Source organism: Drosophila innubila, chromosome X (assembly GCF_004354385.1).
Source record: "Drosophila innubila isolate TH190305 chromosome X, UK_Dinn_1.0, whole genome shotgun sequence".
Lineage (NCBI taxonomy): Eukaryota > Metazoa > Arthropoda > Insecta > Diptera > Drosophilidae > Drosophila > Drosophila innubila.
The window spans coordinates 15,396,067-15,535,516 of NC_047626.1; the positions used below are offsets into that span (position 1 = coordinate 15,396,067).

A 139,450-nucleotide genomic window follows, 5' to 3' on the forward strand; every position below is an offset into this window, starting at 1 on the left:
TACAAAATTAGTTCTTACTTTAAGAATAAATGTTTTTAAAATTTAAATAAAAAAATTAAAAATGATTTTTACATTTATAACTTTTTTTTTTAATTTTGACTATTATACAGTTTATTCTGTCTTGGTAATTTTATAAGTGTTATTTTAGTTTGCTACGAGTGGGATTCGAACCGTCGTCTGCTGCTTCTCAACTGAAGCGGTTTCTCTAACCAGAGCGTCACGGGGACATCATTTGTTTTATATGAAATATAACATATTTATACTTTTCTAAAATTTTAAGATTTGTATTCTCTCATTAAAAACTTTGAATTTTTAGGTTAATATTCTTAGTATTAGTATTTATTATTATTATTATTAGTTTAAGAACAAAATACTTAAGATGAATGTACTTGATTTTAGAAGTTGATCTTTTTTTTCCAGTGTATAAGCCTTGGCTAACTGACATGTTGCCTGCTTTGCCGCCTTATGTGGCCTGCCATGAAATGCATCTACATTTTTCATGCAATCATTGAGCGGGTCGCCGCATAAAAGAGGGTTGGGGGTCAATTTGCCAATACCCCTTCCTCTTCCTCTTTGCTCTTCTTCATCACCTTCTGCTGTCTCTGCTCTGCCCACAACAATATCCTTTGCTGCTATTCCAGAGTTTGCTGCTCATCTGCATGCACAAATGCAATTTCACATGTATACATAGTTACATAGTTGCACATTTCTAAATGTGTATGTGTGTGTATTGCTGTTGTTGTTTGCTGCTTGTTGTTGCTGTGTTTGTTGTGCTTATACATGTGTGTTATTTCGCAGCGGAATTTCATTTATTCGTTTTCGGTTTTTCGTTGGCCCCTGTGGGCAGTGTTTTCGTTTCGTTTGATTTTCGCTGCCGGTACCTGAGCTACCTGCCATCCACCGTTGTTGCTGTTGCCGTTGGCGCAGCAGCAGCAGCAACAGAGGCAGCAGCAGCAGTGGCAGCAACAGCAACAACAGTGACTCACATGCTTCGCGTATTATCAAGTAAACATCCGAATCGTTTATACAACTGTTGCCAATCGGTAGACGTCGCTGCCAGCGTCTGCGTCAGCGTCAGCGCTTTGCCGCTGTGTTGCCAATGACATTTCCGCCCAGATTCGAGAGCATAGCACAATATTCGACCATGGCACACCCCACCCGCCCATCTTCAATGCTACCCTTTCAACCGCGCACATACTATATATTCGTACAGCCAACAAAATTGCCGGCGGCCGCTTCAATCACAGTGGCAAAGCAATTTTTTATGCTTCGTCGCCGTACATTTGATTTGTTTTCATTTTCGTTTTTCGTTTTCATTTTCATTCTCGTTGATGTTTCACGTTTTTTGGCTTCGAGCGGCGCCAAGTGGCAGCTACCGCACAACAACGGCAAATAACGTAACATTAATTTATGTTATACCTTTCCAATTTTAAACCAAAACGTAGATGTTTAAAATGCCACACGCCCACCATCTACATATGTATCTCTCTCCCATATTGTGCCCAATAATTATAATGTCAGCTTAAAAGTATGCTGCACTAATTTTACAATACTAATTCCAACAATTGTCGCATTGCTGCTGCTTCCGACATATTGACATGATCAATAATTTTGACCAAAACATAAAACTACTTTTATGTATTTCAACAATTAAAATCTATGTAAAAACATTTCGAGGCTGTTTTTATGCCCATTTCCAGCATAGATTCGTCTATTTAATTCAACCAGCTTAAAAGTATGCTACACTTTTTTAATGTCCTTTGTCCAACGACTGTGAATTTCAATATAACAGTGGCACATTTATAAATGGCTCTTGATCAATGACTTTATGATTTAACTTGTAGTATTTTTAAAAAGTAGCAGAGATCATATCGATTCTGATTTAATGCATGCAAAATTTTAATTTTTTCCCTAATAGCTTAAAAGTAAGCTACTTCGGAACCTTTAGTTCGGTTCAAAATTAATAATAAATAATTAGTTAAAGAATTTAAGACTTTATTAAATAATTTCATAGGCCTAAAAATCTATGAAAATAAAAGCAATCAAAGTAAAAAAAAGGGGAGTATCTATCCACACCTTTTTCTATATTTTTGTAGCTTTGAAGAGACGGTTTTGCAGCCATGTTATTAATTTCAAATTAACACTTATGCCAATTCTTTACTTTGTAAATTTAATTTACAAGGTTGCGTTGACTGATCATAGATTTAATAATAAATGTATAAATTAATAAATATATGTATAGAGTTTTCTATTTATACAACTATCCTAAGTCTTATAGCTCTTGTGATAAAGATTCGAAACGTCAGTGTCAGCCTCTTTCAAACATAAATTGAAAACTATTTTGAAGGCATTTGATGAGCTGCAGTGTATAAAGTGTTTGGGAAAAGTCAAGGAAATGCTGCCTGCCACATGACAAGGCGACGTGACCCACAAACTAGACAAAACTCAAGCAGCCAAAATTGTATTGTGTAATATGCCTCGGACAGCATTCAGCACCACAAGTTCAGACTGAGACGAGGCTAAGAGGGTTGTTGAATAGACCGGATGGTGGCAAAGAGGTAAGGATGAGGTGTTGTTGTTGTTGTTGTTGTTGTTGCTGTTGCTGCTGCTGACTGCTGCACTTCCGCTCGACGCTTTACACTTCAATTATCTTCAATTTTCAGCAAATGTCTCAAGAACAATAGCTCTGCTGATTGGAATTCTTTAACTCGCTGCATGTGCTGGTTACTTCATGCCACAAAGTGCCCCCTCCCCAGCCCCATCCCACCTCAAACCACCACTTCACCCCCTCAGCCAGCATCCTGTGCTCTGCCGTGCATCCCTTTGCACACTTGTGGCCTTTGTGTAACTGGGTTTTGTCCCGTCTAGTTGCAGCTGATATTGTTGTTCTCAGCATTGTTTTTGGAACCTGCTCGACTGCAAGACAGTTACAAATGCGACAACATTGTTGCTTGTGGGGCGCCCCCAGAAGCTCAATTGCTGCAACAGCTGTCGAGTGCGACGGTGCGACAAGGGCGGCTGATCTAGGGGTTGGGTCAGGCGGGTGTAAATCGAACCAGCGCAATGCCGTTTGCTGATGGCATTCACTTTATTTGGTTTTTGCTCATTTTGTTGCAATTGTGTGCGAATTTGTTGCAATTTGATTTTCTATTACAAAATAATTTGCACAAATATTTAGTCTCCCAGCAAGGACCAAAAACTCTCTTCCATTTACTCACTCCCTGCATAAATTACTTAAACTTTGGCATGTTCATTGCTTGATTGATGGCCGAAACTCTGAAAAGCAATTTACTAGCTCGATAAATTATTTAAGTATTCCATTTCACTTATTTAACTCACAGATTTGCAATGGAATTTAATATGAATTGAATCGTCGACAATCTGAGGTACACCGAATGCTAAATACGCTTTTAAATTATCGGTTAATTAATTGGAAAATGTTTTGAAGAGTATTTAGTTTTCTGTTTCCAACAATTAGACTTTTCTCTGTCCAACAAGCTTATTATTTTTCACATTGTTATCATTAATTTGCCAGTGTGAGCGAGATAGCAACAATTCATTGCCAATGCAAACATTGTTCATTATTATTATATGCTAGAATTTGTAATTAATTGTTGAGGTTGAGGCACAAAAAACAAATCTAAAATAATAACAACAACTTTTGATGTTCAATCTTTTGCTTAAATTATATTACACTATCTTTATATATTGTCAGTAAGAAGTCCAACGAATTCTGTAATGACTTGTCAGCTTAAATTACTGATTTAGGAGTATATATTCTTAATGTGAATTGTGTTTAATCTATGATTGATTTAAACTGAACGAATGAAGACATAAATTGTTTGGTTTCAATTTCTTGAAAATAGTGTGGCATTTTAGTGTTTGAATACCCTGTAAACAGCTCTGCAAAGTAGTCGCCGTTACTAATGCAATTTATTCTGACAAGTGAACATGACAAGAAGAACTCGATTGTTATTGTTGCTGTAGAAAGCTTAAGTGTCCACTTTCAGCCCCATTACATACATACATGGGCAGCACTTTATCAAATCTTTTCGAAGCGCTTTTATTGAATATAGTATACAGGATATGGGATACGAAAGAGGGAGCAATTTAGCAGCGGAAAACTGTTCATTTCGCTTGTTAGCGAGGCTAAGGCTCGGCTTACGAGCATCGACAATGCAAATCCTGTTTGTCAACGTCATTAAAATGCCAAGTCAAATGTGATTTCGCCGCTGCTGTGGGTAACCAGTGAAGCAGCCAACCAAGCAGCCAGTCAACCAGTCAGTCAGCCAGTCAGTCAGCCAGCCAGGCAACCATCCATTCAACCAAGCAACCAACCAAACGGGCAAGCAAACAAACAAACAAACCAAGCAATGAAATCAAACAACAACAGTAGCATGGGTATTTGCAGGCGCCTAAAGAAGAGATAGATAAGAGAAGGGAAGAGCAGCGGTGGGGTGGGGGAGGAGTGGGGTATTGGCGAAAAGAGCGTCCTGTGGAAATTGACAAAAGCGAAACAAATCAAAAGCTACAGAGACAATAGGCAACAGTACGAGTATTGTCATTGCATATTGATTGCGAACGGACTGCAGACTGCTAACCTCACGCCTCAACAGCTGTCTACTCAAAAACCACCCCCTCCCCCGCCCCCTCTGTCACCCTTGCACCATCACAATCATACAACCATGCAACGATCGGCCAGCAAATCAATTTGATTTGGAAATCCTTTGTAGCAAATTTGAAAAAGACTGCCGAAACGAGAAGAACGTGTGCCACAACGATGCCTCGATGAGTCAGTTCATTGTTGCTGTGACTGTGATTTTGGCCATTGCAATTTTCTAAGCGGCTTAAAGGTGTTCATTCCGAGTCATTGGCTGGACAACTTGCACATCAACAATATACACACACATTGCAGTCAGCCATCAAAGCTGCCCAATGCAATTTGCAACATTTAAGGCAACACAAAATGTCACAAAACTGCCCACACGAATTTCCATTCATGCAACTTACATTTTTATGGTAGTCTTGACTCTATTGCGATTCCATTAAATTTTGCGCACAAAATTCAAAGCTTAAATCTAACTAAAAAAGTAAATCTTTTCAATTTTGTATACAATTAAAGAGTATAACAAAAGCACAATAGCTTTTAAGACTCACGTTTTAAATTATCTACCTTTTTATTTATATACATATTTTATTTAATAAAAAAGATTCTTTTACCAACGATTCTGGTCATTTTTGGAATTAATTCAATATAAGAACTTTATATTTCGAATCTCATTAATTAATTATTAATTTGGTATTGCACTTACTTGTAAAAAATGGGAAATGTATTACAATATTCGTATTATTCGCTGAATATAGTAAATTTTCTCAAACAAAACTAATTTGTATATTCTCAATGTTTTTTCGTTTCAGCGCAGAATTTATATTTGATATTAATTTTAACTGTTAACTCTAAATATAATTTTTAGCATAATCATTTTTTTTTATGTGTTACAATATTCGTATTATTCGCTGAATATAGTAAATTTTCTAAAACAAAACTAATTTGTAAATTCTTAATGTTTTTTCGTTTCAGCTCATAATTTATATTTAATATTAATTTTAACTGTTAGTTCTAAATATAATTTTTAGTATAATCATTTTTTTGCCGACTGCATTTTGTGTTGTATTTATTAATCAATAAAATATTGGAATTAATTTCAACAAAATTCAGGCAACAAATACAAATTTGACAGTCTTATCTTTGTTTATAAACATACATCTGGCAGCCTCTGTTTAAATATTCGTCGTTGGACAGGGTATTGCATATTCAACTAAAGTTTATATTTCATTCAGCTTTTTTAAGGGCCAAATCACAAAACACTATTTAAAATACTGAACACGAGTCTATAAAAAAAAGGAAACACCGAAAAAAAACTGGCAACAGTTGCGCGATTGTTGCATGCAAAGTTTTTGCGGTCAACCATGCCACATGCCTCATATTGAGGTTCGGCAATTTACGGGCCCCGAGCAGCTGGACGGCAATCAGAAAATAAGCAAAGGGACAACCAAACAAAACAATTAGAATATCTAACTCAACATTTGTCTAGGGCTTTATTTATTGTTGGGGCCATTAGGCCATATAGAGCAAATCTAATCAAGTTGCAAGCTCTGACCGAGATACGAGTACACATATCTACGTGCAACATGTTCGAAATCAATGCGAACAATAAAATGCATTTTGTGTGGCAGTGTGAGGGCTTCTCTTGTATTTCAATCAATGAAAATAACTCAAAATTAAAGCATACTATATAAAAATATATTGAGCACGAATTTCAACTCATATTGCTCGGAATAGGCGTTCTTATTTAAATTTCAATCTGAATGTCTCCATAGACACAAGTAAAGCCGCTTAAATGCCGACAATTTGTTTGATGTTTAAGTTGATGGCCACAAAACCGATAACGCAGTAAGTTCTCGACTAAGCAATACACTGTGTTTATTATTATTGAATTTAATTTTTATATAGTTACAGTCTTACTATTCAGAAATTACCAAAAGTCCAGCCAATTTCAAATCAAAGTAAAGTTATCAATATCAACGACAGCGGAATTAATGGAACTAGTATCGAGCAAGCTCTTTCTTAACCGCTAGAAAGCTACAGGGTATACAAACAGTCTGTGAAAAGCATAAGATGCTGTAGCTTTTCTTACAATATGTACTCGTATTATATAACTAAGTAGCAATATAGCAATATATGTACATATGTATGAAATCAAGAAAGTAATAGAACATGAAATGCTGAATACTTAAAACAAATCAAACACACATTTTTTGTTAACAAATCATCAGTCGAAAAAGATATATATTTGGTAAATTGATATAATAACAATTGAGAAAAACATATTCCACAATTTAATAATTTATATCTGAATAGTTGGGCACTTTCAATTCAAACATCTGTTCCAGATCTAACTGCAAAATGTATACAATAATAAATAACAATGTTGATTTAGTGCCTCAATATATATTTGAGCAATCCAGTTAGTCCAACAGACATAAATTTATTCAGCCATAAACTATTAACTACATACATATATGTACATATGTATGTACATGTATGTTTGAACATGGGTCGCATAAAGAGTTATCGCTCGAGGTGTCATCTGAATGGGATTAAGTTGATAAAAAATTAAAACCAACTAAGAAAAAATCGCTAAATATTATAAATTATAAATATAGCGTTGCAGCTTCAACATTTCTTAAATTATCTGAATTGTGCAATTATAAAATTATTTTTCAATGCAAAATCAACTCAATGATATTAGTGACACCCACCTAATTGCGCATTTGTTTCAAACTACCCTCGTTATTGTAATACCATAGTTGAAGATACTATTACATGTTGCATATTGTTTATGCCTCAAATGATTTAAGCAGCTTACAAAACTTTTTGTCAAACATTTAAAACATTGCAACAATTTCAATGAATGCGAAAATATAATTTCCAACAACTCATAAAACAGGGTCAAAGGACACACACACAAAAAAAAAAACGTCAATTAAGTATGCTGGCTAATTAGCGAGCATTTTAAAATGAGGGAGAGTAAAATGATTCAATATTATAATTATTTGTGTGTCTTACAAGGCATGTAAAACAAGCATTGGTTGAGTGGTTGAATGAGTGTGATTGGGTGGGTTGGGTTTGGCTTGCCTGAATGGTTCAGTGGTTGAGTGGTTGAGTGGTTAAAATGGGGGGCACCTGTCGAAATTGAGTGTAAATGTCGCGGCAACTTATGCCACACACGTATACGCACTTGCTTAATATTGCGGCAAGATATGCTGGCGTTGCCGGAGCCGCAAAACCGAAACGACAAAGACAAGGAAAGGGGAGAACGACGAGACGACAGGACGCGTTACAAGCAGATAGATAGGAAAGGGCAAGATAAAGGGAGAGGAGAGCAGAGGAGAGGAAATCTCATCCTTGCCACAAGTCAGCAGCAGGCGCAGCAGGAGTACATACATACACTGGTAAAAAAAACATGTTCTAAAATCAAGACTTTGCTCTCAAAACTACGAATTTTGGTCCAACAAATGCGTCGAGAGCATCAAACTCTTATAGCCTATTTCCACTACAGAACATTTGGCTCATTCGACGCCATTTTTTTCATTTGGCCCAAATGTGAACTTCATTTCAGTACAAAATCCGATTTATCATTTTGTCTCATTCAATTTTTTGACATTCGCCCCGGCGAATTTCAGTTTTTTTTTATCGAGCACGCGATGTTTATCGATAAACTCGTGAAAAAAAAGTAATTATCACCTAAACCAGATAATTTCATCAATAAAAACGGTAGGCATTAAATTTGCGCCAATTATAATATCATAATAAATATTTAAATGTTGTTATTATCTGCTTTTTATAATTTGTGCACAGAAGCCGCACAGCTGATCTGCTTTGGGTGTCTTAACAGTTTCACATTTGGTCGTGGAAAGCCAAATATGAGCCACATTCAAATGTGAGCAAATGTGGCAAATGTGAGTGGTCGTGGAAATAGCCTATTAAAGCATTATAAGAAAATATACTTTGGTATTGAGAACATTTCAAATAAGACCAAATTATTATTTTCATTTAATAAATGTTCTTATTATAAGAATAAATGTTTGAAAATTCAAGTCAAAAACTAAAAAAATTAAAAATTAATTTAAACTGTATAATTTTTCATAGTTGTTTTAATTTTGATTTATATAGAATTTATTCTGTCTTGGTAAATTTATAAATTTTATTTTATACTGTTACGAGTGGGACTCGAACCGGCGCCTACTGCTTCTCAACTGAAGAGGTTTCTCTAACCAGAGCGCTACGGGGACATCATTCGTTCTATATAATATAGTACATATTTATAGTTTTCTAACAATTTATGATTTTTTATTTTGTAGGAGGAACTTGGATTTTTTATATTAGTATTCTTAGTATTATCAATATGGGCTTAAAATGATAAAATCTTTAAGATGAATGTTATTGATTTTAGAAATTGTTCTTTTTTTCAGTGTACGTAGATGCTGTTGCTGCTGCAGGCGCTCCATAGTGGTTGCCACACACACACACTCCCCCTCGCACCGCTTGCCACATCTGGCGCTGTCGTGAAGGTGTCGTGTTGAACATGTTAGGTGTCTTGTCGCTTATCATGTTAAGTGGGTGCACCCACGTATACGTGCCTCGCATGTGTCTCTTGCCGCGTTGCGCGTTCTTCTTGCCTGTCTATGGTAATTTTCATAGAAAATATGTAAAACTTACAGACAGACAGACAGACAGACAGACAGACAGAACTCAGAGACATTTGGAAAGAGAAAAAGCAAAGCAACTGTAGAAATTAGCAAGTGACAAACGTAAAAGGTAAAACGTAAAACGGCAACAACATTTGCCACTCGTCTTCGTCCTGCTTAGAAGTCTTGGGCGACTGCCACTTGGCCTACTCCTGCCAGGCTAATTTCCTTTTAAAGTGTTGCGACTCTTCGCGCTCTTGTTGATGCTTCTGCTGCTTCTGCTGTTTCTGCTGCTGCCAGGACAAGCTCATTTGCACCTCATTAAATGCTGCCACTCGACCTGATGACGACGCTAAATCAGCGCCCCTCACACACACACACACACACACACACACACACTTCTCCACACAGCATATTCTTGGAAATTTTTTTCAACACAATAATCCCCCCATTGCTGAATCACTGACAAGTTGCTGGAAAAGAAACACTGTTAAACAGAAAGCAGCTAATGCTAAGCATAAGGAAATAGACAAGATTTGAAACCATTGCGAACAACTGTACAACCGGACTGACAGACTTATCAAATATGCGTTTCATCGAAAATATTATCCTTATTTCGGTAGACAACTTCGCACGGATTTTATTATGCGATCGTTTGATAAAGTCAGACATTATACTGAAGAACGAAAAAGGATTGGTTGTCTCTATATAGGTGGAAGATAAGAGCAATAAAAGAAGCGAGTACAATCTTAAATTCTATTTATAATGTTGTGAGACTATCGTTAGTTACAATGCTGTTCAGGAGATACCAATGAGGAATCGAGTTTGTAACATTATTAATAAAATTCAATAATATTTTATTTAACACATTTTTTCTAGAAAACTCCAGAGCTTCCTTGGATAAGGCTACTTTACTGTAGAGTTTAGTAACAATCGTTAATAACATCAATAGTAAGGAGGACAACCACTATTAATAGTTTATGTCTTAGTAAAAGGTTTTATTTCAGTTTTATCCTTTAACAATTTTGAAATTTTCTGGAAGAAAAATTGATTTTACAGATATTTTTACATATGTCCATATAATTACATATGTACATATCTGTAAAATATAATCTGTCCATATAATTACATATGTACATATCTGTAAAATGGTCCGTATAAACGTACCGATCTGTTCGGACAGTCGTAGAAAATTTTCCATATTAGCTGTATAAATTGCTAGTCGGCTTTTTGCACCCTTCGTGCTGCTTTCGTCACTAGCGCGAACTACTGTCCGCAGTGATATAAAAAACCTGTACAAAAGTTGCGGTTTTCGGTTCTAAATAAATTGGTTTCGGTTCCGATTACGCTACATCATTTATAATAGAACTCGCTTTCCTTGGATGGAGGCTACTTAGTGCAAATTTCTTGTAGTGCTGTACCATAATTAGAACTATTGATATTACTGCAGTGCAGCTCAGTGTCTTGGGTTTGATGAACTGTTTGCTGCAGCAGAATAAAAAACAGTTGGAGGGAAAAATTAATATTTGCCGGTGAATTAGTATTGGGAGAGCTTGTCGCTGATTAACTGCTGCTGTTGCACTACTCTGGCCAATTGCTCTAAATATGACATTGATGCTGTTGCTGTTGCTGTTGCAGTTGCAAGTTGCTGTTGCTGCTACTTATCCGCATTGGCAATTGCCGTCATTTGCCATCAGGTTGATTGACTGACTGCCGCCTCCGTGCTCTGTGGCACTGTGGCAAGTGTAACCTGCGCTGCTGCTGCTGCTGCTGTTACTGCTGTAACTGACTGCTTCTGAGCCTTACACTGCGCCCCCGTCACACAATTGACAGTTGCAATTAATGCGGCGTGCAGTTTTTGCTGCACTTGGCAAAGATGCAACCTGCAGCCTGTCGATGTCGTTGTCAGTGCTGCCATTTTAGCTATTAGCTAGAAATCTGGCTATCTTATTTTCAGATTTCCAGATCAATTCAATGCAACAAATGTTGTATCACTTAATAATTTTTTGAATTTCCCTAGACTTTAAAACTAACATTCTAATTTTTTTGTTTTAACATTTCCGTTTCAATTTCAATTTTTAATTATATATACTTTTCATAATTTTATTATCTGGCTATTTTATTTTCAGATTTCCAGATCATTTCAATGCAACAAATGTTGTATTACTTAATAATTTTTTGAATTTCCCCAGACTTTTACACTATTAAAATTTGAATTTGTTATTTTTATCATTTCCGTTTTAATTTCGATTTTGAATTTTATATAATTTTCATAATTTTATTATAATTTTAGTCAGCTGTTCTTAATTAACACAAAATAAATAAATTGGGATAACACTTTTTATTCTGTCTAGAATATATGAATTTTTTTTGAAAATCTTACAACAAAATAATATTGAAACAATTAGCAATTGGTGACACGGTAAAAATACTTTTTGTACAATAAAAAAATTTTACATACAAAATTAAAAAGAAAATATCATAAAATTTAGCTCGTTAAGATCAATAAGGAAAAAGAATGTATTAAAAAAACTTAACATTGATCTATGTCAAAAATGTCAACTTGTTTAATATGTAAAATAATTGTTTTTGATAATTCTAACTAGTTTTTGTTTATCAAATTTGTCATATGAAGTTCCGGCAACACTGGTCGTTGCTCTTGTTGTTGCTGTTGTCGTTGTTGCCGTTGCTTTTGCCGCACTGCGCTGCTAATTGGCATGCATCAATGCATCGATGACGTTTATTAGCAGCACTCAGCCATGCACACACTTCAATGGATCCGGCAACTGAGATCCCACTACTGTGAGATCCGGACAAGGGTAACCCCCCTTTTCCAGATTGCATATCCCAGTTCGCAGGGTCACTGATGACATTATTGTGTGCGCCGTGCGGCAAATTAACTTCATTTGATTTAATGACTCTGCACAGCTGCAAAAAGTGCTGCCAACTAGTTTTTATATCAATCGCAATAATTGCAAAAAGTGCTGCCAGCTCGTGTATATGTCAATTTAATAAATCGAATGAAAGTAACCAAATATTTACCAACTCTTAACCGATATGGTTATGAACTGATGTCAAAAGGACTATAATTGGATTTCGTTTAATGTATCGTTAACATACGAATTGCAAAATAGAGTCAGCATGGAAAGCATATGCTGTGTAAAAGTGCTGCCAAGACTTTTTAACCCGAATATTCCCAGCGTTACCATATATGGTAACAAGCAATAGGCATTTAATAAAACTTCACTTTCAGACAACATATTAACATTAGATTAACTTTAATATGATATTCTAAGAGTAATTTGTTGTCTCTAAGCGATATAAAGTTGATTGGAACAATCTCTCGAAGTTAGCTGATCGAAAAATGCGCTAAAATGTTGCTCACTAATAATTAATTTTATTATTGAACTATATGCAATGCACACATCATTAGAAAGGTAAAAGAGTTTTTTTTTTTTAATTATAAAAAAATTAAAAAAAAATAAAAAAACACTTTCTCGGTAAATTTACTTTTTATATTTTCGTGTTACCATATGATAACGCTGGGAAGTACAGGGTACAGGTTTTCCCATACACTTTAATCGCGTTTCGGTACTGTATTGTTCATAAAATGTGATTGTTCCTATGACAGCTATATGACATAGTAAGCCGATTTGAACCAAATTTGGTCAGAATGTATAAAACCAACTTAAATGCATATTCTGTGAGTTTGGTTGGGATATCTCAGAAAACAAAAAAGTTTTCCATACTAAAGGTGAATTTGACCCCGATTGTTCCTATGACTATAGCTGTCATAAACCATATAGTGCACCGATTTGTACCAAATTTGGTCATATATATCAAGGGGAGCCCCCCTAATGGAAAAAAAAATGTGTTTATTAGACTTTTTCCCAAATTTTCGTATTTTGTAGTATTAAAAGAACCTGTACCCTGTTATTCCCAGCGTTACCATATGGTAACAGCTGAAAAAATGGTAAGTACGTACAAAAAGAATGTGTTTTTCGTATTCAGCGACCTCAAATTTATCAGTCCTGAAAGTTTGATGAAGAAACTCGAAAAAACGTTGCTCAGAACGAATCGGGTTAAGTTCCATCTAAAAATTCTGTTAATTTGGTTGACAACACTGAAAAACATGACTATTAACAATTTTTAAAAAAAAATGTACTTCCAAACAATTAAGATTACTTCTTAATAGTCGAGTCTAACGCTGCCAACTTGTTCAAAAAGAAAAGTTGATCGATTTTCTAAATTCTTTTACAATGGAGGTTTTGGTACAAAAACAGTGCAGCGAGGAGAGAAAATCAAATACAATGAAATATGGTAAATCTGAGACAAAGAGCGAGAAACACAAGCCATAGATCAAAGTTGCTCACGCTGAGATGCTTTTCGAATTGTGTATACTCGTACTGAAGGATGGAGCATCCATCAACAAATCATTGACCATCAACGAGTTATTGTCCAGTCGATGCTGATATCCCTTCTTTATTTTTTTTTTTTGCGTTTCGCTTTAAGTGTCGCTTGCCGAGCTGAGTAGGAAAGATAAAAAACCAAAAATGAAAGGAACAGCAGCAAAGCAGTCAAATTTCAAAAGCAAATTTCCCCGAGGATGCGCCACGCTGTAGCTGAATCTTGGATGCTGGCTATGGCTACAGCTTCGGCTTCGTCTGGCGCTTCTGCTCTGACTCTAGTGGCTGGCTATAAGCGTCATCGGAATTCCCCAAAGCCATTAAGCGAAAATGTATGCAACACTCAGCCAAAAACGAGCGAAATAACTGAAAAATGTCAGACACAGAGCAACGGGGAGGGTAGAGACCCCATTCTTTCCTCCCCTCTTCAAAACATCATTTCCCAATACCATCTACGTCTTGGCAACACTTCATTAGCAAAACGTTAAGAGCAAGTCATTGAACAAGGGCTGCCACTGAAGTTGCTGCATGCTGCATGCTGCAGTTGCCTTGGCCAACAATAATTTAATTTTGCAGCGCTATTGACTGCCTTGAACTAAAAAGTAATTTCATTGATTACAGAAGCGGGTAAAAGTAACTGAGGGAGAGTGACAGAGACAGAGAGAGAGAGTGCAGGGGGCAGTAAAGGCTAACAAGCTATGAAGCCAAAATCGAACCACTTGGGAGGCTATGGCAAGGCCATAGTTGCAACTTAGGCAACTTGTGGCTTAAATGGTTTCAGACCCAAAGACAGGCACGACATGTAGTTGGTTTCATTCGGAAATTAACAATTTATTGATGAATTATACAATCAATTGTAGGATCAAACCATCACCATGGGAATCCACAAGCAATTCAACTTCTGTTTTGACTATCTAAAGACTTTGGAAAACCCTAGGAATGCGTTTTATTTCGAAATCAAACATTTTTGAAAAGAACATATTTTAACAAAATTAATTTTTTATTAGTTTGAATCATGATTCAGAAAACTATCGGACTTTTTGAGTATATTTTGGTGGAAAAATAAAGAAAGAAAGATAAAAAAACCTAGGAATGTGTTTCATTTCGAAATCGAACATATTTTAAAAAAATTAATTTTTTATTAGTTTATTAGTTAAAATCATGATGTAGAAAACTTTGGCACTTTTTGAGCATATTTTGGTGGAAAAAAAAGAAAGAAAGATAAAAAAGCCCTTGGACTGTGTTTTATTTCGAGATCGAACATATTTGAAAAGAACATATTTTAACAAAATAAATTTTTTATTAGTTTAAATCATGATCTAGAAAACTATCGGACTTTTTAAGTATATTTTGGTGGAAAAAAAAGAAAGAAAGATAAAGCTTACAAATATGAAAAGGAAGCTATTTCAAAGCCTTTATACGCTTTAAATGAATTTTTTCTATTTATTAATTTACAAAACAAAATAGTGGTGCCTGAAATTAAATTATAAATTAGTTTAAAATGGATAAAAGTGAATTTATTTATATGGAAAATCCAAACCGATTGGGGGAAATTTATTAACCAGTCCGACATATATATTAGATGATATGTGACCATGTGATTGTTCTTTTGAAAGCTTAAGCTTTTACAGTTTGAGTTGACAAATAGATGTTAAGTATTTTCATACCACATTTTATCACTTCCTTAGCTTCGTGCTACGTTGTTTTTTGGACACTGTGCTGGGCAATCAAAATGTGCCGTCCCAATTCACGAATCCAAAATAAATGATTTCATCAATGGCTATGCCAATGATGAACGTTAAGTTCAGATGAGGCAACATTTCCAAGCTCAAGATGCCACACACAAAGCAAGCATTTTAATGGCTTTGTTGCCATGGGAATGGTTTTCGCTTTAGTAAAGAATGGGAGAGAGAGAGTGGGGATGAAATTGGGTGTAGCATTGATGATAAGCCCATTCAGTAGTAGTAGCAATGGTGCCGTGCCCCATAAGTGGTAGGTGCTAAAAGCGAAAATTAACTTATCAAACATACATTACAAGCCCAAAGTTAACATTAACAGCATTAACATTAACACGCGGCAACATTGGCTTTACCAGGCGGCCCCAAAGCGAGGCTGGGGAAGGGAGAATTGGAGGCGCCACACAGCTGCTTGAATACTTCACACGGTTCAAGCTTCCTAATGGCACAAAACGTTCACGCATATTCCCCGAACAATTGAAAGTTGTGGCAAACTACTATATATACGCACACACACACACACACACACACACACACACACACACACACAGGCGTACAACTGCGACCGTCTAGCTTGGAGGTATTGAAACACTTGCCGCTTGGGGCAACATTGCCGTTGATTGAGTTGCGTTGCATTTGCCGCCTACACACAAATTTGTCAGCCTACCCTAAAACTGCTGAAACTGAACGCATCGCTCATGTGTCTGGTGTCGAAATAAATGATTAAATGCCACACCAACAATAACTCTAAGTGCCTCTCTCTTCACTACACTACACCACACATCTCTCTCCACGCTCGAAATTATCGGAAAACTCATTAATAAGCAAACGCGATAAATGCCAAAATGCGAATACGAGAATGTGCAAACGCAGCATAAAAGCGTAACGCACAGACGGACAGACGGACACATAAACGGATGGACAGACAGCCCCGCTTAATTGCACACACTCGTATATAACCCTACAGTTTCAAACCTCAAGCAACAATTTGTAATTTAGGCATCCATGAGGAATTGTCCCTAATCGCTAGGGAAAACTAGAGGACTTTGTATAAAAAAGTTAAAGACTTTATTTCATAGTTTTAGTCTAATTTAATTCAACTGTTCTTAGTTGACACTTAATAAATACATAAGTAAATAAATAAATAAAAATAAATAAATAACATTGTGAGTCACTACAATCGAGGACTGAGGAAACCTCCCTAGTAATTCCCTCACCTTTTTCCCACATAAGACATTAGGGACTCCTCATGAAACTCTTCCGAAAAATCTCCAGGTATTAAAGTAAAAAAAAAAAACCAACGAATTTAATATTATTTTTATTTTGTTGTTTTTTTTTTAATTTTTGATTTTAAAACTACATGATACTTTGACGACGGGTGTATATTAAATTAAATTTTTTTTATTATTCATGACTGTTAAGAGTTGAACATCGAACCCAGGAACCCAAACTAAAAAGTTCTATTTGTGGTAAGTCGGCGATTTTAACCATTAAGCCACGAAAGTTAATCGGGAAAATTTCTTGCTAAACAATAATGCAACGATTGACTCCAATTTTAAAGTTCGAACAAGCAGCGACCAGTTGTTTTTAAAACTAACAAGAAAACGTAACGAAATGACAACAACATTCCGGAAACGTTAGGGATAATCAAGGAAAGGCAATTTGGAACTGCAGGAAAGTAGCATGTGTGTGTGCGTGTGTGTGTGTTGAGCGACTGCCCCAAATCCCACAGCTGCATTTAGCTGCATGAATAATTGCAAAAGTCGCCGTCGTCGTCGTCGCTCTGTGGATTCCACATTTCAGAAAATACGAACATTGATGAAAATCTAATATGACTCTTAAGCCAAATGCTTTGGAATGCATTTGAATATGAATGTGAGTATATTTATGTATATTGGCCTCATTATCGATTCAGAACCAATGACATTAGCTGAAAGTGTGTAAATGAAATTCAAGAATCAAGCTTCAAGATTGATTGGCTAGAAACTTTAAGCAGCTTTAATGACAAAGTGAGAATAAATATAAACTAATGACATTAGCTGAAAGTGACACAATCGAATAATGTGAAAATGTGAATAAACTATAAGCTTTAATCCGAGAACAGTTTTAAGATGTTTAAAACTGAACAGATTAATATTTATTTTCTTACAAAAAAAGTCTTTATATACTTTAATTCAAAAAATGTGTCAACAAAAATTTAAGAAAATATAAAATAGTTATTTCAAATTTAAAGGTCTCTAAAACCAATCAATGTGATAGTAATAGTTATAACCAATTAATTCTCATAACACAATGATATCTAACTACAGAAATACAATCAAGTTACATTGAAAACGCTTTTAGCTCCAATTTAATAAACAGGGAAAAATATTACTAGAGGTTGTTCACATAGATTACATCGTAAATGACTTTCTCAAAGTGTATTAAATTGTAAGCTCCAAACTAAGCCGACTGCCATACTTAAAATCAATGTTTGATGACTTGTCCGCCGTTTTACACTTAATTTAAAGCGCTCAAAGATGCCAAAGCATCGACATCAGTTGGCGTTTCGACTTTAACAAAAGCCTCAGGCGGTTTTCTAACTAGACTTTCACATGGCACAGGCTACAGAGACACTCGATGAGGGGGGATATTGAGAAAGAGGCTGAGGAAGAGACAGGGATAGAGACAGAGGCTGGAACGGAAGGCTATGGCATTGCTGCTTTATTAAACAGTTGCAGAGGGTATTATAATTTTGTTATGAAATGTGTAACTACTTAATAATGGCAAGAGAGATTTCATAAAGCATATGTACACTCGATCAAGACAAAGAATTGTTCATCTATCCATTGGTTTCTTATCAACTAGTCTCTTAGTTCTCTTTTTACTGAATCAGTTTACTTAATCAAATAGCTAACAATAAGCAATTGATTGCAATTAATACTTTAATACGAAAAATTGATCTGTTTCTTGAGAATTTGTTATGTACTCAAGTTATGTACTTACTCGTAGTTATGTCTGATAAATATAATTTATTATAAATAAATATAATTAAGTGCTGTCGTAGCTAAAAATTAAAATCTTTTATTTTTCTCAAGCTATTTTACTAAATTATATAAAATGTTAACTTTTGGAAAATAGTTGCTTAATGTTAAATAATATTTAAACATTTTGAAAATGAAGAGAGTATCAAAGCTTTGACGTTCTAAAGATAACTTTTTTTCCTGTTTTTTTTTTTTTGGTATTCTTTTCTATTCTATTCTCTATTCTTTAGTAAATTTTGTTACCTTCGGCCTTTGGGTGCATTGCATTTTAGTCACGTACAAACACGAAAGTTATCGAAGATTTAAGCGCACGTACATGATGTTGCTTCCTAGCAAGAAAACGCTTTTACAGACAGACCCAAAACTGAAAGAGATAGGCGGCGAAATAGATAAAGAGAGGGAGAGAGAGAGTGAGAGGGAGAGCCAGTCTTGTAGAGATACAAGGAAAAACCAAAAGTCGCCATCAAATGCCGTGAGTTATTGTAAAATTCCAGTTAGGTTTTGGTTGTTCGTGTTTTTGGGTTGCACGTCGCAGCCCACACACACATACACACAGACACACACACGACAACGACAATGACAACGACAACGACAACACTGCCAAGTGCTTGTCAAATTGAAATTAAAAGCCAAATGCTTCAAGTCGAGTTCAAGTGGTTTAGGCCAGGCCCAATAACAACAAAATAAGAAAATAGAAAAATAAAAAAAAATAAAAAAAATTACGAAACCATAGACACATCCTTTTTATAAAATCAATAAAACCAAATAAAATACGAGTATGTTGCCCTTCGACAGCACGTAACACCAGACATAACTTTTGCTCTGATTCGCGTAGAGCAGCAGCAGTGACCACATGACCACATGACCACTGACCAGAGTTGGCCATAACCAGCAGGTTCCTTGTCCCCAGACGGACCGCATTTGGGTCTGCTCCGTCTGGTGATATTTTGCGGCTGTCTGTGCGGTCGCGTGACCTTTTGCAGCAGCCACCAAAACGGCAAATCGAATAGGGATTTGAAGCTTGCAACTTTCACTAAGCGATGGCTACAGCTGCTGCCAGTGTTGAGGTAAACTAACACATACATACACCCCCCACACACACACACACACACGCACACGAACAACACATTGAAAGTCAGTCAAGTGGAGGGTCATTTTCATGTCTCCTTTTCTATTTTCCCCCCTTCTCTGGAACTGTTTGCGTCGTCCTAAGGCACAGTTAGCAGTTTTTCAAGCACCACTAAAAGTGTCCTCTTTTCAAACTTCTCAGCTCATTTCGGTGACACTTTTTATTCCATTTTATTGGTAGCCGATACGTGGATTGAGTTTACAGACACATAAATACCCGTTACAGAAGATACCCAAAAAGCAAACTTGTACTTATCAATAGAAGAGCTTAAACTCAAAGTTTGACTTCGTCTGCTGACTTAATCACGCTGCATTGAATTTCTTGTGATATTCATTTACATATAGTATTTTACTATAGTTCATAAATATCTAACACATAACGTACGAGTAAGTAACAGCACGATTTTTACGTTTAAATGTTAAATGAGGTAAAAGTCTAGTGACGAAAGTCTTTCGATGCCCCAAAATTTCTGATATCCACTGAAACCGTAACCGTAATTAGTTCTCTTTCAAGAACCGAAAACCGAAATGCTTGTACCGGTACGGTTGTGGTAAAGTTGCTAAGTCAAAAAGTTGACAAACTTCCAACCGTCATAACTTGAAGAAAACTGACCCGATTTTCAATCGGAATACCATTTTGATCATGGTTTGGCGTCTTCATTTATTCTGTATTCAAATTTTGTTCATTTAAAAAATTTTGTTATTTGCCGACAATCGAAGCCATGGTTCTATGTTGATGGTAAGGGTCCCCCCTTTGAATTTTTAAAAATTTAAAATTTTAAATCTCAAGTTTTTACTTTTAATCAACTCCTTACATTGTAATTAGTATAAAACGCCACTTTAAACTTGATTCTGAGACCTTTCATTTATTTGTAAAAAATCATGTCAAAATGAAGAAATATTTTGACTTGTAAAGTTGCTAGGTCAAAGGCTATAGCAACTTCGAACAGTCATAACTTTGGCCAAACTGTACCGATTTTCAATCGGAATACCATTTTGATCATGGTTTGGCGTCTTCATTTATTCTGTATTCAAATTTTGTTCATTTAAAAAATTTTGTTATTTGCCGACTATCGAAGCCATGGTTCTATGTTGATGGTAAGGGTCCCCCCTTTGAATTTTTAAAAATTTAAAATTTTAAATCTCAAGTTTTTACTTTTAATCAACTCCTTACATTGTAATTAGTATAAAACGCCACTTTAAACTTGGTTCTGAGACCTTTCATTTATTTGTAAAAAATCATGTCAAAATGAAGAAATATTTTGACTTGTAAAGTTGCTAGGTCAAAGGCTATAGCAACTTCGAACAGTCATAACTTTGGCCAAACTGTACCGATTTTCAAGCGGAATGTCATTTTGATCATGGTTTGGCATCTTAATTTATTCTGCATTGAAGTTTTGTTAAATTCGTTCAAAAAATTTTATTCCACTGAATCTACATATTTCGATGTCATAAATATTAAAAAACGACACCTTATCATTTTAAAATGTTTCAAAATTGATTTGGTGTACCGTTACTTACAGGTACTGATATTTTAAAAATAATATTAAATTATGTGCTTAAATGTGTGCTCGATTTTATCAAAACTATTCTTATTGAAATAAACTTTAAATAAATAAATAAATTGCTGCAATCTTATTGCCCAAGCTGCTTCAGTCTCCAATAGCTTTAGGATTTACACATCAAGTTGTTAAATTATAACTAGTATAAGGTCTTCGCAATTGTTGATCGCCTGGACAAAAGATAAAAAGTAGTTTTACATATGTTGTCCTGGCCGTCAAGCAGCATCCGGCAACAATGCTATAGAAATTTCGAGCTGCGCCCGTAAGTAGGCAACACTTAGCAGTCGAAAGGCAAGTTGAAGTTGGGTTCTTGTGTTGTGTTGTGTTTGGAGCAAAATGCTGGTCATATAACTAGGGAACACTTGATGCCGAAAACGAAGCAGCTGTAGCCTGTTGTTGTTGTGGTTGTTGTTATTCGTATAAAGTTGTATCTGTATCTGTATTTGTATCTTTATCCATGCACATTGAAATCTGGCCATGGCCAAGCCATTAAATGCGTCTTAGCTGCAGCAAAAGCAAAACCGTGGAAGATGCCTGCAAGCTTTCGGCATAGGCTCTCCCTCTCCATCTCTCTCTCTCTCTCTCTATCTGTCTTTGTTGTCCACTCTCCACTGTGTGTTCCTCCATGTGGCCCGGAGCTTCTGCTGTTTTCTGCTGCTGTTGACATGTGTGCGTAGAAGTCGCCTGCGGCCAATGGCAATGCAATGACAAATAGGCGACAAAACGAAATGAGAAATATGCTGGCATTTTCGAGAAGCAGCGTGGGAGAGGGGTGAGAGTGAAAAGCGGGCAACAGCAGCATCAGCAACAACAGAAGCACCAGTTGAGATTAGAAAAGCATTTGTTGAAATCAAAAAGCCAGGGACAGGAGACCCAGACAGCTGCTCTATGCGTCATGACAGCAAAGAGGGATCTGCAAAAAACTATACAGGCAGCTACAAAGTCCCTGTTGCAATGCAGCTAAGGACAATACGCAGCAATATTAAAAACAAGCAAGTATCCCTTCTCAGTGGTCGCCTATGGTATACCCAGTAATTAAAAATAAACATATAAACATATATATTAAGCATTTTCATATATTATTTACATAATAAATATACAAATTTCCACAAATGTACATACTTATTTAAAAATGCATTCTATGACTTTTTGTTAAATTTAATAATTTATTTTATATTAAAATAAAAAATTTCAAATTTTACAAAATCTATTAGCAAATATTTGTATTTGTGTTTGTTCTGATATTGTGTATTTGAAAATTTTTATAACATCTTAAGCTTTTAAAGTTTTATTAAAAAATATTAAATACAATCGATCAAAGATAAGCTAACAATATACATATGTATATATCTTATCAAACATAACTTTTTTAAATACTGATAAATTTAAAGAGTCGAATTAGAGCATATCTTTGTCCAGTCTATCAGTCTCCGTTTCAGCCCTTTAACGAATCTAGAGTATACAAACAGAGGGAAAAAAGGCAAGCAATGCCGAGAGCAGACAAAGGTCATATGTGTGAAGATATAATACCCTGCCACGCCCTCTCTAGCCGGTTGCAGCAACTGAACAAATCGGGTGATGGAGGAAGAGTGGGGAACGGAGACAGAGAGGGCTTTATCAAGGGTCTGAGCCCAGTTTCAATTAGTGCTGCAAACTAAATTAAGCTATAACTGTACTTTTTTGCACCCTCCTTCATTGGGCTCTTCTTTTTCTACATTTCAACAGTTTTGCCTATGCCAAGGCAACGCATAAATAACAACAGGCAAATACCAAGCAGTCGCCATTGGAATTGCAAATTGCAAGAGGCCAAAGTTCAATAAAAAAAAATAAGCCAAGAAATGTTATCTATTTCTGTGATAATCGAAGTTTTTATGCCCTCAATTGGAGTAGAGCGAAATGACATAAATATATTGATTTTATTGTTTAAATTGACGATTACAATTTGTGGATTATTTTGAAGAGTTTTAAGAGAAATGTTTTCCATTTAGCTAATTATTTAATGTCAAGTAAAGCAGCCAAGGATTAAATTCTTTAAAGTCAATTGGGCGTGAGAGAACATTTTAATGATAAAAAACATAAATAGTATTAGTTCTAAGATTGTTTTATAAAGTTTTTTAAAAAGTTGCAAAATTTAAGACTTGTATTTAACATATTACATTCGTTTCTTCAGTTTGTGTATTTTTTATTTAATTTTTAAACGTTTGATTAACTTGTTAATTATTAAATGAAATTGATTTTCACAAAAGTACAGTATCCAAAAGATATAAAGATACATTTCTAAGTACAAATGTCATAATCTTCAGATCACGAGCTGCTGCATGAATACAAATTTCCCTCAGCACGCAACTTACAAGGTGAAGATGAATAGCTGACTGACTGAATGACTGACTGAATGACTGACTGAATGAATGAATGGATGAATGAATGGTTGGCCAGGACAAGGAAATGTCGCCAACGGCGACGCTTCTATTGTTAAATGCATGAAAAATTGCCGACATGGCCGCTCATCAGACGCGCTTAGTGGCAATGCCACTTGCAAGTGGAAAAGACTCTGCCACCAAGAGTCCAATGTGCCACGTGCGTAGCTAATGTGTGTGTGTGTCAGTGCGTCAGGTGCATAACTCATACGACGCGTTGCGCTGGCGATTTATGGCCAGTGGCTGCAAATGAACAAAGCGACCAACTCTTTTGACAAATTGCATTGCCGCCTGTTTATTATTGAATTACGAGCAGGAGCACGAACAGAAGCAAAAGCAGAAGCAGAAGCAGCAAACATGCCGCTGAAGGAGGCGCATGTTGAAGACGTTTGTGGCCAAAATGCAACGCTTTTAATTAGCTAACGTTCGCCGTACACTCCAACTACCCACTCCATGGTCACAAACACTTTGCGCTAATGAATTAATTAGCTGTAATGTGCATCGGAGGCATCTACGAGTGCTGGTTGCATCTACTCGAAGTCCGTAAATGCAAAGCTGTCCAAATCAATTTGCTGGCCAGTAGCGCGCACAAGTGCCTAACATGCTGTGAACTGTTGCGATTTGCGTTTAATTAGCATTTCCATTGCCATTGCCATTCCCATTCCCATTCGCATTGGCATTCGCATTGGCATTCGCATTGGAATTCTCAATGCCCACCGACTCGCCACATCGATGGTTGCCTTCATGCCTCTACGCCTCAGGTGCGACAGCATCAATTTGCATTTAATGCGCAACATTTGTTCAAGTTTGCCACTAAGATGCAGCTAAACAACGATGATGATGACATGTCGCACATTGCAGCGAACATTGTACAGTCTCAAGGCAGCGCTAAGTGATAACGAGTAAAAAATAGCAAGTAACAAGATGCAAGCTAAGAGTAATAAGGTTCAATTAGATTCTAATTATTTGAATCAGTCAATCCAAAATCTTTAACAAGAATTTGTAACGAGACGCAATGACAAATCATTATAACGAGAGAGAGAGAAATTCTAACGAGTTGAAGCAAATAGAATCTGTAACGAGAAACTATAAGAAAGTCTCCTGTTGATCAGGAGAGGCACCAACCAAATTCAACTAATAAGCAGGTATAACGAGAAAAAGTAACGAATAGAATTGTGTATGGAGCAGCTGCACCGAGAAGCAATAACTAGAAGCTATAACGAGAAAATGTAATAAAAAAATGCAACAAAAAATTCGTTATAAAAAGCTGTAACAAGAAATTGTAACGAGAGGCAATAACAGCTATAAAAAAAGATGAACTCACTAAAAGCTGTAACAAACACATATAACGAGTGAAAGTTACTAAAAACAACGCCAAGAAGCTATGAAGATAAGTTAACGAGAAAAAGTAAGGAACAGGAAAACAAATAACTAGAATATGTGTAAAGAAGATGCAACGAGAAGCTAAAAAAGAAATCTATAACGAGAAACTGTAATACAAATTTGTAACTAAACGTGGTAAAACAATAAAAGAAGAGAGTTGCAAAAGTAACGAGAAACTTTACAGCGAAATAGTTGTGAAAATTACTATCGGTAAATTAAATCTAATGAGGAACAACCGGCTAAGAAATACAACCATTATTTGGTAACCTGAGAATATGTGTTCATATGTATTTCCTATATTAATAAGACGTAGTTTAAATCAATGATTTTGACGATTTGCTTTTACTGCCATTTCTTTTCTCTTAATTTCATTATTCGTATACAATTAAGTTCAGTAGTCGGTCTATCGGCATTCTTAATGTCACCGCAATTCGCAATAAGGCTTTAATGTTGGCGCAACTTAAAACCAACCGCATGCATCCTACCACCGGTTCCTGTCCATTCCTTCCTCATTTTCTCCGCCTCTGCAACAGATTGCAGTTGCAACTGCCGCATCAGCAAAATCATCTCGAATTGCATTGAACAATTGCGGCTACCGACCCCGCACACCACTCCTGCCCCTCGCTCCTCGCCCCTTGTCTCTTGATCCGCTCCTGTGCCAGCAACATAATTAGGCTTATCCTGTTGCATTGTTGCGACCTGCCCACACACATTGGGGGCGTTAAGTATCCTCTGTCTTTGTGTTTATCTCTCTCCATCTCTCATTCTCTCTTGCTTTCTGTCCCACTCTCTTTCTCTTTCTCCCTGTGTCCCTCTGTGTGCATTCCATTTGTCAACGCGGCCAATTACTGAAATTATTTGTGCGTCGCTGCCGGCGTCGCTGTCAACGTCGCACTGATTTGTCATGCATACCAAGCAATTAACATGTCCAACTGCTTCTTGTCTTTGCCTTCATTTCTCGCTCTCTCTCTCTCTACTTCTCTGTTTTCCTGTCTCCCCTCTTGACATTTGTCTAATTAATTTCAACCACAAATTGCTGAGCAGTTTGCGGAAATATTTCATAAATTGATAAGGAAAAGAGTGCAACCACAAAACAAGAGTAAAAAGTACTTTGCATTTTTATTAAGCCAACAAATACACTCAACTACACACACACACGCGCTACACCAACACTAACACCCACACAAAAATGCCATTGCCTACTTTTGTGCGGCATTTTATTTGCTGTTGAACGTGGCGGGAAGCGCAGATTGAGTGTAAACCTATTAGAGAAATTACCAACAAAATGAACCGAAGCCCTCGCAACTGGCCGAAAGGCCAATCCGCAGGTCAATTCAATTACTAACACTGGCCATTGAACACACGCGAGGGTGGCTACAGAACTTCGTCGTTGTACACTTACAAATTAGACAAGCTTTTTCATTTTAGGCGTTGCCTTTAATTATATTTTTTACATAACTACAGAAGTATACTCTTTGAAAAGTTTTTCATAGCTTGAATAATAGCTAGTTTGATTATTATTGATAATTATTAATTTTTTTTTTTTTAATTTATTAAGAGATTTTAATTATTAAGAGAAAAATTAACTTTGTTTTTCTATAGCTTTTTAAAATTTTAGTGATAAGTATTTTCCAATTCAATAATTTTTCTGCTCGGACTTTAATATAAACTTTACTTGGGTAAGCGAATCTTTATTTGTTAAACTAATAATTTTGATATCATCAAGTGGATATTTTTATATTTATTTTAAATATACATAGATTTCATAGTTAACTGTGCAATATTTGCCCAAGTGGCAAAAAAAATTAGCGTAGCTTGCAAAATTTTTAATATTTTTTAAGAAACAAGACGAAACAAGAAATTTTTTTAACAATAAATTAGCAAAAAATTGTTTAATATATATTACTTATTATTAAGAATTAATACTTAATGACCGCCCCTCGTTGCCTGTTCCTGGGGCTTGTAATTCAAGGCATATATTTTGGTTGTAAATATTTAATGCATTCGCCTGGTCATTTTCATAAACCTTCGGCCACGCCAGCCCCCAAACTCCACCCCCGTTTAGAAATGCCATACCCCAGAACGAGACAGCCCCGCTCACACCCACACACACACAAACACACGCACACACACATAAACACACACGAGTGGCATAAAAATAAAGCTGTCCTTGTTTCTAGGCAAGCGATGTTATTATTGTTATTAAATTTTACTGCCTATAACTGTTGCTGGCAAGACAAATTAGTGAGCGTCGTGGTGCACTGATAAAAAAAAATGTTCTTAAATCAAGATTTTGGTCTCAAAACTAAGAATTTTGGTCTAAAAATGCGTCTAGAACAGCGGTGGGCAAGCCCTTGCTCCTGCTGCTCCCAGTGCTCCCGATTGCAAATTTCGTGCCCACCGCTGGTCTAGAACATAAAATTCTTAGATTAAGAAAACACATCTTGGTTTTGAGAACATTTCAAATAAGACCAAGCTCTCGTTTTTATAATAAGTGTTCTTAAAACTTAAATAAAAAAATAAAAATATTAAAAATGACTTTTTAAATTTATATATAAAGAATTTTATTAATTTTGACTTTTATACATTTTTTCTGTCTTGGTAATTTTCCACGGGGCCACCATTTGTTTTATATGAAAAAGTACATATTTATACATTTCCTAACAATTTAACTTATTTTTATTTTGGTATTAAGATCTTTGATTTTGTAGATTAATATTCTTAGTATTAGTAATATGGTCTTAAAATGTTTTTAATTAAAGAATACAATTTTTAAGATAAATGTTCTTGATTTTCGAAGTTGGTCTTTTGGTCTTTTTCAGTGTAGGAGTGCATATTCTTGTCCAGACTGTGGGAGTTGCTCTTTGCCGCTTTAGCCGGGTACAGCCTAGATAGAGAGATGACGTAGAGGGTCGAGCGTAAAGTCCTGTTTTACGCACAGCGTTTGAATGTTGTGTTTGTGTGCTCATCAATATTTATTGGGGTTCGAGTACGTGAGCCGCACACAATCAGCGCCAGAAACCTGGCCAGTGCTCAGTGCACAACGTTTTGTGCAAATATTTTGTTTTTATTTTCTATTGCCGCTATTGTATGTTGTATGGCATCCATCGTCCTTCCGCCCAGAAAGGAGCTACAGTCAGCGACTGATATATTACAGGCTTTGGCCAGCCAACAATAAACCGGAACAGGAGCAAGGGGGATGGGAAGGGAGGAGGTCATGGGTGTGGCAGCCACACAATACTTGTGTTTGTTATTTACTATTCAAAAACTTCAATTACCGCTAAGTAGTCGCCGGGGCGTTAATCGCCAAGTGTTGTTCTCTTCCTCAGTTCTCCTCCACCTCACCTCTCCTCTCCTCTCCTGCTGAACTCTCCTCGATATTGTAGTCAGTTATTATACTGATTAACGTTTTATTTACACATAAATAAAACAAAGTGTATTGGTTATTAAGTCATTTCGCAGTTATCGTCCATTGTTGCCAGTTTGAAAACGATTTACAACACGCAGGCCCCAAAAAGTAGGCGATACTTTATGTTGTAGGCGCTACAGGAATAGGAGCAAGGAACAACAGGCATAGTAACAGGAATATGCTCGTAATTTAATCCGATTTTCTCTTGACTTTGTGCTCTTGGCCCCCTTATAAGGGGGTACGAGTAAATGCTTAAAGCAGCTTAAAATGAATAAATAAACGCTATATTATGAAAAGATACTCCCATTGGAAGGCTGGGTGGTCAGTGAAAAGGATAATGTGAATTAGATAGAAAGATATTTAAGTGTACATATGTGTGTGACTTCTAAAAAAAAAGGGCAGACCATTTAAAGGAAACATCTGTTGCTTTATTATTAGAATTATGACGGGTTTCTCTGGGCAGTCTGTAAAGTGAGACAATTAAATAAATATGGAGAAGTTTGTTTGAGATAATAAATACCTTATGACACTTGTAAGTCTATATGAATGCTATAGTTATATTCTAAAATTCTTTAAAGCATTGTTAATCTTCTACATTACTGACTACTCAAGCCCCAAACCTCTGAAAAATTAATATTAATTCGGAATAAAATACATAGTTACAGAAAAATAGTATTTTTTGAGCTTGATTTTAAAACAGTAGAAAACCAATAAAATCAAGTGGGAAAGGCTATAGTCGAAAACCCGACCATAGGATACCCGTTACTTATTTCAATATGAAATAGTACTTTAAAGAAGTTAATACCTAATAAAAACTACTGCATACTTTTAGGAGATCGTACTTAAATAATAACTTTATTAACAACTTTGGTTAGCTATAACTCCCGTTCTACTTGTTTGACCTTGCTGCTGTTAAGTGAGATTATAGATAATATTAATAGATAACGTTATTTACCATACAAACTGTATTATCTTAAAAGCTGTGGATTTGGTGGTTTTTCGCGATTTGCGGGGGCGAAAGGGGACGTGTCAAAATCAAACTTGACCTGCTCCAACGCATTTGGAGTCTATGGGTGAAAGTTTGGTATCTCTATCTCTTATAGTCTCTGAGATCTAGGCGCTCACACGGACGGACGGACAGACGGACAGACAGACGGACAGACACACATGGCTGTATCGACTCGGCTGTTGATGCTGATCAAGAATATATACACTTTATGGGGTCGGAGATGCCTCCTTCTCCCTGTTACATACATTCCAACGAACACAAAGCTAACCTAGGTTCGAACAAAAATCGACACTTGAACACTTATATGAAATTTCCATCATAAATCTACTATTCATTCTCTTCTTGTGAGTGACCATTTAAGCTTCACTGATAGCTATTAAAATTTGCAAATACAATGAAAACACAATAAGCTATTTAAGTTCCAAAAATTACGTCTTTAGTCCTAATATTGAAAATGATGAGAAAGAAGAAACGATGAAATAAATCCACAGAGCACAATTTGGCAACTTCAAACCTGTGATTTCCTTTGCTATTTGCCACTTATTCTACAACTTAAATCGAATTATTGATATACTCGCACATAAATTGCATTTGTAGAAATTGAAAGAAACAGATAGAAAGAACAATTGTCTAAGAAAATAACAGAACAGCTGCCTTTGCTCATAAAAGCGGGCAACACATTTAAGTATAAAACGAGATGATGGCGATTTGCTGAGAGATTTGTGAGTGATTTGATTGCAGCTGCAGTTGAAACACACACATGGCTAGAAAGGAGTGTATGTAACGGTGTGTGTGTGTGTGTGTGTGTGTGTGTGTGTGTGTGTAAGTGTGTGCGAAACTAATGGAAGAAGAGCAAATTGCGAGGGTGGAGTGGAGATGGGTGAATGGATTTCACATGCTGTTTTTGGTTCAGAGCTGACAACACGCAGGACTCAAGGCTCAGAATGTTGGCCAGCCATGTCCTCGACTTACATGCGTGTCCTTGTCTGGGCCATGGCAGCTTGATTACAAACTAAGCCCGTTTACCGAGCGAGGGCAGCAAGCTTAGTTTGCTTTATACAATCAGAGCTCGATGGCATGCCGTGGATGTCAGTGGATGTTAGAGAAAGGACATCATCGCTCACTGATTGCCAGGCGCTTGAGCGAAATAACAAAATAACGAAATAACGAATTATGTGTTTGCATAAATAAATAAGTAGTAGAATGCCTGTTTGCCGTCGTCCGTCTCTGTCTTCCTCTCAATTGAATTGAGTAGAGTGAGGCTGCACGTCCTTGGGATATCGCTCCTTTTGCATCCTGCTCGACACATTCCGTTCAACGCTGTCGTTGCCACTATTGTCGCGATGTGTTGTGCAAAAAATTCGCTCGCTTTATTATAAACAAATAGGAGAGATCCACCAATGCGCCAGTTCGTCGTTCCAACATTCCCATACCCATAACCATTCCCATTTCCATTCCCAGCACTGACAATGACACGCTCGCCATAATAGCAAGCAGCAGCAGGAGGAGCAGAAGGAGCAGAAGGAGCTGGAGGAACAGGAGGAACTGCGGGAGACGCATCTATGCGCCAGGCAACGGATGCGCACAGGACACGCCACCCGCAGGACGCGGCCTGCTCCATTGCTGCATTGCTCCATTGCTCCATTGCTGATGCAGCCAGCGAAATATTGTCGCTTGCAATAAATGCCAAGCATCCGCTGCGCCAGCGACAAGGACGCCAGCGACAACGACAACGACGACGACGACGACGACGACCGCCATTATGGCAGTAGCGCCATTTTGTTTTGCCACTACATCCCTTCCCCCCCTCTCAGCTTCCCCTTTCTTCACGCCCTTCAACAATGCGGTCCAAATAACGCGAATGCGATAAATAATGCGGCTTGGCAATTGGCGTTGCCGCTGCCGCTGCTACCGCCGCTGTCTCTGCCTCTGCCGCTGTCACTGCTTCGGCAGCCTCTGTTTTTTATGCCTTTCGGATGGCTGGCATCGAGCTGTGCGCATCGCTTTAAGCCTGCTTGCCTCACATCCGAGTGAACTTTAAAGGTGCACCATGCGGATGCGGCAAGTTTCCTATCAACGCTTCACCATTGCCCGTTGCAAGTTCGATTTGCCTTCTTTATGCATGGTATATGCGCAAATTTGATTTGCATTCAAGTCGCATCCAATTGCATACAAATTTCTCGAGTCATTTCTTTCATTACTGTTCACCTGTGTTTTTTCATATTATTTTTAAAATTTTATTTTCAGTTTATTTATATTTATTTTATTCTGTTATTAAGCAACTATTATGAAATACAAGGGCGTAGGAATCTTTGCGCGTAGGGGGAGCCAAAGAAAAATTTTTTTTCATTGTATATCCACACCAAAAGTCTCTAGAGATTTTTGAAGGAAATGATTTTAAGAATTTGAAAATTTTGGAGCTTTCAAAATGTCAGTGATTTCATATTTTTGATAAACAATATGTATTTCCAAAGTCACTGAAGTCGACTGCCATAAAATTATTTAAAATTTCAACTATCATAAGTTTTTAGCAGTAATAGAATAAAATATATATAAATTTTTTTGCAAAACTATATAAGTTAAGACTTTTTCGGAGAGTAGTTTATAAAATTGACTAGTACCTTTGTACATACGAATGTATATATTTCAATTTTGTTATCCGTTTTAGTTCTGTAGAAATTAACTTTTGATTTATTTGGCGTTGTGCAATATTTTAACAAGGAATAAATTGTTTGCTTTAAATTTTTAATTTCAGAAATAGTAACAAACTTCAGATCGATTGTAAACTTTATCCATTTTACACTTTTAAGCGCTTACAACTATTTTTCTTAGCGCTTTTAATAGCCGTGCTATCTTTAACTGCATATTACTCATACGCCACATAGGCCATTGACGCTTAAAGAGCAAAGACAGCGAGCGAGAGACTGAGAGAGGGCAAGCGTGTTAAAATTGTCAGCTTCTGTTAATTTGTTATGTATGAATTTGGTCACACAACCACACACACACACACACACATACCTCCTTCCACATCCCGCCCCTTTTACCCATCACATGCGCTGCATCAGCACTATTAAATGCACTGTTGCCACCTGTTTTGTTGCTACTCGTACCTTTGACGACTATACCTTAATTAAAACATCAACTGAAGCATAAACAATGAATAATTCACATCATTATGACGTTGGCCACATATGAGTATATGACATGTCTAAAAAAAGCCAGCAAGCGAGTGAGAGCGACAGAGAGAGAGAGAGATAGAAAGAAGTAGAAGGCGAGTGAGAGTGAGAGGAAGAGACTATGCGAGAATGCAATAGTTTTTGCAATATCTTGCAGTCAACGTCGCAGTCTACGTTGTCGTTAGCGACTTTTATGCAAATTGCTTACGAGGTGCAAACAAAAAAAGTGTTGCATAGTTTTGGGCGCGTATTTAAATTGGCGCGCCAGTTATATCCGGCGCTGCGCAGCCAATCTTGACACACACACACACACACACTCACTCACACACACACACACACACACTCTCACACACACACACTCTCGGATACGAGCAGATGCCTTAAAGGCTTTAAAAGCAATTTGTATACATTTTTCCCATGCCGCGTAGAAAAAAACTAGAAAAATATTTTGAAGCACACCTTTATACATTTTTATCTATCGTACTTTTTGTATATTCCGTCTGTGTGCCATTTATAGTTTTACGCGTGCGAATTTAATCAAAAGTCAAAAGCACACGATACGATGAAAGGATGCGCCAGGACATGTTCGGTGCGTGTGCCTATACATATATGGGCCTATGTGTGTGTGTGTGTGTGTGTGTGTTTGCCTGTTTGCGTGTGTGCGTCTGTTTGCGTGTGTGCTGACCCACATAAAAGCAAACACCAGCAAATAACTGCGAGCGTTGCGAGAGACGAGCACAAAAAGACTCATCAAAAACTCATAAATTTGCAATTTTCGACACATGACAAAATAAATTGTAAACAAAGCTGCGCTAAAGCAAGAGCCAAGCAACAACAAACGAAACAACAAGAGCAACAAGAGCAACAACAGCGTCAACAAAAAAAAAAAAAAACGAAAAAAACAATAACAATAACAATAACAACAGCAGCATGAATAACAAACATAAAAACAAAGGCAGCCCACACGGCGTATGAAAATATTTTTGATACGACGCGTCGCCCGTGTTACACAAAGCCGATGAAGCTGCAGCAAAAGCTAAATTTTGTTGCTGAAACTGATGGAAGAGCAAAGAATGGGGATGAGGCAAAAGAAAGACGACAGCGACAGCTGAAGCCGTCAACAATTCCATCATTCAGTTGCTTGTCCAGTGAGTGAACTTTTCATTACTATAGCTGGCAGCGCCTTAAGCACATCGAACCCAAAACCAAACTGAAAACTGAACTCGATAACACAACAGCAATGTTTTAAAGTTTATGAAAGGCAAGCTGAACTTTTGTATTTGTTTCGATCAGTGTCTTTATTCTCATGTCATAATTCAAATCAATTTCACTTATTTAATTGTATTTACTGAAGATAAGACGACAGATGCTTATCACCTTACAATACAGTTGTAATGTGAAATCAGAATAATGCAAGTAGTTGATACCCTGTAGTCTTATGCTCAAGGGGTATTTATGAATATCGCACTATAAGGTATATGCCTTTTTTTGATTGTAATTAAAATATCTTGTAACGTTTATTTAATTTTTAGATAGCAGCATTACTATCGTAAATTAAATATAAAATATTTCAAACATATTAATTTATAATTTTTTAAAAGTTATTACAGAGTATTCTTTCGCTCACTCTTGACTTATGACTAATTTTATGTGAACTTTTTTTTACTTCCTCTGAGAAATACATATTATAAAGACGATTCTTTCCCTCTCAGTTCTTTCATTCTTTCCTTCTCTCTATCACTCTCCTGTTCTTTGAATTCCAACTTGAAGAGCAACTTTCACTTTGCTGGAATCGCAATGAGCTTTACGATTCGTCGTGAAGTTTATATTTATTATTCACGCTACTTGAGTCATGGTTCCACATAAAGCGAGTGCTTTATTCGAGTATACAAGTATTTGTATTTATTTATTAAAATAACTGCCAGATTTTCATTCAATCAGCTTGCACTCTCATTTCAATGCAGATAAATCAAAGTTCAAACTGCCGCTTGCTTGTGGAACATGTCTTGGGGTATACGCAACTGCGGAATACCCTCGACCACAACAGTTCATAACAATTTAACAAAATTAACAGCTGTTTGAAGTCTTTGAAGAAATTTTATTCTGAATAAAAGCAACTCGAATTCAAGTTTTTTTTTTAATTTGCAATAAAGAACTGAACTGTGAGTTATTTAAAAAAAAACACCTTTACAGATTGATGTACAATAAATAGGGAATTCTCAATTGGTTCACAATAACTGCCATTTACAACTGCATTTGTACATATATTTGTGCATAAATAAATTTACATACAAATACAGTGGCTTACAGCATTTTTGATTCACTACATTTATAACTTTGTTTCGTTTTAAGTGCATATTTCACATATGTATATAACAAATAAATTAAAAAATTTTAATTAAACCAAGGCTGCAACCGGCTCTGAGCCGAACTTCGTAGAACCGGTTCGTTTCTGGTTCTTAAGCAGCCTGAACCGCATATTGAACCGAACCCTTGCAATTATTTACTTTGCGAACCCAAACCTAAGCTGAACTGCTTTCTAAAATAAAAGGTTCGGTTGGAAAAAAAAAATTATTACATAAATTTTATGGTTTTCTAATACTACGCAATTATTTGAGACTTTGGATTAAAATAAGTAATTTTTAAATCTTAAAACAAATTTAAATTATCATAAAAAATTTGATATCTTTAAAAAAAAAATTTATTTAGTTCAAAATGTAGATAAAAATGTACAAAATTGTATGAAATTGAACCAAGGCTCGAGCCCAAACTTTGAGTTTAGGGGGTATACAAACCAATTAATGAACCGAACCGATGTCTTGCTCTATGGTTCGAACCGCCGAACCGAACCTTTAACGAAAGTTTAGAGGTTTTCAGCCTTGGTTTAAATAAATTCATTTAAAAGTTGTAATATGTAAGAGTAATGGGTCGAATAAGCTGGGAGCCACTGTACATACAGATCAGTGTATACACTATAGAATATATGTATGGAAGACATATCGCCCGATATCAATTTGCCCCTCACACTGTTCCATTGTCGTAATTGGAATGCATTGAAATGCGAATTGTGACCCACGTCGTGTGCTTTTTGCTGGCAATTTGAGAACGAGAAATGAGAAATAAGAATTTGCAACGGCGACGATGCCGCTGTCGACGTCGACGTCGGCGTCGGCGTCGTGAGCGTCGCGACGTCAAGCTTATGACTGTTTTGCAACCGCAAGAATAATAACAACAACAGCAACAACAACAGCAAAAAGCAATAGAGAAAAAGTTCAACTAATTAGCGCAAGTGACTTTTGGAACTGTTGCCGTTGCCGTTGCCGTTGCCGTTGCCGTTGCTGTTGCTCTTGACGTCGACGTCGCTGTCGCCGTCTGCGCCAACGTTAACGTAGACGTCGTCTACCTTCAATTGAACGGCGTCGCAGTCGCTGTTTTGGTTGTTGTTGCTGTGCCACAGCTAAAAGTTGTACTTGTAAAAAAAAGAGACAATTAACACATATTTCACAGAGCGTCGCAACCGGTTCAATTTCTAGAACGGCCCCCCGAAAAGTGCAGAAAACAGCAACAAACTCATATTATAATACATACCTTTATCTATCTACATATGTGTGTGTGTACATATATGCGTGTGAGTGTGTGCTAATCTTTAAATTGAAAAAAATCTCAGTGGCAGCTTCTGACGAGGAACTGCTGAGCTCTATGGAATTTATTTTGCGGCCGGCACTTTCAGTTTGCAGGCAGCGTGCGGCGCGGAGAGGTCACAATAATACATATATAGTATAATAAAATAAAAGAGCTTGAAATGAATAAATATTGAATATTGAGCAAACTCGCTTTTTTCCGCTCTTTCGCTCTGTCCTGCTCTCATACAAGGGCAACGTGAATTTAACTTTGATAAGCGCTGCTGCTTATCAGATTTCTTATCGCACTACTTTGCTCTCTCTCTCTCTCGCTCGCTCGCTCGCTCTCTCGCACGTCGTTTTTCTGACTGGCTGCGAATCATACACACAGTTTAAAGCACAGCTGTTGTCGTTGTGCAAAAGTCGCAAGCTCAAGAAGAGGACGCAAAACGCAGCAACAACAGCAACAACAGCAACAACAATAAACGCTGGCCAAAGCTCAAGGCGCAGCTTGCGCTCCAACAACGTCCATTATGCAAAAACAGAACAATAACACAACAAACAGCGAACACTAAACAACAAGAACAACAGGAACAACAACGGCAACTGTCGTTTATATTTATAAAAAAAAGAAAACAATTAAAACAATTAAAGCAATGTGCAATCAAGTGCCTTAAAACAATTTAAATAAATGAAAAAAAATAATCAAAAACAAAATAAATAAATAAAGAGCGTCACTGCTTACAAAATCAACCAAAAATTATTAAAAAAAAAAAAAATAAAACCAGTTACAATAGCAACAACCGCGAGCTCTCGCACACACACACACACACAATGGCCAGAGATAGACTACCGGAGCTTTTACAGGTAAGTTGGAGTGTTAAATATTTTGCAGTCACACTCGTATGTACTATATTTCAAAATGCTCTCAAAACTGCCATATGTTGGGTGGTTGGGGGATTTTATATGTGCTTCGGCTCGTAGTGCTAATTGTCCGATCACAGTGGGGCAAATTCTAAGCAAAAGCATCCATGGATTTCCAATATTCACTCTCTCTCAACAAAGTGAAAAACGACAACAGTGCACTCAATTTATACTTAAAATTCCGAAGAAAAAAAATGCTTGTATATCACACAAAGTGTAACGCCTTAAAGAAGTTGTGACAGACTTTTTAAAGTGTACATATTCCTGATCAGGACGAAGAGCTGCGTCATAGCCATCTTGGAACTGCTCAGATCGTATCACTATATTGTTGTCACAGAAACAAACGGTCGAAAATTAACTTTCAGTAAGAAAAGTGTTTCTTCAAAAAATTTCTTTAAATATTCAGTAGGAAAACCGTTTTTCTTCAAAAAAATTTCTTAAAATATTCAGTAGGAAAACCGTTTTTCTTCAAAAAAATTTCTTAAAATATTGAGGTATTGCTTTATACATCCTGAAGATGTTTTTGATAAATTTACACTTCTATTTTTATACGATCAGAAGTAAAATGAAACTTTTAGTATGCAATATTTTCAGTATTGTTTTTTTTCTGGAAATGTCTTAAGCCTTATGTATACTATACAGTTTTTTCAGTAAAAACCATAAAGCAATAAATTAAAATATATTCTGATATTGAATGTTGAGTTAAAATAAAAGAAGCAATAAAATATGCGCTAAAAAGAAAATCCTTTTACATGTTGAGCAAATATTGTATAAATTGAATCACCATATCATATATAGTATGAATCTGTCATAGAACGAGCGGTCGAAACTTGACAATAGAACCTTTCTCTTGTATTGTATTTCTTTCTCAAACGTAAAGTTCAAATGCAATTTCCTTTATCCGTTCTTAGCTTATCAAGACATTATATCTAAATTTAGCATACAGTAAAGTTATGGCATTTCTCAGTTGTAAAATGCTTACAAGTGTGAGTAACTTTCAAGTAAAAACCACTGCAAATCAGTAGATAATTCGTTTCAGTTTTCGAAAAAGAGATATCATTTTGTTTTTTCACTAAAGTCCCACAGTGGTTGTCGTAAAGCTCTATTTCAATTCATTACTTGAGCTGAAGGCTTTTTTTTTACAAATACTACGCTAACGGCATTAACATTACGTTAACCCATTCCATATGGGAGTGTCAGATGGAAAGTGGAGTGCGGGAGTGTGGGAGTGTGTACGTTTATCAGAAAGCACCTAGATTGCTCATAGATAAGGGCGATAAAGTTTGCCACCCAACCGAGCGGTCGTATCCCCATTCCACATATGTATTTTCGTTGGAACACTGCACAAATTTAAGTTGTTGGTCGCATTTATTGCTCATTACACTGTCCAGATGTGAGAGGGCAAATAGATCGTCTTTTTCTTAGTCTTCGTCTTCGTCTTTGTCGTCGTCTACGAAGTCTGCCGAAGTTTTAGTTTCAATTGCCATAGAACTTTTTGGCTGTAAACTGTAAACCGTTAAAACGTCGTTTCCTTAACTTTTTGCAGCGTTCGTTGAGCGCCAACTCAACGTCGTCATCCTCGAACGGTTCGTTGCTGCTCAGCGTCTACAACGCCACCACAGAAACCCTCAACGGCAACAACAGCAGCAGTTGCAACAACAACAACAACAACAGCAGCAGCAACAGCAACAGTGACAACAACAAGGATCGGGATAAAATGGCACAACACGGCAACAATCTGGATGCCATTTTAAATCCTGTAAGTATATATATATATATATATATATATGTGAGTGTGTGTGTGTGTGTGTAACTCAAAAACAAATTTTGTATTTATCGTGCATTTTGGGCGACCGCATGAATCAGTTAAGTCAAGAGCGACGCTAGCAGCGACGACAACGTCAACGCCGACAGTGACAGCGACAGCGACAGCGACTTCAGCGTATTACTCAATCGAATTGTTTCGCCGCGAACCCGTGATAAGCAATAACGTATAGCTTACAGCGCCTATTTATAAATTAAATACATGAATATATATGTACACATACCAATACTATGTATAAATCGTGTTGACTGAACGACGCTAAAGTTTGTTAACAATTTATCACAGCTTCGAGGCAAATATGCATTCTCAAGTGCCGAGATCTTATCACGAGCTCTTCCCTTGCTATAAATCGAGAAGAGAACACAGCTGGCAACTGATCAATAAATTTACTCAAACAAATTTCTGTTGTAAGCTAGATCTTGCATTAAATAAGTCAAATTGACAAACTGATCTTATCAAAGTGTATGTGCATACAATACAATAATAGTTTTTATAACACTAAATAAACATAATTGGTAACCTTTATTCAATATATTTTTAAGTCATACTATATCGAGTCTATAATAAAAATATTGTTTTGATAAACTAAATCTAAATCTAAAAAATCTCGCTCTAGGGTCATCGCTCCAAAATTTTTACTGCACATTAATAAACTTCTTAAATTATATAAAAAAATATATATATTTATTCCATTTTCTGTGAATATTTTTATTAGCTTTGTCACAAAATATTACACTGATGTATCTGAATAAAAATTGTATTAGTAAGTTTACTTTACTTTTCAAATTATCGAACATAAAAAAAGGTTTAAAGAATATTATTCAAGTATGATGTTTCTTAAATATATTATTCAACAGAATCTATTCATTTTCGTTTGACAACTTAAAGCCGAGGAATTTAATGTGATATTTCGGGGGAATGTTATTTTTAAAATTAATTCCTACAAATTTAAGATCAGTATAACTTGTTTCACCAAATTATTGCCCGAAATAAAAAAGATGTTAAATTGGCTGCACAAAGAAAGAAGATGCGTGTTGTTACATACGATACTTTTATAATATGGGGTTGATGTATTGTATTATATTTGAAACTTATCTAACTCTCTTTATTCCTTTATAGTACTCGGGAATTCGATATCAACTATCACAAATTGCTGCCAATCTGGAGGCCATGTCCCGCATGTCCCAGACAATCAATCTGCGCACCTTTAGCGGTAGGTACAGTGAACACATTTGGACACTAAGATCGAACATTGATAACTCGTGTCGTATACAGAGAATGAAATGGATGAACTGCACAACAAAAATCTGCGTCTGGGCAATCAGCTTATGACTCGTTTCAAGGAGTTAAAAGCGAATATGCCACCAGAGACGGATTACAGTTTGGAGGCGAGAATGAAGCGCACTTTGTTTTATGGCCTGTACCAGACGTACATCAATCTCTGGCAGAAGAATGAACTGTTCTTGCAAAACTATGAGACAAAAATTAAAAAGAATCTGCGCATGCATTCCAAGATCAGTAAGTGATTAGCAGAAAATCTGCATTAATAGAAATTGTATTTTAATCATATTTCTTAAAAACACAGTCAACTCGGAAGCCAGTGAACAAGAAATTGAGCTGCTTATCGAAAACAAAACGACAAAACTCTTTGTAGACAATGTAAGTTGTTCTTATGCTTTATATTGATCGGTTTTAACAAATGCATTAAGATTTTGCAAGAGACGGAAATGGAACGACAAACATTGAGAGATCTTATGGATCGCTTTAACGAGCTGAAGAAGCTGGAGAAGTCAATTGAAGATGTTCATGCCCTGTTTATGCGAATACAAACCCTGGTCATGGAGCAGAGCGAGACGATACAACGGGTGGAGTTCCATGCAAATCAAGCAACGCTTTATACAGACAAGGGAGCTAATGAGCTGGATAAGGCGAACGATTATGCAAAGAAGGCGCGGAAGGTGAGTATTACGTAATAGATAATATTGTTTTGTAATTCAAAATATATTCTTGCCTCAGCTAATTTGGTACTATTTTTAATGTGAAAAATTCTTTTAATTTTGCAGAAAAAGATAATTCTCATTGCTATACTCGTCGCAGTAGTGTTAGTTTTAGTATTTGTTGGTATTTATTTGTGATGTAAATATTCATAACAATTTTTTTTTGTATTTTTAAGGCAAATAAAATTATATATTTCCTAAATGGCCTGAGTTTGAATTGATTTTCAGTATTCAAAAGCAAAACTCACCACACAATGGCGTCGCGACTGCACAGAGTTGTATTTGTCTGTCGAAACAGGGATGTACATTACACCAGTCAGCTGATTTTTGTTTACAATCAATGACCATTGGCATTATTGCTGCCAACTTTTTAGCGGAAAAAATAGCTGTTTCTGACTGGAAAACATTTTTGCGTGCACTTTTGCATAGCTTTAGAAAAAATATTAATAGCAAAACAAAGCTGAATATATACATGGCAATTTAAAGTACCCATATTTCCGGCTAAAAGCAATTTTAAAATTTTTCTAAACGTCGAACTCGGAAAATAGGCAAAACTGGCTTTGAAATAGCTAAGCTGGCAGCACTGAGGACCATTAAGACAACAGCAACTTTAACGTGAGACATGATAAGCCGTCACTTAACACAAACTTCACGCAATATGAGCGACGTTAGCGCAAAAAGAGCAGCGTAAACGCAGAATCAGCAATGTAAGTGAAAATTTTACATGTCTATGTTATTATTATGTTAACAGAGCGAATTAGCATAACCGCGACTTAACATAACATAATACGCTGCTAAAAATGCAAAACAATGAAGATAAATAAAACACAGAACGGCAACAAAACATACGATATATAAATAATTACTATACTTTAGGTAAGTGTACAATTGAGTGCAATGCAACTAGTGTCCAAATATCAACAATGCCACAACGCAAAGCAAACGCAACAAAACGCAATTCACTTTTGACCCATTAGCGAGCGCCATTTTTTCGCTGGCGTCGTGCAAAGTTTTCTATTTAACCGCGTATTTCTAAGAAACTAGACAGCTCGCTCAGTGCTAAAATAGTGTCAATAAATAATTCATTGATCATTGCAGCTTCTTGGTTTGTCGCGGGGGGGGAGCCACAGGCATTGGGCATTGGCATAAAATGGAAGACAACAACAGCATGTGTAAGAATGTCAAATGTGCAAACAACGAAGCTGTCGCTGTTGTTGCCGTTGCTCCCGAGTCATCCACATACAATGGCAAGGGAGTTCACATTAAGATGGCCACCGTCGTCAGTGCTGAGCCGCCGGAGGAGCTGCTTGGTTCGGTGACCACACAGAATTGTCCGGGCACTCGTGCCAGTGCACGCGTCATACAAAAAATGAAACTTGATTTAACGCGACCGATGACACCGCCGCCCACAGAGCGGGAGCACAGCAAGAAGGAGGAGAAGGCCGCCCAGAAGACGCCCTCACAGATGCGGGCGGCCAACAAAACGACCTGGACAAATGTGGAGCGCAATTGTTTCTTTGATGCGCTCAACGAATTTGGCAAGGATTTCGAGGCGATCGGCAATTGCATCAATTCCAAGTTGAAGCGTCGCAATTCGAGCAGCGATCACAGCTTCAAGAGCAAGGATCAAGTGCGACAGCATTACTATCAAACATATCATAAGATCAGCAAATATGTCCGCTTCACCGATGGTAAGTTCATAGTCAAACAATCGTACAATCACGAGGGTCGCCTGATAAGTCATTGGCCCAAGTAGGAATGGAAATTAATGTATTTTTCAGCATCATCCCACCTTTCCTTAATTTCATTATGTCATCCAAATAGTATGATTCGTAGAGGTACTTAAAAAATAATATTTAATTTATTTATTTTTCATTCTTATATCTAAGTGTTTAGGAAACCTTGCCTATTCTACTTTAGTATTACTACTAATTTACATACAGTTAGTTAAGTAACGGTCTTGAAAATAAAACCGTTTCTTCATATTTAATTTTTTACTTTATATTAGATTCTTATGGTTCTTAAAACAAGTAAATATAATTTAACCAGATCCATTGGACTTCACTTTTTTGAATTAAAATAAACATAAGTTTTTTTTATTATTCAAAACTGTTTCCTGACAAACTCTATAGCAAAATTATTTCACCAACGGAAAACGAAGTTTTTCAACTCATATCTGAAGTATGAGTAAGTAACTTAAAAATCTTATTAAATCGAAAATATTTAATTTAAAAAAAAATTATAGAGCATAATTTTTATCTTTATTTATTCTTCACTTTTTAAAAAATATATATTTTCTACAATTGTACGATAGCAAATATATCTAGATATTCAAAAATGTTTTCTTTAAATTAATCATAAGAAAAAAAATATACGCCGATTCTAATAAAAAGTGCCAATGCGCCAACAGGGAAAAAGAGTCAGCTTTGAAACAAAAACACCAAGTGTATTGGATGAACCAAAAACTGAATTGTTTTCACAGATAACCTCCTGATTAGACTAAAATCTTTCCGTCGAGAAATTTTTTTAATATTTGGAATTAGATAATAATCCCTGGGGGCTAAGTCCGGAGAGTATGGTGGGGCGGAACTAGTTCGTAGCAAAACTCGTAGTCTTATTATAATAAGTGCCCTTTTTAGTACCTTTAAACGACTTAGAATAGTTGTAAATGCTCAGAACTGTATATTCCGGTTATTGCTCTAACGTCTCATCATTTGATTTGATATCTGCACATCAATATCTTTCTGTTGGTATGACAAATACCTTAAAGGATCCAATACAATTATAATTGAATTTAAAAAATGATGTATTCCTACCTAAACCAATGACTTTTCAGCAGATCCTTGTATTTAAGAATATAAATCTATCTTTTAACTTTATAGAGCTCAAGAAGCCCGCTCAGGAGCTGTACACGCTGATAAACTATGGTGAAATGCGTCGCAAGCTGCAGTTTCTAACAGAGAAGCATTTCATGAAACTGAAGCAACTGATTTATCAGGGTCACATCATCGTGCGCTGCAAGGGCAAAAACATACGCATCAAGACGCCTTCCTGCAAGGCTTTGCGTCGTCTAAATCAGCTCGATGGTGAGATCGAATTGAAATATATGGAGTCGGACTCTTTTGATGTATGTATATTTATTCATATTTACAGATACACTGGAGGACATAAGGCTGCCCAATAAAATAGAGGTGCTAGTGCAGCCCTCAAATATGGAGGCATTTGGACGTGTTCAATCATTGGCACAGAATCCACGTGGACGTGCTATTGTGCCGCTGCACAAGAAGCTTATTAGCTTTATCAAAACGTTTGAGTACAAATGGCGCAGCGCTGATGCTCGACTGTCCGAGGAACAGTTGCTGCCCAGTGGCGTTGCCGGTGTCATCGAAACGCCCGATCCTCCGGTAGAGCCGTCACTTTGCTTTCTGCCAAAGCCCGGTGTGCCCATACATCGTCCATTGCTGAGCATTACGGCGCATCTAAGCAGCGTCAACATATGCCTAACCGCATACGAGGAACGCTTGGGCGTCAAAGTGCGCAGCGAGACGTTGGAGAGCACAGCAGCTGCAGCTGCCGCCAGTGCAAAGCGTGCACGCACCGAAAGCGGCTCAGAGAAACGTTCGCCGGAGTCCAAAAAGCTGAAGACGACGTCCAGTCCGGCGCAAGAGAAGACTTTGGATGAACTCGCGGAGGGCAGCAATTCTGTGAAGGTGGAAAATACCAGCGGAGATGAGCTAAGCGAGGAGATCAATGAACTGCTTAGTCTGACGACCGGTGACGGAACAGTCTCCACAAGCAGTGTTAGCACGAATCCAACAGCAGGAGTTGCAGGTGCAGTTGCACCACAACCAACAGCAGCAATTGTACCACTTACCGTTGCCGCACCACCGCCGGCGCCGGCGCCAACACGTGCCAAGCGTAACGATGCTTTGGGCGCTGGCGGTAAGGGCGCCAAGGCAGCGGCACGTAACTTCAAGCCGCTGCTTAGCGATGAGGCTATCAAGCGCATACGTAAAGGCTGGACCGCGTCCAGTTCGGCGGACATAACCATTGGCGATTTGTATGTTGTGCTGGGACAGGACTCCAAGCTGGAACTCGAGTATTATTGGTGCGATATTGAGCTAGGAACGGCGAGTAGCTCAACGGCCGTCAGTGCTTCCACCACATCCTCCACAACATCGCTGCCGTACAATACTAACGACTGTGATAGCGCGGAACGCGTTAAGGCCATCACAACGGCCACGGTTAGCAATAAGTTGAAGCATCTTCTGCTCGTTGCCAATCTAAGCGAACGTGTGCGTAAACGTCAATGCAATTGTGGACACAGTTGTGATCGCAAACGCGATCTAATCACCAAGGCCCAATGGCTCAGCAGTCTGGCAAATGGTACTGCTGGCCCTGGAGCAGCTGCTGCAACTTCCACAGATGGCAACGAGTCCATCTTCCGCACTCCCATGCTTCCCATGCGCCGACCCATCACCAATATTGTTGATCCAATGCGTCAATTGGCAAAAGTATGTACAAACAAATATAAATTATTCCATTATAATTATTAAATTAAAAATTCCATCCAAAATTACAGCTCACTCGTCAGAAGTTGTCGCGCCATGTGCTGGTGCAACGATGCATTCTGCCGCCCGCATCAGATGCTTCACGTCCCTATGATGTGCTTAGCTTGAGCAATTTGCAAAATGGTCTCTTCGAGCCCATTGATCGAGTCAGCAGTAGCAGTAGCAATAGCAGTCTTATTAACTCTGCCTTGGCCATGCCCGTTTCTTCCAAGACTACCTCCAATAACAACAACAGCAGCAGCAGCATGAACAGCGAAAGTCTGCAGCAACCTGAATGCAGCAACAGCAGCGACAGCGGCTGCGTCGTGATGGGTGCTTTGGACATGCCAAATTTGGACATTTTAGAAGAGGAAACAACGCTGCCCGCCGCCACAAGCACTACATTGCCCGAGGGCGCTCAAGACGAGACCACGAGTGAGTTGGCCTATAAATACAATCGAGTCTGAATACTGAATATAGTGAACAGCTAAATTGACACAATTGCTTATTATTTAGAACATTCGAAAACCTATTAATCTTGCTTCACTATATCCGGACTTGACTGTTCATATATACATCGTGATGTAAGCAATTTAACTCTCTATTCTTTTCTCAAACAGCGCAAAACTTTTTCAATGGCAATGCCGGCAGCGTCAGTCCGATGCATTTGCTGCGCGATTCCACATCCAATTCACGTTGGCTGGAGGATAACATCAATGACTTCTCGCTGACCAGCCTGCTGGGTCATCTTGACGATTTTGATGCCACACGCGACATACTGGTAAGCGAAAGCAAATAACTACTACTGTATTTTAGCTAATTTTAAAATGATTCATGCAGGATCCTTCGTCGAGTTTGTCGGTGATTAGCGAAAGCAGCGTTGATTTTCGTCACAAATTTCAGGAAATTTCGGCGCTGTTGCAGCAGCAGGAGAAGGATTAACGCCGGCCATCCTGGCGACACTCGAAACCTTTTGTGGACCAGCCAAGCTAGAATTTGATTGTCCTTTTATTAGCGTTGAAAAAAGTATTCGTATTATTATTTAACACAATTTTCAATTCCAAAAACACTATAAGAAAAAAAAGGCAGGAAAATCGGAAACACAGAACAGAAAAAGATAGATATATATATATAGAGAAACAGAGAGAGAGAGAGAGAGAGAAGAGAACTCAAACATTTAAAATGAGATATTATTAAACTTAGTTTTTAATTTATGTTTATACAACGAACCTTTTAACCACAGCACTAGGCCTTGTGATGTTCAAATTGTCCTTTATTTTTTTATTTACCATAATATAATTTATATAATTATTTCTAACTGTAAACATACACACACATGCTCGATATTTATTTCTCATATATGTCTCCTAAGTATTATAAATGAAGCACTCACACCGTTTTATTTGGCTCCCGTAGAGCCTAATCCTATTTTTTTTTGTAGTCTCCCTAAAATATTTTTTTTTTTTGTAACTAAGAAGTTAAACTTGTAGTTTTAATGTAAAAAATAAATGCCTATAAATAAATAACAGTTTAACCTGTATATACATCCAATTTAAATTGTTTTTTATCTCCTCCATGATTACTTTTTAGCCTCCCCGTCTTAACAAAAATTACGCTCGTGTGCCTCTAATGTTTGCAAATCGTAAATTCAAATTGCTAATTACAGTTATTAGGTCAAGATGGAAAACATTTTAGGGCGGGTTTTGTTGTTTAACTACTTAAAATAAAAAAAAGGCGCACATAATTGCTGGTCTTATGATACAAGGTGCCAGTGTTAATGTTAACACTAGTTCTATTTAATCTTTTTATACCCGGTATCAAAAAAATAAGTAAAAAGGTATATTGTGTTCGTTGGTATGTATGTAACAGGGAGAAGGACACATCCCTGACCCTATAAAGTACATATATTCTTGATAAGAACTAAGGAAACCAAATTTGGTAGAAAGACTTTTATAGACCCCACGCAGATCAAGTTTGTTTTAAATTTTCTCCCACCTCCCCTTCCGCCCTCGAATTGCGAGGAACCACCAGTTTTATAATACTTCATATTATACTATAGGTAACAATAGCAGAAGGTGTTTATTATAATAATTGTATTGGTGCCTGTGGACATGTGTACGGGTATACAAAGCTCAGTCATTATTTACTTTTCCATAGAACAATCAATGACAAAATCATATGTTTGACTCACATGAACATGTGTACATACGTACATATTTTCTATACAATTTATTTTGTCATTACATATGTATACTATAATCCACGAATATTCAATATTTTATGTTCTGTTCTTTACTGTTTAAAAATGTTATATTTATAGCTTGTATAGTATACTTTTCATGTGAGAGTAAAAAAATTAATTCTTTTAAGATGGTACCAAGTTACAAACTTTAAATGCGTTTTTTGAGTCACTCTTGCAGTAATTGCTATGATTGTTATGTATGTACATATTTGATTTTATGCAAATCTTTTATTTAATCCTCTCAGGTTTAAAACTGCCTTTCCATAAAGAAATATAAATCATATACACGTATAAATATATATCATATTTGCATACACATGTCGATCTATATTTTAACATCTTAACGGTTATTCAATCTCAACCTCATGTAAACAATTGCTTACTATAATCGTGCCACTTCATAAGATTTACGTTAACTTGTAATGATATATCGCTTGGAATTCTAGCTAAAAACGCTGACTACAACTGCATTAGGGCGTTCCTTCGTTATATGGAAAGCATTTTATTTCTTAGATCTTACGTCCCAAAAAGATTATATTTATATTTACGTGCAGACACAATTCTGAATATTTAAATATATAAACTCATGCACTACCATGCCAAGCTCTGACTGATCATTGTGGAGTCCAAACCGTATGATCTAAGAGGCTGAAATTTTTACACAACACAGCTGAGACGATTTTTATCATGCAACAAGACGGCTTTTTGGAAAGCCCGACATGCAAGTGGGTGAAATTCGGGGTAAATTCACTTTGAGTGAATTGTTTAGTATCAGACTATTTTTTGTTTATTGTTTTTGTTCAACCAAACTCACAGATTGTGTCTTTTTTATCATATGTTACAGCTTGATCAACTTAGGTCCAAATCGCATTATTAAGCTTATCATTTAACTGCCCAAGGAACAATCGGATGCAAATTTACGTTTAGTAAAAAAAACTTTTTTGTTTCTGCAGACATCTAGTAGATTAATCAGATAGTACTATTGGGATGGCCTGTTACATCCTGACCAATATATACAGGAAGAATGGATAATTTGCTACGACTTTCTGATATGATATTTTTTTATCAAATATAAATTTTTTTTTGGAGGATGAGACATTAGACTTTTTAAAATCGAAAAATAGCGAACACCCTAATAGACATACACGTGTACTAGTACATGCATATATTTATGCATTAGTGTATATGCACATTTGTCACACACAGGTTGTTTGTGGGTGCAGAAGAAGACTCTGAAAGGAGAGAGCGCAAGTAAAAACAATGAGAGCAACAAAGAGATATGGTGAATTTGAGAGAGTGCGTGCACATAGAGAGCGAGAGCCAGAGATAAGCTTTAGCAATGGCAACAACAACCACATGGAATGTTGTTGGTATTGGATTCAGTTTCGTATTCATTTGCGTTATTGTTTTTGTATCCGAAACTCGAAGGGTACAAGGGTATATTGTATTCGTTGCAATGAAGAAAGGAGGCGTGAAAGTAAGTATATATATTCATGATCAGTTCTAACATTCTAGTCCTTCTGTATGCACACCAAACACGAAAAAGTATTTTTAATTTATCGCAAAATGCGCAAAATTTTACCAAAATTAATTTTGAACAGGTTCAATAATTCCACTTTGGAAAAATCTTGTCGAAAGTAAAAGTCGGAACAGGCCAGAATAAAAAATTTTTAAATTGAGTACCGGGTATTTCATAGTCGGAGACTCGACAACAGCTTTTATATTTGTTTTTTTTATTGCTATGATAGCAAGCAATGGGGAGCATACACATACATACATACATACACACACACACACACACATACACTATCATACTCATCTGTCAGCGACTTCAAATGCCGCTGGAAAGTGTTAATTTCATTTCTTTGCAGTTTTTTAGTTTTATGATGCGTTAGTCGAGTTCGTCACATTAGTTGACTAGCGTACGTTCCACAGATAACGCCTTCAGTAGCACCAGTAACATGGCCAACAACAGCAGTGCAAGCGTGAGTTACTTATCGTCCAATTCCTGCGAAGAAACAATTTTTGTATTCCCTGTGTTAAGGGTACATTAAGTTTGTGCGAATAACAGGCATTTGGAGGTGTGGCAGACCCAATAAAGTGTATCAAGTGTCTCAAGAGTGCCACAGAAATCGAAACCAACCGAAAATTTTACAAAACTCCATACATTTATGATAGATTGAGAATATGGGCAATTCCCAAATTTTTAATTTGAACAGCATTCAAGTACAAAAAAAATGTGCCAAAACTATTTATTTTTTTAGACTTATATCTGTTGATTAGCACTATGAATTGGTGCTAAGGTTAATTTTGGGCGATTGTGGTTTCAGCCAAAATTAAAGGAATATTTAATGCGACTAATTTTAATATGTGCTGTGTCTTAATAATGATTTTTATTTGAGTTAAAATATTAATTAGTTTATTTCTTATTTAATTTTAATCACTGTCAATAGTGACAGGTTGCGTGTGACATGTTATTTCATCATGCTTTGTAATGGATTTTGTTTACTATGCTTAAAATATTTCATTTTGAACTTCGATTAGTTTTTCGATGCTGGATTTCGATAAGACTCTATTTTGAAAGTACATTTTAAAGAAAACAAGAACTAGTAAGTTACCTGAATATGTATCTGGATGAAAATTTCACGCGATTTGAGTTTTTGAGTGCGAATATGTGCTTGGGTATCTTATTGCCTGCCTGCAGGATATTTTGTAGCCGAGTTCACTTGACCAAACTTTGTTGCTTGTTATTTGTACAGCTTTTAAGGAAACCTCAGCACATTTTGGAGTTGAATGTGGAGGAGAAACGTCGCTTTGTGGAATCCTTTGATCGGGTTTATAGCGACATCGATGGCGTTATCTGGACCATGGAGTACAATGTACCCAATGCTGCCGATGGCTATGCAGCCCTGGAGCATGCCGGCAAAGCAATCACGTATGTGACCAACAACAGTGCACGTACCGTGGAGTCCACTGTAAGTCGTTTCGCAAAGTTGGACATGCAAGTGTCGCCGGAACAGATCTGGCATCCGGCTCAAACGCTTATATATTATCTGCGTAGCATCAATTTCGATGGACTCATCTACATTATAGCCACACCAAAGTTCAAGGCGTTGTTACGTGATGCGGGCTACCAGCTGATTGATGGCGTAAGTAAATCCTTTCCAGCTGAAAATCAACTGCAATCTCACTCCAAGCTCTTCCCTGACAGCCCAATCATTTCATTGAGGAGAGCTTCGAAGATCTGGCCCGTAACATCTTTGATAAGCAGCCGGTGCGTGCCGTTGTCATCGATGTGGACTTTAATTTGACCTCGACAAAGCTGCTTCGTGCCCATATGTATCTGCGTCATCCGGATTGCTTGCTGTTGACCGGCGCCACAGATCGTCTGCTGCCCGTGGCCAAGGGTGTGAATATCATTGGTCCTGGACCCTTCGCCTCCATTCTGATCGAAGCCAGCGGCAAGGAGCCATCAGTGCTGGGTAAGCCTGGACGAGAACTGGGCAATATGCTCATGCAGCAGCATAAGGTCAGCTCGCCCGAACGTGTGCTCATGATCGGCGATATGCTTGCCCAGGATATAAAGTTTGGTCGCCTTTGCGGATTCCAAACGTTGCTCGTCCTCACCGGTGGCTGCACTCTCGACCAGCTCAAGACAGAAACCTCTTCTGACCTGCTGCCCGATTACTATGCCGATAGTATGGCCGATTTTGTTAAACTTTTTGAGGAAGTCACACCCAGAGCACATGTCTAGTCAACCACAACATTTGAGATCGTGAATGAGTCTGAAACCTTTTACAACTACTGGGGGGCTTGACCCCTACTCGCTTCGCTCGTCAGTGACCGGCTCATTTATACAACTATTTCCTCATTCCTGATTGTTTAACGTGACAGTCTATATAAATTATATATTAAATTAAATTTATTTACAATCTAACAAGCTACATGCCACATGAATTGCCTTATTTTACCTGTTATATCATTTTTCCCTACATCCGTAAGAAAATTATTATATTTAACTCCCATAAAATCCTTATTTATGTAACCGTCTATTTATTTGTGCTGTTTTTAAATACATAAATAAAACTTAAACTACTTACATAAACCGATTCTCGATCTTACTTAGTACGTAGTACATTTGATTTCTGCGATTGCTTATGCTCTTTTTTAATCTTATCTACAAACTCGTTTGACCTTTGTCTAAGACAAGTGGTAATAAGCGTGCTGAACTGATAAATAAAATGGTATTAAATGTATATATTTATGTATAGAAATTCAAGAATTTAGAAAAGAAAATTGTCATTATTATATGGTGGAATGGTAGGCTAAATATGGTAGCTTTTTACAGATGTATATAATTAGCGTAAAATATTTAGCAAGAAAAAAAAAACTAAAAACATTTGGAACCATTTAAAATGCTTAAAAGCTTATCATTAAACAATGTCAATCTCTTTCATTACGACTTGTTACACAAATCTCCCAGACAATCGCATACATAGTCGGGCAAGTGGGCGTGGTCAGGCGGTAGATTGGCCACATCTGCTGCGCTGCTGCCGCCGCTTAAGACCAAGAGGGTCTGATAGCCACTAGCACGTGCAAAGCCAATGTCGCTGGCCAGGCTGTCGCCCACGAAGAGCACCCGGTTAGCTGGGCAATCGGAATGGCGTTCCCGCAAAATCTGACGCAGTGCATCACCCGGTTTGCCCAGCACCGTGGGTTGACGCCCACTGGCCTGAGTAACGACATCAATAAAGGCGCCAGGGCCTAAAAATCAGTGTTAACAATATAATGCAAGTAAGAATGCTATAGTCGAGTCGCCGACTATAAAATACCCTGTAGTCAATTTAAATCAGGGCATAAAACCTTAATCGTAACCGTCAACCGGTATTAACCGATTGGAATAGGAAACCTTCACCGAAAGAGAGCTTTTATTTTATATCGAAACCGAAATTATTGAAAGCGAAATAACCGCAAAGTAACCGATTCATATCTAACAGGTTAATATCGGTTTAATTATGATGTTAAGGTATAATCAAAATCTTTCAAACTAAACTTGTTCTATATTATTAATTTGAATAAGAATGTCATTAAATAAATCTTACTTTTTAATATTAAAGATTTTTTTATTTTTTTGGAACCGAAATCATACCGTTGTTTCGGAACCGAGACGTAAAAAAAAATAATACCATCTAGATAATTGTGATTGTGATAGGAAACTATGAGTACCAGATATAAAGAGGCCCTGAATTGAGTCTCACCAATAATGTTGCCATCTCCAAAGGGTATCATTGCATCGGCAGCTCCTGCAAGAAACAAACACTCGGGATTCTGCAGCTGGACGTGAGCTCTCATTAGTTTGGTGGCAGTCAGATTAAAGTCCACATCGATGATGACGGCCTGCACAGTGTCCCCTCCAAAGATGACCTCACGCAGATCCGCAATGCTTTCGATAATGGAGCCCTCGTGCTCCTGGCACAAACGGAATCCTGCATCGCGTAGTAGCTGCTTAAAAGGATTCGGGGCCAGGCAATAGATGAGACCCTCAAAGCCAATGGACTTGAGATGATCACAAATGGTCTGCGCCGGATGAACAATTTGTTGCTGTTTGCGATATAAGACTAGATTAGATGTAATTCTTCATTCGTTTGGTTTACCTTTTCAATCTTGAGCTCTGGCTGGCTATTAAATTTTTGCAGATGCTGCTCCACGGAGCTGATGCTATTGTTGGTCACAAAGGTCAGCTGCTTGCCACGACGTTGAAGCTCCGCAATCGCCTGTGCTGAACCGGGAATGAAGTCTCGCAAAGTGTACCAGACAACGCCTGACGAAGATAGAAGGTATTAGCTGTAGAAAGAAAGGCAGCTCTCCAGAATACCTCTTGCTACAGTAATCATTTTCCAATTAACCATGCATTTATTGTAAGTTATAGCTGAGTGTGGCATTCATATTTAAATTAACATGTCAATGCATTCTTGGATCAAGCTCAGAGTATTGATAATACTGCATAATATTATAAGACAAAAATGCCTTTTTTTTGACTAAATTTACTTCGTATCATCTCGAATTTCTTTGTGCATGCTGTTAGGCTTTGGAATCAATTACCTAACAACTAAAAAAACTATTGGGCACACTAAACTTTTTAAAAATATACGAAAAACTATTGTGTTAGTTTAAGTCACTTTTAGTAATTTAAATATAACATAAAGTAATTTAATGTAATATGTAATAATTTCAAGTTTGTTTTGTATTCCATTTTATTTGTCAATAACTTTTGTTTCTTGTTTAATTATTATGACTAAATTATTGTGACTGAAGCATTAAATTACAAGTCTTATTACTTGTAGCATCAAGAAGTTAAATAAATAATAATAATAAATTATGAAATCGGCTCGTCAGTGATATTGAACCAAATTTATGTCTCTGTTCTAAAGAATAGACTATTTTTTTATGTTAATTTGTTTCGACTACTTTGCAAAAAGTCCAAGATCTGCGGCAGCGAATGCTCTTGGCTTAGAAAAATAAGTCTAGACTTCAAACTATCTAATACAACAAACCGTCGCAATCGCAGAAAACGACATCAAAGGTATCAAAAAACTTTTCACGTTCCGCTGCAGAAAGATGCTTGAAGAATTTAGGCTGCAAAGAAATGTAACAAATTGAAAGAAAAAAAACGTTCAATATACAGTAACAATACATAGTTTCATGCCGACAATGAAATAAATTTTATTTCATTTTTATACCCTAAACCCATTAAAAATTAACAAAAAAGCGTATAATCGAAGGGACTTTAAGAGCTAAAATTTTAGAACGAAAAACGTTTTTTATTCTACTGTCGAGTGTTTAAACGTAAATTCGATTTTAACCAATCGTTTGTAATGGATAAAGTAGTTCGATATTTATCAATTTCGTCAGGATCTAGGATACAGTAACTAAATACAGAATTTGTTTAATATAGTGAACAAAATCGTTGTTTTTTTTATGCATATATAGATACAGATGGATAGTTACAAATGAACTGTTCGCCATGAATTGGCGAAACAAACGGAAATGAAACTGCGGTACAGTTATCTATAATGATGGAAAGGAACGGAAATACATCAATATAAATATAGAGAAACGAAAGGAAGTGAAACAAGCTTAAACGAATACTCAGCTCAAAATGAGTTGTTACTAATTCACACACACAATGAAGAAACGAACGAAATTAAAACAAATTAAAAGTTACAGATTAGCTGTTATTGGTTGACCCACTTGATATTGCTTAGGGTTTGGCTTAGTGGGGATTAAAGACCGAGCTGCTTGCCAAAGACGACGCAACATCTCGACTGAATACTTACGGGAATGCAGCTCATTGTCGCTGACAGAGCGGTAAATGCGATGATATCGATGCAAATACGGTTCAAAGTTTACAGATTTATTATGATTATTTTTTTGTTGTTGCACGTTTTGTTCTTTTTAGTTTTGTTCAGCATTTAGAATATGCCTCTGGCCTGTGCGACTTATGCAAATCCCATTGAAGCGTTACGCCAACTGATTTAAAACTAAGCTTCAGTTTGTCAACCAACTGCTCGACTGGCCAAAGACAATTGACAGGGACGGCGATCTGTGGTCAGTAAGAGGGACACGGACTCAAGGGGTTTCAATTTAGTTACAGATGATTACATTAGCACCATCACACTTGCTGATCATAGAACTGGAGCACATTACGGGTATTATTGTGTGTCAGCTTGATATGCTTCAATTGTTTATATCCACATCGTCAGTTGCCACAGTCTCGCACTCTGTTCCAATTGATTTACCACCATCAACATTCAATATATCGATTTATTTATTATGTGGATTCTATACAGTGTAAAGAGCTGAGCTTCCGGTTTCAACGTACTGACCTGTTTCACTGAAACGTAAGTTAAGAAAGATCTTTTAAGCTAAGCGGGAATATACAAATAAAACTAACAAATTAGAGATCAAATTCATATCAAAATTTTAATGATCATTCTTACTGAAGCCAGATTCTGAAAATATAAGATACTAGAAGTTAAAATTGCTCTAAAAATCTCTATACCTCCAGTATATCAGGTAAGAATCATTAAATATGAGGCTCATTAGAGAATTTTTGTAAACATCTCAATATTTATCACCTTCCAATTAGTTAAACAAATTAAATATCATAAAGAAATTATCCAAATTACATATTTCATTTTATTACCATTGTTTCAACTTGTGATCTTTGAAATTATCTTGTTTAATTTTAATGTACAATTTATTCAAATAATTTTTGTTTTAAATGTTTTGTTAATAATTTTTCTTTTTGCTTCTTGTAAAATGTTAACAATGCTATGTAAACTTACATTAGAACACCCTGCAGATTGCAACACATCTCTTTTGTATATATATATATATATTTATCAAAATAATAAAATAGACTATTTCGTACCGTAATTGTAATTGCATTTGTTATTGTATAAAACATGTATGTTGTGATTGCTTGGCGAAGGGAACAGAAACAGCTATAAAACGAAAACAAAAACAAATACAATGAGTGGAAAAAGTAACGAGTAAGAAGAACGATTCGACTTACATAAAGTACATAAGTATGCATGTTATGTGTTGTTGTTTTTTTTGTTGTGTATATTGTAAGGTACATTGGATTGTTTATTAGTGTTAACATACATATGCATTTGCTAGGCATACGCATTTGATTAGTTTGGTATTTTTCACGTCGACAAGGTACAAATGAATTCGTTTGAAAATAACGAGTATGATAAAGATACATCTAGTGCGCATTGGACAAGTGTGTGTGTGTGTATGTGCCTGTGATTGTTGTGTCTGCATGCGTGTAAAGCAGTTTAACAATTGTATGTATGTATGTATATATAACATTGATAAATTCGACGCAACAACAAAAGCTCTACTAAGGCTCTATGCTAAGTAAATAAACATAAACATAAATGTATGTATGTATGTATGGCTATTCACACACACACACATAGCTTGTCGTATCTAATTTCGAGTGTCGGTTGCATCAGTCGCGGTTTTCTACGAACACTTTTCAATTTGGCAATTCATTTTGGATTTACATATAAAAATTGTGCAACTTGCCGCAACTTCTTAACAGCTTTTATACTTAAGTATATAATATAAATATATATATTTTATGTTCAAGTAGTATTTACATATATACATATGTATACTTCCTTGAGCATTTGCATTTAAAATGTGCATACATTGAGTTTCTATCCTTAAGTACAGCACACAATATAAACAACAATTCAGGGCAATTTCTAATACAAAGTAGAAAACAATAATAGATATACATATGTATGTATGTGCGTGTTTGTGTGTTGTATATACAAAAATATATAAGCTGTATTCTTGCCCTAACAAAATACAACGTTCGAGGCTTACAACTAAAATGCACTTGGTTTTCGCTGGCAAAGAACATGGTTTTTTACAGAAAAGCGAAGATAGAGTCTCAGACATAGGTGGTGGCATTGTCGCCATTGACATTGTTGCCATTTAATCGCTGACGCAAGGACTCCTCTGGCTCTGCCTTTGAGATAGCCGCTCCTTCGCCAGCTGTTTGCTGTGCTTGTAATTGTGTCTGTGACTGCTCCTGCACCTGTCTCTTCTCATACTCAATGATGTGCTCGCGCAGCAGGAAATTCTCGCGCTTGATCCGCTTCAGCAAACGGGCAGAAACATCAGGAACCGCCCAACGCAATATACCCTGCAGCATGGTAATGATATTCTACGAGGATAAGAAATTTCGTAAGATAAGATTGGGATTAACTATTGTCTCTCGATCAACTCACTTGGTAGATGACAATGAAGGCGAGTCGAGCCGTCAATATCTTCCAATAAAAAGTAGGTCGCTTATAAGGGTCCCTATCCCAGGCATTGTTGCGGAACTCAGTGAAAAAGCACTCTGTCACATTAGCATCCATGCTGACATTCAGCAGCGTGGTCGTGGTATTCGAGTAGTCCTTGGTATAAAAGCCAGCCATTGTAAAATTCAAATAGTTATTCAGCTCGGGATCATCATGGGTCGCTCTATAGACTAGCTTTGGTATAAAGTTGGTGCTAAATGCAATTATCATGGCCTAGTGGAAGTCATAAAAAATCCAAATATAAATAATTATCATTAAAAGAACAAGTTATATACAATTTTTAAAAGTAAATTAATTAATATAAGAATTCTGATTTAATTCTTTAAAAACGAACCATATTTAGCAGGGACTGCAATGATTTAATTTTTTAAATTTAAAAAATAAATAATTTTACGCAGAAAATTAAAAAAATATCTATTAAAACTTAAATTAAGAGTTATGATTTTTAAATAAAAAATTGAAATACTTACGCTGGAGGCGACTGCAATATGCGTTACGACTGTCATAATGTTGTGCCATACGCCAATATCTCGGGCACGCATGCCCACAGGACGTCGAACAAATCGGAGCATCTTGATGGCGTCGAGACGCACCTCAATCACGTTGTTAATCAGCGCCAACAGCGGCGCCAATGGAAAGGCCAAGCTAAACAGCGTTATGAAGCCGTATTGAACAACTAAAAAGATCAAATATAAATAAATAAAAATGTTTTTTATCAGGGAATCAAACCGAAACAAATATAGGTTACGGTTACGGTTTCGGTTCAGTACGTAACGGTACAACAAATCAATTTTGAAACATTTTAAAATTTTAAGATTTAAAAATTTTTTTTTTAACGAATTTAAAAATATTTAAATGCAGAATGAATTAAGAGGCCAAATCAAGACCAAAATGACATTCCACCTGAAAATCGGTTTAGTTTTGATCAAGTTGTGACAGTTTGAAGTTGGTCAGACTTCGGATTTAACCACTTTACAAGTCAAAATTTTTATCCAATTTGGCATAATATTTTACAAAAAAATGAAAGGTCGCAGAATCAAGTTTAAAGTGCTGTTTTATACTAATTAAGATATAAGGAGTTGATTAAAAGTGAAAACTTGAGATTTAAAATTTTTAATTTTCAAAATTTCAAAGGGGGGACCCTTAGCATCGAAATCGAATCTTAGTCGAAAATAATTAAATTTTCTAAATGAACAAAAATTGAATATAGAATGAATTAAGAGGCCAAATCATGAGCAAAATGACATTCCATTTCAAAATCTATTCAGTTTTGATCAAGTTATGACAGTTGGAAGTTGGACAGCTCTTTGACCTAGCAACTTAACAACAACCGTACTGGTACAAACGTTCCGGTACCGGTTCCGGTGTTATTCCCTGGTATGTATAATGACTTGACTTATAGCTTACCCATTTCTAGATATTCTGCATACAGTGAATTATTCTCGGCGGGCAGCAGATTAAAGTCCTCAGTGAATTGATTGGTGGATGGCACCAGTTTCTGTTCGCTGTGCCGTTTATACCAGCCATAATTTTGATTTAACTCCTTGGCGGTGCGCATTAGATAGGGTATAAGCATCTCAACAATAGCATTAACCGCCTGCTTGCCAACCATTATGATAACCAATTGCACACAGAGTTCCATGAGACAGCCACCTGGATTGCATTCCTCTTGGCGGAAGCTAAAGATGCGATTATATTTGGACGGATAGCCAACAAATTTGCCCTTAAGGAACGCGATATAGAAAAGCGATGAATAATAGTTGACAAACTGGAACACATAATTTTTGATCGTCAGGCTTTCATCGTACTCGGTCTGAGTGCGACAATATTCGTAATTGGTCAGTCTAACCGCCAGATTGCTATAGACCAGATCTAGTATGGATATAACAATCAGATCAAGGAAACCAGCTGTAATGGGTAAAACCATTATCTTGTATGTCATTGAGTTTTCATTGGCCAAAATGCTATGCGAGGCGCGCTGTGCCATGCGATAGATGATGATCGCCGATATAGCGATCACTGATATGCAGATCTACAAAAACAAATGTAATGTTTACATATATAAATATATAGATTATGAATATATATTTAGTGGATGCCACTTACAAATAACACCATGATGCTGTAGCTGGTAAAGTTTGGCCAAAACTTGATGCTCCAAAACGGCACATCGGGATCGAAGGTGGCCTTTGCCTCCTCCATCTTCGCACTAAGGCGCTTCGATTTCGATACCTTGGCCAGATATTGAGGTCGCGGATGCTCAACATGATGATTGAAACCGGTAAGACCCCAACGATGTACCAGACCCGCTGAATAGCGTTTCCAAAACTCCAAATACACCACAGACCAAATGGCCATCACAAAGGCAAAAACAACCGTCATTTTGTTGTCTATCAAATAGTTGAACCTGGACGACGTACACGTCTCATTGAGATGCCAAAAATTACAGCCTCGATCGCACTGTGGACACATGATTGTCTCGGTGTCATTGCATATATCCTGACTAATTGGATCGCTTGACCACGTCACGAAGCCGTACAAAAAGAAAAGAATGCCCAAAACGCTGACAGGGATCAGCATTTGTGTATAGAAGCCGAGCCAGGCAAAGTACATCGCTACCTTGGGCCCAAAATAATCCTTTACATAGTCCAGCGGCTGCAGGCTATACATTTGAAGAATAAAGGATAATCAATACAACTTTTAAGTTGACACAAAAACACTTACTTTTTCCATTTGCAAATGTTGGCCCATTCTTTGAGCAGGTCACCGCGTCGATCTTTCTAAAAAGTCATTGCATTTAATATGGGAATGGTTTAGAGAAGTTTGAAATTGTGAACTCACATCGTGCAGTGTATAGGCGCATAGATAGACGCCATCCTCGACGAGCTTCTCGATGCCCAGATTGTCAGCCTTTTCTTCACCCTTTTCAAAATGCTGTCGTTGCATAACAAAATTTATAATGGAATATCGTGTGCTGGGATCGAAAAAGTTCGGATGCTCCTTATCATATAATTCCAAATATTTGTACGCGAATTCCATATGAATGCGTTGTTCGCGTTCCGGAAATATTGCCGTATTCAATTGCACGGAACTGAAGAGACTGCGACAAATGCGACTAAGCCATGTGTTAAACTCATGCGAAGTATCCGCTATTATTTGCTCCTGCCCCGGAATGGGCTTTAATGGCATCTTGATCTTTAGGATTTCCGCATACCGATAGAGTACATCGGGTGGTGCATGCAGCTTGATGAAGTGCACCCATTGCTCCTTATAGTATTCCAGCTGTATACCCTCTCGCATTAAATTAGCCTCAAAGATTTTACGCTTATTGGCCGCCGCCTCGTCCAGATCCTCGCCATTATAGGCCAACACAAAGTCCACGCTGCGTTTGCCATCGTTAAAGCGTCGATAAGTCTGTGGCAAATAAAGCAAGATGTTAAATTAGTTGGATATTCCATATGATATGTACATTGTCTATAAAGATTTGGTATATACAAAATATGTGTACGCAATAACGCGATGAGAAGACAAAAACAAATAACATATATATAAATATATATATGTATACGCATATATCAAAGGCAGTGTGTGCCAAGCGCGTGTAGGTGCGAAAGTGTCTGATGTATTGTATACATTATCGCCCCCCCAATCGGCCCTTGATTTAATTGTCTAATAATTGTCTCACAGTGTCGGGTGGAAAATCATCCCTGTCAGCGACTAACACCGAGCAAAATGCTTTCGAAAAAGAACCGCAGAACATGCTGATCCACCGTCTTGTGGAATCATCGAAATCAAACTGTTGGCAAACTGCCCAGCCGATCTGAGAAGCAGTCCTCTATCTACACACACAACATGTAAATGATACAAAATACAATATACATACATAAACAAAAAATGAAAATAAATAAAAATAAGAGAAGCCTTTTTCAACGGTAATAAGCAAAATCTGTCAAAGATATCAGTACTCAAATTTTTGAAACGCGATTCGCGCTTTATTGTTTGCTTAGCTAAAACTGCATGCAAAATAATACGTATACGTATGTATGTCAATTTTTAATTGATGGATCAACTAAAAAATCGAACTGAAGCTGGCAACCTTTCGAAAATAAACAAAATTCAGTTTCAGAAAACAGATACAGCAGAATTATATATGCTGTATATACTGATAAACAATAAATGCAGTTATGGCGAAATGAATTCGATAATGAGAACTTGAATTGACATTTGGCCAGCATTTTAGGCGATCATTGAGATTGTATATACTTAAAGCTAATTATTATTATTATGCTAAAAAATTGCCATTACCCATTCCCGCAAGCAAACTATTGATAAAAGAGAGAAAAAAGAGAAAGAATATGGTGAGAAACGTAGGCAGCAAGAAACAAAATGCGTGGGCGTATTAGGCAAAAGTATGCGTGTGTGTGTGTGTGTGTTACTTCTTCAAAATCAATAACTAAATATGCTAAATACACTAATTCATAAAATATTTTAATTTAGGCACACTATCGAAGTAGATGCAGTTTAAAGCCGAACGGAGTAAAAAGTGCAAACAACAAAAGTCTCAGTGTGTGTATGTGTGTGTGTGTGTGAGAGAGAGCGAGAGAGAGTCAATGCTGTTTTGCCATGGAACGCTCTGAAATGGAACATGATCTTGATCGAGTGCGCATGAAGAGCGAGAGAGAGAGAGTGTGAGAGAAATGCAGCGTAACATAAAAGAGAGTGCTCGAAATATAAGTATAAGAGTCGTTGTTAATGATAGTTTGATATTTTTGTTGCATATTTAAAGCTTTTTTTTTGTTTTTTTTTTCTTTGGCATTGCTTGAGATAATGTTTTGTGCTTCTTGTATAGCGTAGATCGTATGTTGATATTTATTTTCTTGGTTTTGGTTTGATTTTGGTTGTTTACCCTCAATTTCCACTGGGAGTATGTAATTGGCAATTTCTTATCTTTATTCGAAACTGTGCTACTTTGTCTTAATAGACGTCTAGAGACCTCATCATCGCCACCGCCTCCGCCGATGCCACCAGTAACGCTGTGACCATATCCACCGCCGCCGCCTCCGCCTCCATGCCCCATGCCCATTCCCATGCCAACACCAATGCCGGTGGGTAGATGTGTCCGTCCATTTTGTAATGCTAGCACCTGTGCCGCAATTGCGGCATCCGTGTGATCAACACCATTTAAATGCTCCAACGCCGTCGACTGTCGATAGCCCGGCTGCCAGGCTAATCGCATATGCTCCGCTCCAAGCCGTAAACTGTTACGCGTCTCATCACCAGCCAGATCCACAGCCGAGTGGTAAATGGTATTACGCGACTGGGAGAGCGATTTACGATGGGCCGCTGCTGCCGCTGCCTCCGATTCGGCCAGCGAGATCGTATCAAAGTAGAGACTCTCGCGCTCGTCCATTTCCGACTCTGGATAGTCGTAGTCGTGGGTGCGCACTGTAAATAGTATATGGGATTAATCAACCTGCTTTCACGACATTTCAACTACAACATACACGTCAATTTAAATACATACATACATCGAACGTTAGATGAATTCCCCATAAAGAGTATTGTATGGCATGTTATGGTAATGGTATGGCATAATATAGGGGTTTGCAATGCTGATAAAAAGGTATGGCTAATCGTATGATAAAACCTAAATTCAGAGAATACTAATCAAAATAAATATAACGCCACAGTGGTCACAATACCCTGAGAAAACCACAGTAAAACTATAATTTAGATGGAGGTACACATGATCGTCAAATACGTTCGCCAAGTTCTATAATATGGATAATTTCTAATGATCTTTAAATGTTCGTTAATTATCTCCCTTTTGAAATCCGTTGGGAAGCTTTGAAATTGTATATTGACGACGAAAAAAGGGTTTTGAATGGCTGCTATATTATATAGTTGACCGATTTGGTCAAAATGTATAGAACCAACCCATTTGTATGGCCCACGTTATTTTTAATGGGCATAGAGTAAAAAAATTATAGAACAGAAGTCCAAATCGACTGATTTTGGGCTAAGGTGATTGACAACGTTAATAAAAAGTTATTATGGTAGATTGGCAAAATTCTACATGACAGATTCACAATAGCAGCCGGATACCTGACACCCTTTCAGAGTCCACCGTGATCGTGACCAATTTTGTACTGATTTATCATCAATTTGACATTAGAATCTCTACTTCGAAATTAAATTTAAAAAAAAAGGGTGACATACTTTCGTGGAAATGTGGAAGTAACCCCTTTCGAATCTAAGTTATCTACTAAGTATTTAGATTTTTGCAATTGTCCCACTGTATTCTGTCTGATTAGAAAACGAAGCCTGTTAAGTTATCAGAGTCGACGAAAATCACTGATACATACCCTATAAATAGTCAAGTGTTGGGGGTCATTGAAATGCGGTCAATTATGTAATTGGAGCAGAAGGCAAGCTACAAAATGTGCATGATACACTACCATGGGGTTAAGTCCGGTATCCCAAATGGATGATGATCCGTTTCCGGTTTAGAATGGGTGCAAAGTGAGTGTGCTGTCATATACATACATATACTTATGTATTTTACTGATGACTTCATGCAGATGTAAAGCTTAAATGTTTCATATACATACATATGTTCATTTATTTGACTTTTAGGGGCAAGTGTTGAGTGCGTTTAATAAACAAATTAAAGCACAATAAAAAACATACAAAAGAAGTTTATTAACATATGTGCAAACATACATTCACACAGGCAAACAATTATGTACAGTTAGTCCAGAAAGTGTTTTGACAATATGACAATTAGCACAACTTCTCTTCAAAAACAATCTATATTTTTTATGGTTTTTTATTTTATTTCTTATTTTAAAAAGATATAATTTTTAGAGAACAGAACTATTTCAAAAAGTATATATGAATAAGTGATTTTTTTATTTGGTCAAAACACTTTCTTGGCTAACTGTATGTATATATTGTTTGTTCTTGAATATTTAGAATCAAGTGAATAATAAACACTCATACACACACACACAAATACACCCAATACTTAAGTCTAAAAATATAAAATCAGAAATAAAACAAAAATTGCAGGAAATTTTGCATGTGAATGTAAGTGATGATTGGCTAAATGAAAATGGATAATTGGCGAATTGGCAGATTGATCAATGTTCTATTTTGTTATTATTGAAGATGCACACACACATACAGGTATTGCATGTATGCATGAGTTTGTTATTTATTTACCCGCTGAATACATTGTTGACGCACACGGAGAGTGTCTGAGTGAGAGAGAGAGAAATTGAGCGAGACAGAGATAGAGAGCGTCAAGTAGAGGAAGTTGAAGTAGAAGAGAGCCAGGCGACAGACAGCTTGAAATCACGAGTATTTTATACTTGATACTCGTTACACGTACTCGTTTCCAGTTCACGCAAAGCGCGCGATCGTTTGTGCAACAACCACAACAACAACAAGAGCTTTTGAGGCCGTGCCAGGCATAACGGTAGACTGACTGACGGCAAAAAAGAGAGCAAAGAACAGAGAACCGTTTGTTAGAGCAGTGGCCGTGATAAACAAATTGTATGCACACACACACACACACACACACACCAAGTCTGTCCAGTAGCCAAATGATGTCAGCTAATAAAACAAAAGCAACCAAATAAAAGAGAACGAAAAAAAAATTATATAGACGAACGAATCAAGCTAGAAAAATGCGTACGCGCGCGTTGTTTGCCGATTACTGACCAAATTCAGGCAATGCGGCACGCAGAGCAACAACATTGCCAAAAAGGTAACCAGCTGTGACCGATACAGATACGGAATATGTATCTACACATCCACACATACATACATATGAACTACAATGTATGTATGTATGTATGCGTATAAATAAATACGTTGGAAAAGGTCAAGTTGAAGTGTAAATCGTTTGTTGACAAAAGCAAAGTGCAAAATCAAACCTGCTAACCTGTTTAATTATTATGTCTATATGTATGTGCATAAGCTATCAGCTTATTTGACCCACTACTGTTACATTTGATACTCCATTAAGGAACTTAGCTTATAATGAAACGAAGAAATACATAGATATAATTTAACAGCACATTTCTAAATTAATTTTTAAAAATAAACAAAATATTTGTCTGTTATATTTTTTTTTATCTGAAAATTGCAATAAAAGACAAATATTAAAAATGGTAGTGGGTCAAATAAGCTGGGAGTCACTGTATGCTAACACATACATATGTACATATGTTGGCTAGTGTAACGCCGGCAATGTCGCATAAAACACTGATGTTTAACTGCTTAAAATAAAATAATAATGAAAAGTATGTTCAAACTTTTTTGTGTTATAGTATCAAGAAAGCTGCGTGGGAGGTGGACAGCGGTAAATGCTCCTACTCCTACCTCAAATTAAAAGTCTATATGTGTATACATAGTTGGCTCTTATAGTTTTAACTCTTATTTAAAATAAATCAAGACGCAGATGACGACGCGATGTTGTTAGTTTATAGTTTAGTCAGTGGTGTGCGCGGGCTGTAAACTTGGTTAGAGACATTAGATATCAGACATCAGGCATTAGTTGTTGGAATACAATTTGCGCTCGACTCGGACTCGAACTCGAACTCACCTTATCCTCAGGTAACAGCTGACCGTATTTGTGGTCTGTGCCAGCTCCACGATAATCTTGTTGTTGCTTGTCCTTGTCTTAGAGATTATTATTTACAATATGTTTAATCGTTGCAACTGAGCGTGTAGCAACAGACGCCAGCGGAAGCGTCGTTGCCGTTTTGTTATGGCTAAATTGCAACTTGTTTTTTTTTTTACACTTGACTGAAACTGTGAAACCATCGGGCTATCGATTGTCGCTATATCGATGAATCACCATATGACTGCATCCATGATAGTACTTAAAAAAAAAATATCGATGTGCCATACATATGGCATCGGGAAGAAAGTATCGATACTGATCAGTCTTATCGCATGGTATTTCGATAAGTTCAACATTATTCAATCAAATTTTAAAAATTAAATATTCAGCCTAATTAACTTCATCTTCAACAAATAGTGGCATGATGATTTAACAAAATATTGAAGGTGCTTTTTAAGACAGAATCAGTACATGTTAAAGTCGGCTTATGCGCTTACTTTGGCATAACTTAAATATTAAATCAAACTTCTTCACATAAGCAAATTGGCTTAAAAAATAAAAATATATATTTAAAATTTATGCATCGAACATATATCGCAATAATGTTCATATCGTCTTTTATTAAAATATCGTTTTTCTGCATCGATACAATATTGTTATCGGAGTATCGATACCCATCCCTAATTAGTAGACACGTCATGGTTGACAAAACAATTGATTCTTAAATTCATAAATAAACATACACAAAAGCCATAATTACATGTTAATTCGCTAAAAACATGGTTTACATAGACCGCAGTAAGTAGATGTCTTATTAACATTTTGAACAAGAATTGATAATATTTGTGATTTCAGATGGTCGGATCTGGGAGAAGCGTCCTTGGGACTGGCAACGTGTTGTTGAAATATTCGTGGGACTCTGGTACATAATATTGCAATTGTAAGTAGATGGTTAATCCTGGCAGGCTTGTGTATGATTTTAATGTGTTTTTCACAGTTTTCAGACATTATTAGCGCCCTTTAATGGTGGCAATGGCCATAACCGCGATAACCGCAACAGCCGCAGTAGTGGCTGGGGCAGTGGTGGAGGAGGCGGAGGTGGTGGCGGCAGCGGTGGTGGAGGAGGAGGAGGAGGTGGTGGTCTAAGGCCAAACCGACGAATTGGACGCATACAGCAACAAGATCCTGTGAACGGCTCAGCATGTTCCATGGGCGGCGGATGAGGATAGTAGCGGCGTCCTTGAGCAAAGAGCTTGTGCTCTGCTCGGTCGCCGCTGAACGGTAAATCTGCCCAACTTCAAGATTAGATATCGCAAGTTTCTTTGCGCTTATGACGCAGCATCCACAAACTCAAAACCGAGTGGGATGCTTCTGACCAAAATTCTATGCGAAGTTGGGGCGAACATTTGATGGAGTTATGAATAATTTTCCAACTCGATTTTTGGTTTAAGTTTGTTTATTTAACAAAAACTTTTATTACAAATTAATCGTAACTGCTGATAAAAATAGTAACATTCTCTAACATCTATAAATTTCTCATTTATTAAAAAAAAGCTTTATATGTAAATATATATTAAAATAATTAAACTGGTATAAATGCTTGACAAATTTAAATATATTAAAGAAAATAGGTAAATGGGCTAAATAAATTGTATTTATGGTATACAAAATGAAAAAAAAAAAAATAAAACAAGTTCAAAAGTATATGGGTAAATATCGACATTGAATTTTTCACAATTTTCAAAAACATCGATGATTTTTGTGATATCGACATCGATTATTTTTAGCCGTGCATTTTTGTTGTCAACTTTTTAAAGCATAAAATAACAGTTCTGGCTGGACAGCATCCAAAATTATATAGCTAAACTCTCGATTTAAAATAGATTAAAAAAAAAAAAATTAAATTGTGAAATCCGACAAAATTGTCATCGTTTATGTACCTATTTCGAGTACATCGTAATTGTGACAGCACTTATTATAGTAAAATATATAGTTAAAATAGCGAGATTCCTGACTAATAGCAATTTTCAAATATTTTATCGAACTAGCTATAAAATAGCTAATTTGGCAACAGTGCATCACATGTGTATATTTAACATATCGAAAATTTTTGTTTCACTTCCGTTCGTTCCTTTAGCCGTCTGATGTGCCGAGTTAATCGTATTGTACATACATACGTACGAATGTGTGTTTGCTCGTATTTTATTTAGTAATTTATAAACGTTCTTTAAAATAATATTTTTGCACATCACCAAGCGTAGAAAAATCAAAGCTAAGACTACATCTAAGAATTACATGAGCAGAACCATATAGCTGCTCACAATATGGAAGTTGAGGCCGAGAAAGGTATTTAACAAAAGGCGAAAAAAAAACCCAAGCGTTAGCGTGCTTATGTATTTATGTATGTATGTATGTATGTGTGTGTGCTCACATTTTGTTTTTATAGTGGATGCGGATGCGTTGGGCAAGAACGCAGAAGATGGAAAAGCCGAAGATGCAACCACAATTTTGGACACAGTAACCACAAATCTGCAAGATAATGAAGTTGATTCCACATCTACGGCAGAGGCAATTGCTGCCTTGCCCTCCGGCGAATCATCACAGGAAGAGCCGGCATCTCCAGGCGCCAGAAGTCGTTCAGCTAGCGTAACTCGCAAGTCACGTAGTCGTAGCCGTAGCCCTAGTGCAATTGACAGTTCCCGACGCTCTCGCAGCAGATCGGGCTCAAAGCGTTCTCGTAGCGGGTCTGCTCCACGTTCCCGCAGCGGGTCTCGACGCTCGCGTAGTGGATCTGGCTCTAGACGATCCCGCAGTGGATCTAAACGCTCGCGTAGTGGCACACGCTCCCGCAGCGGTTCCAGGCGTTCGCGCAGTGGCTCAAAACGTTCGCGAAGTGGATCTGGCGGACGCTCACGCTCCCGCAGCGGTTCCAGACGCTCCCGCAGCGGCTCAAGGCGTTCTCGCAGCGGATCCAGACGCTCGCGAAGTGGCTCTGGGTCAAGACGTTCACGTAGCGGATCTAGACGCTCCCGTAGTGGATCGGGTGGACGTTCCCGTAGCGGATCTAGGCGCTCTCGCAGTGGCTCCGGATCCAGACGTTCACGTAGTGGCTCAAGACGTTCGCGTAGTGGATCTAGACGTTCACGTAGTGGATCTGGGTCAAGACGTTCACGCAGTGGATCGGGCTCCAGGCGATCCCGTAGTGGATCTAGACGCTCACGTAGCGGATCAAGACGCTCGCGTAGTGGATCCGGATCCAGGCGTTCTCGCAGTAGATCGGGCTCCAGACGCTCACGATCACGCAGTGGCTCTCGCCGTTCCCGCAGTGGCTCCAGGCGCTCCCGTAGTGGCTCAGCACGGTCTCGCAGTCGCAGTCGATCCAACAGCGTTGCCTCCGGCCGCAGTCAAGCTAAATCAAAGAGAAATGGAGGCAGTCGATCGCGCTCAAAGAGTATTGCAGAGTCTGTTGGTTCCCAGGATGCATTGAATCGGAAACGTGCCGCAAACAGTGACTCTGAAGGTGAATTTATAATAATTATAATAACATACACATGTGTATTAATCACATTTCAATTGTACAGATGACGACGCACCAAAGCTGCAGAGGAAGCGGGTTAAAATAACAGACACAGATAATGAAGAGGACGATGACATGGAGAAGCAGCCGGATGAAGCCAAGAATACAGAGAAAACACAAGACAAAATTGTCGAAAGCTCCGACGATGAGAACACACCAATTTCAAATGAACCAGAGTAAGTCAAGATTATAGTTAAATACATATCGAAAATATCTTATAACTTTCTTCTTCTTTTCGTAATGATCTCAGAAACAGCAACTTTATATCTGACTTTGATGCCATGCTGTTGCGGAAAAAGGAAGAAAAGCGGGTGCGCCGACGCAAGAGAGATATCGATCTGATAAATGATAATGACGATCTGATTGATCAGTTGATTATCAATATGAAAAATGCATCGGATGATGATCGACAGCTAAATTTGATCGGGAAGCCGGCAACAAAGAAAATATCAATGCTCAAACAAGTGATGTCACAACTTATTAAAAAGGATCTACAGTTGGCCTTCTTGGAGCACAATATACTGAATGTGCTGACGGACTGGTTGGCTCCATTGCCAAATAAAAGCCTTCCATGTCTGCAAATTCGGGAGAGTATTCTAAAGCTGTTATCTGATGTAAGCATGCATTTTCATGTGACTTGTCTGTCTCCCTCGCTCTTAATTCTATTTCATTTTCAATTTGTTTAGTTTCCAACTATTGATAAAAGTTATTTGAAGCAGTCGGGCATTGGAAAGGCTGTCATGTATTTATACAAGCATCCACAGGAGACAAAGACAAATCGCGATCGTGCTGGTCGCCTTATTTCGGAATGGGCTCGTCCCATATTCAATTTAAGCTGTGATTTCTCAGCGATGAGCAAAGAGGAACGTCAGGAGCGTGATCTTGCACAAATGTCGCGCAGTCGTCATAAGAGTCCAGAACCAGAGCCCGCTAGTTCCAGCAATTCACAATCGCTAAACCAAACATTTTCAAATGATGATAAACTCCTGCGTCCTGGAGATCCTGGCTGGGTGGCCCGCGCTCGTGTACCAATGCCCTCAAATAAAGATTATGTCATTCGCCCAAAGTCAACGGTTGAGGGCGAAGTTTCCACGGTATGTTTTACATATTCGATATTCGTTAATGTACCAAATCTTCAATTGATTTTATCCTTACTGTATTTATAGTCGACAAAGCGCAAACCTAATCGGTATGAGAAACACATGAAAAGATTTTTGGACTCGAAACGCTCGAAGGAAAGTCGTCGTGCCGTCGAAATATCAATAGAGGGTCGAAAAATGGCTCTTTAAGGATATATCACACTACCGCTAGTTACACATTTATTTCTTTTATATAAAATGAATCGGAAACAACTGAACAAAAATGATTATATTTTGTAATACACAAAATTTAACGCCTTTCTGTGGATGTTTTTGTATGAAAATCATCCAAAAGTCAACTTAACAGAAACAAATTAAACAACATTTTCTGATAAAATATTCGACAATTGCCAATGGGCTTTAGTTAATAAATGAGTTCCTCTTTACCATACAAATGCTCTCACATACAGATTACTTAAGACGGCAATATCACATCCCTATATATATAAATCCTTATCATGTATAATCAGGCGATGCGAAAGATGGAGTCCCAAACGGAAAAATATCATTAAACCGAAAAGATGTTTATATAGATGAGAAATGGACAACGGGCTGTAGAATACTTTATCAAATGTGATAGGAAAATGTATTATTGGACAACACTGTTCTGGAATTATAGCAAATGACACTCGTGATTTATATGAATACAATTTTTAGAATACGAGCAAATTAATAATATAAGTGAGAACTGTCAGATTTTTAGAATACGAGTAAATGAATATTATAAGTGAGTACTACCAAATCTTACTCGTTATCAGTTGTCTATTTTAAGCTTATTTACAGTTCAGTTATACTTAAATATATTTAATATTCTATAATCATTTGATTATCAGCGATTGAGCTGTGACAAGAGTATGTACATACATATATATTTCATGTCTATAGGCATTGCAATGCAAACAGATCCAGAAATAATATTTTCTTCAAGCTCACGATATACTAAAATATTACTTCTAGTAACTACTAACACTGTGATAGTAATCATTACCTTTTCCTAAGTTATAATCATGGTTTCATACAAAATTGTTGTTTTTAAGTTTTGTGTGAAGCTTTCCTTTTTTATTGTCTCTAATTTTTAAGCCGTTTTGTTTTTTTTTTTATACCCTGAGCCCATTGAAAATGATTGAACGCGTCGATCTGAGACCATAAGAGCTAGAGACTTCAAACTTGGTATAAAGGTTCCTGGATACCATAGGCAGGTCAAGTTTGATTTTATTTTTGGATCGGACTACTATATCATATAGCTGCCAATGGAACGATACATCGAAAATAAAGTTTTAGCATAAAAAAGTTTTTTGTTTGTTGAGATATCAGAACCAAACTAATATAATATGCATCTGGGCTGGTATTATACATCATGAACAAATTTGGTTAAAATCGGTTCACTATATTATATAGCTGCAATAGAGACGCTCAATCGAAAATTAAGTCTTAGTATGAAAAAGTTTTTTTTTTTTGTGATATCTTAACCAAACTTAAAATATGCCTTTGAGTTTGATTTGTACATTCTAACCAAATTTGGCTTAATTCGGTTCCATATATCATATAACTGCCATAGGAACAATGAGTCGAAAATCAACTTTCAGTACAGAGTACCTGGGCACAGGGTATCCTACTGTCGAGCGTGCTCGACTGTAACCGCCCATTTGTTTTATTTTGAAAACTGTCTAGCAGTCTTTTGGAATATTGCCGGCTTCAAGTTTTGGGACCACACAAAAATGCTGTTTTGGTAGTCAGTTGGGTAAACATGTCGACAAAATCCAATTTTTACTACATTACGAAAAATAAAAAAAGGGAACAAATTTTTTATTTTGACTACATTACGATAAACCAAAAAAAAACTAAAAGCTACAAATATATCTGAAGTTTTTTTCCATGTCAAACAATAACTTGACTTGAAATAATTTAGTCTTCTTGTAATATACGAGTATTATGTTATGATTGTTATTCACGATTCAAACACTCATGTTTATCTCTGGTAAGTAATAAATTTATTGTTGTTGTTGCGTGCATACTTAACAAATCACATAGATACTCTTTTAGTCGGTAAATATTATAAAAGAGAATTATTTTGAAAAGTCAAATTAAGGGCATTTTGTCTTGACTTATTAAAAACAGACCCAGTTGTAAATGAGCTGGAATCTAAACATACACTTACTAATGCATATGAATTTATTTATGGGTATTTGCAGTAATTATGCCAGCTTATTAAATGTAAAGCGGTTGGAAGAATGAAATGTCATAATTGATTAATGTAAGCTTTGTTAAAACGTATTGGCAATTGACATAATAGATTTGCTAGCGGGTACATTGTTTGATTTGCTCTCTGCTGCTGCGGCTACTGTTGGTTTTTACTGCTAACAGACCCAGTGGAAAATAATCCAAAAAGCTACAGACAAATATACATATGTATATATGTATGTCCATTATACATTCTTAATATATGTGCATGTGTTTAAAATGGCTATTTGCAGAAATAATGCCAGCTGATTCAATATACATATGTTTATCGATTTTAAAAAAATAGAATGGAAATATTGTGGCAGTAGATTCGCTAGCGGGTGCGTGTTTCTGCCGCTGTGTGGTAGCAATAAAGCAAGTTGAATTCCCTGGGCTTTATCTCTTTTGAAAATTACTAACACTCGTCACCCAACATACAACACATCAGATCACACTTGTTGTACATATGTAGGTCGCGTTCACCTTTGGTTGTTATCGCCGAATAAGTATTAAACTGGTTGCTCTCCACAAATTGGCGATCAGACGCATTGAGTGCCCCGGCAAATGTAGTTGTCTGTTTTACGATTCCATAAGACGTCAGAATAAACAAGAAGCAAAATGTCCGAGCTGAAGAAAAGTGCAAAGATTGGAATTGTTGGCAGGTAAGTGAGCAGGACGCATAATGCAATTATTGAAGTTGGCGTATTGACTTTACCTCGGGTGTAATTTTGTTCACCACAACAAAGAGAAATAGAGTAAGATGTATAGTTGCATACTCTTCACTCCACGACGTTCGCAGCAATAGAAACTGTGGTAAGTGAATACGCCACCTCAAACAATTTCACCTTGAGTGGACGTCTGCTCATGTTGCTCCTCTTTCCACTTTTCACCTTGGATGCGTTTGCAGTGGACTCATTGGGCGTTCGTGGTCAATGCTCTTCGCCTCGGTTGGCTATCAGGTGGTTCTTTATGATATCCTGCCGGAGCAAGTGCAGGGTGCATTGAAGGCAACGCAAAAGGAATTGACCGAGTTGGAGACAAAGGGTCTGCTCCGTGGCAAACTAAATGCCGCTCAGCAATTTAGTTGCATTTCTGGCACCAATGACATCAAGGAACTGGCCAAGGGTGCCATTTTTATACAGGAGTGCATACCAGAGAATTTGGATTGGAAGAAGGATCTGTTCAAGAAACTCGACGATGTTGTCGATAGCAACACAATCCTCTCCAGCTCCACCAGCACATTCCTTCCTTCATTGTTTACTGCCAACTTAAAGCACAAACATAACGTAAGTACATATATAGATATGTACATACAGTTAGTCAAGAAAGTGTTTTGACAAAGTCTCTCAAAGTTTCTCTTTATCATATTATTCTGTCCTTGGTTTTTAAAACAAGTTAAAAAAGAAGAAAAATAATTTTCATCGAATTTACCTATTTTAAAAAATTAAATTATTTTGTCAAAACACTTTCTTGTCTAACCGTCTATCACATTGTTAAATCGTGGAAACTTTCAGCGTCAGACACTTTTTTTATCTTATATACTCGTACTTATCTCGTCCATTTGTCCTTGTGTTGACTTCTAGATTTCCATCCAACAGCTATTTCCCCAATTTTAATTATAATTAGTTAAATTAGTACTTATTAATTATTTTTATTTGAAAAATGCAAAATATTAATCAAATTTAAACTTGTAATTAAGGGCTATAAAATAATAACAATACTAAAAATACTTAAAATAAAGAATAGAAGTAGTTCCGAAACTTTAAATTTCTAAGTAAAAATTCAATAAGGATTTAAGTGATTTGACTAACATAAATTAAAAACTTTACTATTTCCGAAGTGTCGATAATCACGACTGCAATAGTAACTATGTATATATTGATTTATTCAATTAGTGTTCTTTTTGTTCCTGGTTTTATAAATCTACGTTTTGCCTTTCCAGACTGTCGTCTCACATCCTGTCAACCCGCCCTACTATGTGCCCTTGGTTGAAATTGTGCCAGCGCCTTGGACAAAACCAGAGGTTGTGCAAAAGACTCGTGCCATCATGGACGAGATCGGCCAAAAGCCCGTGACACTGTCGCGTGAGATTGAGGGCTTTGCACTTAACCGCATTCAATATGCAATCCTAAATGAAACCTGGCGTCTGGTGGAGGCCGGTATTCTGAATGTTAAGGACATCGATAGTGTGATGAGCGACGGTCTTGGCATGCGATATGCCTTCTTGGGGCCACTGGAGACGGCTCATCTGAATGCCGAAGGCATGGAGAACTACTTTGAGCGTTATTCGAAAACAATACATGCTGTTAGCGAGACCATGGGCCCAACTCCAAAAATGGAAGGACCAACGGCAAAGGATATTGCCAATCAGTTGAATGATATGGTGCCTCTCGATAAGCTCGTCGAGCGACGTAACTATCGCGACAATTGCCTGACCCACCTCAGCATTCTGAAGAACAAGCTGGATAACAAATAGATACTGAATCAATTACAATATTTTAAATACAATTATGCAATACACACATACATATATATTTCATCTCTGAATTTCAACAATTACGAGACATAAAGTTTTATTAACGCTGCTTATAAATATGTAAGAAATAAATTAATAACTAATGGAACATGTACTCGATTCGATTCAATATGTTTAACTTAAGTAGTCAGCTTGATATGTTTATAGCCTTGTGGCATGATTATAAGTGTATATATAGTTATATATAGTATACATATTATCATTTGACTCAAAAGATAGATAGCCAAAGTCACAACGAGTGACCTGGCGTGACGGATTTCTGATTTCTGATTTCTGACATTCGAACTTAACAAATGTACTTCAAATGCAAGGTTTAAAAAATACATCACATATAGAGTTATGGAGTTATTGTGTCGCCTTCTTGGAGTAGCTCATTGAGCGCACGTTTGGAGTGGATGCACATGAGTTGGAATATCTTCCCACCGGTTTCAGTGTTCTGGTTTGCTGTGTTGTACGCATTTGAGGCATCGGTGTGCTGGTGCAGAACAACTTGCTCGCTGGTTTCGACTTAGCCGGCATGGGCGTCTCCTGTCCAACGCAATGCGGCATTGTTGAATTCAAATGCTTAACATCTGTGGACCCGATCGATGGTTTTACCATCGGCGTAACACGTTTAATAGGTATAACGTTTGTTTTAATATTTGATTCGTTGATAGTCGCTGCTTTGTTGCGGCCGCTCAAAAGTGCTCTGCCCTGGGCAATCGATGAGGCAGTTGCTCCTGCTTTGCCAGCTGTTAATCCAACGGAAAATGAATTTCGGCGTTGTCTGTACGAGGACATTGCATTGAATTTGTCGCCAACAACCGAAAGCTCCTTTAATGGCATACACTGGCTGCTGTTTGGGTTGGCGGCGTTGTTAATGGTGGTGGTGGCGTCTCCAGAAGATTGCTTCACTAGCGATCTTGGTCGCTCTTGCTTGGACTTGTCATGAATTGACAGCGAAGATGAACGTCGTCTCAATGTGCTAGCTCTGCTGGTGTTGCTGCTGGCAGCTGCTGGTTTATTTGTCCTCGTTGTGGATGGATGAACTATGCAGCTGGGTAATTGATTAGCGGCTGTGGAGTTTACAACTAATATTACTGTTGGTCCACCGAGAGATTTCGTCTCATTATGCTCCGATTCGTACTGATATTGATCATTGTCATTCATCTGTAGTTTTGTGAGATTGTGCCGCTCCAGAAGTTCATTGATTTGCAGCGCTAGATTGTCGTTAACTACCTCAGTTACATACGAGTCGGCCTTTTGAGGTGGGGATAATTGCGGAGGTTCAGTGTCAATAATGGGTAGGGAAATGGGAGTCGCTGCCTTATCACTTGCAAGTGATTCACCATCAAAAGTGGCCGATGAGCAGGTCATAGCATCTGGAAATTCTTGTACTTTTCTCGCAATCGCATATTCAGCGGATTGTTGTTTCTATAATTTAAAAAAATGCATACACTTAGAGTGGATCATTGGTTTGCCAGTAAAATGTACTTACATGCCGCTCAAGATCCAGGTCAAATGTGGCTTGGCGTTTGTAGGAGTGTGGTGAGTCGGTGGATAAATTATTTCCATTTTCTGATGGACGCGATGAATCGGAGTAGACAGCGCACCTGATGGATTCCATGAGCATATCGAACTGTTTCCATTTTGATTCTTCAACATGCTCACAAATCAAAGATTTCAAGTCATGTAAAAGTTTTTCGACTTCTTTCACTTTTAATCTCTGCGTATTTGATGTTGTTGACATCTGTCCAGTAGAGTGGTTCTCATGTGGTTTCTGTGTTTTGGGATGAGTCTCCAGCATAGCAATTCGTAGCATCTTTAAGCGTGCCTCAAATTCTGTATTGGAGCATGTATCGTCACTTAGATTGGAAGTAGAACCGGCAGCGGGAGCAGGACTAGGGATAGGATTCGGTTCATCTTCTATTAATTTAATTGGTGACTCTGCAGCTATCATTTGCAGATTTTCAGTTAGAATAACATTTCTAGAGAATTTTGTTGAAACTGGATGCGGTGGCGTACTTATATTTGAATTTCTTATAGCATTCAGATGAACCACCTGCTTTTGCAAAGTTTTAGAATGGGCTTCATTGCATGTGGAGGCGGTTTTGAATCCGTCTGCATTTGTCGGCACAAAGTCCATGGTAACGGGTGGCGTTTCATTATTTAGATCTTGATCGGAATATTCAAACTGAATGTCGGCAACTGTATCCGGTTTCTCCTGATCCTGGAAATGTAAGCCCTGTAAAAATAATACAAATTTAAAAAGGAGCATTAGAATACCTTCAACAAGTATTAAAAAGACAAAGAGTATATGTGCCTGTCTGCGTGTGTGTGTACAAACTAACCTTGATGCAGGCCTCTTTTTCCATTGAATCAAAAGGATCATATGGTCCTTTGAAATTAGTGGATTCAATTACAGCAGCTTCTTCAATTATCGTTTCGTCTTTTATAGGCTCTTCCCATCCTGTTAAGTCAATTAAATTTCCAGTATCACACATTTTATTACCAGAAGACAACTAAATTGGCAGAAAGTATTTGGAAGCAATGCAAAATTTTCCCGCTTCACCCTCGTTTAGTGATGATACTTTAACGATTATCGATGTTCCGTGATTATCGATCGTTAAAAATAGTGAAACATTTGAATGTTCAATTTATAACAAACAAATTATATTATCAGTTTTCAAAAATTCAAAATATGACATGTAACTAGAAAAACAGAAAATTAACGCATGAATTTATTAATGTCAGCACGTATTAATCTTCTTGCAACATTTTGTCAGTCGATGAAAAATAGGATGTAAATAAATAAATAACGATATAAAGCTAAAAGCAATTTAAGTAAATGTTAATATGCACGCTAAATTGAATTGAATCAAGATGTTCATTTAAACTCTACTGGATCTCTTATCAAGTACCATGTTTATAGGTAGTCTTAAACTGCCTTAAGTGAAAGCGAATTTACTTAAAATACCTATGTAAGCATATTTTTAATACTTTTAAGCGACAACAGTCTTTTAGCGAAGCTTGTATTTCGACTTTAAAATATATTTTTTTTAAATCATCTAATTCTCTTATACGTATATACTAAATGCCAATTGTGATATGCCAATTCAATTAAATCATCATAATAATAACACAATTAGCAAAAAAAAACACCTAAAAAAAAAAAAGTAATACTAAACGATTTTGGTTAAATCAGGTCTAGCTGCTTTATAAACTAGGTATATTTCACCATTTCCGATATACGATAGCTTAAGTTAAGTTAATAGTGGTATCCCAAAAACTGATTTTGTTTGATTTCGCTTTGTTTGCTTTAGTTAATAAGATTCTCAACAAATAAATAATTGTTATATAAAAATAAATTTCACATTTTGTGCTTCAGCCACCTTTATTTAATTTTGGGCCAAATTGATAACCAGCTTTCCGACCAGCTTGCCAATTGCTTGGATTTGTTTTCACAAAACTGAATCAGATACAGGAATATCACTACTGGTTCATCTCAGCCCAGTTTGATGTCGTAATTTATCTACTATTTTCGATATACGATAGCTTTTGTTAAGCATACTTGGGCTTGGTTAACATAAACACAATGACGAATTAATTATAAGAATCCATAGACTCGGGTCGGATTTCAAAGTACAAGTACGCCTGGTACATATTTATTTAAATTTAATTTGAAACTAATATCAAACACGGTCCGTTCTCTTTGAAGGGATACCAGCAATGTCGCACGGAGCTTAATACTTAATAAATCAACCGCATAACACTGAATTCTTTTCGGAATATTTAAGTTTGAGTAAGCTTAATTAATATATCATTTAACAAGATGAAACTGCCAGAATGTGTGTGGACCTGGTCAATTATCATAGTTTGCGGACTATATGGAGCAAAGGCTCAGTTAAATTTGGATAACATCGACTTGCAAAATCAACTCCCAGAGGATTTTGCAAAGACCAACTTTAGTTTGAATGAAATGAAGGATCTATTTCGCAACAAATGCATTGAAGTATCCGGCGAAGAGGTTGGCGGTCAGGCATTTTCCGATATTGAGTCCGGTGTCATTGGGCTTACCGAATGCATGAACCGCATTGTCAATTATACGGCAATGCAAAAGGAGATTGACGATGCAAGTCCTCGAGGTGAACTGGATGTGGTATTTAATAAATACTGCAAGAAACGAACGGATGCTATAGACTGTTTTGATGAATTTAACGTCAAACTGTTGCCCTGCCTAGACAAGGATGAGCAGAAAAGTCAGGATGTTATTAGACATATTATTCAAAGCTTGTTAAACTTTGTGTGCTATAAAGATGGAGATCAAATAGCATTATTTATCGCTGAGGAGGGTCCCGAGTGCCTTAGATCACAAAAGGATAACATCCAGGAATGCTTCAACAGCACTTTTTCGACATTTTTAAACAATTCGGATATTCATGAGGATAATAAAATTAAAACATTGCCCAAATTTGTTGTTGGCCAGACACAATGTGGTGATATCCGAATTTTGGAATCATGCATTGTTAGACATTTGGAACACTGTAAAAAAATAACGCCAGCCAATCTTATAGAGTCTATGTTTAATTTTATAAGAAACGAAACTGTGTGTCGTAATTATCACCCATTACCATTAACTGGTAGTGCCAGTATGCTATCCAATAATCCCATATTTTCTATCCTAATCACAAGTAAATTGATATTTATACTCGTTAAAATGTATTATTCAAAGTGATTTTGAAACTAATTTATCTTTAAAACGGTTCAATATCGAATTCAAAACAATGAACTGCCCGTGTTCGTTATTGTATTCTTCCTGAATTCGATTTCTCAGCAGTAACACTTTGCAACATCTCATCCATGAAATTCAAATTTACGCTTTTATTTAGTTTATTATTGTAATCTCTCTTATTATATGAATGTAATCATATCTACATATATTATATCAAACAATTCAATCTCATATACACACGATTTCAAAGATGGTACTGGTTACAAGCTTATATGTAAATATTTTTATTTTAGAAATTGTAAAAGTGGAAATATAAAAAGAACTGTAAACAAAATATATTAAAAAAAAAGTCTTTTTTGGCAGTCAATTAAATGATCTAATATCGAATTAAATTGGTATTTTTTGAAAGGAAGAATTGGCGCATTTTTGTAAGCCCGTCTTAAATATGCCGATAAATGTTGGGCTTGGCACTCACATCTCTAATGCGCAACTGACTCAACTTCAACCAACCAACATAATTTTGTTTTAGTTTGCTTGCTGACAGTTTTGTGAATAAAACCATCCAGTTTATCCGTTGTAAATGAACGAGAGACACTGTTTTATCACTGCGGACGGCAGTTCGCGTTAGTGACGAAAGCAGCACGAAGGGTGCGAAAGGCGACTATATATACAGCTAAGTTGGAAAATTTGCTGCGACTGTCCGATCAGACCGAGTTATATACCGATCGAAAGGTTTAGTCCTAACTTACAAAATGGCATACTAAAACTTTTTCTAACCAACCTGGGTCATGAGATACGGGGGTGTAAGTGGGAGGGGAGAAATTTAGATCAGTGATGGGCAAGTCCTTGCTCTCGCTGCTCCCAGTGCTTCGACTACAACAACAACTTTTGACGCCGCGCGCAGATCATTTATGACCGCCAATAAAATAAAACAACAAACACACAGCAAATGCTCGAGTTTCGGCTGCGACGCGTACGGTCATAAAAGTGTTCATTTTGCTATGATTTATGACTTCAGCAGCGTCTTGTACACTGTGTGAAAAAGTAAAGTTGGTTTTGATGCGTTTTGATTTTTACCACATAATAAGCGTTCGACTTGCAAATAAAATTTATTAGAACTTCTTTAAGTGTATAATTGTTTTGGTTTGTCAAAACCAACAACAACCACACAGATTTTCGTCGCGACGCACAGAGTCATAAATGTGTTCATTTTGCTTTAATTTATGACTTCAGAAGTTATGTTTGTTGTAGATGTTGTTGTAGTGCTCCCGATTGCAAGTTTCGTGCCCACCGCTGATTTAGATGATTGCAGCTAATGGGGCTGTTGGGGTCTTTTGGTAAAATTTTTTATTTAGTAAGTTATAAAATGACAGTCGATCGAATCGTATTTTTTCAATATTCATATTGAGATCATTGACAACAATTATTAAATATTCACTTATTTTTTAAACACCATATATTCCTAAAAATAACAGTTCAAAGTGCGCTTAACTTGAATGGAAATAAACAAATATTTTTCATAGAAAACTGATTTTCTTAGAACAATATAAACATACATAACTGGGTTGAAATATTTAATTGCTGGGGCAGTTAAGCACATTATTCGTTAAATATTTATTATCTTAAGCTAGATAAAGCTTAATATTGAGAAAACATTGTATATCTTTCGTTTCCTTATAATTTATTCATTAATTACTTTCGAGCATTGGTTTTACTTATCGGAAAGAAGTTTGACCCGTATATTTGATCGAGAATAAGTATTTTTATGGGTTGCTCTTATCAAATTGTGGTTCCATTAATTTTTATACTTAATTTTTCGGCGAATATTCAAACATTTCATATTAAACATCTGTACTGATTGAGAATTGAGCATTTTAATAAATGCAGAAAATGCTAAAAACTATTACATATTCCCTATTGAGTGTAGATTCTGCGGCTTGATAACTTTCCAGTCAAAATTCAGAGTCTGAATGGGCAGCCAAGTGTGGGCATATAATTCAAAATCAATTGTAGCCCTTTGGGACCCACAACAGCGTCCAGACATTAGGCAGAAAACCATTAAGAAAACACGCACAACACTCTGCTGTAGCTGGAGTTATAGCTTGGGTTGGAGCTGAAATTGAAATTGGGACCTCAGCTGGGAATGGGTTAAGTGAGGGGTAAAGTGCTGGTGATAAATGCCAAAAAGCCTCCAAGCGCAACGTCGATAAAGCCGGCGCTGCATTGGACCATCGTCATCAAGGCTGACTTAGGACTGAAGTCTTGACTGTGGTCTTAGGAACCGACATCGGTGCAGAGCTCGGAGCTGTAAGCTTATCAAAATACGCGACGAATGAGCAAGGAATTTTATTCATGAAATATTTTCCACAGCACGCAGTCGGACGTAGAAACAGGTTTCAGTTCTAAAGCACTCAGGTAACATTTTACAGGTGAAATAAAGTTTTATAGCTTACATTTTGGCGATTTCTGACAAAACGGCTCAAACGATTTCTGTTAAATTTAAATATGTTGTAATACGTACAATTTCGCGTTTTTTGGTATATGAAACATAAATTTTGGTTGAGGTGTTTGGAAGATATTATCTGTTAAGTGAATAAATACATTTTTCTATCGGTCGAAAATCACGTTTTAGTACGAAGAACTTTTTGGTTTTATGAGATATCTCAACCAAACTGATACAATATGCATATAACTTGGTTTTATATATCCTGACAAAAGTTGGTTTAAATCAGACCACTATATCATATAGCTGTCATAGAACCGATCGGGTCAAAATTAGGTTTTAGTACGAAAAAACTTTATTGTTTTATGAGAAATCTTAACCAAACTAATACAATATGCATTTAACTTGGTTTTATATATCCGGACCAAAGTTGGTTCAAATCGGACCACTATATCATATAGCTGTCATCGGACCGATCGGTCCAATATTAAGTCTTAGTATGAAAAATTTTTTTGTTTTACGAGATATCGTAACCAAACTAATAGAATATGCATTTAAGTTAGACTTGTATATCCTGACCAAAGTTGGTTCTAATCGAACCACTATATCATATAGCTGTCATAGGACCGATCGGGCGAAATCCGAGTATTAGTATGAAAAACTTTTTTTTCATAGTAAGTACGGGGTCTCCGACAGTAGAGTATGCTCGGCTGTAGCAACGCGAGCAAAGCGAGCAGGGGGTGGAGCCCCCTAGTTTTTCTTTATAATTAAAGAAAAAAAATTGTTTAAATATGAAATACGTTCAACAACTAAATTTATATATTTTACTATTTGACTGCATTAATGATAAAGTTACAATGTCAAAAGCAAAAGCAATTGCAAAAATTTCTGATATCCAACAAAAAAAACCTCTACACGAGGTAAAAGTCTAGTGACGAAAGCAACTTCTAGCCCCAAAATTTCTGATATCCAATTTTGTGACGAACAAAATTCAGTTTAATCTAAAAATTTTAAATAAAAATATAAATTAATAAAAAAAAAAAGCGAAAATTGGCATTCGGCACTGCGCAAAAAGTAATTTTTATGTACAAAGAAGCTCACCCTTTTTGCTCACAGTGCACAATGCCAATTTTCGCCTTTTTTATTAATTTATATTTTTTTAAAATTTTTAGATTAAACTGAATTTTGTTCGTCACAAAATGATATCAAAATTTTGCTAACTTTATAGAGGTTTTTTTTGTGGTATCATTATTGTACTACTACTGGCAGACTTGTCTCGAACAACATCTTTAAATGATCATCAAATAATCTGCATATGTACATATACTGCAACATCTTTTGAAGATTGAGTTCTCAAAAATGGACTACAGCTATGGGCAACCCATGGATAACGTCGATGCATCAACTCTGTTGTCATACCAAATCACAACATTCAATATAGTAATGACTTTATTTTCGTCATTAATGCGGTTCACCACAATTATTCTTAACTGGAGCCTGGCATATGATTACTGGATATCTGAATCATATGCTTATTGTTATTGGACAATTTTATCAATAATAATACCCATGACATTGACGTCGCTGATATACTCAAACATGTAAGAAATTGTGTACTTTATATTCATGCATTCAATTATATTCACATGCTCATATAATTGATCGTCTATAGACTAATTGTAAGCAACTTGGGTAAAAAATCTATAATCTTTTCGGACCACTTACGGAAACTTGTTCTCTCATATTTGTTTCGAGATACACGTACTCTGAATTGGACATTGAAATATAAGCAAGCAAAAAATCGCGGGGACAAGGTCACTGAGATTGAGTAAGATATTCCAATAATTTTAAATCATCATTATAATTTGTATTTTAATTAAAATTCTTGTAGATGTTATCACAGCTTTTTAAAGGAAGAGTGTAACGTTGGCTTTATTCGACTCTTTGATTCGTTCTTAGAAACTGCTCCCCAAAAAATATTGCAATTAGCAATTGTATTGGGAAATATCAAAAGTCTAACGTGTAATTAAAGCTTTCATGTAGAGATTTATTTTCATAATATAAAGGCAATTTTTTTTTCAGATTTGCGTGCGCTGACTTTTTCAATATATTTCCTAAGTATTGCATGGTGCTTAGTGGCTTATAACCGATCTAATCGCTTGGCCCAGTTAGATAAATACGATATTGGAACGAAGGGACTAATCGTACAATTTTGGTTTCTTTTATGCTTATCTGGTCAGTTTTGCTTGTAATTGTTTGATTGGCTTTTGGTTATAAACTAAATTATTTTTTAGCTTCACGTACCTTATGCCTTGCATTTATGGCCAGTACACTGCCAAAGGAAACTTGTATAGCCTGTATACTACAAATAATTCTAAGCGCTACTTTAGTTTTTATTGTGGACACACCAAAGTTTGCAAAATCTGTCGCATTAAATTATATATTGTGCTTTGCATTTGGAGTAGTGTATCTATTTATTTATACACCTGTTAAAGATGCCCCCACAAAGTATAAATATTTATGTTATTTAACGTTTTGTTTATTGCAAAATATTGTAGTTTGTATAGTTTATGTACCATTATATCTGGCCATTGCAATTAATGTATTATACATAATCGGAATTGTCCTTATTATCTATTATTATTTAGAATGCCATCCAGGAATTACATCAAGCGTATTTTGATAAGAACTTAAGCAATAGATAAAACGAAAGTGTAAGACAATAATAAATGAATTCATTAACATGACTGAATATAAACAACTTGTTTTACGATCCCTATGAATTCTCTTTCATTCATTTGTTCTAATAGCTTAGAATTTTATTTAATTTTTCTAACAAGTAGTACTTTTTTTAATCTAGATTCTAGAATTAAGTATGTCTTAAATTTTAATAACATAAATGAATATTCACAGCTTGTTTTACGACACACTTAAATTCTCATTCATTCATGTTTTTGTCTCTGTGGCGCAAGCGCAACTTGAGCATGGATTTATCTGAGCAATGGCTTCGATTAGGTGCAGTGCTACCAACTGTGTAGGGGGAAAACTAGCTGTTTCTGGCTGAAAATCATCCGAAAAATAGCTGAAAAATAACAAAAAAAACAACATAATTCTAATGAAAATTCTGCGAAAATTAACAATTAAAGCTACAAAATAAAGAAATGTTGAAAAAGCTATTTATTTTTTAAGCTATTTTTGTCATTGTAGTCATGCTGCCAGATCGGAAAATTTTTGAGGGTGGCAGCCTTTTGGGCCAAAACCGGGCTTCCACACCAGTGCTGCCAACTTTTTAGGGGGTAAATAGTTGCTTCTGGCTGGAAAGCATATAAATTTAATTTTTCTATGCACTTTTGCACAGTTTTAAAAAAAGTATGAAAAGCAAAACAGCTTAATATATATTAAAAATAGTTAGAATTTTGCAATTTTCCTAACGAATCAGCTCTAAAAATAGCCAAAAATAGCTATAAAATAGCCAAGCTGACAACAGTGATTAGGTGCCAGCAGCAGCAACAAATTGAACTTTCACTTGAAAAACTTAAAGCTGCACAGCTCAATAAATTGTTAAAATTTGTTGGTAAATCGAATCGTATTGAATCGAAGTGATGTAAACCACTTATATATGGACAATATATAAAATAAATGTAAAAGATGGCATCCAAATATGAGCGAATTATCAGTGATTGCAGATCGAGAAATATACTGTGGGAAGATGTTGATTTTCCAGCAATACAATCATCCGTATTCTACTATCAAACGCCTCCATTCACATTTCAATGGAAGCGCATTGCCGAATTAAATAATGCACAGGCCTCGTTCCTCAATGAGAATGCTGAATTTGATGTTATACCTGGTAAAATGGGCGATCGATGGCTAGTATCGTGCTTGGGCGTATTATATTCATTGCGAAACTTATTCTATCGCGTTGTGCCCGCCGATCAGGGACTGCAGAAATCATTGGGCATCTATCGCTTTCGCCTGTGGTGGTGCGGGGAATGGGTGGAAGTGCTCGTCGATGATCGTCTGCCCACAATCAATGGACGTCTGGCATTCATGCAACCACAATCTTCCAATTGTTTCTGGGCATCGCTGCTGGAAAAGGCAATTGCCAAATTACATGGCTCCTATGAGGCCCTTAAGTATGGCACACGATCCGACGGATTAACCGATCTTCTCGGTGGCGTTGTCAAGTGTATGCCGATTGTTGCCGACAGCATAAGACCACAAACCCTTAAGGATCATCTGGTCACAACGTGCATTGTCACCTGCATCTCCGTAAAAAATGCGACAGTTCAGAAAAAAAATACAACCGAGAGGCTATCAAATGGGATTCTTCTAAATGTGAACTACAGGTATGTCTTCCTATAAGTGTAACCACAAACCCAAATTCCTTAAAATGTATACCACATTTTTACAAATTTTTCTAGAAAACTGAACAAATAATTTTTTATTTAATTTAATTTGGTTTATTTAACGATGTTAAAGTAGAAATCAATGAATAAGATTCCAAGTTATCAATTTAATTTTAAAACTTACAAGAAAAATCACATAGTTTTTGGGAATATTGAACAAATTAAAATATGTACCAAATACACAATCTGAGGGATTGATTGAAATATTTCAATAAAAAAAAATACAAAGTTTTTCATACTAAAAGTTTATTTTCAACCGATCTTCTTATTAATATAAAGGCGTATAATACAAAAATAAAACAAAAACCATACAGTTTTGGTGGGAAATTTTTTATTAAGAGTTTAAAAATTGTACAACATAACATAAAATTCATGGACCATAGAATGAATTTATTTTTTGTAATACACTTTTTTAATAACTGATTATTCTCAGCTTTGCGGGCCTCGCAAAGCTTTGCAAATCTTAATCTTAATGGTTAAAAAAACACATAAAAGATTTTTTCAATTTAAAAAAATTTATTTATATTGTAGATGTCTGTTTAGTTATTTTTATAGCTTTGTAATTTTATTTTAAGTGAATTTGTAAGGTAGTAATTCCATATTTATGTATAATAATTCTAATATTTCCTTATAGGCTCTCTTGCTTGGATAAAGTGGAAACTGTTATGGGTGATTCCGTGCAATTGATTCGCATCAAGGATACATTTTCATCGAAACCTTTTGGAGAAAAGACCAATTTCGTTGGCGACTGGTCACCAATGTCAAAGACCTGGGAGCGTGTCTCAGCCACGGAACGTGGTCGTCTTCTGGGTCAACTGGAGCTAGGAGAGTTTTGGATCTCGTTTTATGATTTTGTGCAAACATTTAGTACATTGGAGATTGTGTATTTGGATTCGGATACGGCAAGTGGAGAGGAAATGCTCAAGGGTCGGCCGCTTCACTGGAAGATGAAAATGTATCAAGGACAATGGAAAAGGGGAGTAACTGCCGGCGGTTGTCGTAACCATGAATCCTTTCATATAAATCCACAACTAATGATATCGATACAGGAGAAACAAGATATTGTTATAGCACTGAATCAACATACTGCTGTCGAGCCCAAAGTAATTGGCTTCACGATGTATATGTGGAATCGGGACTACAGTTTGAACGAATGTCTACAAAAGGATTTCTTCAAGAATCACGTGAGCTTCCTTAACTCGGACTATGGTAACACCCGGCATGTCAGCTATCATACCCAACTGGATGTCGGGCATTATGTGTTGATGCCAACAACATATGAGCCAGCTGAAGAAGCCCAGTTTACGGTCAGAATATTGGGAACATCGACGTTCAGGCTGTCGTGCTTAGAGACCCAAACAATGATTCTACTCGATCCATTTCCATCACTGAAAAGCGACGATAATGTCCAAAAGATCAAGAGTGTTTGCCAATATGAGCCGGTTTATATGCAATTGGCCGATGAAAATAAAACAATAAATTGCTTTGAGCTGCACGAATTGTTGGAGGCATGTCTGCCAAATGATTATATTAAGGGATGTGCTAATATTGATATCTGTCGTCAGGTGATCGCCCTGCAAGACAAAACCGGCAACGGCCGCATTACATTCCAACAGTTCAAAACGTTTATGGTGAATCTGAAATCATGGCAAGGTGTTTTCAAAATTTATACAAAAGAGAAAGCTGGCATTCTACGTGCGGAGCGTTTACGCGACGCATTATACGACATCGGTTTCCAGCTCAGTACGGACATCATGAACTGCCTTATCCAGCGATATATACGTAAAGATGGCACTTTACGACTCAGCGACTTTGTATCCGCTGTAATGCACCTGACCACGGCATTCAATCAGTTCCATCTGAAGAACTATAATCAGGTCAATGTCATAGAAGTGCATCTGCACGATTGGATCAAAAGTATATTAAGTTGCTAAAATTAAACCATTTGAATCTTGACTTATTGCAATATGACAGACAAAATTATGAATTTTAACCATGTGCAATTTGGCCACGTCCGTCGGCTCGTCAATCCGTTAATCTCTGCGACTTTAAAGTTCTCGCCAGTTTATTTTCCACAAAAACAAAGGATGACAAGAAAGAATGTTGAGGTGGACAGGGAAAGCAGCAGCTCGGTCTGTTTATTTATGTATATAAATATGTATGTCGAACTGGTTACAGGGCATCTCCAGGTCGAGCACACTCGACTGTAACAATCTTGTTTATTTAAATTTTTTTGTATTAATTTTATTGCGAAAAGAAACAAAATTATAATTTATGTGACGTTCGTTATAATTATTTATTTTTAATGGGATATGTTAAACATAAAAAACGAAAACTTAAATTATATAAATAAATATAAATTTATCAATAAGTTGTTAAAATCGCATTGTATAATAATATTGAAAATAATAGCAAAACGACATTTGGAAAAAAAAAAACTATTTTTATTCAATTATTTTTTAAGGTTCCCATAACCATACTTAAATATCATATGATATAATATATGCTATGTATACAATAGTTAATCCTCCCCAGATGCAAATGGCGTGTGGCATGGTATCGTATGAAGTATGTACTTATATACTGTTTAGTATGTATTTAGTGATTCAATATTAGTATTTAGCAGTTATAAGAATTAGCACACAACTCTATACTTATTCAACATGCGAGCTCTATATGTAGTTTCCTTAGATATATAAATTGTTTATAAATACTGCATATTGTAGGAGTAGCTTTTTTTATATTTTTCTTTATATTTTTTTTTCTTTTTCTCTTTTGATTTATGGACGACAGGCCTTTTCGACTTTCTCTCTCAATGCAGCATTTTCCAGTTTATCATTTGGTTTGTCAAGTAATCCATGTTTAATTTACATAACTTGATACTCACTATGAAGAGACTATTTGACTAATAAGCATTACATTGATGTGCCATTATGGGATGAGGCATCGCTGATGCGTCGCGATAGCGTTGTCTTACGGCTAATGGATAGAGAGTTTCCAGCCTGATTGGATGATAGGCTTGGTCCCACATTCGAATTGTAATTGGTTGATGCTATATTCGATATATCATTGCCTGTGGGCGACGATCCCAGTGTGCGTAGTGGAGATCGTTTCAGTGAGCCGGTGACCTCATGTGGCTCCTGATAACCAGAGTCCATATCATCATGATAGGAATCCATTAAGGGTGTCGGATCCTCATAGTCGTAGTCAACAAAGCCATTATTATCAAACGACTAGAAATAAAAATTAATTCTAATTTGGATGTCGAACGTTATTTATATTCACTTACTTTAACAAAGGATTGCGATTGCTTGGCATATCCACGGAAAACTTGATTATGCGCCTTGCTGCGATAGTCAACGGACTCGTAGTGTCCATCCTGGGAGTTCTCAATGATAAAGTGCCGTGTGCCGTGTGGTGTTAAGGTGGCCCAAAGCAGACGACTATCATTGACCAACTGACTCTGCAACAGATCCCGACTGTTGGCCGTGGCACACGGATAAAGTATTCCGCCTGAAGTGAAAGCATTCGATTTTGTTGCCTCTCCCAAGGCATTGATTGCAGTCTGCTTAATATTTGCATCGTGATACGAGAAAAAGGTGCTAAAAATATATATTTAGAAAAATAGGTATTATTTTAACGTCGACAAGTAATTAAAAAATTATATTTAACAATTTAAACAAATTATATATATCTTTTTTAATCTAAAACTGAAAGCATAAAAAAGATATAAAATAATAAAAGTATAAAAATCTTTGGTTATTAAAAAAATTACAATAATACTAAACGAAAATTTCAAATTAATCAAACTGAAATCACCAATACATTTTAGACGCATTAAATTCAATTATTATTTTTAAAAATAACTTGATTTTAAGTTTGAATATTGATCTATCTGTTTTAAAATCAAAGAATTTTTTTTGAACATATTTTAAATATTTTTATAACCTTTTTTTGTAAACCGAAATCAAAACGGTATTTCAAAAATAAAATGTAATTTGAAACTTACTCTCTGCATCTGATGACAATTAAGGCGAGAAAACAACCAAGCACAAAGATGCCAATACAGGATGATACGAAAAACCAGACATTCTCCAGACTCTTGGAATCGGTGCGTACCAATTCCATTAACTCATTGCCACTATCATTACTCTGATGGCTCTGACCGCACATGAAGGCCGCAAAACATGGCTGGGACTCGTTTGAGGGCAACAAGATATCAATATTCCTTGGCTTTGATATCAAAAATGATGGCAACGGTGGCGGCGGCATCGATAGAATAAAGTCCGGAGGTGGACCTGCCAATTGATCGCAACTTCCAACACAATTTCCCAATAATATATTCATTGCAAGACCTGTAAAAATTTTGCAAATTCTAATTTCGATAACTGCAAGAATTTTCTATGCAAAATGCCAATGTACGATTATATGTAGGTGAAGGTGTTTGTGCATGTGTATGCGATTATCTATACACATTCCCCCATGTCCACAACAAACTGTTATTGGGGGTTGTTTCCGTATTTTGTTCCAAAATATAATAACATACAATTCCAAGTAATTTCAACAAAATCAGGTCAATTAACTGCAGTAATATTCAATATACATATGTATTATATGCTTAATTAATTCATTGTTCAGCCCAAAATAATATTTTATTCTACAATATTTAACAAACAAATCAACTTTTAACTTTAAATTGTATTACTTATTTTTTTTGCAAATTTTTTTTTGTTTTTATTAAATTAATATATGTCTGTCGTGTTGAAGTTCTTGTTTAATTGCCAACAACTTTTGTCAAAACATTGTCAAACCTTAATCCAATAACGTCCTGTACCGATGAAATACTACCTTGAACTGAGTACTGGATACAATTGCCATATGCACAATCCCAGAGAACTCTGCGCGCGCATCTTCCTATAAATGTGGGTAACAAGTAACCCCCGTAACTTTAGCCACACCCAGCCAATACACATACTTGCATGAAACTTTCTTTACCAACAATCCATTTTCTTTTATTCTTGGATAAAGAATTAGTTTTTATTTATATATGAGTAATTAATTGATATTTTCATTTGATGCTTTTTCTATTATATTGTTCAGAAAATATTTATCTAAGGGTAGAAATCAGGAACCGTAAAAATTCTAATTTAAAATAAAGATTAAAAATAAAATAAAATATGTGGTGACTTTTTGTAACATTAGAATGATTGGTAACTTATAATTTTCAATCTACAATGAATAAAAATATTATGAAATAATAAAGTGAAATTCAATTTTTATTTAAAAATCATATCACTTGAATTTTATATTTATATTATAAAGTTTGTTGAAGATTTTCTGATTCGTCCAAATCATTATTTTTTTGGTAATATTCAAAACAGCACAAAACCAAAAACCCATTCTGGAATCAGCTAATTTTCACATTACTATGAATACACATAACGCAATGATATAGTAAAATATTTAATCCTTTTTATTTAAATTATCGCCTCGTTTTCAACAAAGAAATAATGTTTTATTAATAAACTCTTATATTTGGGGAAGGCACTTAAGATCTCATCTTAAAGTATAATAACAAATTAGTAGTATTGTCAACTACCTCCAAAAAAAAAAAAAAAACACCGATATATATACTACTTAGAATATGCTCAAATGTACCAAGTTTACACGACTTTTTAGTCGAGTTGAGTTACACCGCTATAACAAACAAATGCTTTAGCAAATCATACAGGGGAGCCACAGAATACGAAACCAACCGAAAATTTCTCAAAAATGTATGGATAATTGGGAGATTTTCTGTTGGTTTCGCTTTCTGTGGTATGTTAGTTATTTAAGTCGGTTTAAGCTGATTCCCATATCTGAATATAGATAAAAACATAATTAAATGGCACCTAAGTGCTTTAAACAACAATGATGCAAGTCAATCCGATGTGGGTCAAATCAGGATTAGCTGCTGTATAAACTTTGCAGTAATAGAAAGTCAACTCGAATCGTTTAATTTACACTACATACACATGTAATTGATAAGTTTTTGGTTTCGTTTTCAATGATTTCATTTTTTATCTCCATATGTCATCACCACGCCCACAATCAGTGCCAGGACCGTGAATCCTTGTGCCGCAATTCGAGTGCGCATCATAAACTGTGACATTTTCCGGTTGCCGGTGCGAAAATTATATAGACCAGCTGTTAGGGCCGCAGTTGTAGCCAGGCAGCCTATGTGTATGCAAATAAAAAAAATTCAGAAAATACACTCAGTGTTTACATAACAAAAAAAAAAAATTGTGGGAAATTATCTATTACTTACCTATTGGCACCAAAGGGTTTTCGTTTATTTTGCGCAATAGTTTCTCCTTGGTTGTTTCCACTTCCACAACGGGTCCCAAATCCTGTCGTAATTGCACCCAATCTAAATCTTCGGATGGAAGAGGTATTTCTGATTTGTTGGCCATTTCCTAAATCTTTAAATATATTTCTTTTATAAAACAATAGACCAGATCTAACGCCGACAGTTTATATTAACACATTGGTACACACAATCATACAAAACATATCACTACAGGCATACAAGCGAGGGCTGCAAAAAATAAATCGATGGTGAAAAATTATCGATTGTTCATTTGTTTAAAATATCAATAAGGCTATTCCTGAAACAAATTCAGATTAGATTTTGTTTTCATTTTGCGTTAAAAATTGGTTTAAGGACTCAACTAGTTAATTTTAAGTTAAATTTTAAAATTTCACTATTATGCCCGAAGATAAAAAGGAGCTGATTACTACTTTTGCATATGAAATCTTTCGTTTCCAACATTTAGTCTTTTATTTTTATTTATTTATTTTTTCTACGTCATTTAAATTGTGTTAAATGGAACCTTCGACGCATAGATTGTTCAACCAACAATTTTTAAATATTCGATGGCTTACAATCCAAAATGTGAACAAATGACATGCACGGTATGAAACACTGAAAACGAAACAGGGATACATAGATTATTTGTAGTAAATGCCATAATCACAGAACACCCACAAAATTTTAATCAGATTGTTGTGATTCATTTAAATAAAACCAAGCTGTATTTAAGCTGTAGTTTGAAGTTCTGAAAAAATTACTATTTATTGTTAGCCAATTTAAAAAAAAAAGTGCAAAGAACTTAAAAGCATTGTTCAATAAGTAACTCATTTTTTTGTGTTCCGATAGATGCCAAATAATCGAGTTAACACATTCGTACAATTTTTTTTAGATACAAAAGCCCTATAAATATTCAAATCTATGAATGAACACTTAGGATATATTATTTAATTTATTGATTTTTGCATACAAATAGTTTTCTGAATATAAAAAATAATTAAAATATTATTGATTTTATGTAAACACAATTTTTTTAAATTTTGCAAGGAAAATAAAAATTTATTTATATAAATACATAAGTATATCTGGATGTCTACATACATATGTATTTAGTTTTAAAAGCACCCTTGTGATGATCAAATAAAATCGAAGAAAATTTGTGTGCTGGGTATTTCTGACCTCACTAACACGTTCACACACAGCTGCATTATTCCAACAATGTTGCTCTCTTTATAAACTGAGAGAGTTGGGAAGTACAGTCAGACGAGGAACGCAAAATGAAACATGTGTATGTAGCGAGCATATCATTGTGTGTGTATATTATACACAATACATGCATTTTTTTGTGTTTGTGTGGAGGCGAAAAACAAACGCATACATTCATATAATTGTGAGTGTATTATTGGAATGGGATGGGGATGCATACATACATACATACATATGTACAATCTTGTGTATGTACATTAAAACGTACATGTACATCTGTACATACATGCAAGTAAATGTAATTGTCTGTCTGTCTGTATCTATGTGTGTATGTATGTACATATATTATTACACTAACTTATTTATACATACATATGTATGTATGTATGTTCGTTTCTTTTGCATTTACATTTGTTAATATGTATGTATGTGCGAACCCTTTTGGCTTGTTTTCATGTTGTACGGAAAGTTTATACATATGTATGAAGGTATGTTTATGATTCCAAACATACATATGAACGTATGTATGTACACACCAATTTATAAAAGATCAACAAGAGCAGATGAACAGATACAGATACGTACATACATACATACGAATGTATATATTTGCATACATATTTATGAGCATATGTAAGTATGTACATACATACATATGTATGTAGTTACACCTAAAAATAATATTAGTATTTACATATAGTTATGCATACAAGCAAAATACATTCTTGTGTACATACATACATGTATGTATGTTTGTATGAGCCTTTGTATAAAAAGTAACAAGCCAAAAATGTTATAAGGCCTGCCCAATAAAACTTGGCTCCTATCGAAAGTAACTTCAAACCACATCTTAAGTAACGTAAGAGCAGTTGCTAAACCTGACGTTTTCCATTCGCTATTATACAGGGGTGAAACGCTGAAAGAAGGGTAGCATTGCAAGGTAGTTTGGCAGGGCTTCTGTTATGGCTCTGTTAACGCCCATTTCCCTTTCCAACGCCCATTTCCAATAACAACGTTGCAGAAGGCCTTCTTGTAGAAGGCAGTAGAGCAGGCCAGCGGCGTTCGCTACGAACATAATGCTTCCAAAAGGCATTGCTTTGGAGTGAATAAGCAACGTACATTAAAAAACAATAAATATTGAAAATGCATATATATTTGCTTAGACAAATGTGATATATAAATAATAACATAATGAAAATATTTATATTTAAATCTATAAATAGTATATATTCCCCCCAGTGCGTTGTCTCTGTCTTGGTTCGGTTTTTCTATTCCAAAGGCGTCGGTTGGTTTTGCGTGCATCCACACTTTAAGAAATGAAAAAATTAATTACTTTAAGAATTAAACTCTGTATTACATAAAATAGTATCTACTCGTACTTACATTTCAATATAAAGTCGAACCACGCATTTTTACGTATTTTTACATACATAAATCATATACTTGACGGCTCCTAAATAAATAAATAAAATATTATAGTATAAATATAAATAAATAAATACAAAAGAAATTACTCTATTTTTATACTTACACGATGTAAAGTAATATTTTTCCAAGTTTTCATATTTCACAATCACTTTGCAAACACGTGCGCACTCGACGGCAGCTTCTTCTTTTTTGCGATAGAAAAATTACAAGTATATGAAGATCATCCACAAAAGAATGAAAGAAACAAAAAGAAAAAACTGTAAAAATTGCGCTAATTATGCTATGCCCGCTGTTTCGTGGTAGTTAACAGAGTTTATGCCTGTCTTTGCGAAGGCGAGGGCGTGGCAAAATACATAGCAGAGCAGCGAACGTTTTGAAAGACCTGGCGTTTAGCCTTCCAAAGTCAGCAAATGCAACGTACTCCTATTGCAAGGCTATTTTGAGCTCTTTTAGCACCCTGTCAAGCCATATACTACTCATTTTGCATGAATCATAAGGTTGCCAGAAGGAATTGCTTGGCGGAACACGTTGCTCCGGGTTTTACTGGGTGTTTCCCTCCACCACGTGTATACACACACACAGACACGCACACACACACACACGCTCAACACTGAACACTCATTGGGCAGCAGGAGAGAAAGTGTGCTCAGTAAACTGTACTCAGAGCATGCCGCCCGCCACTCATTTGCTTATTTCGCTCTCTCGCGCTCTCTCACTCTCTCACACAAACGCACACAGACAACACACAGTTGCGCACTCAACGCATACACAAGTCTGGCGCTAGCCAGGCTGGGCTATGAAGCACAGTAAGGCAGAGACGGCTATTCAATTCAATAGCCTTTGCATTCGTTGTTGGTACTCTCTCTGTGTGTGTTTTCAATCAAGCGAGCGGCGCGCGAACCTCATCTTTTCCGCATTGATACCAAACTACCAACAAAAACACATATAACTGCAATAAAGCAAAGCTGCTGCGTTTGTGGCGTCGTTTGTTTATTTTTTACTAACTAAAAACAAACAACAACACAATAATAACAACAACAGCAACAACAGAAACAGAAGCACAAACTTTAAAACTCGCGTTGCGTTGCGTTACGTTACGTTCGCTGTTACGTTAATACCGCATCGTAAGAATCGGTAACATTTTCAAATTACCGTTTGGCGTCTGACTCCGTTTTGTTCCTTCGTCTTACTTACAAACGTACATACATGCATATGTATAATAATCAATATAACATACAAACATACAAACGTAGAATAAACGAATGCTAGTTGAAACTGGCTTTCAACTTATTTAATCCATTGAATTTGAATTTGTGGTGTGTGCAGTGCAAGCAAAAAAGAGGACATAGTTGCATAAAATATACAAATAATCCATCAAACTATTAACAAAGTTGAAATCAACTGAATTCCCCCTCTCGTCCCCCGATACGATCTTCAATTCGGCTAAAAACATGGAACACTTTCATCAAATTCAGGTAAGCTTAAGTGCACATTCACATGTACATATGTACATACATTCATATGTACCCACAACTAGACATACAGACAGACATACATACATATCTTTGCACAAACTATTCAGCTATTTGTTAGTTTACAGAGTTAAACAATTTTCCCGCCAACAACAAATTGAATTTGCAAACACGCACTACTTAAATTGTTATATACGTTGTGCTTTAATACATGCATACACACATACATATGTATGCGACGCATGAGAGAGTATGGAAATTTTACAATGGCCATACATATGTACATATGTATGTATGTGTGCATACGAAAAGATGTACAGAAAGAAACTTAATGTACATATGCATGAATGTATATACTATATATGCAGACATACATACATACTTATGTGTAACAGCGACGCCATGCATACATACATACATCCGTACATATATAAATACTAAATATGTATGTACATATACTTACAAGCAAAATTTTATTTTGCGTGCGCATCTATGGTCGCCATTTTTTATTTTATTTTGTTTTTTCGATGTTTACATACATACGTATGTATGTAGATATATATGTACGTACATATGGTGTTGTTAATTTAGAACACATGAGAAATTGCTTACAAGTCGAACCATGTGTATTTGCATATCAACAAATGTATATTTAACAATATAAAATTGGAAATGACATGTGCCTCGATATTAAAAATGCTACACAAACACAAACAAACATTGAGCTGTGTATGTGTGCATGATACGTACACATACAGGCACATGTATGCATAAGCTATGTATGTATGTACATACATATGTACATGAAAACTTGAATATGCAGACAACATCAAAGCTTGCGTAATCTGAAATTGGCTGTATATACATACATACATACTTATTAATATATGTACATACGTACATGTGCCCCATGCGAATTCTCTTTGTATTGTGTGTCTCTCTCGCTATAAGAAGACAACTACAACTACTACTTTGTATGTGTGTGTGCATAAACTCGAAATGCTTTGTCAGTTCTCTTCTCTCTCTTTGCACAACCATTTTGTTTTTAGTTTTGTATGTACATTTTATTTCCACAAGTGTACGCACGTAAATATATACATATATGCTGACATATGTATGTTTTTACATCATAATTATATATTTTATATCATTATGTGTACCACTAAAGTTTACAAATTCATACGAATGTAAATATATTACCTCTATGTTTGTGCTTTTGTATGATTTACCAGTGTTGCCTTTATTATTTGCATGAATAGTTGAGACACCCCTGGCATAATAAAGAGAATAAAAGACAAGTCCATAAACTGGTTCATGAACTGAATGAACCTGCTCTTTATTACAAACGTGACTGACTTTAAAAAACCCATTTCCATTTGTTGCGTTTCACAGTCAACGCTTTGAATACAAAAAAAAAAAAGAATCACAAACAGCTGACTATCGCTAACAAAACAATGCATTGTTTTTGTTTATTGTACATACATACATACATGTTAATGCACATGTTTGTTTTCATGCGTACATATACATAACAACTTGTTTACATATTTTACGCAAGAATTGCTAATAAGAAAACGTAGCGTGTTGGACTTTTGATAAATCTGAATGGAACCATTGAGAAATGAAACATGCATCGCAGATGTTACTCCTTCAACAACTCCTTCCATTTTGAGCTTGTGCTCATGCGTGCTATTCACTCAATATTTTCGTACATATGTATGTACATTGCATACGTGCATGTGTGTGAGTGTGTGTGGTATTCATATAAGCTCTAGTGAGCGTGACAGCGATAGCGAGAGTTGATCGTTTTTGGCGCCAAAAGCCAATAGTAATTTTGCATGATCTGTGACTTCTCTCACTTTTTGTTGTACCCATTACGTAGGCCAAGTTTATACGATAGCTTAAGTCGACTAAAATCAAATCAAGTTGATTTTCACTACATTTATAAACATTTTTTTAATGAGCCTTATCATTTATGTATGTTAAAATGTATTATCTTAAAATGTAAAAAAAAGTGCAAGTCAATTAAATAATTGAAAGAAATATCAGGTTGTTGCTTTCCTACAGTTTATAAATTATAAACTTGATAGTACACAACAATAATGAATTAGTCACGTCTGTATATATACATTAATATGTATGTGAACAATAAGCAAGATAGGTCAGTTCTGTTTCTGCATTGATATGTATGTGAATTTGTTGTTGGCATTTCAAATTGGGTTGTTGATATTATCGTATTTAAAAATATTATGATGATTATACATGTATGCAAATTGAATAATAATTATAAATGATCAATTAACCCAATTTTGATGAATGTATTAGAAATATCTGAGTTTGTGATTGGTGAGCGATGCCATTGTGAGAGATGTTTCAGTTTTGTTTTTGTTTTGTTTTTTTTTCAAATTGTTTCTTACTCTAATGATGTAAAAGTCTAAAAGTCTTTCGATTTGGCCTCGTATCCAGTCACTCACTCAAATGCACACTCAAATACCAAAACATAAACATATACATATACATGAACATATACATATACACAACCATAACAACAACAACAACCACAACAACAAACTATTGATCAGCAAACAATTCAACACTATCAGCAGCAACTGGCTGCGCAGCAACAACAACAAGCGGCTGCAGTACAACAGCAACAGTTGCAACAACATCAAGTAGTTGTCCAGCAGAATCAACAGCAGGCGCATCAAAATAGCTCCAATACCACGGCCGGCGTTGGCACCCAACAGCTATTTACATACAAAATGGCGAGTAGTTTCCCCAATCCGGCCACGACAATGGCACAAGTTGTTGCCACATCGAATGCGGCCACCACCGGCTACGATTACCGTCTAAATATGGCACAAGCGGCAGCAGCCGCTGCAGTTCCTGGCTCCCAATGGTGGTACTCGGCTGCCAATCAGGGTCAGGTGGATGCCAACACAGCTGCACAGTTGCAGCAGCAGCAACAACAGCAGCAACAGCAGCAGCAACAGCAACAGCAGCAGCAACAACAGCAGCAGCAACAACAACAGCAGCAACAGCAACAAATGCAACAACAGCAACAGCAACAAAATGTCATCAACTCAGCCAGTGTAAGTTGATTGAATAAACATTTAAATCCTTGAAAAAGGAACTTGATTAATTTGTCCATTTATTTATGCACAGAGCCCAATGGTCAGAGGAAAAGCTGATGCGAAACCCAGAGGCCGAATGACCGCCTATGCATACTTTGTACAAACATGCAGAGAGGAGCACAAAAAGAAGCATCCCGATGAGACGGTGATATTTGCCGAATTCTCCCGAAAATGTGCTGAGAGATGGAAGGTATGTAACGTCGCGACATCTCTATTTATTGGGAATCCCAATTAATGAGCAATGCTAATTGATTCTTTGAATTCTTTGTATTTAGACAATGGTCGATAAGGAGAAGAAACGCTTCCATGAAATGGCTGAAAAAGACAAGCAGAGGTACGAGACGGAAATGCAGAACTATGTACCGCCCAAGGGTGCAGTTGTGGGACGCGGCAAGAAAAGAAAACAGATCAAGGACCCAAATGCGCCAAAACGTTCATTGTGAGTTCGTAGCAAAATCTATACTAACAATAACATTAAATCTATCATTTATCATATATAAAATATATGTATCTTTGCCATTTTTTGTTGCTCGTCATAAAAGGATAACAACAATTTATTAATTGGCTTTGAATTTCATTAATTAGGTCTGCGTTCTTCTGGTTCTGCAATGATGAAAGAAATAAAGTGAAGGCTCTGAATCCCGAATTCGGTGTTGGTGATATTGCCAAAGAGCTTGGCCGCAAATGGTCCGATGTTGATCCCGAAGTGAAGCAAAAATACGAATCGATGGCAGAGCGGGATAAGGCACGATATGAAAGGGTAAGCATTACATATTAATGATAAACATGATGATATTCAAGATTCTAATATTTATTGATTATAATTATTTATGAATTGTAGGAAATGACCGAGTACAAGACAAGCGGGAAAATTGCCATGTCAGCGCCCTCAATGCAAGCGTCGCTGCAGGCGCAGGCACAAGCAGTGCAGAAAGCAGCGTTATTAGCAGCTGCTGCCCAACAACAACACCAGCAGCTGGATGAGCAACATGACGATGATGATGGTGACGGTGATGATGACGAGAATCAATAGGTTTAGCAGTAAAATACTCTTCACTATTTATAACCTATCGTTGGTCATCACGAACAAGGAATCATAAGATCGTTGGTTAATCTATTGTCAGGTTAACTTGCGAGTGTTGAATATACATATATATACACACACACACAAGTATATATTGATAAATATACATATATGTATATGTATAAGTAAAAATATATATATATCTATATATATATAAAAATAATTATAATATTAATTTTTTTTTTTAATAATAAGTAATCAAATTTCCATGAATTACTGAAGGAGAAAATCACAAAGAAACCTTTTATAAGTTTTATTTTAAGAAGATAATAATAATAAGTATATGGTTAGATTAAAATGACATTAATCTGTCGGCAAATCTTATTTTTGTGCTTCAATCATAAGTTTCTCCTAAAACACTAAGAAAACGAATTATTTTATAAAGTGAAAGAAGTTCATCATGTCATTCTCAGCAAAAACGAAAAGAAAGAAAGAAAAAAGAAAAAAAAGAAAAAAACGTTACCACTAACAAACATACATAACATATGTGTATATACATATTACGTATATTGGTACATATTTCCCCATTTATTAAAGTTAGATGATTCACCAATTATGAAACCTAAATAACGATGCGTTTACTCATTTGAGTTGAAACTACTCAATTGAAACGTGATAATTTCAAATACTTAACTCAGTGGCGGGTGATATCTCTCTACATAATTATGTATATATATAAATACATGCATAAACACACAACAAACACACACGTACATAAATACATACATATATACATACATAACAAAATATGTATTAATCATATTATTTCAGAATACAACAAAAAACAACTAAATTATCGCAATGAATATACTGTCAGCATTTAAAAGCATACCTTTTTATCAATATCATACAAGTAAATGAAATATAGAAATCATATATATATACATATTCTCATCGGGCCCATCGGATAATAATGTTTGCATTCCCTACCCTAGTATTGCCTTTGGCTTACCACTGGGAATATCCCATTACACTATCCATATGAAAACCTTTTTTTTGTTTTCCTTTTTTTTTTTGTATTATATTTGACGCGATTTTGGAAGAAATTTCTTAATATAAATTAACTTGTTTTAGCATTTGATTTGAGTTGTTTTCTCTGTGTAAATACATAAACCCAAATTGGATGATAGATTTGTGTATGATGAACCTATTAGAATACAGATGGAGATAAATTATGAGTATAAAATTGTATGTTTAGGCTGTTAAAAAGATATTCGATTATATAAAGAGAAAAAGATTAAGAAAAGGAACAAAAAAAATAATAACAAAGCAACAATAACGGACATTGACACACGCCTGTTGTCTTGGCCATGTACATACATACATATTGAAGTATTATTAAAACCATTAACTTATTATATTAAGCTGATTCTAAATAATTCTGAACAGTAAAATAGCTTCAGCAACGAGATGTACACTAGGAAAGTATTGCTGGTGCTTGAGAGGATACGGGCTGATCCTTTTATGCAGGCCAATTAACTCAGTTACATAGAGACACACACAAACACACACACACACACAGACACAGACACACATATATGTATGTATATATATGTATAAACGATTAGAGTAAATTATGCTTTTTTGATATTGTACAATGGCACAAATAGACGAATTGTGCGAAAGCAACCTCTTGATGCAGGCTTAATTGGATATGTGGCATGCGTTTATTATATATATATATATATAATTATATATACTTGTATTTCAAGCGAGATCTGAATATATATTATATATATATATAAATATCGAGAGACTTCCTAAAAACCATATACATAATACGTATGTAAAAACTAGTGGGTACATATTAGATAGAACATGACGTGACACAAAAATCTATTCACATACGAAAGGAAAACATAGAGAGAGAGAGAGAGAGAGAGAGAAAGGTGGAGGAAGACAGCGTGGTAGAAAGCGGGGAAAGAATAACATCATATGCATATTCATTAGTAACATAATGTTGCCTGCTTTACAGTACAGACAGTACACCTGATGATGGTCACGTTATATACCTCAAATGCATGTACAGATATTATTTTCATAACTTTTTTTTTTTTTTGCCAGAGAACAACTCGCCACCGAGATGATATTCATAGAAGTGTAGATTAATACATATATATAAATATATATTTTTAGTTTTCTATTAATTACAGTAACTCCTTAAATCCATTTAATATGAAAAAAATTCCAGTTCCCTGTGCTTGTTATAAGAAAGTAAACTAATACAAATAAACTTTTAGCCAAGTGATAATTTGTTTTTAGTGTATTCGAACTGTACTAGTAAGTTCTGAACGTAGCATTAGCTACAACGGCGGTTCTGTATCATACATAATTTCCCAAAATCCAAAATTCGTTTTATAATACCATATTTGAAAAAAATACAAGATACAAAAGAAATACAACTTTTTACACATTAAAGACGAGATCTGGATTACATATGTAAGTGAATTATATTAGCAATACTATGGTAGCTAATAAGGTAATTTTTTTTATTTAATTTTTTTTCTATGAATTTACACAATCCTGTAAAAATAGTTGAAAATAAATATAATTTAGCTAGATGTACGCTTATGATGGCAAATTTCGAGATATTTCGTTACATTTGTTTTGCGTCCATTTCAGAAATTAAAAATTATAATTTTCTCATTATATTTACATTGTTAACAAAATATTACAAGCGCTCGATCGACCAGAGCGAAAAGAATATGCCCCATTGTTCTACGTTCCTAGTCTCCTATCTAAAACATTTCATATAACAGTCCTATGGTTGGTTTAAGTTCTTTTAAGAACAAGATATCAGACTTGTTCACACAAAAAGTGTGAAGCACGAATGTTAATCTCGTATTTTTATGAAGATTACCACAATAATTGGATTTAAAAATTTAACTTGTTATTGGTAAAAAAAGAAATATGATAATAAAAACACTATATCGGTAAACCTAAAAATTAAAAAAAAAATCAGTATGCGTTTGAAAAACATTTTACTGATGAATTCAAGCATTTCTTAACCTATAGATTTTATTGGAATGTAGAACAAAGCGTTTCAATCTCGATTCACTTAAGAAACTAGTAAGTCTTTATACTGTTCATAACATCTGCATATGTTACGAGTACAGAATCAACATAATTGTTTCCTATTTAAAGGTCTGCAAATCTGATTGATTTGCTCAGAAAAAGAGGTAAGTAAGAGATTGGGTAAGATAAGTTTCGCAAGGGTTCGAGCGTTCATAGCGATCAATAGTTAAGCTCTCAGCTGACTAACTGAAAGTTAGTTTAACGTTAGATATATTTGGATTTTGTTGTCAAGTTCAAAAATTGCTCTAAGTTTATATATGTGTATTTAAATGCTCTATGATTACAATTAAAGTAGAAAGCAGTATCCACTCAGCTCATTGGCCTTGTGAACATTGGTAACAGTCTTTTTCTCGCAAGTATCTTTCATGGGATACACATTCACACTGAGAGCGTATTTTGTGTGTGCTCAAATTGAACTAGTCAAAAGCACAAGTTCCTATTTCAATCGTTCCGAAAGCTTTGTTATCGTTTTGCAAACTTCGATAGTCTAGCGCAGGAATTCAAGCCGAAACAAATATAGGTTACGGTTCGGTTCCGGTACGTACCGAAATAACTTTTGAAACATTTTAAAATTTTAAGATGTTTTATAATAAAAGAGATTTATATATATGACATCGAAGTAAACAGACCTAGGGCAACAAAATTTTTTTTTAGCGAATTTAAAAATATTTGAATGCAGAATGTATTCAGAGGCCAAATCACGATCAAAATGACATTCCGCTTGAAAATCGGTTCAGTTTTGAACAAGTTATGACAGTTTGAAGTTGGTCAGACTGCGGATTTAGCCATTTTACAAGTCCAAATTTTTGTTGAATTTCACATGATTTTTTACATAAAAATGAAAGGTTTTAGAATCAAGTTTAAAGTGTTGTTTTATACTAATTACGATATAAGGAGTTGATTGAAAGTGAAAACTTGAGATTTAAAATTTTGAAATTTCGAAATTTCAAAGGGGGGACCCTTAGCATCGAAATCAATATCTACTCGAATCTAGAGGAAAATATTTTTTTTTAACAATTTAATAAAATTTAAATGCAGAATAAATTAAAATGCCAAATAATATTTAAAATGACATTCCGCTTAAAAATCGGTTCAGTTTTGATTAAGTTGTGACAGTTTGAAGTTGGTCAGATTTCGGAGCTAGTCACTTTACAAGTCAAAATTTTTATCCAATTCTACATGATTTTTTACAAAAAAATGAAAGGTGTCAGAATCAAGTTTAAAGTGTTGTTTTATACTAATTACAATATAAGGAGTTGATTAAAAGTGAAAACTTGAGATTTAAAATTTTGAATTTTCGGAATTTCAAAGGGGGGACCCTTAGTATTGAAATTGAATTTTGGTCAAAAATAATTAAATTTTCTAAATGAAAAAAATTTAAATGCAGAATGAATTAAGAGGCCAAATCATGATCAAAATGACATTCCGCTTGAAAATCGGTTCAGTTTTGATCAAGTTATGACAGTTTGAAGTTGGTCAGACTGCGGATTTAGCCACTTTACAAGTCCAAATTTTTGTTCAATTTCACATAATTTTTTACATAAAAATGAAAGGTTTTAGAATCAAGTTTAAAGTGTTGTTTTATACTAATTACGATATAAGGAGTTGATTAAAAGTGAAAACTTGAGATTTAAAATTTTGAAATTTCGAAATTTCAAAGGGGGGACCCTTAGCATTGAAATTGAATTTTGGTCAAAAATAATTAAATTTTCTAAATGAAAAAAATTTAAATGCAGAATGAATTAAGAGGCCAAATCATGATCAAAATGACATTCCGCTTGAAAATCGGTTCAGTTTTGATCAAGTTATGACAGTTTGAAGTTGGTCAGACTGCGGATTTAGCCACTTTACAAGTCCAAATTTTTGTTCAATTTCACATGATTTTTTACAAAAAAATGAAAGGTTTTAGAATCAAGTTTAAAGTGTTGTTTTATACTAATTACGATATAAGGAGTTGATTAAAAGTGAAAAATTGAGATTTTAAATTTTTAATTTTCGGTATTTCAAAGGGGGGACCCTTAGCATTGAAATTGAATTTTGGTCAAAAATAATTAAATTTTCTAAATGAAAAAAATTTAAATGCAGAATGAATAAAGAGGCCAAATCATGATCAAAATGACATTCCGCTTGAAAGTCGGTTCAGTTTTGATCAAGTTATGACAGTTTGAAGTTGGTCAGACTGCGGATTTAGCCATTTTACAAGTCCAAATTTTTGTTCAATTTCACATGATTTTTTACAAAAAAATGAAAGCTTTTAGAATTAAGTTTAAAATGTGGTTTTATACTAATTACGATATAAGGAGTTGATTAAAAGTGAAAACTTGAGATTTAAAATTTTGAATTTTCGAAATTTCAAAGGGGGGACCCTTACCATCGAATTCGAATCTTGGTACAAAATATTAAAAATTTCTAAATGAATAAAAATTTAATACAGAATGAGTTTAGAGGCCAAGTCATGATCAAAATGACATTCCGTTTGAAAATCTATTCAGTTTTGATCAAGTTATGACAGTTGGAAGTTGGACAACTCCTTGACCTAGCAACTTTACCACCACCGTACCGGGACAAACGTATCGGAATTCGGCTCTTGACAGAGAATTTTCATTCAGTTACTGTTTCAGTTCCGGTACTAAAAATGAAACGGTTAGTTTCGGTTAACGGTACCGGTTCCGGTGTTATTCCCTGGTTTTGCGCCAGAACTGTTCAAAATAAAAGATTGTGTTGTTTCTTTATTTATTACACGGGTTGACGTTATTACAATAGTAGTTTATTGAGTTTGTTGTAGTTTTATTGTATCTCTTGCTATGTATATCTAAGTTGATGGCTTAAATGCTAAACTTTAGTACACCGCAATTACTTACACGGAGAGAAAAAGCAAACAGAACTGAGTATTGTTTTGAATTTTTCATTGCTATGTATGGTATGGTTTAGTATGGTATCATGTGTATTTGTTGTAAACCCGTGACGATGGAAAAAAAATGTTTCAAAAAGAAATGGTGAAAGAACTGTATATGCTAAGATTAACTAATATTAATTATAGACGACGTTGGCTATTTCTCGCGCCCTCGACATAATAAATAAATTATTTTAAAGAACTTCGAAGGTCTACTTTAACTTATGAATGATAAGGACATTATCTGCTTTATATATATATATAAAATGTTTGTTGTGTAGGGAACATTACATCCAGAGCTCGCCACTGCAGATTTCAAGCACCATCTTTTTGCGGAAGTATTCCATGTGCTCCTGTGAGAAGTTGAGCGGCTTGTTGCGTGTTATATACTCGGCGAACATGCAACTGAAGACACCACAATCGCTGCCATTTGTCTGTTGTGGTACATTTTGCACATTCTCAATCTTAAAATCACTGGTATCAAATGGCAGTTTACGTTTGTCCAGCGACTCCTCACGCAAGTACGTCTCCAGGGCGTTCAACACCATCTGGTTGGGCTTGCCCATTGAATCATAATAGCGAATTGTTTTATTCTTCATGTGAATAATGGCCATGCACCAATGGACACCGCCAACGTGAACTGGCACTGGAATAATATCCTTGCTGAATAGATCAACTTTGCGGGTCCAGCGTTTCACGGCGCTGTGACCGTTCTGCAAGAGGCGCGGTATGAAGAATGTGTTCATTGCATAAACACTTGGCAATTTTCCCTGCTTGTTCTGAGAACGATCGGTGATTAAATTCATATAGAAATTAATAATCTCATCGTTTAGCCAGCAGCTGCCTATCAGTGTGCGAATGTCATTGCGTGTTATGTTCAGACTGAATTTGGAAACAAGTACCTAAACAGCAAATAGAGAGAGATAGCGATATAGTGGTGAAGAAAAGAGACAGATAGATTCAAATTTAATTGCTTACCATTTGGGCCGGGCCATGGACAAGCTCATTGTAACGCTGTTGATGTTCTTCCGTGAATGGCAGAATTTCGGGCTCGGCATCCTCCGCTGTTAAAAACGAGTCCACGAGTAATATGCTTCTGCCAATGAGACGTCGCTTGGTCAGCTTTTCACGCAACTGTTGCTCATAGGAACGACGGTCTTCGGTTGTTTTCTTAGCTCTGTTTGGGACAACATTAGACATTAGACAGTTCCATTGGGTATGTGATCGGCCATACTTACTCCTCAAGAACTAATTGCTTGGCTAATTTCGACTGCTCATGGGCACGTGCACATTTCTCGTTAAAGACCATTGCATAGTTATCGTCTAAATATATGCATGTGCTTTGACGCTGCTGCAATGCCTTGGTCAACGGACGGGATATCAAAGCCGACGACTGCGCAACCAATTGCGATCTATGGCAAAACAACAAATTTAAATTAATGCTTATACAAATTATAAACATAGTTTTGACAGCATTTCACAATATTATATTCTAAACTGGGCTCCATATCAACAATGTATTATATTTAGAAGGCTTAAGTTTTCTTTAAAACAAAAAATTATCGAAGCATACCATCTGATTTGTATTCCCTAAAACTTCTTCTAAAAGGTTTTTACTTTAATATTATGACAGCAAATGTCACTTTGCTTTTCCCATGACGTTTTGCTTTCATTTCATTTTCAAAGCATCAGCAAACTGAACTCGTTTCGTCCATGGTGAAATTAATAATATTAATAATAATTTCAACGTCACTCTTATGATTCCAACTTTATAATTGCATCATGTGTGGGAGTAACTCACTTATTGGTAATGTTTCCATAATGATCGTCGTCCGTGATAGTAATCACCGGTTTTTCACAACCAAAACTTATGCCGGAGACGCTGCTGTCGATGTTGTAGCACTTGACAAGTTCTGGAGGCGGTTTCCTAGCAATTGCTGGTGTATGTTGTTGTTCATATTGGTTTCTTGATTTACTGTCTAACAGCTTGGAGTACTCGGAGCGGTTAAAATTAAATTGTGCACGTGGCTCCGGCTCTGGCTTGTTCTTAATGAGGCCGCGTAGCCAATCGTCGGCACTATCGCTGATACGCTGCAGACCTGGTGGAGTTGGCGGCTTCTCATTGCCACGAGCTGTGACGGAGCGACGAGGAGTTGGCTCATGCTCGCGCAGGGTAAGATTGTTGATTAGATTAATATACTGGTTACGCTCATTGCGCTGATCCTCCAACGCCAACAAATTGTCTTTGTTGGCACTCGAGTCATAAATGTGATTGGCATGACCATTTAAACGAGCCTCGGATGATGAGGGGCTGCTGGATGGACGTGGATAGTTCAGGTCACCTCCAAAACCATTTATACTATAGCGCACTGCATCCGAGTACAGTGGTCTGCTCGCCAAAGGAACGCGTCCAAAGTCACGCGACATCCCTGGCACATCTACGCCGAGTCGATCGGAAAACGCTTGATACATATTGCTCTCACTATGCTCCTGTTCCTCACAGTCGGAAAGATCGATTGCCGTTGTTTGATTATTGCGGACGCGGACTTGACGCGTCTGTGGCGCGCTGAATATCGAAAGACGCTTTTGGGGCTGACATTGCATTGCAGTATTGCTATCCTGATCCTTTCGCTGCTTGGGATCCGCCATGTGGCTGTAGTCATCCACTGCAAATATATATATGACAAGTTTTATAAGTTAGGTACAACCAATAAACAGAGACCCTGTACTTATACAGGGTTTATATAAATTATTAAATATATGTTATTTGTTGATTTGCATAATAAAATCTAAGTTAAGCTCTTTTTAATTTTTAGTCTAAATAAAAAAAGTTATAAAATAATAAGTAAATTTTAAGTTAATAAATTGAAAAAATAAATAGTCAGGGATTAAAATGTTAACCGGAACAGTTATCCGGTATTAATTGATTGAAATTGGAAACCGTAGCCGAGACATATGTAACTTTTTTATTGTACAGATAATAAAATAATAAATTCAATTCAATTATGATGTTAAGGTGTCGTTCTTTATATATATATCTTTTTTTTTAACATTAAAACCTTTTTTTAACAAGTAAGACATTAATATTTTTAATTTCATAAAATCATATCATGAACCGTTTGAATTTTTGCGATAACTGCAGAACATAAATTTCAGGTTTTAAAATTTTTAAGCCCAACTTATATTTGTTTTAACTAAGCTTAGACATTTTATAATGCAAAAATCACGAAAATTTTAAGAAATGCTTATTATAAAATTAATTTAAAAAAAAAAGAACTTTTAAGGTTTGCCCGATAAGTTTAATACTCTTAGGTTTGAGAAAATCTATGTATTCTTTCTTTTGATATTACAACTGACAACAAAGACAGTAATGCTGGAATTCGAATATATCAATGAAGGAAATATTTAAGAAAATAAAAGAATATTGTGAATTCGCACTGAGCAGTTATGAAAAATACTGCATTCAAAAATTTGTAATGTAAATGAATTTTACATTTTATCTTACAATAATAAAGACTGTCGTTAGCTTAGAATACATTTTAAAAACATTGATTTTTAAATCCTAATCTATGATTTGTAGTTTCTTATTATAAGCTCCATTTAATAACATTTCAGGAATTGGAATATTCTTCTTTGACATTTATATATATATATATTGTAGAGCAATTTTTAGCTACTTTATTCTGAATGAATTATAGTTGCTTGTTGGATCTAAATCCCTACTTAAAGTCATAATGCTCACCGTCATTCGGCATATATTTGGGAAATGTGTTATCCACTCGACGATATTTAATCAGACGTTCTGCTGTGGCTTCGTTGCTTCCACTTTGATGGCTAGAAGGGTTAAGGTAATAAATATATAAAATTTATATTACAAAATATATGAAATTTTCTTTGCATTACCAGCGCTTGCGGTTAGATTCAATTTCGTCGACAGAAGGATTGGATGAATCCTTGGCGTTGTTTCGTCCGGCCGGCAGAAACCAGTGACGAATCTTGCTTAACAGATCAAATCCCATCGAATCGTGATTTGAGATTGCGCTATCGATTTTGGAGGATACCGCAGTTAATATTTGATCGAGCTCGTTTAGCAGCAAAGCGGTATTGAATGCCGGCGATATTTCTTGACTTTCAGCTAACAGATAATCGCGTACATCGTTCAGTTTACGCTGCAGCAGCAGAATGTCCAACAGTCTGTCCGGTTGCAGATTCTCGAAGATCTCGTAAATCAAGTCCAAGGCACGTTGTATGGTTTCCAGACGTCGATCCGGTAATGATTGTGTTGGAGTGTTGAAATCAAGATTAAGCGTCTCACGCTGTTCCAGTTCAGTGATGGGAAATGTCACTGAATATTGTTGTGTGTAATCGTAGTCTACTTGTTGTCGATTGCAATTGTTTATGTTGTCTATAAGCAACTGCTGCTGTTGTGTATGTTGTGTAGATATTGAAGAAAATGGTCCAACACCGTTTGTCACATGAACAGCAGAATCACAACTATGCGGCAGCCCAATTCCGTTCACCATCGACAATGCATGTTCCGGATGCCAGTTTAGTCCGGTGGCCGCCACAGTTACTCGACTGGGCAGTATATTGGCTGCAATTTGCACACTGCCCTCAGTGTGCCAATAGGTGTGATGGACAAACTGCAAGTGTAAAAGAAAGATATAATAGCAAGAAACTTTAATTGCCAGTGTTGTCACTATCATTGTCACTGTCACTGTCGTTGTCATCTGTCGCCTTTAACATGGCCGCCGCCATTTGCGCGCCGCTTTTGCTGCGGCAATTTCACAACACACGCATTAAATGCAATGCATGCATGCAATGCATATGTTTTGTTTATCCAACACACAATTCTACAAATGGACAACATTTGCAATTGCCACGCGCACTTTATATTTATTTGCAAACGAACTTAATTGCCCAACAATTTAATGCCGGCTGACGCTATGCCGACGCCGACATTTTTGTAGTCTGCGCTATCAGCGACTTAAATGTGTTAAATTCGTGTATGCGTATTATTGCGTTGCTATTGATGCGTGCACTCACCTTATTTTTTATATCAATGGTAAAACACAATATTTAAAAATCTTAAAGTTTGTAATAAAACTTGCTTGACGAAATGAGCGTGCAGATGGGAAGACCGAGTTATCGATAGAGCACTACTGTATCGCAAAATATGTTAGCGATAACAAATATAATATTTTTGTTGGCACCAGTGCTGCCATATCATCCTTTTTCCGGACAGATTTGTCCCTTTTGAAAATGAATTTGCCTGAATTTTTCTGAAACATATTTAATTAATACTAAAAACATAGAATATTTATAAGAGTCCTTTCCAATTTTAATATATTTAACGGTCAAAAATTGACAACATCGCGGCAAAAACCGCAATAGCACAAAAATTGATGAATGATATTATTCTTGTGTAATTAAAAACTATGAAAAAGTTCAAATTTGTACATTTTTTGATTTGTCATGTTTTCCTGTCTCTTTTTAAAATATTTGTCCTATTTTTGTCCTTTTTTCGGAGTCCGTCTATCCTGTTTTTCTCATTGACTTATGGCAGCACTAGTTGGCACTCTCATTCTTATCGATATATCGCCTTGATAATAGTATTTTCAAAATACCAACAAATTTATCTGCATTGCGCTTTGCAGCACTAATGTGACTAATGTGATCGATAGCCGTTCTATCGAAACGCCACTTGGCTTAAACTAGGGCTGCAACGCATCGACAATGCTATTTTATTCATATTGTTTTTTTATTTTAAACTTTTTTTTTAAGCTTTTTACTACGCAATGATATGTTGATGGTTGACTAAAACATCAATGAACCGCACAAATTATAAACACAACTATGTTTTTGCAGCCCTAGTTTGAGCATGTGTGTATTTGCCGCCAACATTTGAAAATTTAAAAAGGGTATTTAAATCTAGATGGAGATTACATAGTAGTGTATGTGTTTATTATTTGATAATTCTGGATGCTTAATTTAAACACAAGCTGCGCTCATAAGTTTTACACACCGTTTTTAATCCTTGCTCTGACAACAGAAAACCAAAAAATTCCACAGCAATGTTGTGGAGCCATACAAGGCGCCCGCTAGGCCAACAGTTGCCTGAAACGAATAGTGGACAACGACCCAGTGTGCGAGGGCGCCCCAAATAAGAATCAGTAGGCCATTTGTGAAGTGGACGGGCCGACGAATGGCCGTCCAATTAGCACGGGTCATGCCCAACTGAAGGACCATCTCCTGAAGAAATGCGGTGACCACCTGGCCAAATCCCAAGAGCACAGCCGACACGCTCAGCAGCAGCTTGGATGTGGAGAAGCTAATAACTATGGGATTGGGATTGGGCATGACAGTGAACAGTGAGCAAACAGTATGTGATGGATGCCAGGATTGAAATGCTTACAAATGAGCGCCAGGCACTTGCAGATGCTGCCCAACGTGTACCATTGCAGTTTGCGCTTATAAAGGCTTGAACCGAAGCGCGGCGTCATCAGCGAGAAGCACATCCATGGGAAAGCGAGCAGCGAGAATAGAAATGGTATTTCAGCGTTCTTTAGCGCATGATGGCTCACAGCCAATCCTGGCAGTACAGTCAAGCACATCACATAGCTAAAGATGTCCGCGGAGATCAGGAGCGTGGTGGCATACAGCTGCGGCACCAACATTGCATGCTGCAAAGGCATCGCAATCTTGTCCAGCAGATTCCACCACAAATGCGATGTGACCGCCCGCGACATGCGACGTATGCGATGCTGTCAATAGAACAATGGAATGAAACAAATAAACAATTAAATAACCGTAATCGAAACCGGTTAAACGGTATTCACCGATTCAAATCATCCTTCTTTAGATCGAATTTAATGGCTTTAGTTGTCACATACAATGGAATGAATAAAAAAATTACAGTAATCAAAACCGGTTAACCGGTATAAACCGATGTGATCGCCCGTGAAATGGAATGGAACAATTATTTAAATAGATAACCGTAATCGAAGCCGGTTAATCGATATTAACCTATTCAAATTATCTATTTTTTAAGTCGAATTTAATTGTTGTGTCTTACAAATGAAATAAGTCAAATAAATAACGGGTATCAAAACCGGTTAACCGGTATTAACCAAAATGACCGTGCAATGCGATGTTGCCAACGCTTCAATGGAATGGAATAATTAATCAAATTAATAACCGTACTCGAAACCGGTTAACCGGTATAAGCCGTTAAAAATCATCTCTTTCTGTCATCAAATTGAATTCTTGTTGCTGTCACTTACCAGATTCGCATGTGCCTCTGGAAGGGAAGAGGAGCTACCGGTGCCGGTGCCAGTACCAGTACCGGTACCGGTGGGATTCAGCGGATTCTGCGGATAGAGTCGACCATTTGAATGTGACTTGTGCAGCAATTGAGATTGCGATATGCCATAATTGTCAATGGTTGCAGTGCTGGATCGCATCATGGACACCGTTTCATCCTCTTCGGGTATAATCTCCATAATCTCAACGCCATTTGGATTCACATAGGTGACATATGCCTCATCCGTGGCCAGCATATAATTGCTGTGCGTGTCCACGACGGCAGCAGCCGCAGCTACAGCTGTGCCAGATGTGCTGCTTAGTTCTGTGGCCGGATTACGCCAGGACATTGCCAGTGTATCCAGACCATCCAACTGATCGGCAACAAAGTTGGCAGCCAGAGCACCACGCAAGGGCAATGCTCCAAAACCGGTCTCAGCTTTAATCACCGATATACGCTTGGTGGTAAATGCATCCTCTCGATGTTTGGTGATGATCAGGCTTAATGGTATGAGATTTACTAGGAGTGCCGACATCAGCTCAATGGACTGCGCCGTGCCGTAAAGTGTTCGTAGACTGGTGAAAACGAAGGAAAGGAATAACTGACAGAAGGCCTCACCGCATAGATGGATTGTTTTGCATACGTATTTATCTTCACGCGGACGCACTGCCTCCAAAATAACATGTGTTTTCCACAGATACAGACTGGAGCCAATACCTTAAAGGTCAACGGTATTTCGCAGATGGATGGAATTAAGGCAGTAGTCAGTGGAATTATGCTTACCCGCAAAGAAGCCGTAAAATACAATGGCCACTATCTGCGTTGTGGTGGTAACAACCACCCAGGCGGATGAGAACAATATGCCACTGATCATTAGCGAGAGGCAGGCAATCAATGTGGCTAGCAGGAAGGTGCGTCTATATTGAGTCGTTTCCCGAGCACGTCCGCTGTACTCTGTGTCCAGATGCTCCATAATGGAGCGACAAAGTTCGCCAGTGGCCTGATAAACGATCGCTGGCCAAATGCGTAGCACCAGATCCTTGTCCGACTCCACAACATTGCCGTACAAATACGCGGGTGTTGCTAGAAAGGCCTAAGGAAGTTGACGGGAATATCGGACAAAGGATGTAGCATAAGAACACAAAAAGAGAAGTCGACAAACTATAAGAGAGCACTTTAAAAGAGAGAGAGACAGAGAGAGAGAGAGACAGAGAGAGAGAGAGAGACAGAGAGAGAGAGGAAAGAGAGCTATTTACGTGTATGGCAAAGCCGCAGAGCATGTACTTTTGTTGTATGTGCTTCTTGACCACACGACGTCGTTGCACACCGGCTGTGGCGCGGGCAGCGGCGCGACGCACAGGGGTTCCAGTTACCGATACTGATACCGATGCCACTGTTGCCATTGGCATTGTCGTCATACCCGTCGTGTCCACTTCTTGTCCCTTTAATTGTTTTAATTGTGATGCGTTCTCTCTTGGGATGATCCGAATCCGTTTCGTTTGCTTTACGTTTGAAATTTCTGTACGCTGGTTTTTGTGTGAGGCGCGTTGTCTGGCCGTTAGCATTCATCATTTACCAAACCAAAACCCGTTTAGATAATGGCAAAAAAAATATATGTATATATATGTATAAAAAAAATAACTGTGATAATAATCGCGCTTATCACATTGAAGATATCTACATACAAACACGCACAGACGGTTGCACAAAGTGTCTATGTCTTTGTGTGCGTGTGTGTGTGTGAGATTAACGTCAGATATACATGTAAAAAAAAAAGGTTGTCTTCTCTGACGCTGTTGACTTTGCTGCAACTCTGGCCATCAACGGCAGTTCAGGATTATGTTTATGACCCCACCCTACCAGCTGATCAGAGAGATCTCTTTCTCTCACTGATAACCCACACAACATAACATTTATGAATTGGATAACCATTTGAGTCTGCTTAATCTATACTCTTTCCTCAAATTGTGTAACAAAATTGGAATGCTGGAAACTATTTACAGACGAGTACTAAATAAAATATAGTAGGGTGACTCGTCAAAGCGTCGGAATTGTTAATTTTACATTTAAAAAGAGCTGGAAGCGATAAGGCGTGATGTTCTTGGAAATAGTACGTTTATGTTATGCTCTCATGCTCATATATAATTCCATAAAATGGGATAAAAAACATTCGCAAAGCCATCAAGATTTCGACCTCGATACAGCTGAAAATATTTTTAGAAACTAAATGCAAGAAAAATAAAGAGATTGTGTATACCAAATTTATTAAAATTTATATATATTCTACTTAATTTCATTAGATATATGCAAGAAAAATAAGCAAAATTTAGTATATATAAATATTATAACACGACATATTTTCTGAAAAATTTAGTTTTTTTGGAGTTGTTTGGAGTTACAAATCTTGATGTAAATGAGCGATATGTGTCATTCTTTACAAACGGCACAATAAAGACTAACAGTACTAATTTACATACATATATAACTAAATAAGAAAACATATAGAAAACTCTCTTATCCTAAGGATCCTTAGTGATGAAATAAATCATTTATAATATGAATTAATTTTAGCCCAAAAGCAATCTTAATCGTAAACAAAATATCAAAATATCGAAAGTTGAGATCAGTAAATTATTAGATGAATTATGATAATACAAGTATAAGTTATTTTAAATGAATAAATAAATAAATAAATAAATATGTACAAAAGCTAATTCGAAATTAATCCATTTGAATTGGGGACTCTCTAAACTTTCGATAATTCGAGTTAGCGATGCTTTTTACTGTGCTTTCGATGGATAAATGGGATAAAAGTAATGACGAAAATAAAATCCAAAAAATGTGTGAATGAATCACTCTTGTTTTCGTTTCCAGATATCAATATGCGTATCAGGCGAGAGATATAGTAGATGGAATGTGTGTACACGCCATATGTTCAATCGGGGCCCATCCAAAACTGGCGTCTCCACTGTATCCACACGGCAGTCGCTTGACCTCCTATCGCGCTAGCTTATCTACGGGTGCGGGTATTATATCTTTACACACTTCCGTTTCACATCCGCGGACAGTGTGGACAGGGCGGACTGGGCGTGGCAGGTGCAGCTTCGCACAGCTGATTTTATGGCTTTACAACTGTATTTTGCTTTGGATGACGACGACGTCAAAGCGCCGTGTTTTATTTGCACGATATACGACAGCCTGGAGAATCGAGATAGGGCTAGAGATTCGTAGCTAAAGTGTTAGAATCTGTATTTTTTTTTTTTTTTTAAATGAATTTTATTTTATTTTATATATTTTTTGATAAGCTGCAGCATCCGGCGTTGAGATTCTGGTATATAATAGGGCGTGGGCAATTCCAGAAGCTCATACAACGATCGACCGAAGTTAGCCTCAGGCAACACGATGACGATGACGATGACAACAACTACAACAAGACCAACAATGATGACAACAACAAGGCGTGGAAAGTTCTCGACAGCATCCTCGGTGCTGCTACTCTGCACAGCATTGGTAAGTGTCACATGGATATGGATATGCTAAAAGGACATGGATATCTAACAGAACAATAACTTGCAGCTGCTGACCAAGTCCTTGGGCATTCTTGCTCTCAGTGGCGATGGCAATTCCGTTCAGTTGCCGGGTCAAGCGGATGCCTGGAGTGAGACGACAACGATCAGTGAAGGTAGCGGCTGGGAGGTGACCACAGATCGTGCGGAGCAAGAGGAACTGACAACATCAGCCGCCATTGAGGATGTGGATACAACAATCGATAATACGGCTCCGGAGGAAGTGGAAACCACTGTCAGTCCCAATGAACCCGAGCAGGAGACCACCGCCCAGCCGGTTGAGGAGGCATCCTCATCTAGCCCCAGCCAGGAAAGCGAAGCCACCACCATTCCCAGCGAGGAGAACAAACCCACCACAGTGCCCAGCGAGGAAAACAAACCCACCACTGTGCCCAGCGAGGAGAACAAACCCACCACAGTGCCCAGCGAGGAGAACAAACCCACCACAGTGTCTAGCGAGGATCCATCCACCACAACCACAACCACAACCACCACCACCACAGAGGCTGCAGTTATTCCCACCATTACGCCCACTCCGCCGGCACCACCTGTATTCGAGTGCAAAGCTGCAGGTGTCTTCGCCCACATCAGCGGAGACTGTGAGCGTTTCCACAACTGTCTGCTGGATCCCACAACCAATGAGCTATTGGCCTTTGAGATGCTCTGTCCCCCATTGACGGCCTTCTCCGCAGCCTACAACCGTTGTTTGCGCGATGTGTCCTCATGCACGGATGATGGTTTCACTTGCTTGGCTCCAGGACGCTTTGCCGGCAGCGATGATAGCTTCTACTACATGTGTGTGTCCAGTATGCAAGGTGTTGGCGTCTACCACAAATACATTGTGCGCTGCTCAAGTGGAACTCGATTCGAGCCAATGTTGGGTCGTTGCTGGCGCTACGATTGGACGCAGTTTTTGCCCGGACAGGTGCCGCTGGAGTCAAGTGATCTAGCTGCTATCAGGCGTGAACAGAAGGAGTTCAAGATGGAGGAAAAGCTGCGCAAGAAGGCCGAAAAGGAGAAGGAGAAGGAGGCCCGTAAGCAACAAAAGCAGGAAGAGAAGCTGGCAAAGAAGGCGGCCAAGGAACAAGCCAAAAAGGATGCCAAGGCCAACAAGCCTCTGTCCGTTGAGAGTGCCGAGTCCTTGGAACAGCTCAGCTATGGATTTTAATCGAATCTAATCCTGCTCCCCTCCACAATCTATGCTGGTGTATTGCCTAGTCTCATTTAGTTATGTTTTTGTTATTCACCCAATTTTTTTTTTTCGTTTTGCATGAATAAAGACAACAGTTCTTTAAAAAAAAAAAAACAAAACTCGAGTACTCAATGTGGACAGTCGTTTATCAGCTAATCGAAGACGATTCACAATCATTACGATGATTACCCAAAAAGTTGTTTGCCACTGGCTATAAAAGAACCCAACCAAGTGCCCATCCAGTTAGTCTGTTGAAACGAATACCGAGTTGTAAGCGATAATATATTACAGAAGTTTCAATACCCTTCGATACTCTTGAAAGCTTTTCAATGTTTCAAGTTCAGTTGGCCCTGGGTGCCTGCTTCCTCTTACTGGTCGGAGCTGCCCACGCCGGATACACTCATCCATGCAGTCGGGCTGATTTTATTGCCCAAGCGGATAGTGCAAGGGATTACTTTGCATGTGAGAAAACATCAACTGGTGGTTACTCCCTGAGACCCTTGAGATGCCAGGACGATACGGTCTTTGACTCACAGCTGGGACGTTGTGTGAATTCGTTGCGTTTCATTATGCCAGCTGATGGAGGTGATATTGAGAATCCCACCATACCGCCAGACAACCTTGAGGACAGCACAACTGAGAAAGCAGTCACTACGGCAAAACCCGATGAACCTACCACGGCTCCTACTACAGCTAAACCTGATGATCCTACTACGGCTCCTACTACAGCAAAACCTGATGATCCTACCACGGCTCCTACTACAGCTAAACCTGATGATCCTACCACGGCTCCTACTACAGCTAAACCTGATGATCCTACCACGGCTCCTACTACAGCAAAACCCGATGATCCTACCACGGCTCCTACTACAGCTAAACCTGATGATCCTACAACGGCTCCAACTACAGCAAAGCCTGACGATCCTACCACGGCTCCTACTACAGCTAAACCTGATGAACCTACCACGGCTCCTACTACAGCTAAACCTGATGATCCTACCACGGCTCCTACTACAGCAAAACCTGATGATCCTACAACGGTACCAACTACTTCTGGACCCACTGATGCGCCCATATCGACCACTACAAAGAAAAATGTTTGCACCACAAAAGGTAGCATACCGAAACCCGGTAACTGTAAACAATATGTCTTATGCTATGAGACAAGCGATGATGACGTGGTGCCCATAACCCTGGATTGCCCCGATAATATGGAGTTTAGTCCATGGAATAGGTACTGCATGGCCAATTACGACTGCGCCACAGATTGAGCAATCGTCAGTCAGTACAGCGAGTGAAAGAGAAGAGAGAGAGACAAAAGGAGCGGTAGAGATATACATATATCTATATATATCTAATAAATATAGTATATCAAGAAGCAATATATAATTGCCACATTTTTTGAAATCATGAAAATGTTTTTGTTTTTTTTGTTTTTTTTTTTTAAATAAATAAATTTTAGTTTAATTGATATTAATTGATCGAAAAGTTCTTAACTTTTCACGTTTTAATTGAAAATATTTAACGGTACGATAAGACAGTGATTTCATTTCCGATTTCGCCTTAAGAGCTGTGTTTCCTATCTTATCAGCGACACTTGAATTCTTTCTGAATTTAACGGTTTAATTAGGCATAAAATGGCGAAAAGTTGACGATAGTACGATCTGAATTACAGTCGAATAACACGTGGTGCTTTCAGTTACGAGCAATATGAGTATATTAAGTTTTGGGCAAGTGTATCTTGGTAACCGCAGAAACATGGTTTTATTGCCCATAATACTACTACTAAATTTCCAACTGTTTACAGTTAACTTGCCTTATCTGCACGATAATGAGCCGACGAAAGCTGTATTGAGTCACAAGTTGAGATATATTCATATATATATATATCAAGGGCGTACACAGGTATGGGCTGGGGAGCAACTTTCTCCCCTACATCCTTCAAAATGTGCTTAATAATATGTTATAAAGTCAATTATAAAGGGTGTCCCAATAAAAGCGTCGGATTTAAAATTGCTGCCATTTTGTGAATACGAGTCAAAAGGTGATTTTCTTAGCTGTATTCACGTATATACCAAGCGATCTAAGAATAAGGATAATTATTCAAACGATCAACGTTTAATTATTGTAAAAACAATGCAAAAACGGTTAAAGTTTTGCAAGAACAGTTCAACAATTACGTTAATTTTTCGGTCGCTAATAGATCAAAAGATCCTGGTCCTTGTCGGTCACACATAAATATAGTCACAGTAGGGGAATCTGTGGCATTGAGTTTAGGTTTACATTCGGCATCGTGGTTATAAATTAAATATTCCAGAAGCAAAATTAACCAATTTTAGGATTTCCTGATTGTGTGTTGGAACATCATCAAATTAATGCCGAGTTTTCAAACAAAAGTTTTTTTTTTAAATGAGACATATTTTCAAGTCGTCGAATACGAATATAAGCAAAACTCTCGGGTTTTGGGTGTTGAAAATCTTAAATCTAGTAGTATGAACGTAACAACTGTAAAAAAAATATCTTCGTAAAACTCATATTGACAAAATGGCGACAAATTTAAATCTGGCGGTCTTCTTGGGACACCCTTTATAACCATTTAAAAAAAATATGATCAAGGTAAGAAAATGATTACAAAAATAAAGAAAAAAAGTTGGACTGTGCTTGCGAAGACCAAAATGTGCCTGAGGTCTTAAGTGACATTAAACCACTTACACTAAACCGATCTTAGAAGGCATTACACTTTTTGAAAGCAATAAATATTTTTGAAATAAGAAAATTATTATATTTTTTTTATGTATTTTCGATATTTTGACTTTATAATTGGCAAGTGACTGTTCAGTTATATACTTTAATAAATAATATAATAATATTAATAAAATAAATTAAAAAAAAAACTTTAAAATTTTTAAAATTTAATTTTAAAATTAAATTGTTGATGTCATGTTATACGACTTTTGAAATAATGTTATAATAGCTATTAACTATTAAAGTTAATTATATAGTTAAAAACAGAACAACAATCTATAGAATCTTCTAAACAGTAAGTATCTAATCTAATGTAGGTTTTATCTAAATATAAATTATGCATTAGAGCAGTGCCGCCAAAAAGCACAGAATTAAACGTTTTACACAATTGGAGCACAACTGCACTAAAGATATTATCTTTTAAACTCATTTAATAATTTTTCTGGCAGTGCAATAGCTAGAACACTCATTTCAAAAAAAGCTAATCTTGGGCGTATTATTTACTGCGACTGATTAATTAACAAATGGAAAAGGATGGAATAGTGGGTAGGGGATTTGAGGTGAAAATTTGCAATATGTTTGGTAAATATGCATGTAAATTGCACGGCGGCCACAATTCAATGAATTCTCAAATGAGTGAAAGTGCCACAGTGCGACAGATTGCATAAGGCAGCAGCGGGGCAGGCTGGCAACTGGGGAGCAGGTGGAGATGGAGGTGGAGGTGGTGGTGGCGGTATCGACGACGGGGTGAGGTGAAGACGAACCAAGCGGGAACCGTCGCTTGGTTGGACAATTGCGCATGCGCGTAACTCGTTAAAATTATTTCAACGCTGGCGACAATTAAAGCAGGCCGAGCTCTAGCTTCAGCTTCAGTCGCTTCAAATGCAAAATCACAGCCACATTTGGCTTTGGACGCAGTCCAGGCACGTAGATAGCCTCCTCCCCTTCTCCGCTCCTTAGCCCGTTGCCTCAAATGGCTGATGATGTGATAAGCGATGGAGGAGCACAGTGAATGAAATGAAACAAGCTGCACGTAGCAAGAGATTGAGAGACTGTGCCATTTGGCCCTAAACGATCATATACGTGGCCATTACATTATAAATATCTAAGTATCTGCAGCTTGGTTCGAATAGCACATGTATCTGCATCTAACAGTGATGAGTTTTGTTTCTCACTTTCTATCTTTAAGTGTGTATAGTTCAGTTGACCCAACAAACAAACGGGCAAACAAATCACAAACATTTCGTGCGAACATTTTTGGAGACATAAACACAAACTGCGCCCATCGGCGACCCAAGCCCCAACTGAGATAAATGGCCAGATACAATTGTATCTCTATTTGAATGTTGCCCATACTCGCACTCGCACTCGCACTTGTTATGTAATTTGCGCATTTACACGTTGTTTTCATGTTGTTGTTGTTATTGTTACTGAAACATCAAATAATTTAAGAGAAATATGCCAGCCACAAGATCACCATTTAAATGTTGTACAATTATACGACCTTTTCAGCCAAATGAAACAACAATTGCGTTGCATTGTTAAAAAAAAAAAGAAACCAGCTTCGTTACTTAAGTTTTAACTTGGTAATCTCAAATAAGATCATAACTCGGACGATCACAATACACATGGAATTAAAGTAGGAGTAATCTTATAATCAAGAAGTAATTCTCTATATATTTTTATATAAAAGTAATCGTGACAAAATAAACTAACTTATGTTCATAATACTCAAATCTGTGGAATACCGCCAATTTGAATGAAGAATCAATTTAGAGTCAAAACCATGATCAAAATGACATTCATTTTTAAAATTTCAAAGGGGGAACCCTTACCAACAACATGGAACCATGGCTATGATGGTCGAAAAATAATAAATTTATCTAAATGAACAAAATTTGAATACAGAATAAATATATAGAAGCCAAACTATGATCAAAATGACATTCCGCTTAAAAATCGGTAAAGATTTGCCAAAGTTATGACAGTTCGAAGTTGCTCAAGCTTCTGATCTATCAACTTTACAAGTCAAAATATTTCTTAATTTTGACATGATTTTTTGCAAGAAAATGAAAGGCCTCAGAATCAAGTTTAAAGTGTCGTTTTATACTAATTACGATATAAGGAGTTGATTAAAAGTAAAAACTTGAGATTTAAAATTTTGAATTTTCAAAATATCAAAGGGGGGACCCTTACCAATAACGTGGGACCATGGCTATGATGGTCATAAAATAAATAAATTTTTAAAATGCAAAAAAATTTAAATGCAGTATGAATTAAGAGGTCGAATCATGATCAAAATAGCATTTTGATTGAAAATCGGGTCAGTTTTCTTCAAGTTATGACAGTTTGAAGTTTTTCAACTCCTTGACCTAGCACAATCGTACCGGTACAAGAGTTTCGGCTTTCGGTTCTTGAAAGAGAATTAATTTCAGTTACGATTTCACTTTCGGTACTAAAAACGAAACGGTTAGTTTTGGTTAACGGTTTCGATACTGGTTACGATGTTTTTCCCTGGTTAAAACAAATTCTTGGATGGCAACTTTCCTTATTATTCATGTCGAAAATGAGGAATTTTATCAAATTGTCCTCAATAAATTTAAATTTTAATGGCAAATTTGAATTGGAAATTGAAAATATTGAAATTGAGCAATTTTGAAAGCAAAAAGTTGTTGTATATAAATAGTTGTTTAATAAGTTGCAATCAGATATAAAAATTAACCCAGAAAAGTGCAAGGATGTCACTGTCTCGATTCAATCTTCAACCGCATCTGCATCTGCATTTTCATTTCAATCTCAATTTTAAAGGCTGAGTTTCAGTTTGAGCCTGAGTTGTTGTCACAGATATTTGCAACATTTTGCATGTTGCCTTTGAGCAAAAGCCGCCCGCGAGCGCTCACGTATTTATTTGCTAGACAAACGACAAGCGACAAAGTAACACAACAACAACTCAGTCAGTGGCTCTTTCTCTGTATCTCCCTCTCTTTCACTCTCTTTCACTCTGGTGCTCTCGGTCACACGGTGCGACATCGCGTCGCGTCGCGTCGTGTCGTGTTGCCGACGCTTTACCTGCCGCATTTTCCATGCGCGCGTCTCAGTTTGTGGGCGCCTGCGCGCATGTGCAGTTTGTTTTTGTCTTGGGCTTCGATAGCTACGCCAGCGGTTGATTAACGGGATACAATCGAGATTCAGTGGAGATATACGAGATATAGATCCGCGAGATAACCGTGTCGCATGTGCTGAAAATAAAAGTGAAAAGCAAATTAAAGTGCACAAATTTTCATTAGAAAATTTCTCAATTTTTTTCAACTATTTTTTTTTATTGTTGTTTTCAAGTGCAACCTTTATTACATTAAATATTTATTTAACGAGTGATCTAGCAATAATTGAAAATAGAAAATTCACACGAATTGCCTAAAATTTGTTACCTGACGGACAGGCAGGATCTATCAAAATCAACTGACAGTCGACTGGATAAACGCAACGACTCACGAACAAAAATTCGTTTTTCTGAGAGCGACGGTGAACGGGAAGGCGAAAACGAAAACGAAAACGAAGGAGACGAAGTTGAGCACGAAGGCAAACAACTTGCACTTCAGATTTTTCCTGGGAAATTTTTTATGCATTTACTGTGCAGAAGACTGTGAAAATGGTAAGTGTGGAAATTGTAATTGTGAAGACAAACAAAGCCGAATGCAAAAACCAAATAAAAACCAACGACGCCCATTTACCAAGAATTTTCACATCTCAGCCACATCTCAGTTTATGAGTTTCAGTGTAGGGCTAGGTCAGGTTTTCCATGCCACGCAGTGACTCTGTAGATTGTCAAAGGCCCTCAAAATGGCCATTTGGGATCGGGTTTTATGACCTCTCTACAGACTCTAATCACTTTCCACTTTCTTAGCTGTCAGATTATTTTTTCTTTGCAATATCTAGATTTATTTCTTAATTTCACACGCAAGTTGGAAAACAATTGAAGCCATTTGAATATTGATGAGATTTTTGCAGGTTTTCTAGAAGGTATTTTAAAACTCTGAAAAGAATAAAAAAATTATATTGTTTCTCTTGAAATTTACTCGTATAACTCGTATTAAAATAGGTTTAAAAGTATAATATTACTACAATAATTTAAAAAGACTTTATTATATTTATTATCTATAAGAGCAATTGGACCAAATAGAAATTGTGTAAAATACATAATTAACTTTTTAGGTGAAGTGCAGTTATCTTACAACTTCCTAGAGATAAAAATTTATGGAAATATTGTATCGTAAATCAATAATTAAAATAAAAAGATATCTAGAATTGATCTAGAGATTTGATAAAAATTTGGTATTTAGACTAAATTAATTAAAATTTAACATAAGTCGAGTATTTTTTACTGTATTTTTTTTGACTTGTTGCAAACAATTTTTAAGGAGTTTTTCCATTTGAAATATAACTGAGATTTGTTATAATAAATCTATCTGTTAATTATTTAGATAAATATCTAAAAGGTTATATTTAACTCAATGCAAGGATTTGAGAAAATGTATGTATTGTATCATTTTCGATGTTGATTTTAGAGCCCTGCTTTGGCCAGGGTTTGTTAACTGTTCAACTGATTGGCTCTGGCAGTGGGCCAATTGTTGCACTTAGTTGGCAACTGTAATTTTGTATGCAGCATGTATGTATGTGTTATTTTTTTTGTGTTGATGACAACGCACTGTTGAGTTAATAAAAGGGTAAACAATGTTGGCCAAAACTGCAACCACTTTTCCACTTCCCAATGCATTAGCCATGCATTTTGTAATTAAATGAATTATCACATCAACACTTTCATGCGTTGTCTGCCCCACTCTATCTCTATCTCCCTCTCTCTCGTTCGCTATCTCTTTCGCACGCTGTTGCTGTCTCCGTCTGCTGCAGTGGATATTCCTGCGTATAAGCTGACGGAAAACCCATGACAATGACAACGCGACGCGTCCGACGTTGACAGCCGGCGAATGTCAGTCAATTAAAGTGCCATCATCAAGAGATTATATAATTGTGGCCCGTGCGCATCTTTGGACGCATTAAGCAGTCAATGACACTACACTTGCTCCACACACACACACACACACGCACACACTCACGCACACCTGAATGATTGTTGGTCACTGCTGAAATGTCATTTGGTTTAATAAAATGCACTGCCACAATTACACAATACAATTTCAGCGCATTTTAACTAATCGGCTCACATCGCCCCCTTTCATATTCCCCATTCTCTGGCCTCTTCAATTGTTACCCCCACCTTCAGGTGCTACAATTACGTGTCTGGTATTAACCATTATCCATCATATGTATGTGATATGCCAAATGGCATATGCTATGCGTGTCGCGTATTATCCACAAATAAGACCGTACATATGTCTGTAACCCCCTCGAACATAGCTCCTACGCCTGCCCCTACCCCTACCCCTACCCCTAAACCATATCCATATATATAGTACTAGTATATGGTATGTGGTTTTAGTGCTCTCTTCCCATTTGTTTCACTTTTTCAATTGAAATGCAATGTCCAACTCGGCGCACACCTGTTACGCATGCGAACCCCACCGAGACAATACCGAGTATAATCCCCCAACTGAACCTCATCGAACCGCAACCGGGCAGTAAAAAAAAAAAAAAAAAAACAATAACATTAACTTTAACAATGTAATATATTTAAACATAATTTTTTGGTTGGTTTTTCGGTTTTTTATGTAACCAAACGCGTCGTTTGCTGCGCTTTTCGCATGCCAAAAAGCCCGAATCGATCTTTCATTTTAGCCAAAAAAAAAAAAAAAAAAAGAAATAAATAGAAAACCAAAAAAATTACAGACACAGGTAATACCAAACGATATAATGCGTAATTGGCATGCACATTGGCAGATTGCTCATTGATAAGACTAAAGAGAGTGTTGTGGGAACTGCTATTAGTGGTATTATTGGGTGTGATCAATAGATGATTGACGTTGACCTCGCTCAACTTTCAATTGAACAAGGTCAAATTGTAACTTGACTTTAATTTGATTTATTGCTTAAATTGATAAATATATTTTATATACAGATTCTCTTCCCGTTTCACCAGGTAGTTGAACCTCAAACGATTTCCCAACTTCCATTTGAGTGAAATTTTTAGTGACTTGTTATAATAGACATACTATATGTAAAGTATGTATGTATATATCATAAGTACCACAACATCATTTCCCGTTTGGTAGCACACTTCCGTTGAAAATGGCCCACTAATTTCCATAGAAAAAAAAATGAGAATACGCGACTTGCAGTTATCACGTATTAGAGAAAGTAGTTTTGAAATTGTTAGATAAGAAAAATGATTGGTAACATTAGTAAAGAACTTTATTTGATTTTGTGGATGTGTCAGAGAATCAGAAGATATATTAAAAAAAAAATAAATGCCTGTTACAATCATTCACACAGTTTTATAACCCACTTGCGACACATTTCATAATTACGGGGTATATTTACTCTCATAAATCAACGACTTCTGAATAATAAAAACTCAATTGAGAAAGTTATCTTAAATTAACATATCGTAGTAATTAATCAAGAGATTTGCACTAATTTCATGTTGACAAATTTTCGAATACAGTTTACAGATCTGATTAGATTATATAATCGTGCAATTGCTGGATTTGTGTAAAGAGATATGAATTTATGTATATTGTGTATACGCAGTGTGTTACATGTTTCTTTCGACACAATATGAGTTTATTAATGTGTTCAGTTGTCTCGCTGCTCGCTCTCAATCTAAGAGGCGGCCAATTAAGATGGTGCCCCAGTAAATATCTTGAAATTAATGACAGAGACGTTAACGCAGATAAAATGCGAATGGAAATTATAAACAATACTAACAATACATAACAATGCCATATTATGATTTATACAATATTTATAAGCGCTCTTGCGTCGCGTCATTTAATTATAACTAAAATAAAATATTATGCTGCTTTGCGGCTCTTTGACTTTTCTCATTATGGTCTTTTTTATGGCTCTCAAAAAAAAAAAAAAAAAAAAAACAATTCAAACAATCAGTTGCAATTTCACTTCAATAACAACTTACAAAGAGTGTCAGTTATTTATGTGATTTGACTCGACGCTCGACTTGACTCGTCGTCCGGTTCCATAATTGAGGCCTGTCCAAATCCCAAGTTTTCCCACAGATCTTAGGAAAAGAAGGAAAAAACAAACAAGAAACGTTTTTTCGGATTTTCCTTTGCTTACTCACTCCATTGACTCACTTGCAGAACTTGCATAATTTTTGTTGCAGCAAGTGGGAAATGCTCTACCAAATAATTAATATGCAAGTGGGCGTCTTTAAAGCTATAGCCAAATACCTCTTACCAATCGCTCAGTTAGAGAAGCTGCCCAACTGCCAAGAGGCACAGTGGCCTATCGGCCCAGCAGCCCATAAAATGAGGCTTAATTGGCATCACTTAGGCCGGCCAGCAAGATCTTAATTACCAAAAGGGGAAGGGTGCAAGCACACATACTAGCACACACACACAAACACACTTTTTGACCAGACGCCGGTGATCGCATTTGACCCCAAAAGAAATGGTCACAAAAGAAAACCGAAAAAGCTCAACAACAATAGAAAATGGCTTGAAACAGCGAGCTACAACAACAACTTTTACTTTTGTTTTAATTTAAATTTTCAACACTCAAGTTCAGCGTCGTCGTCGACTACTGCACAGTGGGCCGAAATTGCGGCTTGAAAAATCTTATTTCATCTGATTGAGTCAAAGATGGAGGGCAACTCAGAGTTGTGGTAGCAATTGTTTTATTATTTAAAATAGGTATTCGTACTCTTCTGTAAATGAAGTGAAACATTATTCAATTTTTTTAACAACTTATTGATTTTCTTAAAGAATTTTCTCAATTTTCAATATATTTTACTGTCGAATAAAAAATTGTTTTACAATCCAATTCTTGAATATTTGTCAGTTAATTATCTGCACTTATCTGGAGATTAATAAAAATATCCGTTAAAATTAGCCATATTTTCTTTATATTATTATGTGTATATTAACTAGAACCAAGAGCGGAAAGCACGAAAATGTTGAAAATGGTTCGGTTCGACAGTTCGAACCATAGAGCAAGACTTAGGTTCGGTTCGCGAACCAGCTAATATACCCCTGAACCTAAGCCTTGGGATCGTATCTTTGTTCAATTGAATACAAAAAAATATTTGTATTGATTTAATATTTTTTTTTTTTAAACAAAAATTGTAATTTCGATATCTTAATTTATTTGGAGATTTAAATATAACTGATTTTTATCGAAAGTCTAGAATAGTAATATTTATGTAACTTTTTATTTTCAATACTGACAAGTTCAAGTTCGAGCTTGGACTAATTTCAAGAGTTCGGATTATGATTCGGTTTAAAACCCTGTTCTGCGAAGTTCGGTTCAGAACCGGTTTGCAGACTTGACTAGATTTAAAATACAAAAATAATTGTAGCGACCTTTATCTTGAATATTCTCTATTAATTTAAATTGGAACCGTTTTTTTTAAATTTTTTTATTATTTGTCATTTATTTATATATATTTCAAAACAATATGTAAATTAAAAAGTATTACTAACTCTTAATTAAAATAGGTTGTTAAAATTTCTGAGCTCTTTCTGCTTCTATTTAATTTGCTTCACTGTGCCAGTCTCAGCGCTTTTCCAGTCAGCTTGCGAGTGTAAGCAGTTTTCAGTCCGCCGGCACCCTTAACTCTGCCCCCCGCTCCCCCCGCGGTTCGTCACCGCCTTGCTCTACAAGATGCTTGTACGTGAATTTTTGCGCATGCGCCGCGCTTGAAACTAAAGCAAAGCCTGAGAGATCCACATGGAACACTCGACCGGTTCTACGTAAAAAAAAGTTTTCCAAACAAAGTCAACGCGCACGTTGTCACACGTCTTAAATAAAACTACTCCCCTCCTCCAGCCTAAGTTCATCTTCTATCGCTGGCAGCAATTACACGGGCAAGTGTTGTTGCCTTTGTTGTTGCCTTTGTCGCTGCTGCTGCTGCCTCTGCTGCTGCTTCTGCTGCTGCGACTGAGGCTGCGCGTGTGAAAAGCGCATAATTTTTGGACACGGACAAATTTTCACTTTTTGCTTGTTGTGTGTGTGTATTTTTTTTTTCCTGAGCGGCACCTTTGCCGGCTCGGCCTGACGTGCCGGTTGTAGTTATTTTAATTTTGTTGTTGTTTTTTTTCTTAACCTTTTTTCTCGTTATTGCTCGAGAAGAAGTTGGAGGTGGGAGTTGGGAGCTGAGCGTTGAGAGTTGTGGCTGTAGTCACAGCTGGTGATGGAACTTGGCGCTGTGGGCGCTCAGCTTGTGGACTCTTGCCTGTGGGTTGTGGATTGTGGATTGTGGGTTGTGGGTGACTGGAGCGCCATGCGACAATGGAAATAACAATAAAAATCCACAATGCGCCGATTATGTTACCAATCTTGGGAGCTGCTATTTTTATTATCATGCTCTCTATATCTTTCTCTGTCACTCTCTCTCTCTCTACTTCGCTCTTACTCGCACTCCTTTCTTTGCATCTTTTACATTTCGTTTTGTTTTTATTGAAATCTTGTGGGAGCTTCACTGTACCTCATCAGTCTCAGCCACTGCATCTCTCTGGGGGTCTTGGCCACATCATTTTCGCTAGATCTGTATATCATTGCCAGATTATTTAAAACTGCGATCTGCCCAATTGTTTTAAAGTGTCTATTTTAACTATCTCTCTCTCTCTCTCTCTCTCTCTCTCTCTCTCTCTTTCTCTTTCTCTCTCTCACTCACACTAGCTACAGCTATAATTCTTTTGCAATTTTGTTTATATAATTGGATCTTCTCTTAAATGATTTATTATAACTTAAATACAGTTTCTGAATTTAAGAATATTTAATATTTTTTTAATGTCTCTTTAAATTTTATCAAAGAGAAATTTTCAAAATTGACATTAATTTCTATACATTTTACGTCAAATATCTTTGATATAATTATCAAACTCCTTAACTGTTTATGGAAAAATCTTCCGCTAGATTGAGACGAATCTTTCATACATTAAGTTTTTGTTTTTTTCAATTTTTTATACCTGGTTTTATTATATAATTATATAAATGAGCACGTCCACCAGAATAACGTGCCTGATAACAATTATGATTGCTCTGATATTTCTAGATTGCATTATGATAAAAAACTTGGTGTATCATATGATATATAGATTTTGTTGAATGTATAACTGTCATGTGTTCTATAGAGGCGTGAAATTAAGCCAGTGTTTTATAAATGGATTTAAATTATGAACCAATTTAGCTGTAAATCTGAATGTTATTTAATACAGCACAGATTGCATTATGATAAAAAAACTTGGATTAATTTCACGCCTCTTTAGAACACATGACAGTAATACATTCAACAAAATCTATATATCATATGATTTAGCCTATATATTTACATATTTATTTACATTTAAATTAATCCAGTGTTTTATAAATGGATTTAAATTATGAATCAATTTAGCTGTATATCTGATTATTATTTTATCCAATAAAATTAAAAAAATATGTTTTTAAAATTAGCTTTCTATGCGTTTTCTAGGACATTTCTTCTTGTTTTTAATTTGTTATCTTCCTTGTCTTGGCGAACCAATCCATTTTATAACCGTGGGATATCCATGCCAATATGTATGCATTTGTAATTGATAGTCTCGCAAATGCCACAACAACAACAATGCTGTGTTAAATACTGCGGTCTTCCGGGAGTGCTGAATGAGTGCTGGAATGACAAAAGCTTCGATTGATGCGATTATGCAAATAGACAATGCGAATTGCTGGTTACATCGACAACATGTCGATGTCGATGCCGATGTCGATGACGATGACGATGTCAATGGAGTGTTGGGGATGACGATGGCGCCACCTTTTTGATGATTCGCTAACTGATCGATTGGGGAACGCGGCGCTGTACCATTAACTCGAATTGTCCATGCAAGGCATTAATTTGTTTATAATGCGATTACGCGACACAAAAATCATACATAGCAATAAAGAAGAAGAAAAAAAAAAACTAGTTAATTACTTGCGTGCTGTCACAATTGTTGACTCTACAATTTCTGCTTCTGTTTCTGCTTCGACTTCTCCGGTTGCTTCCCATATGATTCCGCATTGCGAGGCATGGCGCATAGCTCAAAAATTACTTTGTCTGCATGAAAGAAATTGCGCAAATGTCTTTTTTCTTCATATCATTTTGGGGGCCAGTGAAGTGGCTGTCAAATCGTACAAGCACCAACATCATCAAGCGCAACTAATCAAATTAAGTGGCTTTATATATTTGCCACATTTGACTGCTTACTTCTTTGCTGCTGTTATAGTTGTTGTTTGTGGCAAGGCCAACTTCGAGGCTGCAACGGTTATTCAATTTGAAGTAATAACTTCCAAAAAAAAAACCTTGACGCTTAATAAAGTCATGGGGATGAAACCTCCCACTAACAGTAGCAGCCTTACATAGTCCTTAACATAAAAAAGATTCTAAAATGTAGGGTTATCTATGATTACATTTATGATTTACATTTATGTTAAATCCAATATCTTTCAAATTGAAATAATTTATGAATATTTATCTTTTTTTTAGGTTCCGAATATTTTAAAGCAATATAATCATTCTCACTAATATATTTATTTTTTTTCAGATTTGTTTTTTATGTTTAAGTTAAATTCCATTTTCATCAAATTGAGAAATTGAATATGATTTTCAATTAATATTTTATTCTTAAAATTTCAGAGTGATCTGATAATAAATGTAAATGCTATTTGATTACAATTTTTAAGTAAAAATGCTGATTAAAGTAAGCCAAAAACTCATATTATTTGTATTACCTTTGCATCTAAAATTGTATTAAATTATTTTGGGAAAATATTTTATGACCAAAAAAGTACATTTATTGAATGTGTGTATTGATACTCTAACGGAATTCAGAATAATGATAATATTAGTGTTGCTATCTATTTTGGTATATAGATACACTTGATTGACTTCTATAGGCTGCCAGTTGGGTTTAATTATGCGTCAACAATTGTTGATTGCCAGTTGTCTCCTTATATATACAACTACATATACTATATACAAATGTACATACTGTAGGGCCTATAGCGCATAGAATCTGAAATACCTTGCCTGATAACAGAAGCCCAGTTATTTATGTCATCTAACTGTTAGTAAGTGTTATCAGACAAATATTTATTGGGAATTCGTCGAATTCTCGTGTCACGTGATCTTTTGCTTATGGCCCAGATTTCGATGCATAACTTTAGAAATTTCTTTCGGTTTTTATTCACTTTGTGTGTCATTTTGTGCAAAGTCATTTGGAAAAGTTGTCTAGTGGCAACTTGCAAAATCAAATGTTGCATTGAAACAACAGAAGTTTCCGCCCAGAGGCTTCCCGTGGGGACGGAAAAGTTTTTATACGACTTAACAAATGATTTCAGAGTGAAATACTACTATAAAAAAAGCGAATTCAAATCTAATAACTGGGAATTCTCATAACTGTTGTGCTCAAAACTAGTGAATGCTAAAGTTATTGTCATATTTTAGATATTACAAAAAGATTTAAAAAAAAATATAGGTAAATATCAGACTTTGAACTCTAATGTCGTACGCTTTCAAAGTGAAAAAACATATGCCAAAGTTTTTTTTATTTTGACAAAAGGCTGAACTTATAGCTATTGATTACCACTTTAAATGGTGTAAAGGTTATTTGATTTCACTGATTTCGGCAAAACCTGAGTATATATATTAATGAGGCTAATTTCAAAATATTATGGATTGCGGCATCTTCATATTCAGGGCTGCCACAAAAAACGAAACCAACCGAAAACCTCCCAAATCTCCATACATTTTTGGGAGATTTTCAGTTGGTTTTGGTTTCTGTGGCATCTCTGAAGTTATTTATTTTATTCAAAAAAATTCTGTAGTAAAAGTAAATATTGGAAACTTCCTATTGCTGTGAAATATATAAAATGAAAGATATCTTGTATTTATTTATCAGTTGAGAGGATATTTATTATATTTCTGACTAGCCCATTTTTTTTTATCGTTGGTTCAGAAACCTAATAAATTGTAATGCTAGTTTTTATGGGTCATGTTTTCCATCTTAATAATCATTTCAACTTCCATATGACAATAAAAAAGGCATTTCAATCGTGGTTGTTGTTGTTGATGATGTTGTTGTTGTAGTGTTGCAGTTGCAGTTGTAGTGAATTTTTTAGCGTCTTGGGCGTTGCTTGCCTTTTTCCAACAATATTTACAGCCATGCGATGAGTATTTTCATAATTAATTTCTTTCAGCTGCTGGAAAAGAAATGTGACGAGTGCATAATGTGAATTATTGCGAATGATGTTGTTGCTGTTGTTTTAAAAAACCAATGTATCTGCGTGTATGTATTGTGATTTTGATGCTTGTGACAGTTTTTGTTTTTACATTTGCCGCCTCTTTTCACATATTTGATCGACAATTTCACTTTTACATTGCTGCCACAGACTCGAGGAAGACAACGCAATTCATATAAAGATATACTTAATAGTAGTTATACTCGTACTATACTATACACATACACATACACTTACATATTTATGTAGTTGTGTACATGCATAATATATGCAACATAGACATGCATATAAGCTCGACAACAATTGCGGTTGATGCAGCTACAAACGGCGAGGCAGCGCACAGTGGAACCACAGCTCCATCGTGAATGGCATGAAAATAAAGTGTGCACTTAAAATTTGAAATTCAATTTTCAGATTATGATTTTTACATTCAATCTGGGATGTTCCTCATATGTAAGCGAAAAACAACCTAAATTGTATGTGCTTTTGAATGGCTTACATTTCTGGAAAATCGCTTAATTTTTTTTTTAATAGAATATCAATTTTTATAAAGGCATTTTAGTATTATTCATACGATATTAGACCAATTTGATCAATTTATTTAAATATCAATCAGTTAAATTTTGGCAATGCTTGAAATGAATATTGTTTTAACTTGCATATGTGTGGTTATGTTAAAAACTAAATTAAAAATAATATGTCAATGGATCAAATTAAAAAAAAAAAACAAATTAATAATAAATAAAAATAAAATAATAAATATGTAGACTAAATACACAATGTAATATTAGAACAGAAATAACTTCTGATGCATATTCATTTAATTGTATCACTTTTGTTGATGAGTTAGTCTGTTTATGTTTTTAGTTTCCATAGCTATATTAATTTTAATTTCTAATAACAAAATAATAATTAATAAAAAAAAAAGCAACTACACAATGTAATATTAAACAGAGTTAACTTCCGATGCTTATTAATTTTTATACCCGTTACTTAAAAAATAACTTTTGATTAATTTTAACACCTTTGTTAATCAGTTGGTCTGCTTATGTTTTTGGTTTCCATATCTAAATTAATATTAACTTCTAATAACAAAATTATAATTAATAAAAAAAAAAAAAAATGTACAATGTGATATTAAACAGAGTTAACTACCGATGCATATTAATTTTTTGATTAATTTTAACACTTTTGTTAATCAGTTAGTCTGTTTATGTTTTTGGTTTCCATATCAACATTATTATTATGATTTGATTTTATTACTACTTTCATTTGCTTATGATTTATGAGTGTGGCAAGCGAATAAACCCGTTGGTTCCACGGTGCCATCCGACTTCAGCGCTGAAAGATTCCCAGGCGCATTGTTAAATCGCATGCAGTTTGGGTCGCCGACTTGGATATTGTCTGCCCGCTGGGGTCGTTTGTCAAACCTTATGGCGTTTTCAAGTGCAAAGCCAAGGTTGCATGCGAAGGAGTGCAGTTGGCAGCAGTTGCCTCTATTATCGACACGAAACGGGTTATAAATAGACAGAGACACACAGATCGAAGAAGAGAGAGCGAGAGAGACGATGGTTTGATCAATCCATCAGCTGGAGTCGGGCAACAGTTGCAGAATTTCACTTTCTTTCGAAATTGCGGTGACCTCAATTTATTACCAAAGACAACAACAACCGAAACAACAACCACAACAACGACAACGACAGCATTAAGATCCACAGCAGCAACAACAACAACAACAACAGCAACGTTAGTTGGCCATAAGCCTGACAGCCCCCGCAGATTTGGACGCTGCTTTTGTTTTGATTCATCTCATCTCATCTCATCTCATATCATCGCAGCGCCTCTAATTGAATTACGTTGCGTTTGGTTCCCCCATGCGGGGATTTAAGAGACGTTCGCCAAAATAATTATGAGAAAGTCAACGCCCATTGTTGTGTTAACTTTTTCGGCTGCCACAAAACCCCTTCTTTCCCAGCCCCCTTCATTTATTACCATTGCCATTGATATTGAGTTTAATGTGAAGCTCATTTTCACATAATTAGCGCAGTTGGCAGCTGAAAACTAACTCTGGGTCAAAGTTGATCCAAAGTGTCTGTCAAAAATGTATAAATAATTAGGCTAATAGTGAAATGAATGAAGTGGCATCATGCAACTTGCAACTTGTTGTGACACCTCGCGAAATGCCATGACAATGTCGTATATAAATTAATTTTTTTCCTTAGTTATTGTCTACAAATTTGAGCTGTGTTTGGATAACAATTTTGCGGTTTTTTATTATTATTACTTATTACTCACAAATATTGGTCTTTAATAGGTCAATCGAGCTTATAATTTAGTTTAAACCTAAAATTACCCGTGTCTTCGTAGATCTTAAAATACATTTCAGGATATAAATTTTCGAAAACCAATGAAATAAAAAATTACTGAAAATTAAAGTCAAGAATTTAACCAAATGAAAAGTGAACAACATTTTCCGTATTTGGGTTACTTTGTGTGTGATCCCATGGCTTAATTGTTAGAGTCGACCTATCACATAACTAGAACTACAGTTTGAAAAATAACTGGGTTCGAACCCTGCCATGTTAAATAAGATCTGTAACTTATCTGTTCTATTTATTATTGAAATGACACCTAAAATGCTTAAAGTAGCATGTAATAATAATAATAAACGTTAAAAAAAAAAAATAAAATAAGTTTGAGTTCTGGATTGGTAATTATAGACCCATTTAGTATTTTCAACACAAATTTTCAATTAATTTCTCACAGTATGGGAAAAGTCTTAAATAAGTACAGAAATTAATAAGTACATACTAAAATATTTTCCAATGTGTGGCTTACCAGCAACAATAGTTGACCACAAAACGAAGAGAAAAAGAGAATGACAAAGAGGATGATGGAGATGGGAAGAGAGAGAGAGAGAGACGCATGGATGTCAATGAGCGAGGCAAATGCCAAAGGCAGCCATAAATAATGGTTAATTGACATTTAGACGCACATGGAAGGAAGTCCAACATTTTTGTGGGTTCGTCGAGTATTGCATGCACTTTTTTTTTTGCAGTATGTGTTTTTGTTTTTGTTATTTGTTGTGGTCGCGCAGTTGCATGGAAAGCAAAAGTAAATGCAAAAGCAAAAGTATTGCAGGAAAGAGTTAGTTGCAGTGATGATAATGATGACGCCACCTGGTGGCCAGTAGATGGCCATTGGCTTGGCTCAATTAACAATTTGGGCCATGACCCCGCCCCAAAAGTGCAGAGAAAGCAACAACAAGCAAGCAGCAATCCATTAGACACACAAAGATACATACACACATGAGAGCATGTAATTATGCATCCTCATATGACTAACTGTGCTCAAGTCTGTTATCTGTGGTTATCTCTCTCTATACTTTTGGGGAC

The 139,450-nt window shown here is 36.3% G+C and overlaps 19 protein-coding genes across 30 annotated transcripts; 12 read left to right on the top strand and 7 right to left on the bottom strand.

The window, feature by feature from the left end:
* Positions 1–36,851: 36,851 nt before the first annotated feature.
* Positions 36,852–41,069, top strand: LOC117793572 (syntaxin-4). The gene is made up of 7 exons (XM_034633926.1): positions 36,852–36,988; positions 38,592–38,804; positions 39,990–40,083; positions 40,146–40,388; positions 40,456–40,529; positions 40,580–40,828; positions 40,934–41,069. Exons 1-7 carry the CDS (start codon positions 36,956–36,958, stop codon positions 41,003–41,005), a joined length of 978 nt encoding a protein of 325 aa, XP_034489817.1. The 5' UTR covers positions 36,852–36,955; the 3' UTR covers positions 41,006–41,069.
* A 431-nt stretch (positions 41,070–41,500) lies between these two features.
* LOC117793636 (protein cramped) lies at positions 41,501–46,484 on the top strand. The gene is made up of 7 exons (XM_034634004.1): positions 41,501–41,743; positions 41,966–42,558; positions 43,750–43,953; positions 44,021–45,381; positions 45,450–45,852; positions 46,038–46,198; positions 46,258–46,484. Exons 2-7 carry the CDS (start codon positions 42,018–42,020, stop codon positions 46,357–46,359), a joined length of 2,772 nt encoding a protein of 923 aa, XP_034489895.1. The 5' UTR covers positions 41,501–41,743; positions 41,966–42,017; the 3' UTR covers positions 46,360–46,484.
* A 3,037-nt stretch (positions 46,485–49,521) lies between these two features.
* On the top strand, positions 49,522–51,765 carry LOC117793472 (pyridoxal phosphate phosphatase). Of its 3 annotated transcripts, none has more exons than XM_034633782.1 (4): positions 49,522–49,644; positions 50,419–50,808; positions 50,871–51,424; positions 51,590–51,765. In XM_034633782.1, exons 1-3 carry the CDS (start codon positions 49,621–49,623, stop codon positions 51,411–51,413), a joined length of 957 nt encoding a protein of 318 aa, XP_034489673.1. In that variant the 5' UTR covers positions 49,522–49,620; the 3' UTR covers positions 51,414–51,424; positions 51,590–51,765. The 3 variants fall into 3 exon arrangements, with proteins under 3 accessions (XP_034489673.1, XP_034489675.1, XP_034489674.1); XM_034633784.1 differs by having other exon boundaries at positions 50,871–51,418; positions 51,579–51,765; XM_034633783.1 differs by having other exon boundaries at positions 50,871–51,418; positions 51,584–51,765.
* LOC117793473 (4-nitrophenylphosphatase) lies at positions 51,696–55,269 on the bottom strand. The gene is made up of 5 exons (XM_034633785.1): positions 54,997–55,269; positions 54,214–54,295; positions 53,314–53,480; positions 52,918–53,260; positions 51,696–52,423 (listed from the first exon to the last, which is right to left on the bottom strand). Exons 1-5 carry the CDS (start codon positions 55,009–55,011, stop codon positions 52,116–52,118), a joined length of 915 nt encoding a protein of 304 aa, XP_034489676.1. The 5' UTR covers positions 55,012–55,269; the 3' UTR covers positions 51,696–52,115.
* A 677-nt stretch (positions 55,270–55,946) lies between these two features.
* On the bottom strand, positions 55,947–66,384 carry LOC117787801 (anoctamin-6). 3 transcript variants are annotated; one of them, XM_034626432.1, is made up of 10 exons: positions 66,158–66,384; positions 64,771–65,035; positions 62,540–62,991; positions 60,388–60,960; positions 60,271–60,326; positions 59,653–60,208; positions 58,954–59,578; positions 58,017–58,222; positions 57,472–57,759; positions 55,947–57,407 (listed from the first exon to the last, which is right to left on the bottom strand). In XM_034626432.1, the coding sequence occupies exons 2-10, from the start codon at positions 64,781–64,783 to the stop codon at positions 57,132–57,134; spliced, it is 3,045 nt and encodes a 1,014-aa protein (XP_034482323.1). In that variant the 5' UTR covers positions 64,784–65,035; positions 66,158–66,384; the 3' UTR covers positions 55,947–57,131. The 3 variants fall into 3 exon arrangements, with proteins under 3 accessions (XP_034482323.1, XP_034482308.1, XP_034482316.1); XM_034626417.1 differs by having other exon boundaries at positions 62,453–62,991; XM_034626425.1 differs by lacking the exon at positions 64,771–65,035 and having other exon boundaries at positions 62,453–62,991.
* Positions 66,385–66,837: 453 nt separating this feature from the next.
* Positions 66,838–67,792, top strand: LOC117786648 (glycine-rich selenoprotein). Its single transcript, XM_034624995.1, has 3 exons — positions 66,838–66,976; positions 67,034–67,118; positions 67,176–67,792. The coding sequence occupies exons 1-3, from the start codon at positions 66,958–66,960 to the stop codon at positions 67,399–67,401; spliced, it is 330 nt and encodes a 109-aa protein (XP_034480886.1). The 5' UTR covers positions 66,838–66,957; the 3' UTR covers positions 67,402–67,792.
* A 523-nt stretch (positions 67,793–68,315) lies between these two features.
* On the top strand, positions 68,316–71,281 carry LOC117789407 (IWS1-like protein). Its single transcript, XM_034628426.1, has 6 exons — positions 68,316–68,524; positions 68,625–69,698; positions 69,760–69,931; positions 70,006–70,369; positions 70,442–70,849; positions 70,922–71,281. The coding sequence occupies exons 1-6, from the start codon at positions 68,503–68,505 to the stop codon at positions 71,042–71,044; spliced, it is 2,163 nt and encodes a 720-aa protein (XP_034484317.1). The 5' UTR covers positions 68,316–68,502; the 3' UTR covers positions 71,045–71,281.
* A 2,309-nt stretch (positions 71,282–73,590) lies between these two features.
* LOC117793499 (lambda-crystallin homolog) lies at positions 73,591–75,640 on the top strand. Its single transcript, XM_034633822.1, has 3 exons — positions 73,591–73,776; positions 74,022–74,400; positions 75,057–75,640. The coding sequence occupies exons 1-3, from the start codon at positions 73,733–73,735 to the stop codon at positions 75,588–75,590; spliced, it is 957 nt and encodes a 318-aa protein (XP_034489713.1). The 5' UTR covers positions 73,591–73,732; the 3' UTR covers positions 75,591–75,640.
* Positions 75,641–75,692: 52 nt separating this feature from the next.
* Positions 75,693–78,266, bottom strand: LOC117793466. The gene is made up of 3 exons (XM_034633780.1): positions 77,981–78,266; positions 77,128–77,874; positions 75,693–77,063 (listed from the first exon to the last, which is right to left on the bottom strand). The coding sequence occupies exons 1-3, from the start codon at positions 78,131–78,133 to the stop codon at positions 75,996–75,998; spliced, it is 1,968 nt and encodes a 655-aa protein (XP_034489671.1). The 5' UTR covers positions 78,134–78,266; the 3' UTR covers positions 75,693–75,995.
* Positions 78,267–79,196: 930 nt separating this feature from the next.
* On the top strand, positions 79,197–80,695 carry LOC117793509 (27 kDa hemolymph protein). 2 transcript variants are annotated; one of them, XM_034633831.1, is made up of 2 exons: positions 79,197–79,277; positions 79,348–80,695. In XM_034633831.1, the coding sequence occupies exon 2, from the start codon at positions 79,462–79,464 to the stop codon at positions 80,362–80,364; it is 903 nt and encodes a 300-aa protein (XP_034489722.1). In that variant the 5' UTR covers positions 79,197–79,277; positions 79,348–79,461; the 3' UTR covers positions 80,365–80,695. The 2 variants fall into 2 exon arrangements, with proteins under 2 accessions (XP_034489722.1, XP_034489729.1); XM_034633838.1 differs by having other exon boundaries at positions 79,229–79,286.
* A 3,375-nt stretch (positions 80,696–84,070) lies between these two features.
* LOC117793476 (XK-related protein 6) lies at positions 84,071–85,556 on the top strand. Of its 2 annotated transcripts, XM_034633792.1 has the most exons (5): positions 84,071–84,405; positions 84,477–84,632; positions 84,696–84,826; positions 84,887–85,039; positions 85,099–85,556. In XM_034633792.1, the coding sequence occupies exons 1-5, from the start codon at positions 84,164–84,166 to the stop codon at positions 85,485–85,487; spliced, it is 1,071 nt and encodes a 356-aa protein (XP_034489683.1). In that variant the 5' UTR covers positions 84,071–84,163; the 3' UTR covers positions 85,488–85,556. The 2 variants fall into 2 exon arrangements, with proteins under 2 accessions (XP_034489683.1, XP_034489692.1); XM_034633801.1 differs by lacking the exons at positions 84,696–84,826; positions 85,099–85,556 and having other exon boundaries at positions 84,887–84,970.
* Positions 85,557–86,281: 725 nt separating this feature from the next.
* Positions 86,282–89,298, top strand: LOC117793455 (calpain-C). Its single transcript, XM_034633771.1, has 2 exons — positions 86,282–87,153; positions 87,848–89,298. The coding sequence occupies exons 1-2, from the start codon at positions 86,453–86,455 to the stop codon at positions 89,145–89,147; spliced, it is 2,001 nt and encodes a 666-aa protein (XP_034489662.1). The 5' UTR covers positions 86,282–86,452; the 3' UTR covers positions 89,148–89,298.
* Positions 89,299–89,635: 337 nt separating this feature from the next.
* LOC117793487 lies at positions 89,636–92,174 on the bottom strand. The gene is made up of 4 exons (XM_034633811.1): positions 92,025–92,174; positions 91,223–91,568; positions 90,503–90,815; positions 89,636–90,446 (listed from the first exon to the last, which is right to left on the bottom strand). The coding sequence occupies exons 2-4, from the start codon at positions 91,558–91,560 to the stop codon at positions 90,129–90,131; spliced, it is 969 nt and encodes a 322-aa protein (XP_034489702.1). The 5' UTR covers positions 91,561–91,568; positions 92,025–92,174; the 3' UTR covers positions 89,636–90,128.
* A 486-nt stretch (positions 92,175–92,660) lies between these two features.
* LOC117793647 (HIG1 domain family member 2A, mitochondrial) lies at positions 92,661–94,158 on the bottom strand. 2 transcript variants are annotated; one of them, XM_034634034.1, is made up of 3 exons: positions 94,138–94,158; positions 93,521–93,674; positions 92,661–93,429 (listed from the first exon to the last, which is right to left on the bottom strand). In XM_034634034.1, exons 2-3 carry the CDS (start codon positions 93,663–93,665, stop codon positions 93,266–93,268), a joined length of 309 nt encoding a protein of 102 aa, XP_034489925.1. In that variant the 5' UTR covers positions 93,666–93,674; positions 94,138–94,158; the 3' UTR covers positions 92,661–93,265. The 2 variants fall into 2 exon arrangements, with proteins under 2 accessions (XP_034489925.1, XP_034489915.1); XM_034634024.1 differs by lacking the exon at positions 94,138–94,158 and having other exon boundaries at positions 93,521–93,741.
* A 2,882-nt stretch (positions 94,159–97,040) lies between these two features.
* On the top strand, positions 97,041–101,847 carry LOC117793627 (high mobility group protein DSP1). 3 transcript variants are annotated; one of them, XM_034633995.1, is made up of 6 exons: positions 97,041–97,671; positions 100,251–100,760; positions 100,834–100,992; positions 101,078–101,241; positions 101,388–101,562; positions 101,644–101,847. In XM_034633995.1, the coding sequence occupies exons 1-6, from the start codon at positions 97,648–97,650 to the stop codon at positions 101,833–101,835; spliced, it is 1,224 nt and encodes a 407-aa protein (XP_034489886.1). In that variant the 5' UTR covers positions 97,041–97,647; the 3' UTR covers positions 101,836–101,847. The 3 variants fall into 3 exon arrangements, with proteins under 3 accessions (XP_034489886.1, XP_034489902.1, XP_034489894.1); XM_034634011.1 differs by having other exon boundaries at positions 100,275–100,760; XM_034634003.1 differs by having other exon boundaries at positions 97,042–97,671; positions 100,272–100,760.
* Positions 101,848–107,677: 5,830 nt separating this feature from the next.
* Positions 107,678–113,000, bottom strand: LOC117793417 (sentrin-specific protease). 2 transcript variants are annotated; one of them, XM_034633728.1, is made up of 8 exons: positions 112,901–113,000; positions 111,758–112,497; positions 111,597–111,688; positions 109,656–110,520; positions 109,093–109,266; positions 108,833–109,031; positions 108,130–108,756; positions 107,678–108,096 (listed from the first exon to the last, which is right to left on the bottom strand). In XM_034633728.1, the coding sequence occupies exons 2-7, from the start codon at positions 112,375–112,377 to the stop codon at positions 108,142–108,144; spliced, it is 2,565 nt and encodes an 854-aa protein (XP_034489619.1). In that variant the 5' UTR covers positions 112,378–112,497; positions 112,901–113,000; the 3' UTR covers positions 107,678–108,096; positions 108,130–108,141. The 2 variants fall into 2 exon arrangements, with proteins under 2 accessions (XP_034489619.1, XP_034489618.1); XM_034633727.1 differs by having other exon boundaries at positions 107,678–108,756.
* Positions 113,001–113,784: 784 nt separating this feature from the next.
* Positions 113,785–116,751, bottom strand: LOC117786480. 2 transcript variants are annotated; one of them, XM_034624771.1, is made up of 5 exons: positions 116,414–116,751; positions 115,941–116,250; positions 115,138–115,874; positions 114,270–114,618; positions 113,785–114,192 (listed from the first exon to the last, which is right to left on the bottom strand). In XM_034624771.1, the coding sequence occupies exons 1-5, from the start codon at positions 116,720–116,722 to the stop codon at positions 113,885–113,887; spliced, it is 2,013 nt and encodes a 670-aa protein (XP_034480662.1). In that variant the 5' UTR covers positions 116,723–116,751; the 3' UTR covers positions 113,785–113,884. The 2 variants fall into 2 exon arrangements, with proteins under 2 accessions (XP_034480662.1, XP_034480671.1); XM_034624780.1 differs by lacking the exon at positions 116,414–116,751 and having other exon boundaries at positions 115,138–115,732; positions 115,801–115,874; positions 115,941–116,079.
* A 1,762-nt stretch (positions 116,752–118,513) lies between these two features.
* Positions 118,514–120,029, top strand: LOC117780248 (mucin-5AC). The gene is made up of 2 exons (XM_034616702.1): positions 118,514–118,667; positions 118,734–120,029. The coding sequence occupies exons 1-2, from the start codon at positions 118,560–118,562 to the stop codon at positions 119,889–119,891; spliced, it is 1,266 nt and encodes a 421-aa protein (XP_034472593.1). The 5' UTR covers positions 118,514–118,559; the 3' UTR covers positions 119,892–120,029.
* A 215-nt stretch (positions 120,030–120,244) lies between these two features.
* LOC117787250 (proteoglycan 4) lies at positions 120,245–121,186 on the top strand. The gene has a single exon (XM_034625735.1). The coding sequence runs from the start codon at positions 120,245–120,247 to the stop codon at positions 121,184–121,186; it is 942 nt and encodes a 313-aa protein (XP_034481626.1).
* Positions 121,187–139,450: the final 18,264 nt, after the last annotated feature.

What these genes read in the sequence shown, in the direction of transcription:
- LOC117793572 (XM_034633926.1), top strand. Translation starts at nt 36,956, where the DNA reads ATGGCCAGAGATAGACTACCGGAGCTTTTACAG. An exon ending in TGGATGCCATTTTAAATCCT is followed by an intron (nt 38,805 to 39,989) that starts GTAAGTATATAT and finishes ATTCCTTTATAG; the next exon opens with TACTCGGGAATTCGATATCA. An exon ending in CAAAACTCTTTGTAGACAAT is followed by an intron (nt 40,530 to 40,579) that starts GTAAGTTGTTCT and finishes AAATGCATTAAG; the next exon opens with ATTTTGCAAGAGACGGAAAT.
- LOC117793636 (XM_034634004.1), top strand. Translation starts at nt 42,018, where the DNA reads ATGGAAGACAACAACAGCATGTGTAAGAATGTCAAATGTGCAAACAAC. An exon ending in CGCTCAAGACGAGACCACGA is followed by an intron (nt 45,853 to 46,037) that starts GTGAGTTGGCCT and finishes TTTCTCAAACAG; the next exon opens with CGCAAAACTTTTTCAATGGC. An exon ending in ATGCCACACGCGACATACTG is followed by an intron (nt 46,199 to 46,257) that starts GTAAGCGAAAGC and finishes TGATTCATGCAG; the next exon opens with GATCCTTCGTCGAGTTTGTC.
- LOC117793472 (XM_034633782.1), top strand. Translation starts at nt 49,621, where the DNA reads ATGGCCAACAACAGCAGTGCAAGC. An exon ending in CCAACAACAGCAGTGCAAGC is followed by an intron (nt 49,645 to 50,418) that starts GTGAGTTACTTA and finishes TTATTTGTACAG; the next exon opens with CTTTTAAGGAAACCTCAGCA. An exon ending in GCTACCAGCTGATTGATGGC is followed by an intron (nt 50,809 to 50,870) that starts GTAAGTAAATCC and finishes CTTCCCTGACAG; the next exon opens with CCCAATCATTTCATTGAGGA.
- LOC117793473 (XM_034633785.1), bottom strand. An exon ending in CGTTTTCTGCGATTGCGACG is followed by an intron (nt 53,481 to 54,213) that starts GTTTGTTGTATT and finishes TATCTTCGTCAG; the next exon opens with GCGTTGTCTGGTACACTTTG. An exon ending in TGGAGATGGCAACATTATTG is followed by an intron (nt 52,424 to 52,917) that starts GTGAGACTCAAT and finishes ACTGATTTTTAG; the next exon opens with GCCCTGGCGCCTTTATTGAT.
- LOC117787801 (XM_034626417.1), bottom strand. An exon ending in AACATTTGCAAATGGAAAAA is followed by an intron (nt 60,209 to 60,270) that starts GTAAGTGTTTTT and finishes TCAAATGTATAG; the next exon opens with CCTGCAGCCGCTGGACTATG. An exon ending in CCTTCATTGTCATCTACCAA is followed by an intron (nt 57,408 to 57,471) that starts GTGAGTTGATCG and finishes TTATCCTCGTAG; the next exon opens with AATATCATTACCATGCTGCA.
- LOC117786648 (XM_034624995.1), top strand. An exon ending in TGGTACATAATATTGCAATT is followed by an intron (nt 67,119 to 67,175) that starts GTAAGTAGATGG and finishes TGTTTTTCACAG; the next exon opens with TTTTCAGACATTATTAGCGC.
- LOC117789407 (XM_034628426.1), top strand. Translation starts at nt 68,503, where the DNA reads ATGGAAGTTGAGGCCGAGAAAG. An exon ending in CGCAAACAGTGACTCTGAAG is followed by an intron (nt 69,699 to 69,759) that starts GTGAATTTATAA and finishes TCAATTGTACAG; the next exon opens with ATGACGACGCACCAAAGCTG. An exon ending in TTCTAAAGCTGTTATCTGAT is followed by an intron (nt 70,370 to 70,441) that starts GTAAGCATGCAT and finishes CAATTTGTTTAG; the next exon opens with TTTCCAACTATTGATAAAAG.
- LOC117793499 (XM_034633822.1), top strand. Translation starts at nt 73,733, where the DNA reads ATGTCCGAGCTGAAGAAAAGTGCAAAGATTGGAATTGTTGGCAG. An exon ending in AAGATTGGAATTGTTGGCAG is followed by an intron (nt 73,777 to 74,021) that starts GTAAGTGAGCAG and finishes ATGCGTTTGCAG; the next exon opens with TGGACTCATTGGGCGTTCGT. An exon ending in ACTTAAAGCACAAACATAAC is followed by an intron (nt 74,401 to 75,056) that starts GTAAGTACATAT and finishes TTGCCTTTCCAG; the next exon opens with ACTGTCGTCTCACATCCTGT.
- LOC117793466 (XM_034633780.1), bottom strand. Translation starts at nt 78,133, where the DNA reads ATGTGTGATACTGGAAATTTAATTGACTTAACAGGATGGGAAGAGCCT. An exon ending in AAAAAGAGGCCTGCATCAAG is followed by an intron (nt 77,875 to 77,980) that starts GTTAGTTTGTAC and finishes TTATTTTTACAG; the next exon opens with GGCTTACATTTCCAGGATCA. An exon ending in ACCTGGATCTTGAGCGGCAT is followed by an intron (nt 77,064 to 77,127) that starts GTAAGTACATTT and finishes TTTAAATTATAG; the next exon opens with AAACAACAATCCGCTGAATA.
- LOC117793509 (XM_034633831.1), top strand. Translation starts at nt 79,462, where the DNA reads ATGAAACTGCCAGAATGTGTGTGGACCTGGTCAATTATCATAGTTTGC.
- LOC117793476 (XM_034633792.1), top strand. Translation starts at nt 84,164, where the DNA reads ATGGACTACAGCTATGGGCAACCCATGGATAACGTCGATGCATCAACT. An exon ending in TCGCTGATATACTCAAACAT is followed by an intron (nt 84,406 to 84,476) that starts GTAAGAAATTGT and finishes GATCGTCTATAG; the next exon opens with ACTAATTGTAAGCAACTTGG. An exon ending in GTTTCTTTTATGCTTATCTG is followed by an intron (nt 85,040 to 85,098) that starts GTCAGTTTTGCT and finishes ATTATTTTTTAG; the next exon opens with CTTCACGTACCTTATGCCTT.
- LOC117793455 (XM_034633771.1), top strand. Translation starts at nt 86,453, where the DNA reads ATGGCATCCAAATATGAGCGAATTATCAGTGATTGCAGATCGAGAAAT. An exon ending in CTTCTAAATGTGAACTACAG is followed by an intron (nt 87,154 to 87,847) that starts GTATGTCTTCCT and finishes ATTTCCTTATAG; the next exon opens with GCTCTCTTGCTTGGATAAAG.
- LOC117793487 (XM_034633811.1), bottom strand. Translation starts at nt 91,560, where the DNA reads ATGAATATATTATTGGGAAATTGTGTTGGAAGTTGCGATCAATTGGCA. An exon ending in ATTGTCATCAGATGCAGAGA is followed by an intron (nt 90,816 to 91,222) that starts GTAAGTTTCAAA and finishes ATATATTTTTAG; the next exon opens with CACCTTTTTCTCGTATCACG. An exon ending in AATCGCAATCCTTTGTTAAA is followed by an intron (nt 90,447 to 90,502) that starts GTAAGTGAATAT and finishes TTTTATTTCTAG; the next exon opens with TCGTTTGATAATAATGGCTT.
- LOC117793647 (XM_034634034.1), bottom strand. Translation starts at nt 93,665, where the DNA reads ATGGCCAACAAATCAGAAATACCTCTTCCATCCGAAGATTTAGATTGG. An exon ending in AAACCCTTTGGTGCCAATAG is followed by an intron (nt 93,430 to 93,520) that starts GTAAGTAATAGA and finishes GCATACACATAG; the next exon opens with GCTGCCTGGCTACAACTGCG.
- LOC117793627 (XM_034633995.1), top strand. Translation starts at nt 97,648, where the DNA reads ATGGAACACTTTCATCAAATTCAG. An exon ending in AACACTTTCATCAAATTCAG is followed by an intron (nt 97,672 to 100,250) that starts GTAAGCTTAAGT and finishes ACTATTGATCAG; the next exon opens with CAAACAATTCAACACTATCA. An exon ending in ATAAGGCACGATATGAAAGG is followed by an intron (nt 101,563 to 101,643) that starts GTAAGCATTACA and finishes TATGAATTGTAG; the next exon opens with GAAATGACCGAGTACAAGAC.
- LOC117793417 (XM_034633728.1), bottom strand. Translation starts at nt 112,377, where the DNA reads ATGGTGAACGGAATTGGGCTGCCGCATAGTTGTGATTCTGCTGTTCAT. An exon ending in GAATCTAACCGCAAGCGCTG is followed by an intron (nt 111,689 to 111,757) that starts GTAATGCAAAGA and finishes TAACCCTTCTAG; the next exon opens with CCATCAAAGTGGAAGCAACG. An exon ending in TCCATGGCCCGGCCCAAATG is followed by an intron (nt 108,757 to 108,832) that starts GTAAGCAATTAA and finishes TTTGCTGTTTAG; the next exon opens with GTACTTGTTTCCAAATTCAG.
- LOC117786480 (XM_034624771.1), bottom strand. Translation starts at nt 116,722, where the DNA reads ATGCTAACGGCCAGACAACGCGCCTCACACAAAAACCAGCGTACAGAA. An exon ending in TCTGCGGCTTTGCCATACAC is followed by an intron (nt 116,251 to 116,413) that starts GTAAATAGCTCT and finishes CAACTTCCTTAG; the next exon opens with GCCTTTCTAGCAACACCCGC. An exon ending in CAAGTGCCTGGCGCTCATTT is followed by an intron (nt 114,193 to 114,269) that starts GTAAGCATTTCA and finishes CCAATCCCATAG; the next exon opens with TTATTAGCTTCTCCACATCC.
- LOC117780248 (XM_034616702.1), top strand. Translation starts at nt 118,560, where the DNA reads ATGACGATGACGATGACAACAACTACAACAAGACCAACAATGATGACA. An exon ending in TGCTACTCTGCACAGCATTG is followed by an intron (nt 118,668 to 118,733) that starts GTAAGTGTCACA and finishes AATAACTTGCAG; the next exon opens with CTGCTGACCAAGTCCTTGGG.
- LOC117787250 (XM_034625735.1), top strand. Translation starts at nt 120,245, where the DNA reads ATGTTTCAAGTTCAGTTGGCCCTGGGTGCCTGCTTCCTCTTACTGGTC.